We start from the raw sequence: 144,179 nt of genomic DNA, 5'->3' as shown, positions 1-144,179 counted from the left end.
CACACATGAGACACTGAGGGCGATGATCTCTGACGCGTGAATGTCCACGTAGTGTGTGCGAGTCCGGGGACCTGCCTGTCAGCAGCATTCTTCGCTGCTCTTTAGCCATAGAATAGACAACGAGAAAACAACAGAAAGAATACACATACGTTACATAACGGTGGATAATAAAACAGTAGACACTTAAATACAAACACGGAGTCGTTCACACTCGACGATAATCCACACTACAAATTGTTGACACGACGTACAAACACTGAAGATGTCGATGGCACAGGTGAACGATGGAGTGTGACAGTGAACACTGAACACTAAACACGACGGCACACACGAGACACTGAGGGCGATGATCTCCGGCGCGTGAATGTCCACGTAGTGTGTGCGAGTCCGGGGACCTGCCTGTCAGCAGCATTCTACGCTGCTCTTTAGCCATAGAATAGACAACGAGAAAATAACAAAAAGAATACACATACGTTACATAACGGTGCATAATAAAACAGTAGACACTTAAATACAAACACGGAGTCCTTCACACTCGACGATAATCCACACTACAAACTGTTTACACGACGCACAAACAATGAAGATGTCGATGGCACAGGTGAACGATGGAGTGTGACGGTGAACACTGAACACTAAACACGACGGCACACACGAGACACTGAGGGCGATGATCTCCGGCGCGTGAATGTCCACGTAGTGTGTGCGAGTCCGGGAACCTGTCTGTCAGCAGCATTCTACGCTGCCCTTTAGCCATAGAATAGACAACGAGAAAACAACAGAAAGAATACACATACGTTGCATAACGGTGGACAATAAAACAGTAGACACATAAATACAAACACGGAGTCCTTCACACTCAACGATAATCCACACTACAAACTGTTGACACGACGCACAAACACTGAAGATGTCGATGGCACTGGTGAACGATGGAGTAGCACGGGAATACTGAACACTAAACACGACGGCACGCACGAGACACTAATGGCGATGATCTCCGGCGCGCGAATGTCCACATCGTGTGTGCGAGTCCGGGGACCTGCCTGTCAGCAGCATTCTACGCTGCTCTTTAGCCATAGAATAGACAACGAGAAAACAACAGAAAGAATACACATACGTTACATAACAGTGGATAATAAAACAGTACACACATAAATACAAACACAGAGTCCTTCACACTCGACGATAATCCACACTACAAACTGTTGACACGACGCACAAACAATGAAGATGTCGATGGCACAGGTGAACGATGGAGTGTGACGGTGAACACTGAACACTAAACATGACGGCACACATGAGACACTGAGGGCGATGATCTCCGGCGCGTGAATGTCCACGTATTGTGTGCGAGTCCGGGGACCTGCCTGTCAGCAGCATTCTTCGCTGCTCTTTAGCCATAGAATAGACAACGAGAAAACAACAGAAAGAATACACATACGTTACATAACGGTGGATAATAAAACAGTAGACACTTAAATACAAACACGGAGTCGTTCACACTCGACGATAATCCACACTACAAACTGTTGACACGACGTACAAACACTGAAGATGTCGATGGCACAGGTGAACGATGGAGTGTGACGGTGAACACTGAACACTAAACACGACGGCACACACGAGACACTGAGGGCGATGATCTCCGGCGCGTGAATGTCCACGTAGTGTGTGCGAGTCCGGGGACCTGCCTGTCAGCAGCATTCTACGCTGCTCTTTAGCCATAGAATAGACAACGAGAAAACAACAGAAAGAATACACATACGTTACATAACGGTGGATAATAAAACAGTAGACACATAAATACAAACACGGAGTCCTTCACACTCGACGATAATCCACACTACAAACTGTTGACACGACGCACAAACAATGAAGATGTCGATGGCACAGGTGAACGATGGAGTGTGACGGTGAACACTGAACACTAAACACGACGGCACACATGAGACACTGAGGGCGATGATCTCCGGCGCGTGAATGTCCACGTAGTGTGTGCGAGTCCGGGGACCTGCCTGTCAGCAGCATTCTTCGCTGCTCTTTAGCCATAGAATAGACAACGAGAAAACAACAGAAAGAATACACATACGTTACATAACGGTTAATAATAAAACAGTAGACACATAAATACAAACACGGAGACCTTCACACTCAACGATAATCCACACTACAAACTGTTGACACGACGCACAAACACTGAAGATGTCGATGGCACTGGTGAACGATGGAGTGTGACGGGAACACTGAACACTAAACACGACGGCACACACGAGACACTAATGGCGATGATCTCCGGCGCGCGAATGTCCACATAGTGTGTGCGAGTCCGAGGACCTGCCTGTCAGCAGCATTCTACGCTGCTCTTTAGCCATAGAATAGACAACGAGAAAACAACAGAAAGAATACACATACGTTACATAACGGTGGATAATAAAACAGTAGACACTTAAATACAAACACGGAGTCGTTCACACTCGACGATAATCCACACTACAAACTGTTGACACGACGTACAAACACTGAAGATGTCGATGGCACAGGTGAACGATGGAGTGTGACGGTGAACACTGAACACTAAACACGACGGCACACACGAGACAGTGAGGGCGATGATCTCCGGCGCGTGAATGTCCACATAGTGTGTGCGAGTCCGGGAACCTGTCTGTCAGCAGCATTCTACGCTGCCCTTTAGCCATAGAATAGACAACGAGAAAACAACAGAAAGAATACACATACGTTACATAACGGTGGATAATAAAACAGTAGACACTTAAATACAAACACGGAGTCGTTCACACTCGACGATAATCCACACTACAAATTGTTGACACGACGTACAAACACTGAAGATGTCGATGGCACAGGTGAACGATGGAGTGTGACAGTGAACACTGAACACTAAACACGACGGCACACACGAGACACTGAGGGCGATGATCTCCGGCGCGTGAATGTCCACGTAGTGTGTGCGAGTCCGGGGACCTGCCTGTCAGCAGCATTCTACGCTGCTCTTTAGCCATAGAATAGACAACGAGAAAATAACAAAAAGAATACACATACGTTACATAACGGTGCATAATAGAACAGTAGACACATAAATACAAACACGGAGTCCTTCACACTCGACGATAATCCACACTACAAACTGTTTACACGACGCACAAACAATGAAGATGTCGATGGCACAGGTGAACGATGGAGTGTGACGGTGAACACTGAACACTAAACACGACGGCACACACGAGACACTGAGGGCGATGATCTCCGGCGCGTGAATGTCCACGTAGTGTGTGCGAGTCCGGGAACCTGTCTGTCAGCAGCATTCTACGCTGCCCTTTAGCCATAGTATAGACAACGAGAAAACAACAGAAAGAATACACATACGTTACATAACGGTGGATAATAAAACAGTAGACACATAAATACAAACATGGAGTCCTTCACACTCGACGATAATCCACACTACAAACTGTTGACACGACGCACAAACAATGAAGATGTCGATGGCACAGGTGAACGATGGAGTGTGGCGGTGAACACTGAACACTAAACACGACGGCACACATGAGACACTGAGGGCGATGATCTCCGGCGCGTGAATGTCCACGAAGTGTGTGCGAGTCCGGGGACCTGCCTGTCAGCAGCATTCTTCGCTGCTCTTTAGCCATAGAATAGACAACGAGAAAACAACAGAAAGAATACACATACGTTGCATAACGGTGGATAATAAAACAGTAGACACATAAATACAAACACGGAGTCCTTCACACTCAACGATAATCCACACTACAAACTGTTGACACGACGCACAAACACTGAAGATGTCGATGGCACTGGTGAACGATGGAGTAGGACGGGAACACTGAACACTAAACACGACGGCACGCACGAGACACTAATGGCGATGATCTCCGGCGCGCGAATGTCCACATAGTGTGTGCGAGTCCGGGGACCTGCCTGTCAGCAGCATTCTACGCTGCTCTTTAGCCATAGAATAGACAACGAGAAAACAACAGAAAGAATTCACATACGTTACATAACAGTGGATAATAAAACAGTACACACATAAATACAAACACAGAGTCCTTCACACTCGACGATAATCCACACTACAAACTGTTGACACGACGCACAAACAATGAAGATGTCGATGGCACAGGTGAACGATGGAGTGTGACGGTGAACACTGAACACTAAACATGACGGCACACATGAGACACTGAGGGCGATGATCTCCGGCGCGTGAATGTCCACGTATTGTGTGCGAGTCCGGGGACCTGCCTGTCAGCAGCATTCTTCGCTGCTCTTTAGCCATAGAATAGACAACGAGAAAACAACAGAAAGAATACACATACGTTACATAACGGTGGATAATAAAACAGTAGACACTTAAATACAAACACGGAGTCGTTCACACTCGACGATAATCCACACTACAAACTGTTGACACGACGTACAAACACTGAAGATGTCGATGGCACAGGTGAACGATGGAGTGTGACGGTGAACACTGAACACTAAACACGACGGCACACACGAGACACTGAGGGCGATGATCTCCGGCGCGTGAATGTCCACATAGTGTGTGCGAGTCCGGGAACCTGTCTGTCAGCAGCATTCTACGCTGCCCTTTAGCCATAGAATAGACAACGAGAAAACAACAGAAAGAATACACATACGTTACATAACGGTGGATAATAAAACAGTAGACACTTAAATACAAACACGGAGTCGTTCACACTCGACGATAATCCACACTACAAATTGTTGACACGACGTACAAACACTGAAGATGTCGATGGCACAGGTGAACGATGGAGTGTGACAGTGAACACTGAACACTAAACACGACGGCACACACGAGACACTGAGGGCGATGATCTCCGGCGCGTGAATGTCCACGTAGTGTGTGCGAGTCCGGGGACCTGCCTGTCAGCAGCATTCTACGCTGCTCTTTAGCCATAGAATAGAAAACGAGAAAATAACAAAAAGAATACACATACGTTACATAACGGTGCATAATAGAACAGTAGACACATAAATACAAACACGGAGTCCTTCACACTCGACGATAATCCACACTACAAACTGTTTACACGACGCACAAACAATGAAGATGTCGATGGCACAGGTGAACGATGGAGTGTGACGGTGAACACTGAACACTAAACACGACGGCACACACGAGACACTGAGGGCGATGATCTCCGGCGCGTGAATGTCCACGTAGTGTGTGCGAGTCCGGGAACCTGTCTGTCAGCAGCATTCTACGCTGCCCTTTAGCCATAGAATAGACAACGAGAAAACAACAGAAAGAATACACATACGTTACATAACGGTGGATAATAAAACAGTAGACACATAAATACAAACATGGAGTCCTTCACACTCGACGATAATCCACACTACAAACTGTTGACACGACGCACAAACAATGAAGATGTCGATGGCACAGGTGAACGATGGAGTGTGGCGGTGAACACTGAACACTAAACACGACGGCACACATGAGACACTGAGGGCGATGATCTCCGGCGCGTGAATGTCCACGAAGTGTGTGCGAGTCCGGGGACCTGCCTGTCAGCAGCATTCTTCGCTGCTCTTTAGCCATAGAATAGACAACGAGAAAACAACAGAAAGAATACACATACGTTGCATAACGGTGGATAATAAAACAGTAGACACATAAATACAAACACGGAGTCCTTCACACTCAACGATAATCCACACTACAAACTGTTGACACGACGCACAAACACTGAAGATGTCGATGGCACAGGTGAACGATGGAGTAGGACGGGAACACTGAACACTAAACACGACGGCACGCACGAGACACTAATGGCGATGATCTCCGGCGCGCGAATGTCCACATAGTGTGTGCGAGTCCGGGGACCTGCCTGTCAGCAGCATTCTACGCTGCTCTTTAGCCATAGAATAGACAACGAGAAAACAACAGAAAGAATTCACATACGTTACATAACAGTGGATAATAAAACAGTACACACATAAATACAAACACAGAGTCCTTCACACTCGACGATAATCCACACTACAAACTGTTGACACGACGCACAAACAATGAAGATGTCGATGGCACAGGTGAACGATGGAGTGTGACGGTGAACACTGAACACTAAACATGACGGCACACATGAGACACTGAGGGCGATGATCTCCGGCGCGTGAATGTCCACGTATTGTGTGCGAGTCCGGGGACCTGCCTGTCAGCAGCATTCTTCGCTGCTCTTTAGCCATAGAATAGACAACGAGAAAACAACAGAAAGAATACACATACGTTACATAACGGTGGATAATAAAACAGTAGACACTTAAATACAAACACGGAGTCGTTCACACTCGACGATAATCCACACTACAAACTGTTGACACGACGTACAAACACTGAAGATGTCGATGGCACAGGTGAACGATGGAGTGTGACGGTGAACACTGAACACTAAACACGACGGCACACACGAGACACTGAGGGCGATGATCTCCGGCGCGTGAATGTCCACGTAGTGTGTGCGAGTCCGGGGACCTGCCTGTCAGCAGCATTCTACGCTGCTCTTTAGCCATAGAATAGACAACGAGAAAACAACAGAAAGAATACACATACGTTACATAACGGTGGATAATAAAACAGTAGACACATAAATACAAACACGGAGTCCTTCACACTCGACGATAATCCACACTACAAACTGTTGACACGACGCACAAACAATGAAGATGTCGATGGCACAGGTGAACGATGGAGTGTGACGGTGAACACTGAACACTAAACACGACGGCACACATGAGACACTGAGGGCGATGATCTCCGGCGCGTGAATGTCCACGTAGTGTGTGCGAGTCCGGGGACCTGCCTGTCAGCAGCATTCTTCGCTGCTCTTTAGCCATAGAATAGACAACGAGAAAACAACAGAAAGAATACACATACGTTACATAACGGTGGATAATAAAACAGTAGACACATAAATACAAACACGGAGACCTTCACACTCAACGATAATCCACACTACAAACTGTTGACACGACGCACAAACACTGAAGATGTCGATGGCACTGGTGAACGATGGAGTGTGACGGGAACACTGAACACTAAACACGACGGCACACACGAGACACTAATGGCGATGATCTCCGGCGCGCGAATGTCCACATAGTGTGTGCGAGTCCGAGGACCTGCCTGTCGCCGGCCGCGGTGGTCTAGCGGTTCTGGCGCTGCAGTCCGGAACCGCGGGACTGCTACGGTCGCAGGTTCGAATCCTGCCTCGGGCATGGGTGTGTGATGTCCTTAGGTTAGTTAGGTTTAAGTAGTTCTAAGTTCTAGGGGACTTATGACCTAAGATGTTGAGTCCCATAGTGCTCAGAGCCATTTGAACCATTTTTTTGAACCTGCCTGTCAGCAGCATTCTACGCTGCTCTTTAGCCATAGAATAGACAACGAGAAAACAACAGAAAGAATACACATACGTTACATAACGGTGGATAATAAAACAGTAGACACTTAAATACAAACACGGAGTCGTTCACACTCGACGATAATCCACACTACAAACTGTTGACACGACGTACAAACACTGAAGATGTCGATGGCACAGGTCAACGATGGAGTGTGACGGTGAACACTGAACACTAAACACGACGGCACACACGAGACACTGAGGGCGATGATCTCCGCCGCGTGAATGTCCACGTAGTGTGTGCGAGTCCGGGAACCTGTCTGTCAGCAGCATTCTACGCTGCCCTTTAGCCATAGAATAGACAACGAGAAAACAACAGAAAGAATACACATACGTTACATAACGGTGGATAATAAAACAGTAGACACATAAATACAAACACGGAGTCCTTCACACTCGACGATAATCCACACTACAAACTGTTGACACGACGCACAAACAATGAAGATGTCGATGGCACAGGTGAACGATGGAGTGTGACGGTGAACACTGAACACTAAACACGACGGCACACATGAGACACTGAGGGCGATGATCTCCGGCGCGTGAATGTCCACGTAGTGTGTGCGAGTCCGGGGACCTGCCTGTCAGCAGCATTCTTCGCTGCTCTTTAGCCATAGAATAGACAACGAGAAAACAACAGAAAGAATACACATACGTTACATAATGGTGGATAATAAAACAGTAGACACTTAAATACAAACACGGAGTCGTTCACACTCGACGATAATCCACACTACAAACTGTTGACACGACGTACAAACACTGAAGATGTTGATGGCACAGGTGAACGATGGAGTGTGACGGTGAACACTGAACACTAAACACGACGGCACACACGAGACACTGAGGGCGATGATCTCCGGCGCGTGAATGTCCACATAGTGTGTGCGAGTCCGGGAACCTGTCTGTCAGCAGCATTCTACGCTGCCCTTTAGCCATAGAATAGACAACGAGAAAACAACAGAAAGAATACACATACGTTACATAACGGTGGATAATAAAACAGTAGACACTTAAATACAAACACGGAGTCGTTCACACTCAACGATAATCCACACTACAAACTGTTGACACGACGCACAAACAATGAAGATGTCGATGGCACAGGTGAACGATGGAGTGTGACGGTGAACACTGAACACTAAACACGACGGCACACATGAGACACTGAGGGCGATGATCTCCGGCGCGTGAATGTCCACGTAGTGTGTGCGAGTCCGGGGACCTGCCTGTCAGCAGCATTCTTCGCTGCTCTTTAGCCATAGAATAGACAACGAGAAAACAACAGAAAGAATACTCATACGTTACATAATGGTGGATAATAAAACAGTAGACACTTAAATACAAACACGGAGTCGTTCACACTCGACGATAATCCACACTACAAACTGTTGACACGACGTACAAACACTGAAGATGTCGATGGCACAGGTGAACGATGGAGTGTGACGGTGAACACTGAACACTAAACACGACGGCACACACGAGACACTGAGGGCGATGATATCCGGCGCGTGAATGTCCACATAGTGTGTGCGAGTCCGGGAACCTGTCTGTCAGCAGCATTCTACGCTGCCCTTTAGCCATAGAATAGACAACGAGAAAACAACAGAAAGAATACACATACGTTACATAACGGTGGATAATAAAACAGTAGACACTTAAATACAAACACGGAGTCGTTCACACTCAACGATAATCCACACTACAAACTGTTGACACGACGCACAAACAATGAAGATGTCGATGGCACAGGTGAACGATGGAGTGTGACGGTGAACACTGAACACTAAACACGACGGCACACATGAGACACTGAGGGCGATGATCTCCGGCGCGTGAATGTCCACGTAGTGTGTGCGAGTCCGGGGACCTGCCTGTCAGCAGCATTCTTCGCTGCTCTTTAGCCATAGAATAGACAACGAGAAAACAACAGAAAGAATACACATACGTTACATAACGGTGGATAATAAAACAGTAGACACTTAAATACAAACACGGAGTCGTTCACACTCGACGATAATCCACACTACTAACTGTTGACACGACGTACAAACACTGAAGATGTCGATGGCACAGGTGAACGATGGAGTGTGACAGTGAACACTGAACACTAAACACGACGGCACACACGAGACACTGAGGGCGATGATCTCCGGCGCGTGAATGTCCACGTAGTGTGTGCGAGTCCGGGAACCTGTCTGTCAGCAGCATTCTACGCTGCCCTTTAGCCATAGAATAGACAACGAGAAAACAACAGAAAGAATACACATACGTTACATAACGGTGGATAATAAAACAGTAGACACATAAATACAAGCACGGAGTCCTTCACACTCGACGATAATCCACACTACAAACTGTTGACACGACGCACAAACAATGAAGATGTCGATGGCACAGGTGAACGATGGAGTGTGACGGTGAACACTGAACACTAAACACGACGGCACACATGAGACACTGAGGGCGATGATCTCCGGCGCGTGAATGTCCACGTAGTGTGTGCGAGTCCGGGGACCTGCCTGTCAGCAGCATTCTTCGCTGCTCTTTAGCCATAGAATAGACAACGAGAAAACAACAGAAAGAATACACATACGTTACATAATGGTGGATAATAAAACTGTAGACACTTAAATACAAACACGGAGTCGTTCACACTCGACGATAATCCACACTACAAACTGTTGACACGACGTACAAACACTGAAGATGTCGATGGCACAGGTGAACGATGGAGTGTGACGGTGAACACTGAACACTAAACACGACGGCACACACGAGACACTGAGGGCGATGATCTCCGGCGCGTGAATGTCCACATAGTGTGTGCGAGTCCGGGAACCTGTCTGTCAGCAGCATTCTACGCTGCCCTTTAGCCATAGAATAGACAACGAGAAAACAACAGAAAGAATACACATACGTTACATAACGGTGGATAATAAAACAGTAGACACATAAATACAAACACGGAGTCCTTCACACTCGACGATAATCCACACTACAAACTGTTGACACGACGCACAAACAATGAAGATGTCGATGGCACAGGTGAACGATGGAGTGTGACGGTGAACACTGAACACTAAACACGACGGCACACATGAGACACTGAGGGCGATGATCTCCGGCGCGTGAATATCCACGTAGTGTGTGCGAGTCCGGGGACCTGCCTGTCAGCAGCATTCTTCGCTGCTCTTTAGCCATAGAATAGACAACGAGAAAACAACAGAAAGAATACACATACGTTACATAACGGTGGATAATAAAACAGTAGACACATAAATACAAACACGGAGTCCTTCACACTCAACGATAATCCACACTACAAGCTGTTGACACGACGCACAAACACTGAAGATGTCGATGGCACAGGTGAACGATGGAGTGTGACGGGAACACTGAACACTAAACACGACGGCACACACGAGACACTAATGGCGATGATCTCCGGCGCGCGAATGTCCACATAGTGTGTGCGAGTCCGGGGACCTGCCTGTCAGCAGCATTCTACGCTGCTCTTTAGCCATAGAATAGACAACGAGAAAACAACAGAAAGAATACACATACGTTACATAACGGTGGATAATAAAACAGTAGACACATAAATACAAACACGGAGTCCTTCACACTCGACGATAATCCACACTACAAACTGTTGACACGACGCACAAACAATGAAGATGTCGATGGCACAGGTGAACGATGGAGTGTGACGGTGAACACTGAACACTAAACACGACGGCACACATGAGACACTGAGGGCGATGATCTCCGGCGCGTGAATGTCCACGTAGTGTGTGCGAGTCCGGGGACCTGCCTGTCAGCAGCATTCTTCGCTGCTCTTTAGCCATAGAATAGACAACGAGAAAACAACAGAAAGAATACACATACGTTACATAACGGTGGATAATAAAACAGTAGACACTTAAATACAAACACGGAGTCGTTCACACTCGACGATAATCCACACTACAAATTGTTGACACGACGTACAAACACTGAAGATGTCGATGGCACAGGTGAACGATGGAGTGTGACGGTGAACACTGAACACTAAACACGACGGCACACACGAGACACTGAGGGCGATGATCTCCGGCGCGTGAATGTCCACGTAGTGTGTGCGAGTCCGGGGACCTGCCTGTCAGCAGCATTCTACGCTGCTCTTTAGCCATAGAATAGACAACGAGAAAATAACAAAAAGAATACACATACGTTACATAACGGTGCATAATAAAACAGTAGACACATAAATACAAACACGGAGTCCTTCACACTCGACGATAATCCACACTACAAACTGTTTACACGACGCACAAACAATGAAGATGTCGATGGCACAGGTGAACGATGGAGTGTGACGGTGAACACTGAACACTAAACACGACGGCACACATGAGACACTGAGGGCAATGATCTCCGGCGCGTGAATGTCCACGTAGTGTGTGCGAGTCCGGGGACCTGCCTGTCAGCAGCATTCTTCGCTGCTCTTTAGCCATAGAATAGACAACGAGAAAACAACAGAAAGAATACACATACGTTACATAACGGTGGATAATAAAACAGTAGACACATAAATACAAACACGGAGTCCTTCACACTCGACGATAATCCACACTACAAACTGTTGACACGACGCACAACCAATGAAGATGTCGATGGCACAGGTGAACGATGGAGTGTGACGGTGAACACTGAACACTAAACACGACGGCACACATGAGACACTGAGGGCGATGATCTCCGGCGCGTGAATGTCCACGTAGTGTGTGCGAGTCCGGGGACCTGCCTGTCAGCAGCATTCTTCGCTGCTCTTTAGCCATAGAATAGACAACGAGAAAACAACAGAAAGAATACACATACGTTACATAATGGTGGATAATAAAACAGTAGACACTTAAATACAAACACGGAGTCGTTCACACTCGACGATAATCCACACTACAAACTGTTGACACGACGTACAAACACTGAAGATGTCGATGGCACAGGTGAACGATGGAGTGTGACGGTGAACACTGAACACTAAACACGACGGCACACACGAGACACTGAGGGCGATGATCTCCGGCGCGTGAATGTCCACATAGTGTGTGCGAGTCCGGGAACCTGTCTGTCAGCAGCATTCTACGCTGCCCTTTAGCCATAGAATAGACAACGAGAAAACAACAGAAAGAATACACATACGTTACATAACGGTGGATAATAAAACAGTAGACACATAAATACAAACACGGAGTCCTTCACACTCGACGATAATCCACACTACAAACTGTTGACACGACGCACAAACAATGAAGATGTCGATGGCACAGGTGAACGATGGAGTGTGACGGTGGACACTGAACACTAAACACGACGGCACACATGAGACACTGAGGGCGATGATCTCCGGCGCATGAATGTCCACGTAGTGTGTGCGAGTCCGGGGACCTGCCTGTCAGCAGCATTCTTCGCTGCTCTTTAGCCATAGAATAGACAACGAGAAAACAACAGAAAGAATACACATACGTTACATAACGGTGGATAATAAAACAGTAGACACATAAATACAAACACGGAGTCCTTCACACTCAACGATAATCCACACTACAAACTGTTGACACGACGCACAAACACTGAAGATGTCGATGGCACTGGTGAACGATGGAGTGTGACGGGAACACTGAACACTAAACACGACGGCACACACGAGACACTGAGGGCGATGATCTCCGGCGCGTGAATGTCCACATAGTGTGTGCGAGTCCGGGGACCTGCCTGTCAGCAGCATTCTACGCTGCTCTTTAGCCATAGAATAGACAACGAGAAAACAACAGAAAGAATACACATACGTTACATAACGGTGGATAATAAAACAGTAGACACATAAATACAAACACGGAGTCCTTCACACTCAACGATAATCCACACTACAAACTGTTGACACGACGCACAAACACTGAAGATGTCGATGGCACAGGTGAACGATGGAGTGTGACGGGAACACTGAACACTAAACACGACGGCACACACGAGACACTAATGGCGATGATCTCCGGCGCGCGAAAGTCCACATAGTGTGTGCGAGTCCGGGGACCTGCCTGTCAGCAGCATTCTACGCTGCTCTTTAGCCATAGAATAGACAACGAGAAAACAACAGAAAGAATACACATACGTTACATAACGGTGGATAATAAAACAGTAGACACATAAATACAAACACGGAGTCCTTCACACTCGACGATAATCCACACTACAAACTGTTGACACGACGCACAAACAATGAAGATGTCGATGGCACAGGTGAACGATGGAGTGTGACGGTGAACACTGAACACTAAACACGACGGCACACATGAGACACTGAGGGCGATGATCTCCGGCGCGTGAATGTCCACGTAGTGTGTGCGAGTCCGGGGACCTGCCTGTCAGCAGCATTCTTCGCTGCTCTTTAGCCATAGAATAGACAACGAGAAAACAACAGAAAGAATACACATACGTTACATAACGGTGGATAATAAAACAGTAGACACATAAATACAAACACGGAGTCCTTCACACTCAACGATAATCCACACTACAAACTGTTGACACGACGCACAAACACTGAAGATGTCGATGGCACAGGTGAACGATGGAGTGTGACGGGAACACTGAACACTAAACACGACGGCACACACGAGACACTAATGGCGATGATCTCCGGCGCGCGAATGTCCACATAGTGTGTGCGAGTCCGGGGACCTGCCTGTCAGCAGCATTCTACGCTGCTCTTTAGCCATAGAATAGACAACGAGAAAACAACAGAAAGAATACACATACGTTACATAACGGTGGATAATAAAACAGTAGACACATAAATACAAACACGGAGTCCTTCACACTCGACGATAATCCACACTACAAACTGTTGACACGACGCACAAACAATGAAGATGTCGATGGCACAGGTGAACGATGGAGTGTGACGGTGAACACTGAACACTAAACACGACGGCACACATGAGACACTGAGGGCGATGATCTCCGGCGCGTGAATGTCCACGTAGTGTGTGCGAGTCCGGGGACCTGCCTGTCAGCAGCATTCTTCGCTGCTCTTTAGCCATAGAATAGACAACCAGAAAACAACAGAAAGAATACACATACGTTACATAACGGTGGATAATAAAACAGTAGACACTTAAATACAAACACGGAGTCGTTCACACTCGACGATAATCCACACTACAAATTGTTGACACGACGTACAAACACTGAAGATGTCGATGGCACAGGTGAACGATGGAGTGTGACGGTGAACACTGAACACTAAACACGACGGCACACACGAGACACTGAGGGCGATGATCTCCGGCGCGTGAATGTCCACGTAGTGTGTGCGAGTCCGGGGACCTGCCTGACAGCGGCATTCTACGCTGCTCTTTAGCCATAGAATAGACAACGAGAAAATAACAAAAAGAATACACATACGTTACATAACGGTGCATAATAAAACAGTAGACACATAAATACAAACACGGAGTCCTTCACACTCAACGATAATCCACACTACAAACTGTTGACACGACGCACAAACACTGAAGATGTCGATGGCACTGGTGAACGATGGAGTGTGACGGGAACACTGAACACTAAACACGACGGCACACACGAGACACTAATGGCGATGATCTCCGGCGCGCGAATGTCCACATAGTGTGTGCGAGTCCGGGGACCTGCCTGTCAGCAGCATTCTACGCTGCTCTTTAGCCATAGAATAGACAACGAGAAAACAACAGAAAGAATACACATACGTTACATAACGGTGGATAATAAAACAGTAGACACTTAAATACAAACACGGAGTCCTTCACACTCGACGATAATCCACACTACAAACTGTTGACACGGCGCACAAACAATGAAGTTGTCGATGGCACAGGTGAACGATGGAGTGTGACGGTGAACACTGAACACTAAACACGACGGCACACATGAGACACTGAGGGCGATGATCTCCGGCGCGTGAATGTCCACGTAGTGTGTGCGAGTCCGGGGACCTGCCTGTCAGCAGCATTCTTCGCTGCTCTTTAGCCATAGAATAGACAACGAGAAAACAACAGAAAGAATACACATACGTTACATAACGGTGGATAATAAAACAGTAGACACATAAATACAAACACGGAGTCCTTCACACTCAACGATAATCCACACTACAAACTGTTGACACGACGCACAAACACTGAAGATGTCGATGGCACTGGTGAACGATGGAGTGTGAAGGGAACACTGAACACTAAACACGACGGCACACACGAGACACTAATGGCGATGATCTCCGGCGCGCGAATGTCCACATAGTGTGTGCGAGTCCGGGGACCTGCCTGTCAGCAGCATTCTACGCTGCTCTTTAGCCATAGAATAGACAACGAGAAAACAACAGAAAGAATACACATACGTTACATAACGGTGGATAATAAAACAGTAGACACATAAATACAAACACGGAGTCCTTCACACTTGACGATAATCCACACTACAAACTGTTGACACGACGCACAAACAATGAAGATGTCGATGGCACAGGTGAACGATGGAGTGTGACGGTGAACACTGAACACTAAACAGGACGGCACACATGAGACACTGAGGGCGATGATCTCCGGCGCGTGAATGTCCACGTAGTGTGTGCGAGTCCGGGGACCTGCCTGTCAGCAGCATTCTTCGCTGCTCTTTAGCCATAGAATAGACAACGAGAAAACAACAGAAAGGATACACATACGTTACATAACGGTGGATAATAAAACAGTAGACACTTAAATACAAACACGGAGTCGTTCACATTCGACGATAATCCACACTACAAACTGTTGACACGACGTACAAACACTGAAGATGTCGATGGCACAGGTGAACGATGGAGTGTGACGGTGAACACTGAACACTAAGCACGACGGCACACACGAGACACTGAGGGCGATGATCTCCGGCGCGCGAATGTCCACGTAGTGTGTGCGAGTCCGGGGACCTGCCTGTCAGCAGAATTCTACGCTGCTCTTTAGCCATAGAATGGACAACGAGAAAACAACAGAAAGAATACACATACGTTACATAACGGTGGATAATAAAACAGTAGACACATAAATACAAACACGGAGTCGTTCACACTCGACTATAATCCACACTACAAACTGTTGACACGACGCACAATCACTGAAGATGTCAATGGCACAGGTGAACGATGGAGTGTGACGGTGAACACTGAACACTAAACACGACGGCACACACGAGACACTAATGGCGATGATCTCCGGCGCGCGAATGTCCACGTAGTGTCTGCGAGTCCGGGGACCTGCCAAGAGGGGGGGAAGGGTGAGGGGGGGGGGGAGAGGGGAGAACAAAGATGCCAATGGCTGAGGAGATGGGAGGAGGAGTAGAGAGACAGGGGAGGGGAAGCCTGGGGGAGGAGTGGGGAGAAATGGAGAAGGTTGGGAAGGGGGAGATAAGGGAGGGAGGTTGCCCAAAGGAGCAAACACAGGAAGAGGGAGGGAGAATCAAATTTGGTAGGAGGGGTAGATGGAGGGGAGGAGGGCATCATCAGGGAGAGGGAGCTGGCAGAAGCCACCTTGGGAGAGGGTAAGGAGGGTGGAGAGAAGGAGAGCAAATGGGACGTGGGAATACAGGTGCGGCAGCGGGCGGCGGTGGGAGAGGATGGGCGAGACAAGTGGGTGAGGAGGATCGAGTTTGCGGGAGGTGTACAGGATCCGCATCCTTTCATGGAAAAGGAGGAGGTGGGGGGAATAACTGCTAGTCGTCGTCCGAATTTTCAGGCCAGGTCCAGACATTACGGATGCGCGGGAAGACGCTCGCAGCTGGAGGAGAGCGACGCTCCTGGTGCCCCCTGCTGTGAGCCGCAGAAAGACGTTTCGCGCGTGCGGCTGTGGGCAAGGACTGTGCTGCCGCACGCTCCTGTGTTTAAGAGCTGAATTAAATCCCAGCAGTGCGTTGCGTCGAGTCATGAATCGGAATTTCTTGTTTTTCCTGTTTTGATTTATGGGCAGACGTTAGTGGATTCCAGGCGGTGCTTCGTTGAAAACCCGCATCTCTGTTAAAACTGTCCGCCGAACGGATATGTATCGCTGCCTTAACAACAGAGTCCCAGAAAGACGACACTGGGGATAAAATTTCAGTCTTTTCGTAAAACATAGAATGCCACGCAATGCTCCGCTACTGCTGGTTTATCAGGTTGTCCCAGTTGTGTAGGACGATGGTGTTCGACGCAACGTTCTTGTGCGGTTCGGCAGGTCTCCCTAATCTAAGATTTTCCACATTGGCATGGGATCTTATGTACGCGAGGTTTCCTAAGGCCAAGATCGTCTTTGACCGAGCACAATAAACTCCTCGGGATTGCTGCTGGCCGAAAAGCACATTTGATTTCGTACCTTTAGAGGATTCTTTCTGTTCTTGAAGAACAGGGCAAGAACATCGTTATAGTGGGTGTGTTGATCATTTATTTACACCCCTACTTCGAATTTGCTTAGAAGGGAATGCATGGCGTATCTGTCCATCGGAACAGCCATTCCGTTGGAATACCACCCTTCGGTATTGCAGCTCACCAGCTAGATTTTGGGCATCTGAGACCACGTGTACTCTATGCACCAAAGAACTCAAGGCACTATCAAGTAGCACAGAGTGATGACAACTTATGGTCGGCAAATGAATCTCCGTGTGAGTTGATTTACGATGGGCGCTATGTCCCAGTATACCATCGGCTTTTCTTCTGACCATGACAGCGAGGAATGGTAAAGTACCATCCTTTTCCGCTTCCATTGTGAACTGTATATTGGGATGGAGCTAGTTCAGCTGCCAGAGAAACTCAGGTAATCCCTCTATTCCGTGGGGCCACACCACAAATGTTTTCGTCTACATACCGCCAGAAGCAAGAACGTTTGGTTTGCGAATTGCAGTGCTTTTTCCTCAAAGTCTTCAAAAACTTGTTCAAATGGCTCTGAGCCCTATGGGACTTGTGGTCATCAGTCCCCTAGAACTTAGAACTACTTAAACCTAACTAACCTAAAGACATCACAGACATCCATGCCCGAGGCAGGACTCGAACCCGCGACCGCAGCGGTGGCGCGGTTCGAGACTGTAGCGCCTAGAACCGCCCGGCCACCACGGCTGGCCTCAAAGTCTTCCACGAAATCACGCGACTCGACGCACTGCTAAGATTTAATTCAGATTTTAGCCACAGGAGCGTCCGGCAGCACAGTCATTGCCCACACTGCACTCGCGGAAGGCCTTTCTGCGGCTCCCAGCGGAGGGCACCAGGAGCGCCGCTTTCCTCCGACGGCGAGTGTCTTTCCCAAGCACGCTTAGTGTCTGTTCCAGGAGTGATAAATTTCGACGCCGCTGTGCGATTATCATCAGTCGCGCCTTCCTGCAGCGACAGTAGTAACTACCACTACTTGAAGATGTCGAGTAGTTCCATCGATGAAATACTGTGCGACTTACACAATACGATCCGGCGGCAAATCCGAGAACTGTAGTTGCAACGTTTCCTCATTCACCACCAAACACACGGATGCCACCGTATTCCCTTGCCTATATGTCAGTTCTTATATTCAGAGAGGAAAAGTCACTCTCTCACTTATTTTCATATTCAAGGCTACTCTTTAACGTTGGTTTTACACTTTAGAAATCATTTTCTTGTGAGATGACAGGAATTTATCAACATGAGGAGATACTGATGGAAGCATTTACATTGTTAATGCATATCTGACCTTTATGGTAGCTCTCCTTCGAATAGTACCTTCTCGAGTTGAAAACAAGCAGGCGGTTTGGTTTATTTACTAGTAAATCTTTCAGTGGACATTTGGTGTTTGGAAGCTACGTGCAGCTGCCAGGGACAGGAACATCTCAAAGCACTTACTGGGCACAGAGAGCTAACCCCCCCCCCCCCAGAACTTATTCCACTGGTGTGCAGACAATACTTTCAGCCAAAGAGGCGAAATACTGCCTACCTGGCTCTACCTGCTACAGGTTTCTAGCAACGGCAAGGACAGGGACGGAGGATAGAAAGTGGATCCCCTACCAAGGTGTTGCGACAGTGTCGTAAAAATCCGTTGTGTAATCAGCTGTGTGCATAAAAATCTCTGAGTTTCCACATTCACCTCGGAACAGACGCTGTGGATGGAGTCATCAGGTGGTGCTTCTTTTTAGGAAGCCTCAGGCCTTGATAATAATTTTACGATGAAATACAACATTTATGGTGGCTCTGAAATGGTCTATATTGGGAACCCTCGTCAGACATGCTCTAACGTTCGGCCCGCTAAGATAATGAACCCTGTGATAAATGTGTTGTTCACTTTCGGCCTAAACGGAGACTCTCAAAACATGCTACCTAAAGTGGCTGTGGGAAGCACAATTCAGGAGGTAACGTCTTCTCCTTTCTCTGCAGAAATTTACAAGTCAGGGTCTGGCTGACTCTCCAGCAGGGAAAGGAATAGTATTAACTTTGGTTAGGATTGGCTAGGAGGTAGAATAGGTGAGCTACAGGGGACATATGGCACTCATGGAGTCTTGTGATTAGCATGAAATCCGCATGGGGGAGTTGCGTTTGTGCGCTTTTGGAGTTCACCTAGTATGGTTGGGTTGGGGACTCTGGTCGGGACAGGCGATTCTGGTCTTGCCTCTTGTTAAGAGTCAGTTGCACTTGGATGCTTGTCCTGAGCATGACTTTGCACTGGTACTGGTCTTGACTGGGGAGCCTGTGGTGAAGTCTTAGCTTTACCGACAGTTTAGACCTCAGTCATCTCGTAGAACTTGCTGTGATAAGGAGAACCTTATTCTTATCAGGTCTACCAACTTGACATTTGATCTCGTTGTGTACACTGCCGTCTAAGTGAGTCAAATTTGTCCATGGTGTGACCAGCGAACGGAGTGTCACACACTGTTTATTAGAGCATAATTGCGATCCATCGAACAGTTCGCCTGCCCACGATATTGCATACTTCATGGCCACAATAACGAATTACAGGTGCCACACATGACTACTCTGAAGGCACCTGTGTCATTGCCATCAAATGAGGCAACACTGTACATCGAGAAACGGATATAATTTTGCTGCTCCAGATTGTTAGGGCAAATAAAATCAGCCTCGCCACTTGTTCTCAGCTGCACCAACATTGTGTAACTCCTGTGTATAATAAATCCATCAAAGTCTATTGACCGTCAGGTAATTTCAGACTACAGGATAAATAACTTAAAGAGATAAACATTTGTCTTTGTCAACCAGATGCCACCAACTGGCGTTGGTTCCTTTCATTTGTGCTGCCAACAGTTCATGATTTATTGTCATCTCAGTTTACAATATATCACTGTAAACATACAGTCGCCTGTAGTCTTTCAAATCAAACCGCAAGACCAGTGCAGTCTTGCAACATATCAGCATTGGATTCGCGCTATATTGCATATTCACTACAGCAATGGCTTCAGGTGGAAACGTTTTGACCCCCCATTACACACCTAACATGGATGGCAAAACTTATGAATGACACATAATATCTTATAAAGTAGCAACGTCAGTAGCAATAGGTGGAAAAAATATATTTGTTCATAAAAAGTAGAACAAAACAAAGGCAAATTAACATACGTCTCAGTTTATACTACGATTGCCTGGTGGAAGAGTAGGAGAGGGAGGAAAACAGGAACACAAAGAAAATGAAGCAACGATGACAAGAAAGAAAAAAGTGGTGTCATAGAGTGAGAAATGGAAAAAGAAAGAAGTGTACCTGCGAGATGAGGGGAGCATTTGCAGTTTTTAGGAAGAATTTATTACGGTAACGGGACGGAGTGCCTCAGCCCTTTCTTGAGTGCTATACAGTACTGAATCGCGTGGAGACTAAAAGATAGTCTCGGCGGAGGTTCGAGTCCTCCCTCGGGCATGGGTGTGTGTGTTTGTCCTTAGGATAATTTAAGTTAAGTAGTGTGTAAGCTTAGGGACTGATGACCTTAGCAGGTAAGTCCCATAAGATTTCACACGCATTTTGGAACTTGCGAATGGACAGACTGGAATTGTTTGTCATCATGAAGATCTGCAGTTTGGTTGCTTTGTCACCAACGGATATTTAACCAAAATAGGTAGAAATTTATGAGAAGTCTGTTTCTTCGTCCTCAAGAGTTAGGAAAGAAGGTTCTGTTGAAGATGATAAATGTCTGGAGACTGTAGCCCCAGGAAGAAACGGCGGAAAGACTGGCATCTAAAAATTAATGTAACTGCATGTGGTTTTCAGAAGAAAAAGTAAGTACATTTTCCCAAATTATTAGCTACTACGATTTGTGTAAAAGGTGAACCACCGAAATTGCTTAAATCTGACCAAAAATAAATGCGATAAATTGTTGCTCAGCAAATCTTCCATCATTTTACTGAAAGTCAAACTAATTTTGGGCAATTGTTTGATACTTGGTTAACATTTGGTTCCAACAATTTTTGAGCCCATCCTCCTGCAATTGCTGATTCCTAATTGAAACAGATTTCGTTACAGTTATTGTACACCAGTAAGGTACATGAGTAAGGGATGTCTAAGAGAAGGAACAGCTCAGCACTAAACCTCACCGGCATTGGCTAAACGAAAGTGTGTCTGTTTACCTCACGAATATTAAAGTCAACGATTCCTTAAGTTTGAGTGGATGGTTTTCCTTGAAAGTATGAAAGTTAATACGATTTACCTCGTTTTGAGTTCGTAAATAGCACTAATGACTGCTAGACACTTTCCACTTTCACACTTAAGCCTACGTCGCTGTATTGCTTTTTCGGATTAGACTGTCACGTTGAAGAAGTTCACGCTCTAATTAACGTATTTCAAGTAATAATGTGGCTTGGCTGAGAATGGCGATACTGATTTGCACACTGATTTCGTTTGTAGTAATCCGGTTAATCAGTAACTGCTGCCTTACCAGTCGACGTAAAACTTCCAGACCTAATTTTACCAACACCTGCAAGCATTTCTTACTTCTCTCTGTTTCGTGCGATTCGACTGCATACAACCGATCCACGCGAAACCGAAAGCTCCTGAGAACCCTTACGACTGAATACGTCAGCGACTATCGATAGTGGTACCCGTTACAGCTTCACACCACAAGGAAAGCAATCGCCTTGCACCAGAATAATCACTTTTTATCCGTCGCAAAGGACATGACATGTCCAATATATTGTACAACACTATAAGGCCTATTCTTACGTAGATGGTGCAGAACCAGTATCAGCTGTTCACGAGACTCTCCAAATTTCACGTATGCCATGGAAATGAAATGTCTGTAATAAGCCCATTAAATTGTGTTAACGTGACAAAATGGCAGAAGAGAGATGTATTTGGACATGCACGTGATGACAAACTGAATGAGATTGGCTGATTTGTTAGTGTAGACCTGAGTTGCCTTCCCTTTCTCGACGTGTTGGTTAGGAGGAAGGATGATGGATCATTCGGACATGCAGTCTACAGGAAACGTACTCACACCGACTTGTACTTACAAGCTAATAGTTGTCACCATTTGGCTCAGCGTGAAGGGGTACTTCGTACCTTGGTACATAGGGCACATGTCGTTTCTGACGCTGAGACTTTGCCAGCTGAGCTGTCCCATCTTGAAGTTACATTTCGTCAAAATGGTTACAGTGATAGACAGATTGAACGTGCGTTGCGCTAACGACCAACTGTACATCAGGTGATTGGTGATAATTCTGAGTCAACACCTAAGTCTACTGCCTTCTTGCCTTAAGTAGGAAACACGTCCAATAAGATCGGTCGTATTTTACGGAAATACGATGTGAAATGTGTTTTCCGACCTCCATCTAAAATTAGAGCACTTTTGAGTTCCGTTAAGGATGATCTTGGACTGCGTAAGGCGGGTGTATATCGTGTCCCTTGTAGCTGCGGCATGGCATATATTGGTCAAACTATCAGGACCGTGGAGGACAGATGTACTGAGCATAAACGGCACACACGATTACAGCAGCCAAATAGATCTGCTATTGCCGAACATTGCTTGGATACTGGTCACCCCATGTTATATAATAACACCGAGATATTGGCATGCACGTCCAGCTATTGGGACAGTGTCATTAGGGAGGCAGTTGAGATTAAATTAGCGAGCAACCTCGTTAACAGGGATGGAGGTTTCTGTTTAAACTCTGTTTGGAATCCGGCTCTCTCCCTTGTCAAAAACAGAGGAACAGAGTCAATGCTGCCTCACCTGCGAATTCATAGTCTCACTATCGATAGCTCTGACTTTGGTCATCTTTGGTGGCACTAGTGTTCAGTGTGTGTGTGTGTGTTATCTTTCCTACTTCGGTCCGAGAACCGAGGTATTAAATTTGCATGTACGCCGCCTGTCCGTTGCAGTTTGCCTTGAAAATGGCGGGATGTTCTCCCGCCGAAATATCGGCGATCGCTGAAAGTGTTACCTGGCTGAATTCCCGGAAGTTATTTGATTGTTAGTGTAGAGTTTGGGACAGTGTAACGTGTACAGCTGGTTAATCACCCGACCTTAACCCAACTGAAACTGTCTGTTTTTTGAAAATTGTAACATCAAGGAGGAAAGATGTGAGTACAATTAAATGTATTCCACGGATGACCGATATGACAATTCACATAATGTTTAGAATTAAAAAAACTGTACATATATTTTGATCATGAAAATCCAGTATAGCGTTAAGACTCCACGGGGTGCAATAACAGCGCCAGAGGGACATGGTGTGGAATCAATGCTGTCTTAGATTTGCTGCTGGAAAACGTGTTGCAACGCTGTTTGAGGATACGTCCACGAAGTATCGACAGCGGTTACGAGAGGACTAGCATGAGCAATTGCAGGTACGTTCACGAAGTATCGACAGCGGTTACGAGAGGACTAGCATGAGGAAGCTGTCTACCGACCATATCCCAGACGTGTCCCATGAGTAACATGTCAAGCGAACATGCAGGATATGGAAAGAGCGATACCTGTCGTTTTTCGAGATATGTTTACACATTCCGCACTACAGTTGGGCTGACCGCGTCCTGCTGAAATATGGTGTGTCACGCTACCTGCATATTGAGTAGTACTTCGGACTCTAAAGAATCTCTGGTGTTCACACTGCCCTCAACACGTAACGGCCAGCAGTGGAGCACCGCTGGTACCGTCAAAAACGGCTGATTGTTCTTGTGTGAACAAACTGGCCACTGATTCTCATGTAAATGAACTGCACACTTGTTACGTTTATGAAAGCGTAATTTATGACTCTGATGGAAACAAAGTGCTCACTTGTGCGCTAGTTATATCTATACGAGTCTGTTTTATGACCAAATACTTTTATCCTAATCTTAATTGCCACACTTAATCATTCATAAAGCTGCCTTATCCCACCTCTCTCCCACTTATGCTCTTATGTTTATACGAGTCTAACTATCTGACAAAATGTTATCATCCTAATCTTAACTACCATAATTTTTGATCAACATTATGGCCATCCCCACTCTGTTAGTTTGGGGGCGTCATCCTATTTATGGTATTTGACCTGCACCATCAGTGTTCCCTACCACCCAACGTGTATGGTAGGCAACTTCATGAGACTCATCGCTCATGCTCTTTACATCAGTCGCTCACGTCGTAAAATCTGTTGTCTGATCGACTCTGGCAGTAGCATCTCGTCAATTAATCATACATAGTACTGCGGGCATAAACAAACTGCTGGGCTCTCGGAGCTACAATCAGTTTAGGAAAGCTATCGCTCAGTTTCAATCAATTATTAGAACTTGTAGATCAAGTACGCTGCAAACTCAGGATTGGCAGTTTTACATGATCAGTAAAGATTTTGGTTGTCATAGGATACACTGTGGAGTTTTATCAGGATGTGATTTTTTTGATGAGCATGCGCTGTGTGCTAGGTTTTGAAAAAAGATCATTGCATTATGAGTTGCTTCCTGGGGAATAGATTAAGTTTTGTAAACATTGAGTTATGTTTCGTATGTGCAATGTTCAGAGAAGGGTTCGATATACGGCATCTGGATGAACTCGAGGTCGACGAGCTTATGGAATTAGTTTCCTGAAGTTCTGACGGATAGTTTGGGGCTACTAAAAAAAATCCAGTATGAGAACAGGTTAACGGATCAGGTACCGGTGAGGCAGAGGGAGCTCAGAAAGACAGTGGAGCGGTTGCTCAAAGATGGGGGCATAAGGCCATCCGTTTCTCCTTACGCAGGACCCATGTATCTTCCGAACCCCAACAGTGGGGGATTTAGATTAGTTGTCGATTACCGGACGTTAAATCAAAATGTGGTCATGGAATCGGTTCCTGCGCCAGATCTTCCCCATTTTTTTGTGCCTGGTTCACTGGTCTAAGCATCTTCACTGTGTTCGATCTGAAACAGGCCTCCTAGCAAATACCGCTTGCAGAAAGTTCCAAACTTTTAATTGCCTTTTTTACGGACTACATCAGTTCGAATTTAGTAGATGTGCCCTTTGAGCTGTCCACCGGAGAGGCCATCTTATTCAAGCTGTTGGGTTCTGTGTTGGGCTACATGCAATTCAATTGCGTCTATTTAGGTGACAAGAGTCGTCTACAGCATGAGCTTTGACGAACATCTTCAGCACCTCAGGTAGGTTTTAGGACGTCTGAGAGAAGCTGGCTTGATCATCAAACCGACTACGGTTACACTGGCCCCCATAGAAATATTATTTATGGGTATATTACGTCTGATAAAATCGCGAACCCATCCTGTCTATAAGTTCCCGGTGTCACGAAGTAAAAGGGTATGACTTGTTTCATTGGGATGATGAATTTTTTCAGAAAACTCGTGGCTAACTTTGTCCAGCTTGCTCCGCTGCTAAATCAACTATGGCCGAAAGGGGAAGTGTTGCCTTAAAGAGTACACTCAGTAATGCACTTATTCTGGGGATCCAGATTTTAATAGCCCGTTCGTGATCCAGATCGACGCCTACAACTCTAGAATGGCACGGGTCTTACGCCAGTAATAGGAAGGAGAACGTCGTCCTCTGGCATACGTTTCGAGGGTGTCGTCCGGCCACAAGTTTAATTATTCTGTGTATGAGCTCGAGGCAATGGCCATGCTTTCACGCTAGAAGGGCGAGATTCTACCTTGAACACAGACGCTTTAAGCTAGAAACCTATAAAGATTTCCTGACATGGGTGCTGGCTAGGCCATGCAAAACCTGCTTAAATACCACGCTGGGCAGTGAGAATTTTCGCCTTCCAGTTCGATGTAGTACATACAGGAGGAGCGTAGAACCAAGCAGCAGACCCACTCAGCTGTTTGGTCAGCCAGGAAGGGAAAGACGTGGCAGGACGGAAGCAGGGAGCGTCGAATTCTGCTAGGGTGGCAGAGGTGCCGGTTTTCCATGTGGCCACCACCATCTTAACAGAGATTCCTGTATTGTTCAGCGATCCCGAAGAGACGCAGTAAAAGGATAACGAGAGTGGGATTATCCGAAAGCATTTGGAGCAGGGTCGTCTGGTAAGTGGTTGTCAGTTGGAAAAGGTGTATTATATACCACACTCGCTAGGACTGAAAGTTGAAAGTCAGTCTCCCTAAAATTTCTAAAAGCTTAGTACAAGCGGTGTTCAGTTATTCCCATAAGTTCTTAGGACTACAGAGAAGTAAGACGAAAATCCGTGAACATCTAACCTGAGAAGGTATGGCTGCTGAGAAACAGGGATGTCGAGAGTGTAAACTGAGGAAGGGCTTTCTGCAATCCGTAAGGGAGTTACGACCCGTAGACAAGCTCTTCGTACTCTACATAGAAATTACCCCGAACCAGCTCCAGGAATGGCTTTGTCTCGGTCGTTGTTGACGAAACAAGGCCCAATAATTCAGGAAACAAAAGTTTCGTTTATAATCTCAACTTCAAAACTATTGGTTATGTAGAAAACCTTATTGTGTTATAAAAAATATTTCACGATCTGAAGGAACGTTGAGCCGGAGGGTTTCTGGCGCCGGGTGGTATCGATTCTTACTTCCATCTTTGATCGTTGTCCGTGTGCTTTGTTCTCTTTGCGTCTTTGAGGCAGGCTATTTGTGGTGGCGCGCGTGTGCAAGTCGAGGTGTGTGGGTCCGTGCATGAGCCGAGTCAGTGTGTGACGTGACGAGCTTTCGATGTTGTCGTTGTGCGGAGTTGGCGGCATCATGTCACGTGGCACGACCGTATGCCGTGAGGACCAGTTGAGTTGGAGCAACGAAGAAGCATGGGCCGCTGCCGTAAAGTATTAAAGTTGTGTTAACACGGCTGGCAAGTGGCGACCAGGATATGCTAATACCTCGAGAGCTATGTGGTTGGATGGCGTGTGAATTTCACATGAAGAAGAAAAAATTAATCGCCAAGCTTTCGTGGTAGGTGCCTCCATCTATATATAGTGAACTTTATTGTGTACTTAAGGACTGTTGACTGTTGCAGTTGCTCGTGCTAGTGGCCAGCAAAACATTCACTGCAGTGGTGGCGAGGCGAGTCATGTTCTGGAATGGCCATGAAAATATGTTACTAAAGTGGCTAGAAATAGCGCATCGCATTTGTAAGTTTGTATTTGGTGTTTAGTGACACGCTGAAGGTAGCTGGTTCACTTGAACGTCATTTCTTAATTTAGTTATAGATTTACAATTTTCTGGTTATACGAATTAGTGGTAGTTATTGTTTCTTAATAATTTCTTGTGTGTGTGGAAGGCAAGTGGCCATGATAAATATAAGTCACATTGTGTTTTATGGTCGGTTAGAGGCTGTGTGTATTTTGGTCTGTGGCTGTAGGGGCCGTGCTTATTGCATTGGCGAGCAATTGAAGTGACATTAGTTTTCTATTGCAATTTCAAATACCTATCTGAAAGTTGATTGTCACGGTATGTACTGCAAGTTTGATTTATGTGGTGTCAGCCATTCAGCAAAAGACAGATTGTCTTGTAAGGTGGACCTTCAGTCATTGGGTGTGGACTGACACATCTTTTCACGTAGTATCTAGATTTTTTTTTTATCATTGCTTAATTTGTAATATATATATATATTACAAGTTAACCAATGATAAAAAAAAATCCAGATACTACACTCCTGGAAATGGAAAAAAGAACACATTGACACCGGTGTGTCAGCCCCCCATACTTGCTCCGGACACTGCGAGAGGGCTGTACAAGCAATGATCACACGCACGGCACAGCGGACACACCAGGAACCGCGGTGTTGGTCGTCGAATGGCCCTAGCTGCGCAGCATTTGTGCACCGCCGCCGTCAGTGTCAGCCAGTTTGCCGTGGCATACGGAGCTCCATCGCAGTCTTTATCACTGGTAGCATGCCGCGACAGCGTGGACGTGAACCGTATGTGCAGTTGACGGACTTTGAGCGAGGGCGTATAGTGGGCATGCAGGAGGCCGGGTGGACGTACCGCCGAATTGCTCAACACGTGGGGCGTGAGGTCCCGCACACCGTTAGGCCGTCTTCCGCTCACGCCCCAGCATCGTGCAGCCCGCCTCCAGTAGTGTCGCGACAGGCTTGAATGGAGGGACGAATGGAGACGTGTCGTCTTCAGCGATGAGAGTCGCTTCTGCCTCGGTGCCAATGATGGTCGTATGCGTGTTTGGCGCCGTGCAGGTGAGCGCCACAGTCAGGACTGCATACGACCGAGGCACACAGGGCCAACACCCGGCATCATGGTGCGGGGAGCGATCTCCTACACTGGCCGTACACCACTGGTGATCGTCGAGGGGACACTGAATAGTGCACGGTACATCCAAACCGTCATCGAACCCATCGTTCTACCATTCCTAGACCGGCAAGGGAACTTGCTGTTCCAACAGGACAATGCACGTCCGCATGTATCCCGTGCCACCCAACGTGCTCTAGAAGGTGTAAGTCAACTACCCTGGCCAGCAAGATCTCCGGATCTGTCCGCCATTGAGCATGTTTGGGACTGGATGAAGCGTCGTCTCACGCGGTCTGCACGTCCAGCACGAACGCTGGTCCAACTGAGGCGCCAGGTGGAAATGGCATGGCAAGCCGTTCCACAGGACTACATCCAGCATCTCTACGATCGTCTCCATGAGAGAATAGCAGCCTGCATTGCTGCGAAAGGTGGATATACACTGTACTAGTGCCGACATTGTGCATGCTCTGTTGCCTGTGTCTATGTGCCTGTGGTTCTGTCAGTGTGATCATGTGATGTATCTGACCCCAGGAATGTGTCAATAAAGTTTCCCCTTCCTGGGACAATGAATTCACGGTGTTCTTATTTCAATTTCCAGGAGTGTATATATATATATATATATATATATATATATATATATATATATATATATATATATTACAAGTTAACCAATGATTAAAAAAAAATCTAGATACTACGTGAAAAGATGTGTCAGTCCAATGGTACCCCATACCATCACGCAAGGTGATACGCCAGAAATGTGTATAGTGGTCGACGCGAACAAACCTCGCCCGGGAGCTTGAAGTGTGACAGAAATCTCAGGATTTGAACTCAGGGCCGTCAGGACCAGATTAACGCGCGATTTCTCTATTCCATTCAACGAGAGGCTTGTTTTAGGCACAAGATTTCCTACTGCCTTAAGTTGAGTATAAGTTCACCCTTTGGATCGTCTGTTTGTGAAATCGTAATAGATTAACGTTTGCTCGCGTCCATCACATGTTCATCAAATTGACGTTTTGCCTCTTAAGCTTGCACAAAGTCTAGAATCTTCCGAGCGTTGAGTGTAGTAAAATGCTAAGCATAAACAGAACAATTAAGAGTATCCTTCAGGTCAGATAGCAAAAATTAATTTTACCTTTTCAGTAGGTGTAAAACTGGGTGAGAAAGGCGATAGCCGACATTGTAAACATTTGGTTATCTATTTCATCTATTAGTTTGGCTTCTGTTACCGGCACGTAAAGGGGCCGTTGTCACAAGTGTGACAGTTAATATTGTAAATACTAATTGCGGATAGGGCTTCGATATGCAAATGTTGTTAATTGATTAGTACTGCTGATGAATTCATGTGTATGTGTAATCAATAAAGAAGTGTTGCAACTACAAACTCGTTGTGTTACTAGTATACAGAGTTAGAGTGTGCAGTCACCACACCAAACATATACAAGGTGACTTTTCAAGGTGACTTTTTTCCACCGGGTACAAACTCTAGAGATTGATGAATGAGAGGATACCGAACAAAAAATGTCTAATGCGTTTATGTAAGGAAGTGCATGATTTTCATGAGAGAGACTATTTTTTCAATCACACTTTGTTACAGAGACTGATGTCTAACACACTCTGTACCATGCAGCTACAGTTACAGTATGCATCGTTTCCTCGTAGAAGGTGGTACTGTTCCCCATATTCCATACCCTAACGCCCTCTCCTGCCATAGTAATTGGTAATATTGTGTCCGATTCACTTCTCTTGATGACTCACCATTTAGTGGATGTGACACAACATTGTACACAATGGTTCCGTACTTGAATAGAGAGCTTGCCGAAACTGTTTACTCACGGAAAGGCAAATGCCAACGGGCGGCGGGCAGCAAGGTTGTATCAGAAGAACTATCCTCGCCGACAACAGCCTCAGCATTCAATGTGTGCAACAGTGTTTCGTCGTTTCAGGAAGCAGGAAATCATTAAGGAAATACCTGAAATGTTCGGGTACCACACTTGGATAAAAATGTGATTAACACTGTGTAAGGCGACCACATGTCAGTACCATGCAGTTGGACCACCGGTACAGGTATGCCATACGACGGTACGGAACATTCTCCTTACCATTTACAATATCACTTATATATATAGTTACACCAAGAAGAAATGCAGATGATAAACGAGTATTCATTGGACAAATATACTATACTAGAACTGGCATGTGATTACATTTTCATGCAATTTGTGTGCATAGATCCTGAGAAACCAGTACCCAGAACAACGACCTCTCGCCCTAGTAATGGCCTTGATACGCTTGGGCATTGAGTCAAACAGAGCTTGGATGGCGTGTACAGGTACAGCTGCCCATGCAGCTTCAACACGATACCACAATTCATCAAGAGTAGTGACTGGCGTATTGTGTCGAACCACTTGCTCGGCCACTATTGACCGGACATTTTCAATTGGTGAGAGATCTGGAGAATGTGTTGGCCAAGGCAGCAGTCGAACATTTTCTGTATCCAGAAAGGCCCGTACAGCACCTGCAACACACGGTCGTGCATTATCCTGCTGAAATGTAGGATTTCGCAGGGATCGAATAAAGGGTAGAGCCACGGGTTGAAACACATCTGAAATGTAACGTGCACTGTCCAAAGTGCCGTCAGTTGGAACAAGAGGTGACCTTCACGTGTAACCAATGGTACCCCATACCATCACGCCAGGTGATACGCCAGTATGGCGATGACGAATACACGCTTCCAATGTGCGTTCATCGCGATGTCGCCAAACACGGATGCGACCATCATGATGCTGTAAACAGAACCCAGATTCATCCGAAAAAACGACGTTTTGCCATTCGTGCACCCAGGTTCGTCGTTGAGTACACCATCTCAGGCGCACCTGTCTGTGATGCAGCATCAAAGGTAACCGCAGCCATGGTCTCCGAGCTGATAGTCCATGCCGCTGCAAACGTCGACGAGCTGTTCGTGCAGATGGTTGTTGTCTTGCAAACGTCCCCATCTGTTGACTCAGGGATCGAGACGTGGCTGCACGATCCGTTACAGCCATGCGGATAAGATGCCTGTCATCTCGACTCGAGGCCGTTGGGATCCAGACAGCGTTCCATATTACCCTCCTGAACCCACCGATTCCATATTCTGCTAACAGTCATTGGATCTCGACCAACGCGAGCAGCAATGTCGCGATACGATAAACCGCAATCGCGATAGGCTACAATTCGACCTTTATCAAAGTCGGAAACGTGATGGTACGCATTTCTCCTCCTTACACGAGGTATCACGACAACGTTTCACCAAGCAACACCGGTCAACTGCTGTTTGTGTATGAGAAATCGGTTGGAAACTTTCCTCATGTGAGCACGTTGTAGGTGTCGCCACCAGCGCTAACCTTGTGTGAATACTCTGAAAAGCTAATCATTTGCATATCACAGCATCTTCTTCCTGCCCGTTAAATTTCGCGCCTGTAGCACGTCATCTTCGTGGTGTAGCAATTTTAATGGCCAGTAGTGTATATATACGAGGGTGAGTCAAATTAAAACCTTATATTTGTTATAACGAATCTAAATTTCGCGCCGTTATCCTGTAAGTTGGTATGCGTGCTACAAACAGCGTGCATAATGGCCTGTAGGTGGCAGCATAGTGCAGATGCACACATACCGTAGCATTATCAGTATACAGATGGCCGCCCCACTTGCGACTTGCACCAGGGAAGAACAGCGTTCTGTTATTCGGTTTTTGCGTAGTGAAGTTGTGAAACATATTGAAATTCATAGGCGAATGAAGGTTCAGTACAGTGATGCATGTTTGTCACGGCAGCAAGTCTATGAATGGAGAAGGAAGTTCGCAAGTGGTGTGACTTCAGTGGAAAATGCTCCTTGTCCAGGTCAGGCACAATGAGTTGTGACTCCACAGAACATTGCAGCAGTTGAAGCCATAGTGAAGGAAAACCGCCGGGTGACACTGAATGACATTGCAGCATGTTTACAGATTAGTTGGTTCAAATGACTCTGAGCACTATGCGACTTAACTTCTGAGGTCATCAGTCGCCTAGAACTTAGAACTAATTAAACCTAACTAACCTAAAGGCATCACACACATCCATGCCCGAGGCAGGATTCGAACCTGTGACCGTAGCGGTGGCTCGGTTGCAGACTGTAGCGCCTTGAACCGCACGGCCACTCGGGCCGGCTACAGTTTAGTCATGGGTCAGCACACCACATTGTGCATGATGTGCTCCAGTTTCACAAAGTGTCTGCAAGATGGGTGCCACGGCAGCTGCCTCCTGAAATGAGAGAACGATGTGTTGATGCTTGTGAAGAACTTCTTCGGCGCTTTGAACGAGAAGGTGATGGCTTCCTTGGAAGAATCGTTACTGGGGACCAAACCTGTGATCACTTCCAGCAACCGGAAACGAAGAGAGCGAGCAAGAAATGGCGCCATACCTCATCACCAAAACCAAAGAAGTTTCGAACAGAGCCATCATTAGGGAAGATTTTGCTAACTCTCTTTTGGGACGAAAAGGACATTATTTTGGAGCATTACATGCTTAGAGGGACCACTGTCACCTGTGCATCTTATACAGATCTCCTAAAAAATCATCTGCGGCCTGCAATCAAATGAAAGCGACTTGGATTGCTGTCAGCAGGTGTCCTTTTGCAACATGACAATGCAAGGCCCCACACTGCCTGTACAACAGTTGCAAAAATCACAGACTTGAATTTAGAGTGTCTTCCTCATCCACCATACTCACCAGACCTTGCCCCAAGTGATTTCCATATGTTTGGACCACTCAAAGACGCAATGGGAGGAAAGAAGTTCCGTTCTGATGAAGAAGTACGCCATGCGGTGCATCAGCGGTTGCGCGGACTACGAAAAGAATTTTTTGTAAAGGAATTTATGCACTTTGTAAGCACTGGAGGACTTCCATTGAGCGTGGGGGAGATTATGTTGAAAAGTGATACAGCTTTGTTTCACTTCTGCCCAATAAATAACATTAAAAAAAATATTTAATGTTTTCATTTGACTCACCCTCGTACATAAAGGGTGGTCCATTGATCGTGACCGGGCCAAATATCTCACGAAATAAGCGTCGAACGAAAAACTATAAAGAACGAAACGTGTCTAACTTGAAACGGGAAACCAGAAGGCGCTATAGTTGGCCCACTAGATGGCGCTGCCATAGGTCAAACGGATATCAACTGCGTTTTTTAAAAATAGGAACCCCCATTTTTATTACTTATTCGAGTAGTACGTACAGAAATATAAATGTTTTGGTTGGACCACTTTTTTCGCCTTGTGATAGATGGCGCTGTAAAAGTCACAAAGATATGGCTCACAATTTTATACGAACAGTTGGTATCAGGTAGGTTTCTTAAATTAAAATACTGAACGTAGGTACGTTTGAACATTTTATTTCGGTTGTTCCAATGTGATACGCGTACCTTTGTGAACTTATCATTTCTGAGAACGCATGCTGTTACAGCGTGTCCCGTTCCCGGGTTTGATTCCCGGTGGGTCAGGGATTTTCTCTGCCTCGTGATGACTGGGTGTTGTGTGCTGTCCTTAGGTCAGTTAGGTTTAAGTAGTTCTAAGTTCTAGGGGACTGATGGCCATAGATGTAAAGTCCCATAGTGCTCAGAACCATTGTTACAGCCTGATTACCTGTAAATACCACATTAATGCAATAAATGTTGAAAAAGATATCCGTCAACCTCAATGCATTTGGCAAGACGTGTAATGACATTCCTCTCAACAGCGACTAGTTCGCCTTCCGTAATGTTCGGACATGCATTGACAATGCGCTAACGCATGTTGTCAGGCGTTGTCGTTGGATCACGGTAGCAAATATCCTTCACCTTTCCCCACAGAAAGAAATCCGGGGACGTCAGATCCGGTGAACGTGTGGGCCATGGTATGGTGATTCGATGACCAATCGACCTGTCATGAAATCTCCTATTCAATACTGTTTCAATCGCACTCGAGGTATGTGCCAGACATCCATCATGTTGGAAGTACGTCGCCATTCTGTCATGCAGTGAAACATCTTGTAGTAACATCGGTAGAGCATTACGTAGGAAATCAGCATACATTGCACCATTTAGATTGCCATCGATAAAATGGGTACCAATTATCCTTCCTCCCATAATGCCGCACCATACATTAACCCACAAAGGTCGCTGATGTTCGACTTGTCACAGCAGTCGTGGATTTACCGTTGCCCAATAGTGCATATTATGCCGGTTTACGTTGCCGCTGTCGGTGAATAACGCTTCGTCGCTAAATAGAACGCGTGCAAAAAATCTGTCATCGCCCCATAATTTCTCTTGTGCCCAATGGCAGAACTGTACAAGACGTTCAAAGTCGTCGCCATGCAGTTCCTGGTGCACAGAAATATGATACGGGTGCAATCGATGTTGATGTAGCATTCTCAACACCGACGTTTTTGATTCCCGATTCTCGCGCAATTTGTCTGCAACTAATGTGCGGATTAGCCGCGACAGCAGCTAAAACACCTACTTGAGCATAATCATTTATTGCAGGTTGTGGTTGACGTTTTACATGTGGCTGAACACTTCCTGTTTCCTTAAATAACTTAACTATCCGGTGAACGGTCCGGACACTTGGATGATGTCGTCCAGGATACCGAGCAGCATACACAGCATACGCCCGTTGGGCATTTTGATCAAATAGCCATACATCAATACGATATCGACCTCTTCTGCAGTTGGTAAACGGTCCATTTTAACACGGGTAATGTATCACGAAGCAAATACCGTCCGCACTGGCAGAACGTTACGTGATTCCACGCACTTATACGTCTGTGACTATTACAGCGCCATCTATCACAAAGCGAAAAAAGTGGTCCAACTAAGACATTCATATTTCTTTACGTACATGTAATTAAAAATGGGGCCTCCTATTTAAAAAAAAACGCAATTGATATCCGTTTGACCTATGGTAGCGCCGTTTTAGCGGGCCAACCATAGCGCCATCTGGTTTCCCCCTTCAAGCTAGACGAGTTTCGTTCTTTGTAGTTTTTTCGTTTGATGCTTATTTCGTGAGATATTTGGCCCGGTCACTATCAACAGATCACCCTGTATATGCACGACGGCTATCTGAAAAGTGAGGAACGATCGGTCGTGAAATGGAAACCACTGTGAAAATCTGACGAGCCTTTTCACAGACGTTTTGGGCAGTGTCTCTAGTATGCCTGTCGATTGCATCAAGACGCTCTTTTCAGTTGTGAGCACACTGTGAGCGAGTAAAGGTGCCTAAAACAACGATGTCTCCCGTCAAGTAGGAGGGCTCACTGAGAGGCTTCGCCTTAATGAATGCAGCCCACCTAACACAACGGCCACGCACTTCCTTCTTCATGGCAATTCTCAGCCGCACTCTGCAGGGGCAGTGAAGACGCGCCTGCAGCCTTTTCGATGGGAAGTGTTCGATCACCCACAACACAGCCCTAAATGGCTCGTCCTGAGTATCATCTCTGTTCACATGAAACGCTGGATACGGAGACAACACTTGGGCACAAGCTACGCGCTACAGACCAGCGTAGAGAATAATAATGATAATGAGCGTATGGCACTGGTGGCCGGGAGACCCCTCGCGGGCAGTACGGCCGCCGCTCCACAAGTTCTTTAACGCCACTTTGGCGATTTGGGAGTGAATGAGGATGAAATGATGATGAAAGACACACAACACCCAGTCATCTCGAGGCAGAGAAAATCCCTGACCCCGCCGGGAATCGAACCCGGGACCCCGTGCGAGGGAAGCGAGAACGCTACCACAAGACAACGAGCCGTGGACAGCATAGAGAGTTATCGGAAAGTACAGGCAGCTGCCTTCTGTGACGATTGTATTGGAAATTTGGTGTAACACTCCAACAAAAAAAATGTCTAAGTCGGAGCGACGACTATGTAGAGAAGTACCTGGAAGGTGTAGCTAAATGTGCAAAGAAAACAGTTTTGATTTTCACTGTGGTTTCCATTTCGCGACCGATCATTCCTTACTTTCCGTAAACCCTCGTATAAATAAACAGTTCTGTCAGGAGCCTCTGTTCCGAGGATGCTGACAGAACTGTTTCACAGCGCGAATACTAAAGTACTGACAGCGTCAGTACTAACACTGTAAAACAATTGTCAACAGTAGTTTACGCACCCTCTGCTGCGATTAGTCGGAAGTATGGTGGGAAGCTGCTGCACTGGCTGGATGGATTACAGCCCCACCAACTCATAGAGGAGCTGGCACAACCAGTTTCCCCACCAGCTGACGATTAATAAGATTCACTGCACAGCAACAGTAGACTTCAGTCTTATTCTCAGAGCACTGAAAGTAGTAATTATAGAGCGTCATTTTTCCAGATCCCTGATGAAGACGCAACAAAATCTAACTTGGTCGGATGGTGATGAGTCACAGATATTTCACTGTGAGTGTGTGTTTCGCTGCAACCACGCCCAGGTCTCGGACTGTGTGCTCCCAGAACGTAGCCTCTCCACCCACTCCCCAGGATTTGCATCAGGTTAGCGCCTAGGACATAAGTACAACGCCTATCCGAGATGGAGGCCGTCTGCTACTGCCCCTCACGGTGAGTATAGATATTGCGACCGTGGTTGCCATCATCAACCATGCAACCATTTGAAACGCCTACTGCCGGCCACAGAGTGGGAGGAGCACACATTTAGAAGCAAACACCTGGGCCTACAGAACGACTGTGGCTGCTATCACGATGGCTGGAATTCGTTTGCTGCAACAGGCATTGAGGTTGTTGGTACCCCTTGGTGACCAGCAACCGACAAGTCAGTATCATCCGGAAGGATGAAGCTCAGGATGGGCAGTCTTGCACATGGCAAGAAGACACTGTTTGGACATCACCAACAGGACTCGCGGCCATTCGCAATAACTGGAAAATCCAGGTTTGATTCTGGTCCACCACAAGATTTTTCATATGTCACTTTAGGTACTACATCTATACTTATTGCATTTAAGGTAAATTTCAAGAGTTTGAAGCGTAGTCATGAAAAGTAGGTATATACAAAAGCAAAGGTGGGCCTGTTACGTAATTGACAACATAGTCCATGAGTTCTCGTTGTTTTGATTCCGTAACCTGCATGTGAATCATGAACTGTACGAGTGTGGATAAATGAAGTAATAATCTATGAGGAGGAATAGGTATGTGTGTGACACATGGAAATTCGGGTTGGTCCAGAGAGTATACTCAGATAGCATAAATGCTAAGGTGACTACTCATGTTAAGCAGGAAATCCGGGTTTGATTCCCAGTCCAGCACGTATTTTCATATGTCACTGTAGGTCACCCAGTGCAGAAAATTGGAATTTCATTAATTAATTTCAATATATGAATCTATAGATCATCATAAAATATACGAGGGCAGTTCAATAAGTAATGCAACACATTTTTTTCTGAAACTAGGGTTGTTTTATTCAGCGTTGAAATACACCAGGTTATTCCCCAATCTTTTAGCTACACAACACTATTTTTCAATGTAATCTCCATTCAATGCTACGGCCTTACGCCACCTTGAAATGAGGGCCTTTATGCCTGCACGGTACCAGTCCACTGGTCGATATCGGAGCCAACGTCGTACTGCATCAATAACTTCTCCATTATCCGCGTAGTGCCTCCCACGGATTGCGTCCTTCATTGGGCCAAACATATAGAAATCCGACGGTGCGAGATCGGGGCTGTAGGGTGCATGAGGAAGAACAGTCCACTGAAGTTTTGTGAGCTCCTCTCGGGTGCGAAGACTTGTGTGAGGTCTTGCGTTGTCATGAAGAAGGAGAAGTTCGTTCAGATTTTTGTGCCTACGAACACGCTGAAGACGTTTCTTCAATTTCTGAAGAGTAGCACAATACACTTCAGAGTTGTTCGTTTGACCATGGGGAAGGACATCGAACAGAATAACCCCTTCAGCGTCCCAGAAGACTGTAACCATTACTTTACCGGCTGAGGGTATGGCTTTAAACTATTTCTTGGTAGGGGAGTGGGTGTGGCACCACTCCATTGATTGCCGTTTTGTTTCAGGTTCGAAGTGATGCACCCATGTTTCATCGCCTGTAACAATCTTTGACAAGAAATTGTCACCCTCAGCCACATGACGAGCAAGCAATTCCGCACAGATGGTTCTCCTTTGCTCTTTATGGTGTTCGGTTAGACAACGAGGGACCCAGCGGGAACAAACCTTTGAATATCCCAACTGGTGAACAATTGTGACAGCACTACCAACAGAGATGTCAAGTTGAGCACTGAGTTGTTTGATGGTGATCCGTCGATCATCTAGAACGAGTGTGTTCGCACGCTCCGCCATTGCAGGAGTCACAGCTGTGCACGGCCGGCCCGCACGCGGGAGATCAGACAGTCTTGCTTGACCTTGCGGCGATGATGACAAACGCTTTGCCCAACGACTCACCGTGCTTTTGTCCACTGCCAGATCACCGTAGACATTCTGCAAGCGCCTATGAATATCTGAGATGCCCTGGTTTTCCGCCAAAAGAAACTCGATCACTGCCCGTTGTTTGCAACGCACATCCGTTACAGACGCCATTTTAACAGCTCCGTACAGCGCTGCCACCTGTCGGAAGTCAATGAAACTATACGAGACGAAGCGGGAATGTTTGAAAATATTCCACAAGAAATTTCCGGTTTTTTCAACCAAAATTGGCCGAGAAAAAAATGTGTTGCATTACTTATTGAACTGCCCTCGTAGATGGCTGCATCTATGTGCTGTATCGCTGTGGTCCTGCTACAAAAGCATGTCGGAGAGCACTGAACTGTGTTTTCTAAACACTAAGTGCCACTCGTTTTTAAATACTATCATAAGACACAAGTAGAGAAACACCTGGGTGTGCTCGAAACTAGGGTGAAAATAAGGGAGAATTCTACATGGAAGGAGATGGATAAAGAAATACGGAGTGTGGTTGCAGGGTGTAAGGCTTTTCATGTGTTACTGGGGTCTTAAATGACTGCAGAATCGATTGGAAAGCAGTACATTGATTATGTGCGCCCGTTACGGTCACTAGAGGGCATCAGTTACATGCTCTTATGTGTAAATTCTTTTTCGTGGTTCTGTTGATTGATTACAAAGCGGAGTATGACGTCCTCAGATTACCATCATGTCCTTTAAGACGATCTTCGACAGATTTTGGCCATTACTCGTTGCTGATAATATCCCGAATTACACCTTGGCGATCTGTCGGATTTTTGTTTCGAAGAAGGAATTTGCCATACGTCAATCAACCAGTGTTATCAGAATCCGTCGTTCACAGAGAAGCTTAATCGTAATCTGCGAGCCGCCCTCACCACGTATTACCATGCAGACCATACTCAGTAGTCTATGCTCTTAACACAGCACTGAAAGAATCAGCGAAGCAGATTCCAGTAGCCCTCATGTTTGCTTTCAAACCCAACAGTCCCCTGTCACATTTGTGGGCACTTAACGACTTACTGGACTTACTGCTGGAGAGAAGTGGTGCTGCACAAATTAGAGACAGTAGAAAGGTGGAAGCAAAGATATGAAGGTCGTTCATAGGAGAATGTAACAGAATAACAATGCTAGGATGTGTCCGATCTACTGCAGCTAGGGGACAGAGTGGGGATTGGGAACTTTAATGGAGAGAGCAGGGTGTCAGAAAGAGTGATGGGGAAATTCCTATGTAGGTTTTTGGGTCCAACACTGATTATGCATTTTGTGATGATGGTAACCTTGGTCGCACACGTTCCAAACACGTCTTGAGAGTACACCTGTCCCAAGTAAAAGCAATCCAGGAGGGATCCGTCGCCAATGAGACCTAGATTTTAGATTCTGCACCCAAATGGGCTGGGACAGGCGGGGGGGGGGGGGGGGGGGGGGGGGTGGAGGGAGCCTATTCTTTAAGAATGTCTTCAAGGTGGAAGTGAAACCTTCCTTTTCTTTCATATTAGCTTAAGTTTTGTTGTCTAAGGAAATTGAAGTCACTGACAAGTATCTTAATACAGCGTCCTTGTTATTACACCTAACCTATGGCTCGTCACGTGCTTCAACACTGGCCTGAGGTTTTCGTCTTCGACGTTCTCCCAGAATCAGTGTCGGGGGTGAGGGTGGGGGGAGAGAGACAGGAGGTGGTGGCCCGGTGCAGGCAATGTATTCACGCTCTCGATCATTTTAAACTCACAATGCTCGTCACAGTGTAGGAAGAGCAGCCCATTAGAAACAAATACGTGGGCCACCAGAAAGCCAGGGAGTGTTTCCACACTAGCTGGGGTCCATCAGTAGGACATTATTTCAAATAGTTGAGTTACGACTGAGACTGTATCCCAAAAAAATTGGTTGTCGACAAAGAAAAGATGGCGGCCATGACGTCAGGTGATGACGCAAGTACAGTTATCCAAGATGGCGTCAAACAGTGTGTTCACCACAAGGTCTGGGCCTAGTACTCAGTACCACCACCAGAGAGCGCTGTCGTCCGTTCCGTAACGTATTCCAAGATGGTGGGGGTAAATGGCGGGAAAACGACTCTGCCTGTACTGAAAATGAGTTCTTATTTTGCAGGCAGTGTGTCCACCACGAAATCTGGACTGCCAACCGAAAAATGTAAAGGAAGGGCAATTTTTATCTTAAACTACCTGAGTACCTGGCTTTGCCCAGGTGTGTACTTACTCCAGCCCTCTATTAATTTAGGTCCTCTTTTCCCAATCTCTATCCATGTCCTCCTCATCACCATGTGGCCATCTCGTCCTCCCTACTCCTTCTGACCAGCTCTTCAACCCTCCCCCCCCCCCCCTCCCTGGTCGCATTCTCTGTTCATCTCCTGCCCATCTCTCTGTACATCTCCTCTTACACCTCTCTGTCCTCCTGCTCCTTCACCCTCTGTCCATATGTTCCCTCTCCCATCTGTCCATCTCCTCCTCACACTCTGTATCCCCCTCCCATCTATTCCCTCCTCACTACCACTATCTCCTTGACCACCCTCTCCCCTCTCTCTGTCTGTTTCGTCCTCGTCCCTTTCTATCCACTTTCACCTCTCCTCTCTCTGACGATCTCCTCCTTCCCCACTCTGTCTCCATCTGCCCCATTTGCTCTCCACATCGTCATCCCCACACCAATAGGAGGGTGCTAGTTTTTACGCCTATAACGTTTCTTCCTACATGGTAAGTAATATATGTACCAGATTTGTTTGAAATTCATGCAGGGCTTTAAGAAGAGCATTTTACCAGTATCCACATTTCACATATATTTCACACATATTCAGCATAACTCACACATATATATATCCACCATATTTCACCTTAATCTCTAGTGAATTTCTACCTGCATTTTCGTTTCCAAGCAGCACAATGTTTGTGACGTCATATCTCCTGAACTTTGTACGTCGTACAATGGTATAATCTTGTAAGTACATTCAGTGGCGTATGTTAATACTGTCCGCGAAGTTGAATTAGTAGTATGGAAATATGCACGTCTGTGTAGCGTAGCGCTAGCGTTACCGCCTACCACGCATGGGGCCCGGGTTCGATTCCCTGCAGGGGGCTGGGTGTTGTGTGTCCTTCATCATCATTTTCAGCACCATTGACTCGCAAGTCGCCGATGTGTCGTCACCTAAAAAGGACTTGCAATACGGCGGCCGAACTCCCCCAAATGGAGCCAACAATGCCATACGATCATTTCCATTTCCAATAAATTAAAACGTCATGCCTGATGCGACAGTTGTTCTGCATGTACAGCGTAAATACAGTATTTCCTTCCATCATTTTGTAGAGGGTTCTAGTGAGTTAAGCTCTCGTAAGGGTTTCAAATTATGTGTACAATTGGTTGCAAGTCACAAAGTGCGCTCATATACTGAAAGCATATAGTTTGACTATTTGTGCATCTTGAGCTTCGCTTCGTTTTCATCTGCACCCCCATTCGTTTGAGAGATAGGTGGTTATCCTACAGTTTCGTTGGTTTAGGATGAGATATAGAACATACATAGATAGATATACAGATATATGTAAATATTTTTATTATCTATATGGATGTCGAAATACTGCAACGGAGTGAGTTAGATGAATAAGGTTTTGTATTGAATAAGATCCTGAAACATATTGCGAATGCTAGTTATCTCTTACCTATTATCAGACTCGAAAGTATAACATTTCCCTTCAAGTTTTGGTCATTACCTGGTAATAATGCGGAAGAATTAATTACTGTTTCTTCTTTCTCTTCCAAACAAAGAGCTACCAAAGCAAGGTAATTACAGGCAGATAACTGTAATTAATCTTTAAAATATTCTAATATCAACTTGACCTCTTCTTATTGTAGTTAGTTTAATATTCACTGAAATCAGATGTGTTCATATGGAAAGAGAGAGAGTTACAACAAGACTTTTGTATTTGATTTCGGAAGTACCAATTCAAAATAATCAGATAATCATACAAAATACTGTAGCTTACAAAAATGAGTGAATGTTGCAATGGTACTGATACATAGATTCCTAAGTACAGTAATATCTTTTAAAATGGTTCTATATGTACCTTTTTATTTTGCAGGTATAATTTTTGTTTGTTTGCAGTTTATTTTGCATTCGAAACTTTCAATACCTAAATTATAAATTCGTTTATCCAATACAATCCACTTCTATATAAAGGGTATAAAAAAGGATATTGACGAACATTGAAAGATTGTGCAGAATTCCTTAATGAACAAACTGAGGATCAGAAGCCCATGTCAGGGGAAGAGATCCACAGCACTACAGGGCTTTGTCACACGAGAGCCAGTGCCGGCTGCCAGGTCAACCACGCTACACTGAAGGGCCGCCATGGCGTTTCGCCGTGTTCACAGCGTTATTAGTCAGCAGTGGATGCATTCGAAGCCATCTGACGTTACGACGTATCTGTGAGGACATGGGGCTAAATGTCCGAGGCTCAGGTTCAGATAATTAGAACTGTCTGCAATGCATTTTCAGTGCATCACTGTTTCTTCTGCTTCCGTTTCTGTCTGCTGCCTTTGAAGAAGGAGACTGCCCGCCGCGTGACGAAGTAGACGGCGCAGAGTGTGAGAGCGGAGGCCGCCACAACGAAAGCGACCACGTCGAGCAGCAGCAGCTGCCACCAGTGCAGGTGGAGGGCGGCGCTGCGCAGGTGTGGGGCCCCCCTGTGGCGGATCACGTACTCCACCCACCACACGGCGCGCTCCAGCGAGTCCGCCCTGTGCTCGCGGAACACGGTCGACAGTCTCTTCATGTTGTCTGCGTATCTGCAGATAGATAAGATCACTGTAATTTTAACAAATGCACATATGTTGAGATGCCAAGCGTCAAGGGAATTATCAGGCTGTGAACGTACACTACTAGCCTTTAAAATTGCTACACCACGACGATGACGTGCTACAGACGCGAAATTTAACCAACAAGAAGAAGATGCTGTGATTTGCAAGTGATTAGCTTTCCAGAGCATTCACACAAGGTTGGCGCCGGTGGCGAAACCTACATCGTGCTGACATGAGTAAAGTTTCCAACCGATTTCTCATACACAAACAGCAGTTGCCCAGCGTTGTTTGGTGAAACGTCGTTGTGATGCCTCGTGTAAGGAGGAGAAATGCGTACCATCACGTTTCCGACTTTGATGATGATCGGATTGTAGATTATCTCGATTGCGGTTTATCGTATCGCGACATTGCTGTTCGCGTTGGTCAGGATACAATGACCGTTAGCAGACTATGGAATCGGTGGGTTCATGAGGGTAATACGGAACGCCGTGCTGGATCCCAATGGCCTCGCATCACTAGCAGTCGAGACGACAGGCATCTTATCCGCCTGGCTGTAACGGATCGTGCAGCCACGTCTCGATCCCTGAGTCAACAGATGGGGACGTTTGCAAGACAACAACCATCTGCACGAACAGTTCGACGACGTTTGCAGCAGCATGGACTATCAGCTCGGAGGCCACGGCTGCGGTTACCCTTGACACTGCATCACCGACAGGAGCGCCTGCGATGGAGCACTCAACGACGAACCTGGGTGCACAAATGGGAAAACGTCATTTTTTCGAATGAATCCAGGTTCTGTTTACAGTATCATGATGTTCGCATCCGTGTTTGGCGAAATCGCGGTGAACGCACATTAGAAGCGTGTATTCGTCATCACCATACTGGCGTATCATCCAGCGTGATTGTATGGGGTGCCATTGGTTACACGTCTCGGTCACCTCTTCTTCACATTGACGGCACTTTGAATAGTGGACGTTATATGTCAGATGTGTTACGACCCGTGGCTGTACCATTTATTCGATCCCTGCGAAAGTCTACATTTCAGCAGGATAATGCACGACCGTATGTTGCAGGTCCTGTACGGGCCTTTCTGGATATAGAAAATGTTCGACTGCAGCCTTGGCCAGCACATTCTCGAGATCTCTCACCTACTGAAAACGTCTGGTCAATGGTGGCAGTGCAAGTGGCTCGTCACAATACGCCAGTCACTACTCGTTATGAACTGTGGTATCGTGTTGAAGCTGCATGGGCAGCTGTACATGTACACGCTATCCAAGCTCTGTTTGACTCAATGCCCAGGCGTATCAAGGCTGTTATTACGGAGAGAGGTGGTTGTTCTGGCTACTCATTTCTCAAGATCTGTGCACCCAAATTGCGTGAAAATGTAATCACATATCAGTTCTAGTATAATATATTTGTTCAATGAATACCCGTTTATCATCTGCATTTATTCTTGGTGTAGCAAATTTTAATGGCCAGTAGTGTATTTTGGACTACAGGCCCGTGCTCTAGGGTTAGCGTCTTTGATTCATAATCAAAACGTCATCGGTCCCGGGTTCGATCCACGCCACTGCCTAAATTTTGATAAATAATCAGCATTGGCGGCAGAAGAGTTCCGGCATAAGAAGTCAGCCTCATTCTGCCAACGGCCTTGTCAAAGAGGGCGGAGGAGCGGATAGAGGTTCAGGGCACTCTCTTGTCCTAGGAGTGGGAAATTGCCCCTAAGGGCGGAAGAATCGGCAATGATCAACGACATGAGGATGCAGAAGGCAATGGAAACCACTGCATTAAAGACACGTAACGTGTATCCACAGGACATGTGGCCTGTATTTGAAGAAGTGTCATGATGATCTCTCCATTAGCAAAAGATTCCGGAATACTCCACCATTCGGATCTCCGGGAGGGGACTGCCAAGGGGGAGGTTACCATGAGAAAAAGATTGAATAATCTACGAAAGGATGACGTTCTACGAGTCGGTGCGTGGAATGTCAGAAGCTTGAACGTGGTAGGGAAACCAGAAAATCTGAAAAGGGAAATGCAAAGGCTCAATCTAGATATAGTAGGGGTCAGTGAAGTGAAGTGGAAGGAAGACAAGGATTTCTGGTCAGATGAGTATCGGGTAATATCAACAGCAGCAGAAAGTGGTATAACAGGTGTAGGACTCGTTATGAACAGGAAGGTAGGGCAGAGAGTGTGTTACTGTAAACAGTTCAGTGACCGGGTTGTTCTAATCAGAATCGACAGCAGACCAACACCGACAACGATAGTTTAGGTATACATGCCGACGTCGCAAGCTGAAGATGAACAGATAGAGAAAGTGTATGAGGATACTGAAAGGGTAATGCAGTATGTAAAGGGGGACGAAAATCTAATTGTCATGGGCGACTGGAATGCAGTTGTAGGGGAAGGAGTAGAAGAAAAGGTTACAGGAGAATATGGGCTTGGGACAAGGAATGAAAGAGGAGAAAGACTAATTGAGTTCTGTAACAAGTTTCAGCTAGTAATAGCGAATACCCTGTTCAAGAATCACAAGAGGAGGAGGTATACTTGGAAAAGGCCGGGAGATACGGGAAGATTTCAATTAGATTACATCATGGTCAGACAGAGATTCCGAAATCAGATACTGGACTGTAAGGCGTACCCAGGAACAGATATAGACTCAGATCACAATATAGTAGTGATGAAGAGTAGGCTGAAGTTCAAGACATTAGTCAGGAAGAATCAATACGCAAAGAAGTGGGATACGGAAGTACTAAGGAATGACGAGATACGTTTGAAGTTCTCTAACGCTATGGATACAGCAATAAGGAATAGCGCAGTAGGCAGTACAGATGAAGAGGAATGGACATCTCTAAAAAGGGCCATCACAGAAGTTGAGAAGAAAAACATAGGTACAAAGAAGGTAGCTGCGAAGAAACCATGGGTAACAGAAGAAATACACTCCTGGAAATGGAAAAAAGAAGACATTGACACCGGTGTGTCAGACCCACCATACTTGCTCCGGACACTGCGAGAGGGCTGTACAAGCAATGATCACACGCACGGCACAGCGGACACACCAGGAACCGCGGTGTTGGCCGTCGAATGGCGCTAGCTGCGCAGCATTTGTGCACCGCCGCCGTCAGTGTCAGCCAGTTTGCCGTGGCATACGGAGCTCCATCGCAGTCTTTAACACTGGTAGCATGCCGCGACAGCGTGGACGTGAACCGTATGTGCAGTTGACGGACTTTGAGCGAGGGCGTATAGTGGGCATGCGGGAGGCCGGGTGGACGTACCGCCGAATTGCTCAACACGTGGGGCGTGAGGTCTCCACAGTACATCGATGTTGTCGCCAGTGGTCGGCGGAAGGTGCACGTGCCCGTCGACCTGGGACCGGACCGCAGCGACGCACGGATGCACGCCAAGACCGTAGGATCCTACGCAGTGCCGTAGGGGACCGCACCGCACTTCCCAGCAAATTAGGGACACTGTTGCTCCTGGGGTATCGGCGAGGACCATTCGCAACCGTCTCCATGAAGCTGGGCTACGGTCCCGCACACCGTTAGGCCGTCTTCCGCTCACGCCCCAACATCGTGCAGCCCGCCTGCAGTGGTGTCGCGACAGGTGTGAATGGAGGGACGAATGGAGACGTGTCGTCTTCAGCGATGAGAGTCGCTTCTGCCTTGGTGCCAATGATGGTCGTATGCGTGTTTGGCGCCGTGCAGGTGAGCGCCACAATCAGGACTGCATACGACCGAGGCACACAGGGCCAACACCCGGCATCATGGTGTGGGGACCGATCTCCTACACTGGCCGTACACCACTGGTGATCGTCGAGGGGACACTGAATAGTGCACGGTACATCCAAACCGTCATCGAACCCATCATTCTATCATTCCTAGACCGGCAAGGGAACTTGCTGTTCCAACAGGACAATGCACGTCCGCATGTTTCCCGTGCTACCCAACGTGCTCTAGAAGGTGTAAGTCAACTAGCCTGGCCAGCAAGATCTCCGGATCTGTCCCCCATTGAGCATGTTTGGGACTGGATGAAGCGTCGTCTCACGCGGTCTGCACGTCCAGCACGAACGCTGGTCCAACTGAGGCGCCAGGTGGAAATGGCATGGCAAGCCGTTCCACAGGACTACATCCAGCATCTCTACGATCGTCTCCATGGGAGAATAGCAGCCTGCATTGCTGCGAAAGGTGGATATACACTGTACTAGTGCCGACATTGTGCATGCTCTGTTGCCTGTGTCTATGTGCCTGTGGTTCTGTCAGTGTGATCATGTGATGTATCTGACCCCAGGAATGTGTCAATAAAGTTTCCCCTTCCTGGGACAATGAATTCACGGCGTTCTTATTTCAATTTCCAGGAGTGTATTTCAGTTGATTTATCAAAGGACGAAGTACAAACATGTTCCGGGAAAATCAGGAATACAGAAATACAAGTCGCTGAGGAATGAAATAAATAGGAAGTGCAGGGAAGCTAAGACGAAATGGCTGCAGGAAAAATGTGGAGACATCGAAAAAGATATGATTTTCGGAAGGAGAGACTCAGCATACAGGAAAGTCAAAAGAACCTTTGGTGACATTAAAAGCAACGGTGGTAACATTAAGACTGCAACGGGAATTCCACTGTTAAATGCAGAGGAGAGAGCAGATCGGTGGAAAGAATACATTGAAAGCCTCTATGAGGGTGAAGATTTATCTGATGCGATAGAATAAGAAACAGGAGTCGATTTAGAAGAGGTAGGGGATCCAGTATTAGAATCGGAATTTAAAAGAGCTTTGGAGGACTTACGGTCAAATACGGCAGAAGGGATAGATAACATTCCATCAGAATTTCTAAAATCAATGGGGGAAGTGGCAACAAAACGACTATACACGTTGGTGTGTAGAATATATGAGTCTGGCGATATACCATCTGACTTTCGGAAAAGCATCATCCACACAATTCCGAAGACGGCAAGAGCTGACAAGTGCGAGAATTATCGCACAATCAGCTTAACAGCTCATGCATCGAAGCTACTTACAAGAATAATATACAGAAGAATGGAAAAGAAAATTGAGAATGCGCTAGGTGACGATCAGTTTGGCTTTAGGAAAAGTAAAGGGACGAGAGAGGCAATTCTGACGTTACGGCTAATAATGGAAGCAAGGCTAAAGAAAAATCGAGACACTTTCATAGGATTTGTCGACCTGGAAAAAGCGTTCGACAATATAAAATGGTGCAAGCTGTTCAAGATTCTGAAAAAAGTAGGGGTAAGCTATAGGGAGAGACGGGTCATATACAATATGTACAACAACCAAGAGGGAATAATAAGAGTGGACGATCAAGAACGAAGTGCTCGTATTAAGAAGGGTGTAAGACAAGGCTGTAGCCTTTCGCCCCTACTCTTCAATCTGTACATCGAGGAAGAAATGATGGAAATAAAAGAAAGTTTCAGGAGTGAAATTAAAATACAAGGTGAAAGGATATCAATGATACGATTCGCTGATGACATTGCTATCTTGAGTGAAAGTGAAGAAGAATTAAATGATTTGCTGAACGGAATGAAGAGTCTTATGAGTACACAGTATGGTTTGAGAGTAAATCGGAGAAAGACGAAGGTAATGAGAAGTAGTAGAAATGAGAACAGCGAGAAAGTTAACATCAAGATTGATGGTCACGAAGTCAATAAAGTTAAGGAATTCTGCTACCTGGGCAGTAAAATAACCAATGACGGACGGAGCAAGGAGGACATCAAAAGCAGACTCGCTATGGCAAAAAAGGCATTTCTGGCCAAGAGAAGTCTACTAATATCAAATATCGGCCTTAATTTGAGGAAGAAATTTCTGAGGATGTACGTCTGGAGTACAGCATTGTATGGTAGTGAAACATGGACTGTGGGAAAATCGGAACAGGAGAGAATCGAAGCATTTGAGATGTGGTGCTATAGACGAATGTTGAAAATTAGGTGGACTGATAAGGTAAGGAATGAGGAGGTTCTACGCAGAATCGGAGAGGAAAGGAATATGTGGAAAACACTGATAAGGAGAAGGGACAGGATGATAGGACATCTGCTAAGACATGAGGGAATGACTTCCATGGTACTAGAGGGAGCTGTAGAGGGCAAAAACTGTAGAGGAAGACAGAGATTGGAATGCGTCAAGCAAATAATTGAGGACGTAGGTTGCAAGTGCTACTCTGAGATGAAGAGGTTAGCACAGGAAAGGAATTTTTGGCGGGCCGCATCAAACCAGTCAGTAGACTGATGACAAAAAAAAAAGTGTATTTTGAGGTGACAGAAGTTATGGGAATTATCAGACTCTGGACGCAAAATGGTACTTGGAGCTAGACCCATGGGATATTCCATTTCCGAAATGGAGTGAAATTAGTGAAATAACCACAGAAATCAGTGTGGGACGAACGAAGGACGTATCTGTTAGGACAGTGCAGAGAAATTTGGCGTTAATGCGCTATGGCGGTAGACGACCGACCCGAGTTCCATTGCTAACGACACGACATAGCCTGCAGGCTCCCTCTTGTCATTAAGGTCGATAAGTGAGGGGGAGGTTACACTCTCCTGCGGCCCTATTCTGTATCGTTCATACCGATCGGTGTAGTAGGTTAGTCTCAGTAGTGACGTCATTTTCGGTTCTTTATCGAAATATCCTATTCAGTAAGCTTCTGAGACCTGATACCGAACAGTCCTCCCACCGATTTTACGACTATTGTACCGAGAGGTTTTGGATTTCGTTCTGGCCCTGTGGATCGGTGAGCTGTGGATTTTGTACACCAATAATTTGTTATTTTAAACATATGTAGCGGTTTTAGCTTTGGATTTAGTGATTGTGTTACTAAAGAATCACCAGAGGACGCATCGAGTTGGAAAGTGAGTTCATAATAGATTATTTTCCTTTGTTACAAATATGGTTTGGTTTGGTTGTTACTGTGAATGATTACATTAAAAAAACGTTTTAGGTCAATATTCTCTCAAAATACGTATTATTTTTATGCAAAAATCATTAAATATCAAGACATCGGCTCTGCTTACATACATTACATGAGTGTGAACTGATGTTACTAATGATTTTGTGTATGTTTTCCCACTAATGGTTTAGTTATTAATTATCGAAACGTGTTTACAACTTTCAAGTAACAATGGAAAGCAATTATGTGAAGCCTGGTATTGGAAACCTTCCAAACTATCACGCATTTATGACTTACGCAGCACAGTTTGGCAACGAACTCAGACTACGTTCCTATACGTAATAATACAATAACTGAGCCCTACGTCATCGTTGTTTGGCGTGGCCAAGTTGTTAGCGCGCAGGAATGCGGTACGAAAGGGTTTTGGTTCGCGTTTGGGTGGATATAGTTTTTTTCCCTCTTCATATATGCAACATTGTTATTTGTGTAAGTTAAGATTTTTGTGCAATATTAGTTTTTACCTACATGTAAGAGCACACTTCCTCAGTAATGATTTCGTCATTTATGTGTGTTTAAAATACGAAATATCAAATTGTTGGACATGAAATTGCTGTGAGTGAAACAACCGACAGTGACATTTATATTTTTTTCTTGTCAGAAATAATCCACCATTTTTTTCTGATTATGTAGCGATTTTCGACTTTGGGGTTAGACAGGAAATCTAAGAGCACAACTTAAATTACTGGGAATGTAACTAGCAGCAGTCATCTTCATAATCTTACTTGCTACAAGTAGTTATCTGCGATCGAACCCTTAACCACAGTAGACAGAGATGAAAGATCTCTACTGTAATGTTTTTAGACTGTAGCACCATATACGAAACATTTTCATTCATGAGATGCATGTTGTAAACTTCGACGAACTGCAGGAGCTCTCGAAAATGCGTTTTTTTTTCAGTTTTGTTTTTAAGACCCAAATCGTTGACATATCATATAGGGAAGTGAGATACTTAATCATTAGGATCTCTAGGAGTGAGTTATAACCACATTCTGTTTATCTTATTATTCTTTGAAACTCTCAGAATCAATTTTTCGGTTGTTTTTATAGATGTATCAGTACAATGTGGTACTAAACACTACTCCCAACTCCTTTTCAGAGACGTAAAATCCAAAAGACAATGTCATTGTGAATGAGATTAAGATGACATAATGTGGCTTTTACGACAATCTGCAGAATACAGTCAAATACGCTATCGTTATTATGCTTGCATGGAAACATTGCATGGGGGCTTAATTAAATAAAAATGCTAATAATTTTTTCTGTCTGTCCGGTTACGCTGTCTCGTAAACGGTTGGCCCTGACTAGTATTTGTACGCAATCTGACTGCATGGAATAACAGCAAAGAATGAAAGAAAATTTCTGTTAACACAATTAATTAATTAAGTCCCCAGCAACTATAAAACCTACGAAACAACAAACACAAGTGTAGCTGTTCTGTGTGTGAAGTGTGACTCAACGAACACATCTGGCACGGTTCTTCTTCAATAAGATAAGAAATTTTAAGTACAATTTATATTGAAGTAATTAAAAAAATAGAAATACTATAATTACGCAAGAAAACCAGAATTACACTCTAATACAAGAACACAAGCCAGATGCTTTGTTGGCTGAACCTGTAATGACGCATTATTTAAGACATTGAAATAATAAAAGAAAAGGGAATATTTTCTTTTACCTCATATATATTGACGAAAAGAACTCTGATCGATACAATGTCTCCTCTCGAACAACATCTGCTGTCTAGCCCATCAAAACTGCATAAAACATGGAACAAGCACTCTCCACTACGACATCTCAACAACTCTCCACTCCGACTTCACAACAAGCACTCTCCACTACATCTCCACAAGAACCGCCTACCACCGCTTCCCGACAAGAACTGCCAGTGGAGGAGACTGAATAATACTCTTTGGCGCAATCTCTGGCGCTGTGGCTCAGTGTAGCCACCTTTCAACATGCGGTCAGAGTACCTGTAAAAATTTTTATGCATTTTGTGGTGTCACCGCCAGACACCACACTTGCTAGGTGGTAGCTTAAATCGGCCGCGGTCCATTAGTACATGTCGGACCCGCGTGTCGCCGCCATCAGTACTTGCAGACCTAGCGCCACCTCATGGCAGGTCTAGAAAGACGGACTAGCACTCGCCCCAGTTGTACGGACGACATTGCTAGCGACTAGACGTACGAGGCCTTCCTCTCATTTGCCGAGAGACAGTTAGAATAGCCTTCAGCTAAGCACATGACTACGACCTAGCAAGGCGCCATTAGCCTTACCTACTTTGAGAGTTATAGTATAAATGTCTCAAGAAGAACGCTGTATTCATCAGAGAATAAAAGTTAAGTATAAAGCAACTACGTACTTTTCTTGCTACCATTCAATAGTTATCCTGTTCCAGAATTCACGCCCGTCTGCATTACATCGCGTGCCTTTCGGCTACCTCAGAGTGGCGTGGCTCTTGCTACGCCACAACACATTTCATCTGAGAATCATGGAAATGCATATACTGCACCTGATACTGTTAAGGAGGAGGCAAGGGCGATGATGGCGGGCACGTCAGCTCGATGGAATGAGGCGTCATGCGTTGTGGCAACGTAAACGCAATTTTCGGTACTTGGAAGAATAGCGCGCCTGTCTCGTCTGCTAGCCGCCTTGTGTTCGTGGCGCTGTGCAAGCGCGCTGCAGTGCGCATGCGCGGATGTGCGGCCACTTGCTTTTCGTTGGCTTGCGCGACACAAACCGACAACACAGCTTCGGTTCTCCAGACCCGAACGGTATCGCTACCGAAATGCGTACTGACTAATGCAAGCGCTCTAATTCGAGTACTAGACCGTTCGGTGCTCTTGAGTACCGAAATGATCGGAACAATGGCGGAAATATACAGAATAGGCTCTCTGGGCTCGGAGCCATATCGGTTGGATCCCAGACAGCTGGAAAATCGTAGCGATGTAAGTTGAGAAGAGGTGACGGTAGCTTTTGTGTGTAGCGCAGAACCATGGAGGCAAGTTGTCAACAAGGCCCTGTGCAAGCTGATGGCGTCTCCATAAAGGTGTGGGCTGTGCTTCACTTGGAATGGATTGGACCCCCCTTGCCCACCTGTACCGATCGTTGTCAGGAAATGGTTGAGTACGGCTACTCGGAGAACATTTGCAGTTCCCAAACAACGATAGTATTTTTGTGGATGTCACTGTCCTGTGTCACCGAACCACAATTGTTTCTCAATTGGTTTGACGATTATTCTGGACAGTTTGAACGAATCATTTGGCTACCCACATCGCTCGACATGAATGCCATCGACATAATAGGGAGGTCATTTCGTGCAGAAAATACTGCAGCAGCAACATTTTCGCAATTATGGACGGCTATAGAAGCAGCATGGCTTAATATTTCTGCAGGGGAGTTCCTGCGACTTTTTGAGTCCATTCCACGTCGAGTTACTGCACTACAACGGCCAAAAGGAAGTCAGACTCGATATTAGGAGACATTCCATGACCTTTGTCACCTCAGACTACTAGCTGAAACGAACTTCGGTATTGTCACCCTGTATATTGGCTGCTGAAGCCATATACGCCTTTATGAGAATGCACTTTGTCATGAAAGCGTCTTACTACTGGAACGAAGCAAACACAAAAAAGAAAAAAACAACCCTGTATAAAATGCCTTCCTATCAAATGTAGATGAGAAGTTAGTATGAAGTGTAAGGCTATAAACTGATCGGGTGTGATAAAAGTGAAACAACAAGAGCTGCAAATATATTTTTTCCACCGTGCAACAACTCCAGGCATTGCAATGTTCGCAGGAGAGCTTCTGTGAAGTTTGGAAGGTAGGAGACGAGGTAATGTCGGAATTAAAGCTGTGAGGAGAGGGCGTGTGTCGTGCTTGGATGGCTCATTTGGTAGATCACTTGCCAGCGAAATGCAAAGGTCCCGAGTTCGAGTCTCGGTCCGCCACACAGGAAGTTTCATATCAACGCACACTCCGCTGTAGAGTGAAAATTTCATTCTAGAAACATCCCACAGGCTGTGGCTAAGCCATGTCTCCGCAATATCCTTTCTTCCAGGAGTGCTAGTTCTGCAAGGTTCGCAGGAGAGCTTCTGCGAAGTTTGGAAGGTAGGAGACGAGGTACTGACGGATTTAAAGCTGTGAGGACGTGGCGCGAGTCGTGCTTGGGTAGCTCAGTTAGTAGAGCACTTGCCCGCGAGAGGCAAGGGTCCCGAATTCGAGTCTCGGTCCCGCACATAGTTTCAATCTACCATTAAGTTTCAACTCTAACTCATTGACCAATGAGGCGATACGGAACAGAAATGATCTAATTAACTTATGTCCGAAATGCATAGTTTCCATGCTAGAGGCCATTTATTCAGTCACACTGTGCGCTCTGATATGCGCGATACCATGCAGCCACAGTTACAATATGCATGGTTCCCTCCTAGAGGTTGGTATTGTTGCTCACTTGTCATGCCTTAGCGCCCTCTCCTGCCAGAGTAATTCGTAATGTTGTTTCCGATGTACTTCTGTCACTGACTCGCCTTGTAGTGGATGTGATATAGCGTTGTACACAATGGTTTCGTATTCGAATCGAGAACTTGGCGATGTGGTATTTACTTACAGAGAGGAAAAATGGCAGCGGGCAGCGCGCAGCAAGGCTGCATCATGAGAGCTGTCCCCGACCACATCAACCACAGCATTCAATGTTTGCCACAGCGTTCCGTCATTTGTCTGATACAGGGTCGTTTCAGGAAGCGGGAAATCATCATGGACGTACCGAAGTGTTCGGACACCGGGCTTGGAGGGAAACGTGATTTACACTGTGGAAGGCGACAGGCGCATCAGAACCAGGCAAATGACCCGTCAGTGCAGGGTACGCCAGACGATCGTGTTTAACATTCTGCATGACATTGTTACTACCTTTATCACTTAAAGCGTGTGCAGGGCTTGCTCGAGAGAGACTTCCTACATCAGCAGCACTTTTCTCTCGGGGGCTTCTTCACCAGGCAACCACGATTCCAGGATTTGTGTCTTTCATCCTACTCACAGATGTGGCCACTTTTACGCGGAGTGGTATCATATACTTTCGTAACAGCGATTTGTGGGATAGTATGCAGAACCCCCATGGTATGGAGACACCGAACCATCAGCGTCGGTGCAACCGGAATGCTTGGGCCGGCATAACTGGTGACCGTATTTTGGGGCCAGTCTTACTTCTACGTCTACATCTACATCCCCGTGGATACTCTGCAAATCACATTTAAGTGCCTGGCAGAGCGTTCATCGAACACCTTAACAATTCTCTATTATCCCAATCTCGTATAGCGCGCGGAAAGAATGAACACCTATATCTTTCCGTACGAGCTCTGATTTCACTTATTTTGTCTCGGTGATCATTCCTCCCTATGTAAGTCGGTGTCAAAAAATGTTTTCACATTCGGAGGAGAATGTTGGTGATTGGAATTTCGTAAGAAGATTCCGTCGCAACGAAAAACGGCTTTCTTTCGATGATGTCCATACCAAATCCTGTATCATATCTGTGGCACTCTCTCACATATTTCGCGATAATACAAAACGTGCTGCCTTTCTTTGAACTTTTTCGATGTATTCCGTCAGTCCTACCTGGTAAGGATCCCACACCGCGCAGCAGTATTCTAAAAGAGAACGGACAAGCGTAGTGTAGGCAGTCTCGTTAGTAGGTCTGTTACATTTTCTAAGTGTCCTGCCAATAAAACGCAGTCTTTGGTTAGCCTTCCTCACAACATTTTCTATGTGTTCCTTCCAATTTAAGTTATTCGTGAGTGTAGTACCTAGGTATTTAGTTGAATTTACGGCTTTTGGATTAGACTGATTTATCGTGTAACCGAAGTTTAACGAGTTCCTTTTTGGCACTGATGTGGATGACCTCACACTTTTCGTTATTTAGGGTCAACTGCCACTTTTCGCACCATTCAGATATTTATTCTAAATCGTTTTGCAGTTTTTTTTTATCTTTGATGACTTTATTAGTCGATAAACGACAGCGTCATCTGGAAACAACCGGAGACGTCTGCTCAGATTGTCACCCAAATCGTTTACATAGATAAGGAAAAGCAAAGGGCCTATAACACTACCTTGGAGAACGCCAGAAATCGCTTCTGTTTTACTCGATGACTTTCCGTCAATTACTACGAACTGTGACCTCTCTGTTAGTCAATCACAAGTCCAGTCACATAATTGATACGATATTCCATAAGCACGCATTTTCACTACGAGCCACTTGTGTGGTACAGTGTCAAAAGCCTTCCGGAAATCCAGGAATACGGAATCGATCTGAAATCCCTTGTCAATAGCACTCAGCACTTCATGTGAATAAAGAGCTAATTCTGATTCACAAGAACGATGATTTCTTAACCACTGTTGACTGTGTGTAAATCGACCGTTTTCTTAGAGGATATTCATTCCGTTCGAACACAATATATGTTTCAAAATCCTGCTGCATGTCGACGTTAACGATATGGGCCTGTAATTTAGTGGATTAGTCCTACTACCTTTCTTGAATATTGGTGTGACCTGTGCAACTTTCCAGTCTTTGGGTACGGATCTTTCGTCGAGAGCCTAACAAGCCGTAACTATCAGCGTTTCTTGCGCGTGACTTTGCCTCCCGCACTGGAAGAAGTGTCATTGATGATTCGAAGGATTATGTGGCTGTTACATGATGGCACTCGAGCCCACTTTGCCTTAACTTCAGGACGCATCTCGATCGTGTCTTCCGCGGTAGATGGATAGGACGAGGGCGTCCAGTTGCATGCTCGTTCACCGGATCTCAGCCTGTGCGATTTCTGTATATGGAACCACCTCAGAATTATCGTGTATGCAGAGCCCATTTCAGATGTGGAGACAATGGAGCAGCGTATTTATGCTGCTTTTGACACTCTTCGGCTACAGCCTGGCCAACGTCAACGTGTGAGACAGAAAATACTACGGAGCGTATACATCTACATATCCATTCATAATCTGCAAGCCACACCTGACGGTGTGTGGCGGAGGTTACCTTGAGTACCTCTATCGCTTTTCCCTTCTATTCCAGTCTCTCTCGTGGATAGAAAGACTGTCGGTTTGCCTCTCTGTGGGCGCTAATCTCTCTGATTTTATCCTCATGGTCTCTTCGCGAGAGGGAGCAATATACTGCTTGACTCCTCGGTGAAGGTATGTTCTCGAAACTTTAACAAAAGCCCGTACCGATCTACTGAGCGTCTCTCCTGCAGAGTCTTCCACTGGAGTTTATCTATCATCTCCGTAACGCTTTCGCGATTACTAAATGATCCTGTAACGAAGCGCACTGCTCTCCGTTGGATCTTCTCTATCTCTTCTATCAACCCTATCTGGTACGGATCCCACACTGCTGAGCAGTATTCAAGCAGTGGGCGAACAAGCGTACTGTGCCCTAGTTCCTTTGTTTTCGGATTGCATTTCCTTAGGATTCTTCCAATGAATCTCAGTCTGGCAACCGCTTTACCGACGATCAACTTTATATGCTCATTCCATTTTAAATCACTCCTAGTGCCTACTCCCAGATAATTTATGGAATTAACTGCTTCCAGTTGCCGACCTGCTGTATTGTAGCTAAATAATAAAGGATCTTTCTTTCTGTGTATTCGCAGCACATTACACTTGTCTACATTGAGATTCAGTTGCCATCCCCTGCACCATGCGTTAATTCGTTGGAGATCCTCTTGCATTTCAGTGCAATTTTCCATTGTTGCAACCTCTCGATATACTACAGCACCACCCGCAAAAAGCCTCAGTGAACTTCCGATGTCATCCACAAGGTCATTATTATATATTGTGAACAACAACGGTCCTACACCTGGAATCACTCTTACTTCGGAAGACGTCTCTCCATTGAGAATGACATGCTGCGTTCTGTCATCTAGGAACTCTTCAATCCAATCAATCAATTGGTCTGATAGTTCATATGCTCTTACTTTGTTCATTAAACTACTGTGGGGAACTGTATCGAACGCCTTGCGGAAGTCAAAAAACACGACATCTACCTGGGAACCCGTGTCTATGGCCCTCTGAGTCTCGTGGACGAATAGCGCGAGCTTGGTTTCACACAATCGTCTTTTTCGAAACCCATGCTGATTCCTATAGAGTAGATTTCTAGTCTCCAGAAAAGTCATTATACTCGAACATAATACGTGTTCCAAAATTCTACAACTGATCGACGTGAGATATATAGGTCTATAGTTGCGCACCTGGGTTCGACGTCCCTTCTTGAAAACGGGGATGACCTGTGCCCTATTCCAATCCTTTGGAACGATATGCTCTTCCAGAAACGTACGGTACACCGCTGCAAGAAGGGAGGCAAGTTCCTTCGCGTACTCTGTGTAAAAGCGAACTGGTATCCCATCAGGTCCAGCGGCCTTTCATCTTTTGAGCGATTTTAATTGTTTCTCTATCCCTCTGTCGTCTATTTCGATATCTACCATTTACTCATCTGTGCGACAATCTAGAGAAGGAACTATAGTGCAGTCTTCCTCTGTGAAACAGCTTTGGGAAAAAGACATTTAGTATTTCAGCCTTTAGTCTGTCATCGTCTGTTTCAGTACCATTTTGGTCACAGAGTGTCTGGGCATTTTGTTCTGATCCACCTACCGCTTTGCTATAAGACCAAAATTTCTTAGGATTTTCTGCCAAGTCAGTACATAGAACTTTACTTTCAAATTAATTGAATGCCTCTCGCATATCCCTCCTCACACTACATTTCGCTTCGCGTAATTTTTATTTGTCTGCAAGGCTTTGGCTATGTTTATGTTTGCTGTGAAGTTCCCTTTGCTTCCGTAGCAGTTTTCTAACTTGGTTGTTGTACCATAGTGGCTCTTTTCCATTTCTTACGATCTTGCTTGGCACATGATCATCTAAAGCATATTGTACGATGGTTCTGAACTTTGTCCACTGATCGTCAACACTATCTGTATTTGAGATAAATGTTTGTGTTGAGCCGTCAAGTACTCTGAAATCTGATTTTTGTCACTTTTGCTAAAGAGAAAATTCTTACTACCTTTTTTAATATATCTATTTACCGCTGAAATCATCGATGCAGTAACCGCTTTGTGATTGTTGAATCCCTGTTCTGCGTTAACTGTTTCAAATAGTTCCGGTCTGTTTGTCACCAGAATGTCGAATATGTTATCATCACGAGTCGGTTCCCTGTTTAACTGCTCAAGATTGTTTCAGATAACGCACTTAAAAAAAATTTCACCGGATTCTTTGTCCCTGCCACGCGTTATAAACGTTTGGTAAATTAAAATCTCCCCCAAAAACTATAACATGGTCGGGAAATCTACTCGAAATATTTTCCAAATTGTCGTTCAGGTGCTCTGCCACAACAGCCTATAGAGCCAGGGGGCCTATAGAGACATCCAGTTACCATGTTTGGGCCTGCTTTAACCGTGACCTTCACCCAAATTATTTCAGAATCCAGTATGTGGATTTGGCGATAGCAGCTTAGTTCTGTCGAATGTAGTAATCCATTGTACAAACACGTGATGAAGGCAATAAAAAGAGGCTTCTTTATATTGAATTAATTGATTTCTCTCCAGCCGACAGTGTCAGTTATTTATAATTTTTGTACTTTCTTCTCTCCCCGATCAACTGAAGTATCTCTTCTGTTACCCATATTTTTATCGCAGTTACCTTCTTTGTACCTACGTATTTTTTTCAAGCCTTTGCGATGGTCATTATAGGATCGTTCACTCCTCTTCAACTAAACTGCCTACTGATCTGTTCACTATCGCAGTATCTATAGCCTCAGAGAACTTGATCCTTACCTCTTCATTTATTAGTACTTCCGTATCCAACTTCTTTGTACACTGATTCTTCCTGACTAGTGTCTTGATCTTCTGCCTACTTCAGCCTACTCCTATAATAATATCAGTTTTATTACTAGCGATATGGACATGTCTATCATAATAGAACGGTTGTCTTAACTACACTCCTGGAAATGGAAAAAAGAACACATTGACACCGGTGTGTCAGACCCACCATACTTGCTCCGGACACTGCGAGAGGGCTGTACAAGCAATGATCACACGCACGGCACAGCGGACACACCAGGAACCGCGGTGTTGGCCGTCGAATGGCGCTAGCTGCGCAGCATTTGTGCACCGCCGCCGTCAGTGTCAGCCAGTTTGCCGTGGCATACGGAGCTCCATCGCAGTCTTTAACACTGGTAGCATGCCGCGACAGCGTGGACGTGAACCGTATGTGCAGTTGACGGACTTTGAGCGAGGGCGTATAGTGGGCATGCGGGAGGCCGGGTCGACGTACCGCCGAATTGCTCAACACGTGGGGCGTGAGGTCTCCACAGTACATCGATGTTGTCGCCAGTGGTCGGCGGAAGGTGCACGTGCCCGTCGACCTGGGACCGGACCACAGCGACGCACGGATGCACGCCAAGACCGTAGGATCCTACGCAGTGCCGTAGGGGACCGCACCGCACTTCCCAGCAAATTAGGGACACTGTTGCTCCTGGGGTATCGGCGAGGACCATTCGCAACCGTCTCCATGAAGCTCGGCTACGGTCCCGCACACCGTTAGGCCTTCTTCCGCTCACGCCCCAACATCGTGCAGCCCGCCTCCAGTGCTGTCGCGACAGGCGTGAATGGAGGGACGAATGGAGACGTGTCGTCTTCAGCGATGAGAGTCGCTTCTGCCTTGGTGCCAATGATGGTCGTATGCGTGTTTGGCGCCGTGCAGGTGAGCGCCACAATCAGGACTGCATACGACCGAGGCACACAGGGCCAACACCCGGCATCATGGTGTGGGGTGCGATCTCCTACACTGGCCGTACACCACTGGTGATCGTCGAGGGGACACTGAATAGTGCACGGTACATCCAAACCGTCATCGAACCCATCGTTCTACCATTCCTAGATCGGCAAGGGAACTTGCTGTTCCAACAAGACAATGCACGTCCGCATGTATCCCGTGCCACCCAACGTGCTCTAGAAGGTGTAAGTCAACTAGCCTGGCCAGCAAGATCTCCGGATCTGTCCCCCATTGAGCATGTTTGGGACTGGATGAAGCGTCGTCTCACGCGGTCTGCACGTCCAGCACGAACGCTGGTCCAACTGAGGCGCCAGGTGGAAATGGCATGGCAAGCCGTTCCACAGGACTACATCCAGCATCTCTACGATCGTCTCCAAGGGAGAATAGCAGCCTGCATTGCTGCGAAAGGTGGATATACACTGTACTAGTGCCGACATTGTGCATGCTCTGTTGCCTGTGTCTATGTGCCTGTGGTTCTGTCAGTGTGATCATGTGATGTATCTGACCCCAGGAATGTGTCAATAAAGTATCCCCTTCCTGGGACAATGAATTCACGGTGTTCTTATTTCAATTTCCAGGAGTGTACAATACGCGATACAATATACTAACTGAATGGCGTGGCGGAGGTAGGAAGAACACAAAAATAGGATTTAATTTGTCATTGGTTATAGGAATTACAGTATTGAAATTTAATGGAATAGTTACTGAGAAAGACGTAACAAGGTGAAAAAAAAATGAGACAGATGAAGAGACGGATGGAGAAAGTGGAGAGAGACGTCAGAAATCAAATGCATGCCTTTCTTTGCTGTTGAACGAGAAGAAAGCAAGTCTACGCTTCGGGTTTTACAGCTGTTCTCATCAATAAAGCTACAGACTAAAATTTGAGTCACTGTATAAGTAGTGGATCCAGATCAGTCTGGATTGTTCCAGAAAGTTCTGTAGGAGAGAAAAGCGGATGCAAAGCTTGTGCCGCAACATCTTGACTCCCGAACGGAAAAAGACGTATGGACGCCTTGACTGAAATGGAAAATATTGACATTTATTTTCTGCGAAAGATCATTGTTTGGGACGACGCTTGGTATTATTAGTACGAAACTAAAATAAAACGACAAATTCCAATATGAGTCCCTCATGGTTCGGCAAGCACGAAAAAGTGGCCAATGTGACACGCAATTTGAACAACCTTCCAAAGAAGGACTTACGTAAGTTTCACGTGGCCCTTACCTGCAGAGTCTTGGAACTGTGCTGAAAAAGTGTCACGTAGTTGCTCCATTTCTGTAGAGTAGCATTGAAAAAAAGTTACTTAGCCTGCAATGAGCGCAGAAGACAAGAGATGGCTGTATGTAGAAAACAATTTTAAACTGGCAGTAACGATTATAAAACGTTACTTTGACTTACTTCGTGTCTTCGAGGACCGTACGTATGGAACGTTGAAATGTGTCTTTTGTGATGTCTCGAAGCTCCAGCCAGACGCCGATCTGTGCTTGCACAGCCTTTGCAGCGTTATGCTGTTGGTCAGCGAAGAACGGGATGACCATTAACGGAACCGCGTGGTACACAGCCTCGTTCATACTCTGGAGGCCGCCCTGAGTTATGAAAAGGCGGACGTTGGGGTGAGCTGCAGGGAAAAGACAGTGCGTTAATTCAGCCATTGATACATACACAAATATTACTGCATATGTTCAGCGACATACAAATATTGACTCCCCACTGCGATCGCATCCTAACAGGTATGACTGTGGACTCTAAGATAAGAGAACGTCGCGCCACGAAGGAATTACCCGAATGTCACAGAAATCGGTAGACGTGATGTTGTTGTGTACATAGTTCCGCGTAGTCAGCGCGTACACAACTTTCCCAATAGAGCGCGCCCCGCTAAGCACAACAGCGCAGGCGCAGCGCTCGTCCGTCTCCGCACTACGAGATGGCGCTGCCATAGAGACGGACCAAATTCTGCTTCCGCCGATCCGCGTATTAATATGTAACGCAGCAAATGAGTTTGCTGCTAACGTAGAACCTTTTCTCCTCGCGCAGTGATACCTGAACTCTCGAGGTATTATAATGAGTGTACAGACCTCCGATTAGTCAGTCTGCATTAGTCTGTCCCAGTCTGCATTACTCTATAGTCAAGTTTCAGTCTGAGCCTAATAAGATTATCATATTCCTGTACATAGCCATGAAGGGAAATGTATGGACACTTTGTCAAGTATCAGAGATATGTGAGAATAAGATTAACCTACCAAGACCCAAAGGAACTTCAGATTGTCAGTTGTAAATAGCATCCAGAACCAAGTTAAGTTATTTTTATGCTTGTTATTATTTTAATAAATGTGTGTGAAAATTAAACAAGTTCTGTTTAAAGTTGGTCACCATCAACCTGCTACTCTAAGCGTGCAAGTGGCATTTCTATCGTCTGACCTAACGGCTGAAGATGAACACGCCATGATAAGGCCACGAGACATATTGCTGACACTCGCCTACTTCGCTAGAGCGACAAGTCAAATAATCTGATGGTGTGTACCAAAGGTCTTACAGTATGCACACCACAGATGTACATGTGCAGACAAATAAATGGATACAGCTGCCAAAAGATGGATGATTGATTGAGGAGAAGGAGCTTCACAAACTGAGCAGGTCAATATCGCGTTAGTCCACCTATGACACTTATGCAAACAATTATTCGGCTTCGTGTTTATTGACAGAGTTGTTGGAGATCCTCCTGAGGGATATTGCGCAATATCCTGTTCACCTGGTGCATTATATCGGCAAAAGCTCGAGCTTGAAACGTTCTCAACTGATGAGAGGTCCGGCGATATTTCTGACCACGGTGGGTTTGACAAACAGTGGAAACTCTCCCCCTGAGTGGAAGGACATTATTTTGCTGAAAAGTGAGCACAGGATGGCTTGCCATGAAGGACAACAAAACGGGGCACAAATATCGGCGACCGACCACTGCCCTACAACAATGCCGCGGATGAGAACTAAGGGGGTACTGGTATGAAATGCAGTAGCACATCCGACAATCTGGCTGTATGGCTGGCGACAGTAAGGTTGATCTCCCAACGCTGTCCGATACGTCTCCAGACACTTCTCTGCTGGTCATCGAGGTTCAGTTCGAAGCGGGACTCATCACTGAAGAGAATTCTACTGTATGAAATGAGATTCTAGAGCCCAATGACCAGCGATAACGGCAGACAGCCGTGGGATACCTAAGTGATTGTCACCTGCCATGCTACCTGACAGCCAGAAGTGGTGGTCTGGAAAGCCATTTCATTTGATAGCAGGACCACTTTGGTTATCACTGCAGCAATGTTAGACCACAGCGATACGCCTTGAATATTGTGTCCAATTGACCTTAATGGCAAGCTTTCCATGGCTTTCATTTCTACATGAGAATGTCTGCCCACACACAGGAATAGTTTCTACTGTTTGTCTTTGTGCCTGCCGAACTCTGCCTTGGCGAGCAAGGTCGACTGGTCTCTTCTCAGTTGAGAACGTTTGGAGCATTATGAGCAGGTCCCTCCAGCCAGCTCGGGATTTCACTATTTAACCTATTTAACCAACAACTCTATCAGTCAATACTTGCATAGAGGCCAGAGGTGGACAACGTGTTACTGAGTTGCTCAATTTCGGAAGCTCTTTCTCTTCAATAAATCATACAATTTTTGAGAAATCGTAATCGTCTGTAGATCTACGTCACATCTACCGATTTCCCTGCGATTCGGATAACTCCTTCGTGTTTTTTTTTTTTTTTTTTTTTTTTTACTTTTACCTCCACTATTAACATATATCTGTTCAGGATTTAGTAATTATCTCATTACACTTATCTGGTGTTCGTTTAATAGTATGTGCAATGAACTATATTTCAAAAGCAATTAATACATTATTATATTCATTACTAGTAGCTATTGAAGACCTTCTTATCATCCATTTTACCACTTGAGCTGACTGCTACTGTGTTATAATATTAACTGACCAAAGCTGAAATGCATACTTATTTGGTCAAGCAGCTGGTGGTGTCCACATTCTATATGAATCTCTGTTTAGCTTCTTCGTTAACCAAGAGCTTACACTCAATTTTTTTCTGTCGTCTATTACTAATTATCACACTGAACGCCAAGAAAGGGATGAAATAAACTTTTTGGAATATTCTAAACAGTCTGTGCGGCATAATGAACTAGATTAATATGAAACAATGCAAAGTCCAGGTTGCGACATCAACAGTCTTGTGAAAGGGTACACTGTTACCCACAGTAAAAATTACACGATGTTATGCAGACAGGAGCAACGAAAAGACTGTTACACATTTGCGTTTTTGGCTAAAGCCTTCTTTAGAAATCAAAATACACCCACATTTACACAAACAGACATATCTCATGCCCACTTGACCACTGTCTCCATCCACTCTGGTCAGTTTGCAACTGTGCCATGTTGAATGGGAGCAGCATTCTGGATTGGCGCAGGGAAGGGTGAGGGAAAGCAAGGGACAGGAGTGGGGGAACGAAATCAGTACTGCCCTGGCACAGCATACAGGGACCAGATAATGACATGACCAGCCGCTAGTGGCATGTGTCTGAAGGCTGAGGTGTGGAAGGAGAGGGTAATGGGGAATGAAAAAGTAGAAGGGCGGAGTAGGAGGAAGTAACAGATGGTGTGCTGGAAAAGAGCATTGCACAATGAGGGTGAGGGGATGTGTGAATTTGGAGGAAGCAATAGGACAGATGGGCAGAAACGTTTGGGTGGAGACTATGGGGAGAGTTCGTTACTGTAGGTTGAGCCTTGGGCAATATCTGGGTTGGAAAATGTGTGGCCAGGATAACTAGTTCAGAAAAGCTGGTGATAGAGGGGAGAATGCTGATGGCTTAGGTTGTGAAGGAAGCACTGAAAATAAAACATGTTATGTTCAGTTGCATGCCATAGGGCATAAAAATTATATCTGGCGATGATACAATAAGCTATGCAGTGATTGCAGCAAAACTGCTATATGACATAGCTGCTTTCACTGATGGTCCAGCCACTGATGAGGTAGGATAAGCCTATGAAATGATTGGAATGTTAAGCGCTGAGTAGGTGGATTGCGTAGGTCTTGCACTTGGATCTTCCACAAGTGTGTAATGTCTTTGGCAAAAGGCTGCGATTGTAAATAGAAAAGGGAGGTTGGCAGGTCGACAGAATGGCACGTTAGGAGGTGTGGAAAGGATTTTGGGTCCATAATTTCAGGGCGTGGTAATAAACAATCGGGGCCCTGATGCAGAATGTGGTTTAGCTGTTTCAGTCTGAGGTGATATTGAGTGATGAAGAGGGTGAACCTTTGCAGGTGGTTCTTAGGGTTGGTATGAGTATTGAGGTATGTAGGCTATGGAACAGGAAATCTGTTTGTGGATAGGTCTGGGGATCTGTCTGTGAAGGTCTTTGTGAGGCCTTCAGCATAGTGGGCAAAAAAGTTCTCGTCACTGCAGATATGCTGTCCCAAGTTTGACACTCTGTACAAGACAGATTTTTTCGTGTAGTAGTTTTGGCAGCTGTCGAAATGCACGAACTGTTTGTGGTTGGTTGGTTTAATGTGTACAGATGTGTGTGGATTCACCAGAAAGGAGGAGGTCAACGTCCAGGAATGTGACAAGCTGGTTTGAGGAGAACGAGGTAAAGCAGATACGAGAGAAGATATTGAGGTTATGAAGAAATTAGGATAGGCAAATATAATCAATTTAATCAGTCAGTGAGAGAGAACAGGTGTTTGTAGGTTTGAGAGACTAACGGGGTTTTCTCTAGATGGTCCACAAACATTTTTGCATAGAAAGACGTTATGCATGTGCCCACGACAGTGCCATGAATTTGTTTGTATACCTATGCTTCAAAAGAGAAGTAGTTGTATTTTAATATATAGTTAGCAAGGTATATAAGGAATAAGGTAGTGTGTTTGGAGTCTGAAAGATGCTGGAGAGGGAGTGTTCAATATCAGCAAGAGAGACATGGGTGTATAGCGAAGTGGCATCAATTGTCATGGTTAGGATTCAGGATGTAAAGGAGTTGTAATGATGGAGACTTGGTGAAGGAAGTGGTTGGTATCTTTGATGTGGGTGTCTAGATTTCAGGCAGTTGGTTGGAGGTGTTGGTCTATGAGGGCCAGAATTCTTTCCGTGGGGGCACAAGAACTAGATACAATAGGTCCTTCATAGTTTTTAGGCTTTTGGACTTTTGGAGCATGTAGAAGCTTGGTGTGCAAGGTGTCACAGCAGAAGAGTAGAGGAAAAGATTCAGGGAAGAGGTTCTGGAAAGGGTCTAAACTTTTAAGCACAGATTGGAGGTTATGCTGGACTTCTGGGATGGGATCACTCTGGCAGTGTTCATAGACGATTGGCAGAGACCTTCTGCGAGGTAGAGGCTTTTTCTGCTGGTAGGATGATTAGGTCGAGATCTGATTTGAGGCTGTGTGTGTCTGTAGTCTCTTCCGCTGAGTGGTTTTTTAGGAAAGGACCTGGAAAAGGATAGCGACACAATGTTGTAGTTAAAGTGCTTCTGGAAGGTAACCAGGGGCTCGTTAGGTGGGAGAGGAGAAGAAACACAATTAGATGATGATATGAACTGGGAGACAGGGTTCAGTGTTGACATTAAGTGGGCTTTGGATGGAGAGGTTGGCAGCAAAGAAGTGTTTATAATGCAGGGATCAGGAGAAGACCAGAGGTCTTTGAAAGTCCAACATGGTTAAATTTGGATGTTGGGCTGTAGGTGGTGGCTCTGGATGCGACTGAAACTTTTATGGGGCTATTAATTTTGGTTGAAAGATTAACAACAATGTTGTCAGATAGTTTTGTCTCTGAATTTTGGGAAATGTTGGTAGGGAGTTTTAGATGATGTGGCAAGACAAACATCAAATGTGCACTGACGGGGTGCTATGAGGCTTTGGCGAGGAGAAACACTGTAGGTAAAATAGGGGTTGAATAGTGGAGCTTGAAGGTGGCAGTAGGATTTAAGCAGGCTGGATAACTTTTGGAATGTTCTCTGAGGTGCTGGAATGCCAGGGAGTCAATTGCACACTGTTGTAGAACATTGCATGCTTTATTTCAATTTCTGCTTCACTACCCAATTGATCATGATCCTTCGCTACACCATGAATTTCTCTGAACTGCGTAGATTGGAAGATCCCTGGGAAATGTTTTCTACTTCCGAAATCATCCTAGCCTGAGCCTACAGTAATCTACTGCGCCCATAGCCTACACTGAACCCTTTCCACCCTCTCTCTCCTACTACCTCCTAGTAGCTCATGTTCCCTCAACCTCTTTGTACGCTGATCGCTGACAATATACATACAATTCTTTTTCCTTATCTCTCCTCTTTAAGTCCACTCCCCATTTGCCTCCCTCCTACCCACACAACCTCCCAGTACTGTGCTTGGCAGCCTTTTCCTGACAGCATCTAGTACTTGCACGCTCCATCAGGCAGAGCCAACTTACTCCCCTCCCCCCCCCCCCCCAGCCTCGATCCCCACCTGACTGTGTATGCCTCCCCTTCCCCACCCACCTCTTCCTGCTGTTTCTGTTCGACATGACAGAGTTTCATATTTGGTGCAGCGACTATAGACAGTTGTCGTGTGTGCTTGCGGTGTGCATACTTGTGTGAATGCGTCTTCTCACTGTCCATTCTTTAACTTCTCCCTGAGTTTTTTTCGTCGCCTTCCAAACAGCACATGCTCTGGAATCCAAGCCATACTATGAATGGTCTCAACGATGCGAGGCTACGTGACCACACGAACAGTCGGGGCAGCATTTCATGTCCGTTGCATATTTTCGTGTGCTATTTTCCACACCTCACTGTGCCACACGAAAATATGGTCCTTGTTCTTAATCCCACCTTTCTCTTCTCCTATACTTAACCTGTTCCGTCGTTTTTCCCACGTATCTCAGTATTCTACGTTTTTTGGTGGTGCTTGTAGGTATTGTAACCTGTATTTTAGCATATTTGTGTGTATTTCTGCGCGTTTTTATGTATTTGTGAGTATTTTTGCACATTATTACGTATATGTGCGAATTTTTGAGCATTTGTTGGCATTTCTATGCCACTTATTGTGTTTTCTTTCCAACCACCTAACGCTTTAATTTTCCATCTCTCACATTTCCCGTTTCCATAAGGCCGTTCCTTCCACAATGTGCCACTGACCCATATTTCTGCACCAGTTCAGAAAAGTATCCCTTTCCCCTGCTAAAACATAGTCCCACTTCCTGTTCCTCAAATGCTGCCTAAACTGCGAAGTAATATCCAACCCCTTCCTAATGTCCTAGCATTAAAATTTGCTGTCTGTGGACCCCAAGCCGCCTTTCACACTGACCATCAGATTTTCAGATTGCGCCAGTCCCTGTCACTCACAAACCTGGTGTAAACACTTTTTGCCGCCAACCCCTCCAAAAATCATCTCTCTGGATTCATACACCATCCTAAACTAATCCTTTTTTGTCCCATCTTATCATACCCCGGTAACCTTGTAAGGGGTCCGTAGGCCCTTACCATAAGTTTGCACTCGACACAGGTCGATAGGGCGAACAATCTATTGTGTCGTGTTGCGAGAGCGAGTGTGGAGTTGAGCCAGTGCCATGTTGCGGGTAGAGGTGTGTGGAGGCCAGTTGTTGTAATGCGAGGCTTTTTCGACAAAGGGAGTTGCCATCGCCGCGGTTTAACCCCTTTGTGCTAGAATAATGCCGGGAAAGTGAAGAAGTATTGATACGCAAGTGATTAGCGATATTCTAGTGCCGATATTTTGGTTTCGCGTCTACCGCGCCGGCACCACTTTGGATTGCAGTGTTGGATTGTAGTGTTGGATTGCAGTCATGGATTAGCGTGTGACGATAATGAAAAAGGAAGAAGCCTGTGCTGAGATTAGCCGTAATTAGAAATGTATGACGAAGGCAGTGGCTGTCTCCTCCTTTTTGTGTTTTGAGACGAATATAGGTTCTTGATTAGTGAAACTGCGTTGGTGTTCTTCTTGTTACCAGACATTTCATTATTACAGCGTTTGAGAAGGACGAACTGGAAAGTAACAACTTCCGTAGCAGTCAATTCCGATTGCCAGCCCCATTAGGTACACGGTCACAGTAATAATAATTATTGGGCTGCTATACGATCAGATCAGGTCGGGTCGAAATAAATCGGAGGTGTTACAACCTTCAGGAAATTATTTATTAACAGCTTGGCCTCACAATCCTTTCCCTGGTCCTTTCCTACATTCACAAACCCTTCAGCAGAAGAAAGGACAGGCATAAATAGCCTCCAATCACATTCTGCCTGCCTGCATACAAAGATTCCACTGCCGTTCTTATGAATCGTGGTGACTGCGTGACAGTGCCCCTCTGCCAATGCTCTGGCTCTGCCACCGAGAAACTGCAAGAATGATCCCACCCCAGAAGTTCAACTTAACCTCCAGTCCATGTTAAAGGGTGACACCCTCCTATGCAATAATGGTTGTCGTCCATCTAGAGCGAACTTCCCTACCCTCCAAACCCTGGTCTACGCAGGTTCATCGATGATATCTTCACAATCTGGTCTCAGGGCTAAGGCATCCTATCCTCATTCCATCACAAGCTCAACACCTCCTCTTCCACCTGATTGCTCCTCCTCAATCCAGCTCGACACCTTCGAGAATGATGACCACTTCCTCTCTGAAGGCTCCATCCATGTTTTTGTTCACATTAAAATCTTCAACCACCAACAGTTCCTGCATTTTGGGAGTGGCCATCAGTTTTTCACCAAGGAATTTCTCTCAAGCAGCCAGGCTCCCCTTGGACAGCATATCTCCAGCGACAGTGACTCCTTTGCCTAGCATGCTGAAGGTCTCACAAAGGCCTTATTGGGCAGACGCTGTTCATCTGATATAGCGCGCAAACAGATTTTCCATGCCATGATCCGACGAAGCTCTATCCTCCCACCACACCCAAGAATTAGCTCGAAAGGAGCGTACCCTACATCACTCAGTACCGCCCCAGACTGGAAGGAGCCCTTCCTAAGGCTTTATCTACTGTCATGCCCCGAAATGTGGGACATCCTACCTCTTCTGATGTGTTCTCATGATGATAGAGATAAATATTTGAATGACGAAATAAATATATATCCCTGATGATGTTCCTCTATTGGCATGAAAGTAGTTTAATCATAAATAAATATTTATGATACAGCTGAAGTGGTCTTTTTCATCGTGATTCGTTACTAAAGCTATGGATGCCGACATTACAAAATTTTTTGGCTACTAAAGTGGAGTTCTGTCGCCCCGCCAATCTCCAAAACATCTTAGTCTTTCTTTAACCCACTCACAATCCCAACCCGTTGCAACGTGGATCTTTCTTCCAGGTGAAAGACATGCTCAGTCCACCCCTCCATCATTTCCTGCCATATTCTTGTCACAGGTTTATCGTACTGCAGCAGGGACCAGACCACCTGTCACGGTAGCTGTGTCATAGACCAGCTCTGTCGCAATCATTGCACAGCTTGTTATGTTAGTATGACTACCAAGCATAAGTCCACCAAGATGAATGGCCATGGCCAAACTGTGTCCCAGGGCAAAGTGCACTACCCGTTGGAACAGCGTGCAGAAGAACAAAAAAATTATTGATGATAACTATTAATAATACGAGGTGCATTCAAGTTCTAAGGCCTCCGATTTTTTTTTCTCCGGACCGGAAAGAGATAGAAACATGCGCATTGTTTTAAAATGAGGCCGCATTCATTGTCAATACGTCCCAGAGATGGCAGCACCGTAAGCAGCTGGAATTTTACCGCCAGCGGCGAGAATGAGAACTGTTTTCAATACTTAAAATGGCGACGTTTTCCTTACTTGAACAGCGTGCAATCATTCGTTTTCTGGATTTGTGTGGTGTGAAACCAATTGAAATTCATCGACAGTTGAAGGAGACATGTGGTGATGGAGTTATGGATGTGTCGAAAGTGCGTTCGTGGGTGCAACAGTTTAATGAAGGCAGAACATCGTGTGACAACAAACCGAAACAACCTCAGGCTCGCACAAGCCGATCTGACGACATGATCGAGAAAGTGGAGAGAATTGTTTTGGGGGATCGCCGAATAACTGTTGAACAGATCGCCTCCAGAGTTGGCATTTCTGTGGGTTCTGTGCACACAATCCTGCATGACGACCTGAAAATGCGAAAAGTGTCATCCAGGTGGGTGCCACGAATGCTGACGGACGACCACACGGCTGCCCGTGTGGCATGTTGCCAAGCAATGTTGACGCGCAACGACAGCATGAATGGGACTTTCTTTTCGTCGGTTGTGACAATGGATGAGACGTGGATGCCATTTTTCAATCCAGAAACAAAGCGCCAGTCAGCTCAATGGAAGCACACAGATTCACCACCACCAAAAAAATTTCGGGTAACCGCCAGTGCTGAAAAAATGATGGTGTCCATGTTCTGGGACAGCGAGGGCGTAATCCTTACCAATTGCGTTCCAAAGGGCACTACGGTAACAGGTGCATCCTACGAAAATATTTTGAGGAACAAATTCCTTCCTGCACTGCAACAAAAACGTCCGGGAAGGGCTGCGCGTGTGCTGTTTCACCAAGCCAACGAACCCGCACATCGAGCTAACGTTACGCAACAGTTTCTTCGTGATAACAACTTTGAAGTGATTCTTCATGCTCCCTACTCACCTGACCTGGCTCCTAGTGACTTTTGGCTTTTTCCAACAATGAAAGACACTCTCCGTGGCCGCACATTCACCAGTCGTGCTGCTATTGCCTCAGTGATTTTCCAGTGGTAAAAACAGACTCCTAAAGAAGCCTTCGCCGCTGCCATGAAATCATGGCGTCAGCGTTGTGAAAAATGTGTACGTCTGCAGGGCGATTACGTCGAGAAGTAACGCCAGTTTAATCGATTTCGGGTGAGTAGTTAATTAGAAAAAAAATCGGAGGCCTTAGAACTTGAATGCACCTCGTACTATATTCGTGTTGATAGAATGCAGTGCAGAGTAAATGAGTAAAATTAAGTATGCTTTTGGGAGTTCAGGATATATATATGGTACAGGAGGACTGGAATTACTGACAGCTTACCCAGTACAGATGGCTGCTGCAGCCACTTTCGGGTCATGACGTTGTCTGGCTGAGAAGTCAGCGAGTCGCTCTCCCACTTCCAAAGGACGCGCTGTGGCAGCTGTCTGAATACCTGCAGGATGTCCTGGATCATCTCAGGTGGGAGATCTTTGCTTCGCACGTTCGAACCGAGGCTGAAGTAGATCACGCCATGCTCTGCTCCATCGAGGAACTTCTGGACATCCTACGATACACAAGACCTTTGCTGAAGCTGGTATATTTCTTTAATTTTCTAAAGGTTTCTGATAGGAAAAATTATCTGGTAAGCTTATTTGTATTCTGAAATTTGGTCTTCATTACATGAGTGCCTGGTATCTGTTCATTCAGGCAAGTCTGAAAGAAGGGGCATCATGTGGAACCCGCAGGTGTGTCATATGTAGTGTAAATTTGAGATAGAGAGAGGTGAAAAGAAGGGAAATAATTACTGAAGTCAGCTGCAGCAGGACTCTATGTGTGAATCAATGCACGTCTGAAAGAGCAGACACGATACGTCCATCTAACTGGTTCGCCTTGATGGGCCATGAATCCACCACCTTAAGTACGAAAGCACAATTACGTTCGACCTCCTGCGGCAGCCGCAAAGTAGTGAGCATGAAGGACACGGCCGGCGACTGAGAATAGGTTGCTCTCGTTGTGAGCCAGGGTCATCTGGGAGGCGTACAGAGGTAGTAAACGCTATTCTGATTAACACTATGCCTGGATGCCTCAGCGATTAACGAAACTGCCTAATCAGCAGGAAATCCTTGATTGGAGTCCTGATCCAGCACATATTTTCACTCGTCGCCACGGATCCTGCATTTAAGGCCTGATGCGGCTGACACCTGTAGGTACTTCCCTTTCCTTCCCTTTCTTCCTCTCCACCTTCCATTTACATAATTTGATCTGTCACTAGCCTTGCAAACACAAGTAAATAAAGACAGGAGGAATCTGAACCTTTTTTTTATTAATATCAAAGCAACAAATATCTGCTGTTACTCTCTCACTTCCAGCAATCCTTTTTTTGTTTGAGTCATCACTCTTCTTAATGGTTTCATGTGGCAAAATAAATGGTTCTGAGCACTATGGGACTTAACATCTGTGGTCATCAGTCCCCTAGAACTTAGAACTACTTAAACCTAACTAACCTAAGGACATTACACACATCCATGCCCGAGGCAGGATTCGAACCTGCGACCGTAGCAGTCGCGCGGTTCCGGACTGCGCGCCTAGAACCGCCAGACCACCGCGGCCGGCTCATGTGGCAGCATTTGCATTTATGTCCTCAATTATTTGCAGGCTTTATTGCAAATCTCTGTCTTCCTCTACAAGTTCTACATTCAAGAAATACCTCTACTACCAAGGCTGTTATTTCTGGCGCTTTAACACTGGTCCCGTCATGCATTGCTTTCTTGATGTTAGTGTTTGCCATCTGTGAAGAACCTCCTCATTCCTTACATTATCAGTCCACATAATTTTCACTATCATTGTGTAGCACATCTCGGTTGCTTCTATCTCTTCTGTTGCCTTTCTCCCATTGTCCATGATTCACTACTGTACAATGCTGTACTCCAAATCTACATCTTCAGAAACTTTTTCCTCGATTAAAAGCCAATATCCGATAACAGTAAACCTCTATTAGCCTGGAATGCCCTCGTTGCCTGAGCGAATCTACTTTTTATGTCCTTATTTCGTCCGTGATGGGATATAAGAATCCCTTAAGCTCGTCTGCTTCTTGACCAACAAGTTTCTCACTATTCTAATTTCTGCAACTTCTCATTACTTTCTCCTCTTTCACTTTACTCCCCAGTCCATGTCGTACACTCATTAGACTATTCATTCCATACAAAAGATTCTGTGATGTAAATTTCACTAAGGGTAACAATGTCATTGGCGAATCTTATCACTGATATCTTTTCAACTTGAAATTTAATCCCACTCTTGAACCTTTCTTATATTTTCTCCAGTGCTTCTTCTATGTAGAGATTGGACAGCATGAGCAAAAGATTACCTCCCTGCCGTACACAGTTTTTAATACGAGCACTACTTTCCTGGTCTTTCAGTCTTATTGTCCCCTCTTGGTTGTAGTACATCCTGTATTTCACCCGTCATTCTCTGTAGCTCTCGTCTGTTTTTCTCAGAATTTCACCATTCAAAAACCTGCACCACTCCATATCGTTGAAACTGTTTTCTAGACTGACAGATCCTATGAACGTACTTTGATTTTTTTTCAGTCTTGCTTCGATTATGAAGTGCGAAGTCAGAACTGCCTTCCTGATGCCTTAACCTTTCCTAAAGCCAAACATCGTCATCTAACGGATCCTCAGTTTTCTTTTACATTCATTCAATGATCACCACTAGAGAGATAACAGAAAAGGGAAATTTATCTGTTCGCAAGGACAAGGGAAGATTCTGCTGTAGCCATATTTAAAATTACGAAGGAAAGTCATTTAAAATAAAGGAACCTGCACATTGAAACAGAAATCAGTAGTTCAGACAACTGAAGTAAGTTTATATTGAACGTCGTTAAACAAGAGATGGGACAAAAGTTGACAAAATGTGACAAAGTCACTATTAATTTAGGTGGTATGACTGTAAATGATCAGTCACAGTTAGCAAGTGCGTTTAATAAATATTCTTATATCTACTAGTAGATACTGTAGTTAGCAGTTCGAGAGAAAAACTAAGCAGTATGTTGACAAGGTAATCGATATGAATTTCAGTCACATGTAATTAAGAAAAGTATAAATTTATAGGCCTACATTTCCTTAAAATAATAGTGCATCTGGATATGATGGTGTTACCCTGAAAGCACTGAAAATTCGTTCCCTTACAATGCTAATCGTCCATTCCGCAGTAACTCAGGGTATTTTTCCAGAGATATTGAAATACGCAATTGGTTAGATGCTGTTGCAAGAAAGGAGACAGGAGCAATGTCAATAACTACCGACCCCTGTCACTATTGACACCATTTTCCTAAATCTCTGAGATGACGTAATCCAAAGTAATACCGCACCTGCACAATAATACATTACTGGCCATTAAAATTTCTACACCAAGAAGAAATCCACATGATAAACGGGTATTCATTGGACAAATGTATTATACTAGAACTGACATGTGATTACATTTTCACGCAGTTTGGGTTTATAGATCCTCAGAAATCAGTACCCGGAACAACCACCTCTGGCCGTAATAACGGACTTGATACGCCTGGGCATTGAGTCAAACAGAGCTTGGGTGGCGTGTACAGGTACAGCTGCCCATGCAGCTTCAACACGATACCACAGTTCATTAGAAGTAGTGACTGGCATATTGTGACGAGCCAGTTTCTCAGCAACTATTGACAGACGTTTTCAATTGGTGAGAGATCTGAAGAATGTGCTGGCCGGGGCAACAGTCGAACATTTTCTGTATCCAGAAAGGCCCGTACAGGACCTGCAACATGCGGTCGTGCATTATCCTGCTGAAATGTAGGATTTCACAGGAATCGAATGAAGGGTAGAGCCACGGGTCGTAACACATCTAACATGTAAACAGAACCTGGATTCATCCGAAAAAGTGACGTTTTGCAATTCGTGCACCCAGGTTCGTCATTGAGTACACCATCGCAGGCGCTCCTGCCTGTGATGCAACGTCAAGGGTAACTGCAGCCATGGTCTCCGAGCTGATAGTCCGTGCTGCTGCAAACGTCGTCGAACTGTTCGTGCAGATGGTTGCTGTCTTGCAAACCTCCCCATCAGTTGACTCAGGGATCGAGACGTGGCTGCATGATCCGTTACAGGCATGCGAATAAGATGCCTGTCATCTCGATTGCTAGTGATACGAGGCCGTTGGGATCCAGCACGGCCTTCCGTATTACCCTCCTGAACCCACGGATTCCATATTCTACTAACAGTCATTGGATCTCAACCAACGCGAGCAGCAATGTCGCGATACGATGAACCGCAATCGTGATAGGCTACAATCCGACCTTTGTCAAAGTCGGAAACGTGATGGTACGCATTTCTCCTCCTTACACGAGGCATCTCAACAACGTTTCACCATGCAACGCCGGTGAACTGTTGTTTGTGTATGAGAAATCGGTTGGAAACTTTCCTCATGTCAGCACGTTGTAGGTGGTGTCGCCACGGGCGCCAACCTTTTGTGAGTGCTCTGAAAAGCTAATCATTTGCATATCACAGCATCTTCTTCCTGTCGGTTAAATTTCACGTCTGTAGCACGTCATCATCGTTGTGTAGCAATTTTAATGGCCAATAGTGTATTACTTACTACCTTCGCTTATCCTTTCAGTGGAATTCTCGGGAAACTGATTGGTTACTGAAAGACTAGACACATTTTACAACTAACACAGTATCAGTGTACGAAACGTCCTGGTGTATTGAAAGTGTGTGTCGGACCGGGACATGAGCCATGACTCACGGCTTCTTCTGCAGTGCTATAGAAAAGTGGGGCAGAGGCTGTGGCTGTGGCAGAGGTGATCAGGATTAGGAAATTGCCTGTGGAAGGGAAGACTCCATCTTCTAATCTCCGTTCAGAATACAGTTATTAGATTCAAAACAACCACCCAACTTCAACGTGAAATATTCGTGACTCTGTGTGTTTTATTCGTTGATCTTACAAATAATCAATGTAACTCACCTCAGGTAACTGCTCGACTTTCGACGGTACGTGGATGCCATTGATTTCAATGATGTTTGGCGTCAGTGGCCGTGGGTACTCCAAGGAAAAGTCGTTATTGGTGATGAGGAGGCTGAAATTGTACTCCGTCTCGTAAACTGATGGTGGTTCTGTTCCGAAGAATTCTCGCATCACAGCCTCCTGTTTTGGCATTACGTCACAGAACCACTTGTAGTAGACACGTAGATAGAAGTACGTGTTGTACAGACGTTGCCAGAAGGTCATGTGATCGGAAAAGCCCACCCAGACTTCGGGCAGATAGGCAGGGTTCATGGGACTGCCCGAAGCATGGTATACGGGCGCGAGTTCGGACAGCGTCACAAATCCGACGAGAGGAGGCGATCCGACCAAGTGGGCCAGCCCGTAGTAGGCGTGGTACTGCAGGCGCTCGATGATCACCAGGTCGAAAGTGTGGTTTCTCCTGCACAAAGATATTACACGAAACAATTCATTTTGATGTACCTAACAGTCAAACCCAATTACATTTTCACACCTCAAATTTCAGATTAAAACGAACTATATATTTGTTGAAATAATTTTCAAATCCCACTGCTTACATAATCAGAACTATCACATTATTTCAGAAGTAAGTGACAGTATGAGAATAGATGGATCGGAGAAACGCACTATTCAGTTGATCCAATGAGCTATGCTGTAGCCACATCTTGATTATGTACACCTCTGCTATCTGTCTGTATAAAACTTCTGTCTCACGTATCCTGACAGATGGCGTCACAAGGGATTCGGAATACTCTGTGGGCCATGGTCTTTTCATTAAAGAAGTTTTAAAAAAAATGGTTCAAATGGCTCTGAGCACTATGGGACTCAACTGCTGAGGTCATTAGTCCCCTAGAACTTAGAACTAGTTAAACCTAACTAACCTAAGACATCACAAACATCCATGCCCGAGGCAAGATTCGAACCTGCGACCGTAGCGGTCTTGCGGTTCCAGACTGCAGCGCCTTTAACCGCACGGCCACTTCGGCCGGCAAAGTAGTTTCGACAGATAGTAAATCATACCCTCTGTCAGTACGATGCCTAACGCTTTTTATATTTCGTTTAGACGAATATGCTCGCATTACTGACTTCTTTAACCATGTACCAAATTTTAGTTTTAGATTTATTGGCTTCTCACTTAATGTACCGCACATGTCACCAACAGACATCAAAACTGCAGTTGCGTGTCTTGACTAAAGGTATCTAAACACCACTCTGAAGAAGTACGTAGTATTGGATTTTGCTTCGCAAGCCACTACCAGTACGTTACCCTGCCAGAATATCTAATCTGATTTTCTTTTTCGCTTTTTTTCTTTGAGTCATCAGTTTTCTAATTGGTTTGATGTCGCCCGCCATGAATTCCTCTGCTGTGCCAACCTCTTCATCTCACAGCAGCACTTGCATCCTACGTTCTCTCTTATTTTGTGGACTTATTTCAGTCCCTGACTTCCTCTACAAGTTGTCGCCCCCAACAGCTCCCCGTAGTACCATTCTCCCTCTAGTACCATGAAAGTTATTCCATGTTGACTTATAAGATGTCCTACCATCCTCTCCTTTCTTCTTGTCAGTGTTTTCCACATATTCCTTTCCTCTCCGATTCTGCTCAGTATCTCCTCATTCCTTACCTCTCCAGTCCACGTAATTTTCAAAATTTGTCTGTAGCACCACACCGCAAATGCTTCGATTCACTTCTGTTCCGGTTTTCCCACAGTCCATGTTTCGCTATCATACAATGCTCTGCTGCAAACGTACATTCTCAGAAATTTCTTCATCAAATTAAGGTCTACCTTTAATACCAGTATACTTCTCTTGGCCAGGAATTTCGTTTTTGCCTTTGCTAGTCTGTTTCTGATGTCCGTCACTGGTTATTTCGCTGCCTAGGTAGAAGAATTCCGTAACTACTTCGTGACCATCAATCCCGATGGTAAGTTTCTCGCTGTTTTCATTTCTGTTACTTTTCATTACTGGCGTCTCTCTCGGATTAACTCTCAGTCCATATTCTGTTCTCATCAGGCTATTCATCCATTCTTAAGATCCTGCAATTCTTCTTCACTTTCACTGAGGGTACCAATGTCATTTGCGAATCTTGTCATTGACATCTTTTCACCCTGAATTTCAATTCCACTCTCGAACTTTTTTATTTCCATCATTGCTTCTTCGGTCTATAGATCGAGCACTTGAGGTGAAGGACTATATTCCACTCTTACACCCTTTTGCATCTGAGCACTTTGTTCTTGGATTTCCACTATTATTATTCAATCTTGGTTCTTGTGCATACCGTATATTTCCCGTCTCTCCCTATAGCTTACCCATATTTTCCCCGGCATTTCAGACAATTTGCACCATTTTACGTTGTCGAACGCTGTTTCCCAGACGACAAATTCTATGAACGTGTTGATTTTTCTCTATTATTGCTTACATTACAAACCCCAGCGTCAGATCTACCTCTCTGGTGCCTTTAGCTTTCCTAAACCCAAACTGATCGTCATCTTGCGCATCCTCAGTTTACTTTTCTATTCTACCGTATATTAATCTTGTCAGCATCTTCGATGCATGAGACGTTAAGCTGATTATAAGATAATTCTCGCTCTTGCCAGCTCTTTCAATGTTCGGAATTGTGTGGATGATATTTTTCCGAAAATCGGATGGTATATCTCGAGGCTCATGCATTCTACACACCAACGTGAACAGTCGTTTTTTTGCCACTTACTTCAATGATTTTAGAAATTTCGATACAGTGTTGTCTATTCCTTCTGTATTATTTGTTCTTAAGTTTTTCAAAGCTCTTTTGAATTCTGATTGTAATACTGGATCCCCTATCTCTTCTAAATCGACTCCTGTTTCTCCTTCTATCACATCAGACAAATATCATCCTATCCGCACTCTCCTCTGCGTTTAACAGTCGAGTTCCCGTTGCACTGTTAACGTTACCACACCCTCTTTTAATTTCACCGAAGGTTGTTTTTACTTTCCTATATGCTGAGTCAATATATCCAACAGACATTTCTTTTTCGATTTCTTCACATTTTTCATACAGACATTTCGTCTTAGCTTCCCTGCACGTCTTATTGATTTCATTTCTAAGTGGCTTGTATTTTTGTAGTTCTGAATTCCCCTGAACTTTTTTGTACTTTCCTCTTTCATCGATCAACTGAAGTACTTCTTCCGTTACCCATAGTTTCTTCCCAGTTACTGTCAGTCCTTCCCCTACAGCTCCATTCTAGCCCCCCAAGACTATTAGATTTTCCTCTCCCTTTACGTAGTGCGTCACCCTATCAATATCCTCATACATATGTTCTGTATCTCATCTTCTTCAACTCGCGACGTCGGCACGTATACCAGGACTATCGTTGTCCGTGTGGGTTTGCTGTTGATTCTGATAAGAATAACCCTATCGTTGAACTGTGCACAGTAACCCACTCCCTGTCCTACCTTCCTATTCATAACGAAATCCTACTCCCTTTATACCATTTCCTGCTCCTGTTGATATTATATTACATTATAGTCAAGTCTTTGCATTTCCCTTTTAAGATTTTCTATCTTTCCTAGCACGTTCAAGCTTCTTACATTCTATGCTCTGACAGAACGTTATCCTTTCGTTGGTTAGATTATTTTTTTTCTAATGGTCATCTGTCCCTTGGCAGGTCCCTCCCCGGGATCCTAATGGGGGACTTTTCCGGAATCTTTTGCCAATGGAGAGATAATCATGACATTTTTTCAGTTACAGGTGACATGCCTTGTGGATACAGATTGTTGTTGTTGTGGTCTTCAGTCCTGAGACTAGTTTGATGCAGCTCTCCATGCTACCATATCCTGTGCAAGCTTCTTCATCTCCCAGTACTTACTGCAACCCACATCCTTCTGAATCTGCTTAGTGTATTCATCTCTTGGTCTCCCTCTACGATTTTCACCCTCCACACTGCCCTCCAATGCTAAATTTGTGATCCCTTGATGCCCCAGAACATGTCCTACCAACCGATCCCTTCTTCTAGTCAGGTTGTGCCACATACTCCTCTTCTCGCCAATCCTATTCAATACTTCCTCGTTAGTTAAGTGATCTACCCATCTAATCTTCAGCATTCTTCTGTAGCACCACATTTCGAAAGCTTCTATTCTCTTCTTGTCCAAACTATTTATCGTGTATATTTCACTTCCATACATGGCTACACTCCATACAAATACTTTCAGAAACGACTTCCTGACACTTAAATCTATACTCGATGTTAACAAATTTCTCTTCTTCAGAAACGCTTTCCTTGCCATTGCCAGTCTACATTTTATATCCTCTCTACTTCGACCATCATCAGTTATTTTGCTCCCCAAATAGCAAAACTCCTTTACTACTTTAAGTGTCTCATTTATAATCTAATTCCCTCAGCGTCACCCAACTTAATTCGACCACATTCCATTATCCTCGTTTTGCTTTTGTTGATGTTCATGTTATATCCTCCTTTCAAGACACTGTCCATTCCGCTGAACTGCTCTTCCAAGTCCCTTGCTGTCTCTGACAGAATTACAATGTCATCGGCGAACCTCATAGTTTTAATTTCTTCTCCATGGATTTTAATACCTACTCCGAATTTTTCTTTTGTTTCCTTTACTGCTTGCTCAATATACAGATTGAATAACATCAGGGAGAGGCTACAACCATGTCTCACTCCCTTCCCAACCACTGCTTCCCTTCCATGCCCCTCAACTCTTATAACTGCCATCTGGTTTCTGTACAAATTATAAATAGCCTTTCGCTTCCTGTATTTGACCCCTGCCACCTTTAGAATTTGAAAGAGAGTATTCCAGTCAATATTGTCAAAAGCTTTCTCTAAGTCTACAAATGCTAGAAACGTAGGTTTGCCTTTTCTTAATCTTTCTTCTAAGATAAGTCGTAAGGTCAGTATTGCCTCACGTGTTCCAACATTTCTACGGAATTCAAACTGATCTTCCCCGAGGTCGGCTTCTTCCAGGGATACAGATTATGTGTAGTTAATTTAGTGGTTACCATTACTTCTGCAATTTTATGCCGTCAATCATTGCTGATTCTTCCGCCTTTAGGTACAGTTTCACACCGCAAACGCATAAGAGTGTCCTGAACCTCTGTCTTCTCCCCCACCCTGATAGACAGTTGGCAGAAAGAGGGTGATTTCTTAAGCCGGTCGTCTTCAGCCGTCAATTCAGATCATTAATCAAATTTTATGCGGTGGCAGGGTTCGAATCCGGGCCCGAGGATGCTTCGATTAGCCTTAGACCAACCAGAATGTCGTTACGACAGTGTCCAATCATTGATTGAAGATTGAAGACCACTTGGTGTCTGGGTATGCAGTTCTACAGCTTCCATATGATATGTCATCCTGTTAGAGCAATTAAGAATGAGTTGGACAAAATAATATCATCTAGCGAAAGAAAATCTTTAGTGCTAGGCTTTTCGTCTCCATTTTGGTAAAATTACAGTTTGTATCCAACCTTAATGGACAAATGTAAGTCATGCACAGCCAACTCCTCTTGCAGGAGAGTCACTTGTTTAGAAATTATCATTGGAGGAAGAAATTGAGGGTGTACCATGCCCTACGAAATACCTTAAAAAGTGCACTTATATTCGGATCAGTGACCTGAGAGAGTCACACGAGATGTTGGACTTGATCATCGTGTTCGTTAAAGCAGTCTCTGACAGTTCCAGAATTATGGCCAGGAACTTTACCGTTTTCTTACACAAGGCGTTTACCAATGAACAAAACTTGCAGCACTGAGTGAATATCCAGTCCTCTCATACAGCACCATAAGGATGCGAGCAACGGCATCACAGAATCTCTGCCGAGGCTCACAACAGAGTAGAGACAATCACCACGACAGGTTTGTGCCGACATTTATCCAAACGTTCTACTGATCGCCAATAACGTGAACGATGATACATGTTACCCAGCCGGCCGAATATCCGAGCTCTTTAAAGCACAACTTCCGAAACAGGAGAACGCGGACCGGCTCCCTCATCGAATCTGTCTCGTGAATTAACGACGACAGCCGTTGAACCGGCAGCCTGGATGTTGAATGGCCATATAAAACAAGTTATACGAAAAGCAGATTTTTAGCTTTATTGACCGAGTGAGGTGGCGCAGTGGTCCGCACACTGGACTCGCATTCGGGAGGACGATGATTCAACCCCGCGTCCGGCCATCCTGATTTACGTTTTCCGTGATTTCCCTAAATCGCTTCGGGTAAATGCTGGGATGGTTCCTTTAAAGCGAACGGCCAACTTCCTTCCCCATCCTTACCTAATCCGATGAGACCGATGACATGGCAGTTTGGTCTCCTCCCCCAAATCAACCCCCCCTTAGCTTTATTGCAATTGGCTTAAGAATATATAAGTTATCCACGCAAACAGTTGCTTTAAGAAAATTCGATAATTCCTCGTCATCGCTCGTCGGCCCGGAGCCGCACTAGGATGGGTTAATAGAAGCTAGAGAGCTGCGGGCTCGGCTAGTAAGCCGAAGAGCATTACGATGATGCCACGAGAGCGGAACATTGGATGGTTTACCATTCGAAAAGTCCTGCCACCAACTGTGAAGTGCTATCCGTACAGATTACGCAAATGCAGATGGTAGTCACATTGAGAAACATTTTGAACCTAGAACGTAAACATACAGGGTGTTTCAAAAATGACCGGTGTATTTGAAACGGCAATAAAAACTAAACGAGCAGCGATAGAAATACACCGTTTGTTGCAATATGCTTGGGACAACAGTACATTTTCAGGCGGACAAACATTCGAAATTACAGTAGTTACAATTTTCAACAACAGATGGCGCTGCAAGTGATGTGAAAGATATAGAAGACAACGCAGTCTGTGGGTGCGCCATTCTGTACGTCGTCTTTCTGCTGTAAGCGTGTGCTGTTCACAACGTACAAGTGTGCTGTAGACAACATGGTTTATTCCTTAGAACAGAGGATTTTTCTGCTGTTGGAATTCCACCGCCTAGAACACAGTGTTGTTGCAACAAGACGAAGTTTTCAACGGAGGTTTAATGTAACCAAAGGACCGAAAAGCGATACAATAAAGGATCTGTTTGAAAAATTTCAACGGACTGGGAACGTGACGGATGAACGTGCTGGAAAGGTAGGGCGACCGCATACGACAACCACAGAGGGCAACGCGCAGCTAGTGCAGCAGGTCATCCGACAGCGGCCTCGGGTTTCCGTTCGCCGTGTTGCAGCTGCGGTCCAAATGACGCCAACGTCCACGTATCGTCTCATGCGCCAGAGTTTACACCTCTATCCGTACAAAATTCAAACGCGGCAACCCCTCAGCGCCGCTACCATTGCTGCACGAGAGACATTCGCTAACGATATAGTGCAAAGGATTGATGACGGCGATATGCATGTGGGCAGCATTTGGTTTACTGACGAAGCTAATTTTTACCTGGACGGCTTCGTCAATAAACAGTACTGGCGCATATGAGGAACCGAAAAGCCCCATGTTGCAGTCCCATCGTCCCTGCATCCTCAAAAAGTACTGGTCTGGGCCGCCATTTCTTCCAAAGGAATCATTGGCCCATTTTTCAGATCCGAAACGATTACTGCATCACGCTATGTGGACATTCTTCGTGAATTTGTGGCGGTACAAACTGCCTTAGACGACACTGCGAACACCTCGTGGTTTATGCAAGATGGTGCCCGGCCACATCGCACGGCCGACGTCTTTAATTTCCTGAATGAATATTTCGATGATCGTGTGACTGCTTTGGGCTATCCGAAACATACAGGAGGCGGCGTGGATTGGCCTCCCTATTCGCCAGACATGAACCCCTGTGACTTCTTTCTGTGGGGACACTTGAAAGACCATGTGTACCGCCAGAATCCAGAAACAATTGAACAGCTGAAGCAGTACATCTCATCTGCATGTGAAGCCATTCCGCCAGACACGTTGTCAAAGGTTTCGGGTAATTTCATTCAGAGACTACGCCATATTATTGCTACGCATGGTGGATATGTGGAAAATATCGTACTATAGAGTTTCCCAGACCGCAGCGCCATCTGTTGTTGACAATTGTAACTACTGTAATGTCGAAAGTTTGTCTGCCTGAAAATGTACTGTTGTCCCAAGCATATTGCAACAAACGGTGTATTTCTATCGCTGCTCGTTTAGTTTTTATTGCCGTTTCAAATATACCGGTCATTTTTGAAACACCCTGTAGTAAGCAAGTAACTAGTGTAATGCTCTCATGTGGAAATTAAAATATGTTTCCACAAAACTTCATAATCCTACTATAACTAATTTTACGAGGACTCTCTCACATAGTGGATGTTTGCCGGCCTCAGTGGCCGAGCGGTTCCAGGAGCTTCAGTCCGGAACCGCTTGACTGCTACGATCGCAGGTTCGAATCCCGCCTCAGGCATGGATGCGTGTGATGTCCTTAGGTTAGTTAGGTTTAAGTAGTTCTAGGGGACTGATGACCTCAGATATTAAGTCCCATAGTGCTCATAGCCATTTGGACCATAGTGGAAGTTTAACTATAACTACACCGTATATACAACTCAAGCCCGTTCGCCTTTTATTAAGCTTTCTCGCAATGAGGTAGAGAAAGTGAAAATGTGCCCCGATCTGAACCAATAATGTAAGCGTAAGGAATAAGGATAAAACTGAAATGACTAAATTTATGGAATATCTTTTCCCAAATGAACAGATACAGGGTTATTACAAATGATTGAAGCGATTTCACAGCTCTACAATAACTTTATTATTTGACATATTTTCACAATACTTTGCACACACATACAAACACTCAAAAAGTTTTTTTAGGCATTCACAAGTGTTCGATATGTGCCCCTTTAGTGATTCGGCAGACATCAAGACGATAATCAAGTTCCTCCCACACTCGGAGCAGCATGTCCCCATCAATGAGTTCGAAAGCATCGTTGATGCGAGCTCGCAGTTCTGGCACGTTTCTTGGTAGAGGAGGTTCAAACACTGAATCTTTCACATAACCCCACAGAAAGAAATCGCATGGGGTTATGTCGGGAGAGCGTGGACGCCATGACATGAATTGCTGATCATGATCTCCACCACGACCGATCCATCGGTTTTCCAATATCCTGTTTAAGAAATGCCGAACATCATGATGGAAGTGCGGTGGAGCACCATCCTGTTGAAAGATGAAGTCGGCGCTGTCGGTCTCCAGTTGTGGCATGAGCCAGTTTTCCAGCATGTCCAGATACACGTGTGCTGTAACGTTTTTTTTCGCAGAAGAAAAAGGGGCCGTAAACTTTAAACCGTGAGATTACACAAAACACGTTAACTTTTGGTGAATTGCGAATTTGCTGCACGAATGCGTGAGGATTCTGTACCGCCCAGATTCGCACATTGTGTCTGTTCACCTCACCATTAAGAAAAAATGTTGCTTCATCACCGAAAACAAGTTTCGCACTGAACGCATCCTCTTCCATGAGCTGTTGCAACCGCGCCGAAAATTCAAAGCGTTTGACTTTGTCATCGGGTGTCAGGGCTTGTAGCAATTGTAAACGGTAAGGCTTCTGCTTTAGCCTCTTCCGTAAGATTTTCCAAACCGTCGGCTGTGGTACGTTTAGCTCCCTGCTTGCTTTGTTCGTCGACTTCCGCGGGCTACGCATGCAACTTCCCGCACGCGTTCAACCGTTTCTCCGCTCACTGCAGGCCGACCCGTTGATTTCCCCTTACAGAGGCATCCAGAAGCTTTAAACTGCGCATACCATCGCCGAACGGAGTTAGCAGTTGGTGGATCTTTGTTGAACTTCGTCCTGAAGTGTCGTTGCACTGTTATGACTGACTGGTGTGAGTGCATTTCAAGCACGACAAACGCTTTCTCGGCTCTTGTCGCCTTTTTGTCTCACTGCGCTCTTGGGCGCTGTGGCGGCAGAAACCTGAAGTGCGGCTTCAGCCGAACAAAACTTTATGAGTTTTTCTACGTATCTGTAGTGTGTCGTGACCATATGTCAATGAATGGAGCTACAGTGAATTTATGAAATCGCTTCAATCATTTGTAATAGCCCTGTACTTGTTGCTATCATAACTGACAAATTATAAGGCTGTTTATTGAATTCGATTTTAGTTTAAGCACGTTTGAGTTTGATCTAGGACAAAACCAATTTAAATAATTATTAAAGAAAATTTGAAAATATCCAGCTGACTCTGTTTCTACTTAAAATAGTGAGTCCGCTATTAGAGTAAAACATCCGGCCAAATGTATCCCTGATCTAGAGACAGCGTCTTTTACTATTAGTCAAAATTTTGTCGGTCCGGGTCACCAGCAATGGTGGTCGAAGATTTTCGGCATAAGAACTCACCTTCATTCCGCCAACGGCCTTGTCAGAGAGGATGGAGGGGCGTTCTGAGGTTCAGGGCACTGTCTTTATCTTGGAGTGCGAAACTGGCCCTACAAGACAGAAGAATTAGCGATGATCAACAGCACGAGGGTGCAGAAGGCAATGAAAACAGTGCATTAAAGGCACATAATGTGCATCCGCAGGACATGTTGTCTGTAAATGAAGCAATGTCATGATGATCTCTCCATTGGCAAAAGATTCCGGAATAGCCCCCCATTCGGATCTCCGGTGGGGAGGGGTGACTGTCAAGGAGGAAGTGACCATGAGAAAAATATTGAATAACCAGCGAAAGGATAACGTTCTACGAGTCGTGGCGTGGAACGTCAGAAATTGGAACGTGGTGGGGAAGCTAGAAAATCTGGAAAAGGAAATGCAAAGGCTGAATTTAAATGTAGTGGGGATCATTGGAGGCAAATGGAGGGAAAACAAACATTCCTGGTTAGGGTAATATCTACAGAAACAGAAACTCGTACGAATAAAGCAGGATTCTGTATGAGTTGGAAGGAAGGGAAAAGAGTGAGTTACTAGGAACAGTTCAGTAGTAGGATTATTCACACCAAAATCAACAGCAAGTCAAAACCGACAACAGCAGTTCAGGTGTACAAGGCGACCTAGGAAGGAGAATATGAAGACACAGAGAACGCATATGAGGATACTGAACAGTTAATTCAGTACGTAAAGGGAGATGCAAATCTAATAGTCAAGAGCGATTGGAACGTGATTGCAGGGGAAGTAACAGAGGAAAGGGTTACATGAGAATATGAGCTTGGTGGTAAGACTAATTGAATTCTGCAATAAATTTCAGCTTGTTATAGCGAATAATCGCTGCAGGAATTACAAGCGGAGGTGGTATACTTGCGAAAGGCCAGGAGACATGGGAAAATTTTAGTTAGATTAAATCATGGTCAATATGAGATTCCGAAATTAGATACTGGATTATAAGACGTATCTAGGGTCAGATACCGACTCAGGTCACATTTTAATAATAATGAACAGCAGGTTGAAGTTTAAGAGAAGAGTGAGGAAGAATCAATGCAGAAAGTAAAGGGAGACTGACATACTAAGGAATGATGAGATGCGCTTGAATTTTTCTGAGGTTATCGATACTGTGATAAAGATAAGCTCAGTAGGCAGCTAACTTCAAGAGAAATAGTCATCCCTAAAAATGGCAGTGCAGAAGTTGCAAACAAAAACGTTGATACTAGGGCGGTAACTGCAAAGAAAGCATAGGTATCGAAAGTAATGTTTCAGTTGATCAACGAACGAAGGAAACACAAAAAGGTTCAGGGAATTTCGGGAATAGCGACGCAGAGGTCACATAGGAATGAAATAAATAGGAAGTTCAGGGAAGCTAAGGGGAAGTGTTTGAAGGAAGAATGTGAAGAAATCGAAAACGAAACGACTGTCCGAAGAACTGACTCAGTAGAGAGGAAAGTAATTAATACCAAGTGTGGTACCATTAAGAATGCAGTTTCAATTCCACTGTTAAATGCAGACGACATTGGTGATAGGTGGAAAGATTACATTGAAGGACTCTACGAGTGGGAGATCTGATGACGTGATAGGAGAAGAAAGAGGAGTCGATAGGGAAGAGATAGGGGATCTAGTAGTAGAATCAGAGTTCAGAAGAGTTTGAATGACTTACGATCGAATAAGGCTGACGAGATAGACAACATTCCATCTTAATTTTTAAAATCTTTGGGGCAAGTGGCAGGAAAACGACTATTCATATTGGTTCAAATGGTTCAGATGGTTCTGAGCACTATGGGACTTAACATCCGAGGTGATCAGTCCCCTAGAACTTAGAACTACTTAAGCCTAACTAACCTAAGGACATCACACACATCCACGCCCGAGGCAGGATTCGAACCTGCGATCGTTGCAGTCGTGCGGTTCCGGACTGCAGCGCCTAGAACCGCGTGGCCACCGCGGTCGGCTTCATATTGGTGTGTGGAACTTATGAGACTGGCGATTTGCCATCAAAATTGCGGAGTGGCACATTTCCGATGTTACTTAAAATCCGTCTTGATTGCAAAAAATTTTTTTATTATTCATATGACCGGTTTCGGTTCATTCAGAAACATCTTCAGATCTGATATTTCAGTTACAGGAGTAACCCGTCCAAATCCAGCATTTTTCACATGCTACGTCACATCAACGTAGCATGTGAAAGTTCTCTTCACATGATGTGCGTCCTTAATCTGTTTTTGGTTTTACTTGTTTATTTAACGGATTCCGTGGGACCACGTCATGGAAAGCTTCTTGGTCATGGAAGGAGTCTGTGCATAGTTTATAGTATGCTACTTAGAAAATTTTCAAGTAAAGGAATAAAATAATTAATTAAACACGAAAAATTGAAAGAGAATATGCTGGAAACTCCTAAGTAGAACATATCGTTTTGTAGCACGCTTAAGAAAGGGTAATCCTAGAGCATATCGTTTTTCCGTCCAATTTTTCGAAGTTTCTTTCTGACTGAGTCAACAACAATCGAATTATGGAATATGCGTAAAGGGTAAACAGAGTTGAAATTGGGAGACTCCTAAACAAAAACATGGACGAAGCTTGACAACTGCCACCACAAATCAACTCGACTGCCCTTTCCTGGGCTAGAAATATTCATGGTGCGCTCCATGAGTTGCTACAAAATATAACATCATTCGATATAATAGAGTGAAAGTAAGCACACAGGTGTTCACGTTTCAGTGTCACAGACAGCGGGGATCGTTCTTACAGAGATGATAGTAGTATTCTGCTTCTGCACGAGATCTTGAGGGTGATGCTACCAAGAAACAAGTGTTCTAGCTCAATATCTACATCTACATCTACATGACTACTCTGCAATTCACATTTAAGTGCTTGGCAGAGGGTTCATCGAACCACAATCATACTATCTCTCTACCATTCCACTCCCGAACAGCGCGCTGGAAAAACGAACACCTAAACCTTTCTGTTAGAGCTCTGATTTCTCTTATTTTATTTTGATGATCATTCCTACCTATGTAGGTTGGGCTCAACAAAATATTTTCGCATTCGGAAGAGAAAGTTGGTGACTGAAATTTCGTAAATAGATCTCGCCGCGACGCAAAACGTCTTTGCTTTAATGACTTCCATCCCAACTCGCGTATCATATCTGCCACACTCTCTCCCCTATTACGTCATAATACAAAACGAGCTGCCCTTTTTTGCACCCTTTCGATGTCCACCGTCAATCCCACCTGGTAAGGATCCCCCACCGCGCTGCAATATTCTAACAGAGGACGAACGAGTGTAGTGTAAGCGGTCTCTTTAGTGGACTTGTTGCATCTTCTAAGTGTCCTGCCAATGAAACGCAACCTTTTTCTCGCCTTCCCCATAATATTATCTGTGTGGTCTTTCCAACTGAAGTTGTTCGTAATTTTAACACCCAGGTACTTAGTTTAATTGACAACCTTGAGAATTGTACTATTTATCGAGTAATCGAATTCCAACGGATTTCTTTTGGAACTCATGTGGATCACCTCACACTTTTCGTTATTTAGCGTCAACTGCCACCTGCCACACCATACAGCAATCTTTTCTAAATCGCTTTGCAACTGATACTGGTCTTCGGATGACCTTACAAGACGGTAAATTACAGCATCATCTGCGAACACCCTAAGAGAACCACTCAGATTGTCACCCAGGTCATTTATATAGATCAGGACCAGCAGAGGTCCCAGGACGCTTCCCTGGGGAACACCTGATATCACTTCAGTTTTACTCGATGATTTGCCGTCTATTACTACGAACTGCGACCTTCCTGACAGGAAATCACGAATCCAGTCGCACAACTGAGACGATACCCCATAGGCCCGCAGCTTGATTAGAAGTCGCTTGTGAGGAACGGTGTCAAAAGCTTTCCGGAAATCTAGAAATACGGAATCAACTTCAGATCCCCTGTCGATAGCGGCCATTACTTCGTGCGAATAAAGAGCTAGCTGCGTTGGACAAGAACGATGTTTTCTGAAACCATGCTGATTACGTATCAATAGATCGTTCCCTTCCAGGTGATTCATAATGTTTGAATACAGTATATGCTGCAAAACCCTACTGCAAACCGACGTCAATGATATAGGTCTGTAGTTCGATGGATTACTCCTAATACCCTTCTTAAACACTGGTGCGACCTGCGAAATTTTCCAATCTGTAGGTACAGATCTATCGGTGAGCGAGCGGTTGTATATGATTGCTAAGTAGGGAGCTATTGTATCAGGGTAATCTGAAAGGAACCTAATCGGTGTACAATCTGGACTTGAAGACTTGCCCGTATCAAGCGATTTGAGTTGCTTCGCAACCCCTAAGGTATCTACTTCTAAGAAACTCATGCTAGCAGCTGTTTGTGTTTAAAATTCTGGAATATTCCATTCGTCTTCCCTGGTGAAGGAATTTCGGAAAACTGCGTTCAATAACTCCGCTTTAGCGGCACAGTCGTCTGTAACAATACCATCGGCACAGCACAGCGAAGTATTGACTGCGTCTTGCCGCTTGTGTACTTTACATACGACCAGAATTTCTTCGGAATGTGTGGGAAAGACTTACCTGATAAAATCCTGCACCACTGGCTCACTCAGTTGCATTCGAACCGCGTCACCTCCTAAGTCCATAATCAGGTTCAGAGTTTCCACGGGTGACATGGAAGCCCAGGGCACAAAATTAATCTCCTTGGGAACTTTGTAAGTGGCAGATAGGTCAATTTCCGTGAGATTCTCGTGAGATACCTGCAAAGAACGTACATATGCCTCACAGAACATTTAAATTAACACAAACTTCTAATCATCACAACCGTATGATATAACTGTCAACTTTTCAGCAATAGCGAATTTTTATTTTACACTTGGAGCTGAACCCCGATTTTTTGGTTTCGTTATCCCCTCCGATACCTCCCTCCACCTTCTCCCTTGTCTGACCAACCTCACAGTTCTTTCAGAAGCGTACACCTCAGTAGAGCCGAAACATAAACCTACGGTTTGTTTCCATTTTTGTACAATTTTTACTCTACAATGCAGAACATTAGTTTTTTATCGAACTACTCTGGTAGGATCACATAATAGTTGACAGATGTGAAAATTGCGGAACTATCAGTTTAATATGTCACGGCTGCAAAATACTAACGCGAATTCTTTACAGACGAATGGAAAAACTGATAGAAGCCGACCTCGGGGAAGATCAGTTTGGATTCCGTAGAAATACTGGAACACGTGAGGCAATACTGACCTTACGACTTATCTTAGAAGAAAGATTAAGGAAAGGCAAACCTACGTTTCTAGAATTTGTAGACTTACAGAAAGCTTTTGATAATGTTGATTGAAATACTCTCTTTCAAATTCTGAAGGTGACAGGGGTAAAATACCGGGAGCGAAAGGCTATTTACAATTTGTACAGAAACCAGATGGCAGTTATAAGAGTCGAGGGGCATGAAAGGGAAGCAGCGGTTGGGAAGGGAGTGAGACAGGGTTGTAGCCTCGCCCCGATGTTATTCAATCTGTATATTGAGCAAGCAATGAAGGAAACAAAAGAAAAGTTCGGAGTAGGTATTAAAATCCAAGGAGAAGGAATAAAAACTTTGCGGTTCGCCGATGACATTGTAATTCTGCCAGAGACAGCAAAGGACTTGGAAGAGTATTTGAACGGAATGGACAGTGTCTTGAAAGGAGGGCATAAGATGAACATCAATTAAAGCAAAACAAGGATAATGGAATGTAGTCGAATTAAGTCGGGTGATGCTGAGGGAATTGGATTAGGAAATGAGACACTTACAGTAGTAAAGGAGTTTTGCTATTTAAGGAGCAAAATAAATGATGATAGTCGAAGTAGAGAGGATATAAAATGTAGACTGGCAATGGCGAGGAAAGCGTTTCTGAAGAAGAGAAATTTGTTAACATCGAGTATAGATTTAAATGATAGGAAGTCGTTTCTGAAAGTATTTGTATGGAATGTAACCATGTATGGAAGTGAAACGTGGACGATAAATAGTTTAGACAAGAAGAGAATAGAAGCTTTCGAAATGTGGTGCTGGAGAAGAATGCTGCAGATTAGATGGGTAGATCACATAACTAATGAGGAGGTACTGAATATAATTGTGGAGAAGATGAGTTTGTGGCACAACGTGACTAGAAGAAGGGATCGGTTGGTAGTACATGGTCTGAGGCATCAAGGGATCACCAAATTAGCTTTGGAGGGCAGCGTGGAGGGTAAAAATCGTAGAGGGAGACAAAGAGATGAATACACTAAGCAGATTCAGAAGGATGTAGGCTGCAGTAGGTACTGGGAAATGAAGAAGTTTGCACAGGATAGAGTAGCATGGAGAGCTGCATCAAACCAGTCTCAGTACTGAAGACCACAACAACAACAACACGCCTACCCCTTAGCCAGTGGCAATTACCGACAATTTCATTTAGGTTGTGTAATTTAGTATATTACGATGTTAATACACGTTGTATCTTAATGCTCTACAATTTTAAAATGTCCAAAACAGCAGATGAGTGCTCAGCGTGGCTGACCGACGTGTAGAGGACCCTGGTTGGATTCCCTGTTCTGCCAGGGATTTTTTTCTTTCCTTGATGGGACGACTGGCACTCGTGAGTTCAACTGACACGCCACTTGAATGCGAAGTAGGAGCTCCACGTCACGAAAACTGACACCAGGCGGGAGAGACGTGTCCTGACCCCATGCCTTCCATGCAGCATCCAGAGACTCCGTTGGTAGAGGATGTCATGGCGGTCAGTCGGTACCGATGGGCTCGCTACAGCTTGCGCATGGATTTCATCTTTAAAGTCTTAAAACATACAGTTTTTATTTTCGTTAGGATTGATACTTGTGTCTTTGTCTTTAACTAATTAAGTACCGGAGGTAGAAAGCGTATGTGTTTATTCTAATCTTCTATTAGTCCACCTCTTCCTTCCCTTCGTCTTTGCCCATCTCCATCACCCCGTCTCTCTGTTCACCTCCTCCCTCACCACTTCTCCTATCTCTTCCTCCCCTCTCTCGGTATCTTCTTCTCTTTAATATCTCTGTCCATCTCCTGCTCTCCTCTCTCTCTGTCGCCGGCCGGGGTGGCCGAGCGGTTCTAGGCGCTACAGCCTGGAACCGCGGGACCGCTACGGTCGCAGGTTCGAATCCTGCCTCGGGAATGGATGTGTGTGATGTCCTTAGGTTAGTTAGGTTTAAGTAGTTCTAAGTTCTAGGGGACTGATGATCTCCAGATGTTAAGTCCCATAGTGCTCAGAGCCATTTGAACCTCTGTCTCTGTCGATTTCCCCCTGTCCCCTCTGTCAATAGGAAACTAGTGGTTCTTACCTCTAAAGTTTTTGTTTCCAAATTCTAATTAATACATACACCATACAAATACGAGTGAAATCGTTCCAGGGTTTTTATACGAGCTTCTTACCCGTGACTTTGAGCCCATAGTCGATTTCAAATATATTTCACACATTTTTAACGAAACTACACGCGCATTTGCTCTCCTGTGTCTTTCAAATTTCATCCAGCAGTTTCACTTTCTGGCAGCTCAATGTTTATGACGTCGTATCTCTTGAGCAAGGAACTGTAAAATGATAGAATTTGTAGATACACGCAGTTGCATATGCGTGTGCTGTTTGCGAAGTATGTCGTAGTAACTGCCGTGTGCTTCACATCTCCTGTGCAGCAAGCTACGCAAATTTAAGTATTAACTGTATTTTTCTTATTTATCACTTCTTTTTCAGTGTGTTTTTGCTTTTATGAAGCTTTAATTTTCGAGTACTAGTAACCATGTTCCACAGATTTAGTGTTTGTTTTCAATACAGTCCAGAGACAGGTAGTGCTTATTTGCATTGTTCCCAAAAATAAGTGTCTAGTAATTACAGTTTAGTCGGCTATCAGCCGCCTTTAGTGAATTAGCGGTCTAGTTAAAAGTTGATTAACTCTCTGCAGTAAATTGTTGATTCCTTAGGATGGATAGGATGTGTGACTGCTGTGTACGGACGCAGGAGGAGCTGGTCACTGTTCGCGAACAGCTGAGCGTGTTGATGGCCGCGGTCAGCCGTCTTCAGGCTGCTGCCTCGGAGTGTAGCGGCAGTGGGGAGTCTTGTGCGTCGCAAGGTACACCCCAGGTGTTACGTGCTTCACCCACTGTCCCTGCTGTCGAGACATCTTCGCGGGTACCGGACGCGGTTGGGCCACCCTCTCCCCAAGGGGAGTGGCGGGTTCAACGGCGTTCGCGTCGCTGGAGGCGGAGGGTGAATGTGCAGGCTGGCCGTGTGGCATCGCCCGCTCTGCCTGTGAGTGGACATGTGGCCGCTCCTTCAGCAAGGTCCGAGCAGGCACACGGGGGGAAGGGTTTATTAGTGATTGTTAGGTCCGACGTTAGGCGGGTAATGGAGCCCCCTTAGGGAAATAGCGGAAAGTTCGGGGAAGAAGGCCAGTGTTCACTCTGTCTGCCTGCCGGGGGGTCTCATCAGAGATGTGGAGGAGGCCCTGCCAGCGGCGACAAAGAGCACTGGGTGCACCCGACTGCAAATTGTTGCTCATGTCGGCACTAATGACCGGGTTCAGAGGTCATCCTCAGTTCATACAGGCGGTTGGCGGAGTTGGTGAAGGCGGAAAGCCTCGCTCGCGGGGTGGAATCCAGTGAAATTTTTTTAAGTGCATTATCTGAAAACTACCTTGAGCAGTGAAGTAGAGAAGCGAATCGTGGCGATAACATACAGAATCCTAAGGAAATGGAGTCCGAAAACAATGGAAGTAGGTTACAGTACATTTGTTCGCTCACTGCTTGAATACTGCTCACTGGTGTGGGATCCGATCCAGATAGGGTTGACAGAAGAGATAGAGAAGATCCAACGGAGAGCAGCGCGCTTCGTTACAGGATCATTTAGTAATCGCGAAAGCGTTACGGGGATGATAGATAAACTCCAGTGGAAGTCTCTGCAGGAGAGACGCTCAGTAGCTCGGTACGGGCTTTTGTTGAAGTTTCGAGAACATGCTTTCACCGAAGAGTCAAGCAGTATATTGCTCCCTCCTATGTATATCTCGCGAAGAGACCATAAGGATAAAATCAGAGAGATTAGAGACCACACAGAGGCATACCGACAATCTTTCTTTCCAAGAACAATACGAGACTGGAATAGAAGGGAGAACCGATATAGGTACTCAGGGTACCCTCCGCCACACACCGTCAAGTGGCTTGCGGAGTATGGATGTAGATGTAGATGTAGAGTAAGTAGTAAAGAAGGAGTAAATTAAGTGGTCATGCATGACACGGCGCCGGCCGGTGTGACCGAGCGGTTCTAGGCGCTTCAGTCTGGGAGCGCGCGAACGCTATGGTCGCAGGTTCGAATCCTGCCTCGCGCATGGATGTGTGTGATGTCCTTAGGTTAGTTAGGTTTAAGTAGTTCTAAGTTCTAGGAGACTGATGACCTAAGATGTTATGTCCCCTAGTGCTCAGAGCCATTTTATTTCATGATGCGGCAGCTTTTCACGCACCTCAGTATTTGACGACATATTTCCTCAACTATGTGTCGTTCAATGATGCACTTTTATAGGTACATTTAGCGGCTGATGTGAGTACTGTCTGGGAGACGTATTGCGAGCAGAGCCAGTGGCTACGCATCATGGGGTGGTTTTGCATGCGTCTCGATTTCCGGTACTGCCAGGAGGATTGGAACAGGCTACACTTTGAAACTTGCTGCCAGATTAAAACTGTGTGCCGGACCGAGACTCGAACTCGGGACCCTTGCTTTTCGCGGGCAAGTGCTCTACGAAGTGAGCTACCCAAGCACGACGCAAGTCCCGTCCTCACAGCTTTAATTCCGCGAGTACCTCGTCTCCTACCTTCCAAACTTTACAGAAGCTCTATGGCGAACTTTGCCCGCGAAAGGCAAAGGTCCTGAGTTCGAGTCTCGGGCCGGCATAAAGTTTTAATCTTCCAGGAAGTTTCATATCAACGCACACTCCGCTGTAGAGTGAAAATTTCAATCTGGGCTACACTTTGCTCCGCAGTACCAAATGAGGTGCAGTTTGATTGCGAAGTAGCGGCTTCAGGTCACGGAAACTGACAACGAGCGGGACTTCTGAGATTGCATGAATGCGTGGTGCGTGCTCCTTCGAAAGAACAGACGCCACACACATCCTGCAGCTGTGCAACACTATACGTAAATGGAAGGGAGATCCCTGCTGTCAGCTACAGCGGGACTTAAAGCGGAATCAGCGAGAACGAGCGAAAATGTGTGCCAGATCTGCAGATAGGTGGCGTTCGGTGAGAGTGTGGGTCACCGGATAGTCGGTGCAGCTGCGATGACGCTGTGCCCCGGATGGCACAGTGGTTAACTCACCTGTCTAGTAAGCAGGATATGTCGGTTCGAATACCGGTTTGGCACACGATTTCGTTCGTCGCCGTTGGTTCCACTTGATTCCCCGCTGCAGGTGACAGCAGGCATCCATCCTTCCATTTACACTTCTGACATGGTTTGCAATTAATTTACGATCGCACTGGCAGTAGGAGAATGTAACGTGATGCGGCCTGAAAGGAAGTGAGGAAGTACAGTGGTTCAAATCCAGTCCAGTCATTCAGATTGAGATCATTGCTATATATCGATTAGGGCGTAGCTACTGAACCAAGTGACGTACTAGATTTCATTTTTCTGGTAACTTCGATGGTATATGTGAATACCGTCTGAAAAATGTGTCACGAATACGTTTAGTAGTAAAGAAGTAAACGTAGCGATTTATGCGGCAGTCTTACAGCATGAAGAGCGGAAAAGTACGAAGCGATAAACTCTTCTCCTTTATACACTACTGGCCATTAAAACTGCTACACCACGAAGATGACGTGCTACAGACGCGAAATTTAAACTACAGGAAGAAGAAGCTCTCATATGCAAGTACTTAGCTTTTCAGACCATTCACACTAGGTTGGCGCCGGTGGCGACACCTACAACGTGCTGACATGAGGAAAGTTGCCAACCGATTTCTCATACACAAACACCAGTTGACCGGCGTTGCCTGGTGAAACGTTGTTGTCATGCCTCGTGTAAGGAGGAGAAATGCGTATCACCATGTTTCCGACTATGACAAACGTCGGATTGTAGCCTATTGCGATTGCGGTTTATCGTATCGCGACATTGCTGCTCGCGGTGGTGGAGATCCAATGACTGTTAGCGCAATATGGAATCGGTGGGTTCAGGAGGGTAACGCGGAACGACGTGTTGGATCCCAACCACCTCGTTTCACTAGTAGTCGAGATGATAGACATCTTATCCGCATGGCTGTAACGGATCGTGCAGCCACGTCTCGATCCCTCAGTCAACAGATGGGGACGTTTCCCAGACAACAACCATTTGCACGACCAGTTCGACGACGTTTGCAGTAGCACGGACTATCAGCTCGGAGACCATGGCTGCGGTTACCCTCTTGACGCTGCATCACAGACAGGAGCACCTGCGATGGTGTACTCAACAACAAACCTGGTTGCACGAATGGCAAAACGTTATTTTTTTCGGGTGAATCCAGGTTATGTTTACAGCATCATGATGGTCGCATCCGGGTTTGGCGACATCGTGGTTAACGCACGTTGGAAGCGTGTATTCGTCATCGCCATACTGGCGTATCACCCGGCGTGATGGTATGTGGGTGCCATTGCCATTGGTTACACGTCTCGGTCACCTCTTGTTCGCATTGACGGCACTTTGAACAGTGGACGTTACATTTCAGATGTGTTACGACCCGTGGCTCTACCCTTCTTTCGATCCATGCGAAACCCTACATTTCAGCAGGATAATGCACGATCGCATGTGCCAGGTGCTGTACGGTCCTTTCTGGATACAGAAAATGTTCGACTGCTGCCCTGACCAGCATATTCTCCAGATCTATCACCAATTCAAAACGTCTGGTCAATGGTGACAGAGCAACTGGCTCGTCACAATACGCCAGTCACTACTCTTGATGAACTGAGGTACCGTGTTGAAGCTGCATGGACAGCTGTACCTGTACACACCATCCAAGCTCTGTTTGACTCAATGCCCAGGCGTATCAAGGCCGTTATTACGACCAGAGGTGGTTGTTCTGGGTACTGATTTATCAGGAGATATGTACGCAAATTGCGTGAAAATGTAATCACATGTCAGTTCTAGTATAATATATTTGTCCAATGAATACCCGTTTGTCATCTGCATTTCTTCTTGGTGTAGCAATTTTAATGGCCAGTAGTGTATATGTGAAGATGGTATCCGTTGTTTCGAATATGTCCGAAAGTACAGACACCATCGGTGACCTCGCTGCTAGCAGGTCTCTCAGTGATCTCATTGTCAAAAGCTGGATGACTAAAGGAAAGGCATTCACTACTTTTTCGTCGCCAACCAACCCCTTTGATAGGTGTGTGGTTCTTACCAACGTAGTGATTTTTTCCAGATCGACAATCTATGTAGAATATTTGGATGTCTATGGACGACTTAATACTGCTACAGAAAAATCTTCGGTTTATTTTGCATCGAATTTAATGCTTCACGTGTAATTCGAGGAACTTCCAGGTCTGGTACCATTCTTATCAGGGACGTCTGGTGAGATAATATCAACAACTGTGGTGACGCTTCATAACAGTTCTTGGAACGCAACGGAGACAAGAGAAATGAATACATTGCCTTCGATGAAAATCCACTGAAGGATAATATACACAAAGAGATTTGACTTGTGAGATTGTTTGCTATTAATTTACGACCAGACGAGTAATACGACAATATAACACATATTTGAGCGTGATGCTGCCTAAATGCAAGCATGGAGGTAGTGTGGTTGAAATCCCGTCCGTCCATTCACTTTGATATCTTTGCTATATCGATAAAGGCAGATTGAGGGATGACTCCTTTGAAAACAAAGCCAGTCGAGTTCGAGACTCATCGTACTGCATTCCGAACCTATGCTCCATCTGTAACGACGTTGTCATCAGCGGAACGTTCAGACCTAACCTTGCATCCATCCTCTGCTAAGATGTTTTTTATCTGACTGCCCAGAAATGAAACTTCCTGAATGTTACTCACACTTCCATTACCTTGCTTACGTTGCACTGTGGGACTCAACATCTGAGGTCATCAGTCCCCTAGAACTTAGAACTACTTAAACCTAACTAACCTAAGGACATCACACACATCCATGCCTGAGGCGGGATTCGAACCTGCTACCATAGCGGTCGCGCGCTTTCAGACCGAAGCGCCTAGAACCGCTCGACCACACCGGCCGACGCCGGTTTATCATACCTAACATGTTACGGGACGAGATTCTCTACAGGATATCACTACGGTAGACTATACTGCAGCTTTCTTAAAACGAATTTTTATGCAAACTAACCTTTAGAGGATTCGGAGTGAAAAACGTGATCTCGTGACCTCGTTGAAGTAAAGCCTCAGTTAGTATATGAAACGGTTTCTGGTGACTTATGGACGGCGACGGAGCGATCACCAGTATCTTGGAGGCAAAGGAGCTGTGCACCAGTACCAGCAGCAGCACATACGAGAGAACCCAGCAGTCTGAAAGAAATCGGAACTACATCAAAAACTTGCACAGCAGTATACCTAGGTCGAAAACTTAATAGCTACATTTATAGTGCAGCTGAAATTTGCTTGGCATACAAAATATGAAACTGCATAATGCTACTCAAGTAAACAGCTTTATCTCACAATAGCTTGGTGGCAAGCGACTAAACGAAAAGGACAAAAATGACATTTATTTTGCCATCGAAACAGGTAAGATACCACAAATCGTCTACAACAATATGAGTATGGGATGCTCTATTCCTATTTCCATAACTGTGCTGCAATACCTGAAAGACTTTGGCGTGCATCACCTACTATCTTCACTTTCTTACGTAGAGCAGGTCACTATTTAATATGTTGTATCTATTTTCTTTCAGTCTACTTTGATGAATGTCGTACATAACATCGTACTATGTATGTATGTGTGTGTGTGTGTGTGTGTGTGTGTGTGTGTGTGTGTGTAACAGAAAAATTGGTTGATAGCTGTAAATTTGTGAATTTACTTTAAATATACTGATATTTGTAAGTACACTAAAGTCTTCATGAGGGAAAGAAGTTGCAAACCTACCCTTTTACAACATATACCGTCATTATTTGCTGTGCATAATGTTTCTGAGATTCCTAGTCATGTGTCATCACTCCGCACACCTTGGGAGATAGCGACTCATATTTGTCACAACAATAAGATACTCCAGAACAAGAGTTGCCGAAATTTCTGCTCGCCAAGGGGCTCGGCCTGGCTTCACATTTCCCACATCACCACGCCTCGCTGTCTGAGCGCTAGGAGGGGGAGAGGGGAAAACAGTTAAAGCGCCATATTTAAGTGGCAGTACAGTTGCAGGGCGTACGACGTGGTTTCATGTGTCACATTTCTCATCAACACAGATCACAAACAAAACAAGTTTCCAGCGTTAATTAATTATTTTTGGCACGCTGAAGACAGAATAAAATTTTATTTGGCACAAACAGTCGGCATACCGTTGCCACGTAATCTTGACTCTTTAGTTTCATGCTCGAAAAAATGTCTTTCACACAAATATATCGATCGAAATATTGTGCCATTTTTTCAGCCTCTTTATGGAGAGTTGAAAAATCGACCTGAGGAAAGCAATGTTGAGCTCCTGGACAGTTTTAACATAAAAAGATTTCTCATTAAAACTGGACTTACCACGGAAGTCAGTCATGCACTGGTGCTCTTTCAACTGATATGGGAAACGGTTTCTAAAACAGTTCGAAAACAGATGTAAGACTGATAGTGTCCTCAAAACCTTTAAAAAACTATCATTGTAATTCTTGCAAGGTCACAATTAATTCTTCAGATCGCAGGCTTTCTTTGACGTTAGTGAGCTTAGGAAGCTACACTGTTTTGATCAGAGTGTGTCCCTTCCTCAACGCGATTTTTTTAAATCATCCCCCATCAAATCATAAAGAAGCTACTTTGCAATGTCTCACTGTGGGCAGCGTACAGCCAAGTCCATTTAAAGTGCGAAATAAGCAGTCCATTCCGCATGTTCCAGTTTTCGATCTGCACTCCTTTTTCCTTCATAAATTTAATAATAGCCAGTTTTAAATCAAAAACTCGTTGAGGCATGCGAATTGTTTTAACCAATGCACTTTTCAGTAATGTATGAGGTCTCCATACTCTTAGTTCATTACCACTACAAACTGCCGCTGTTGTCAATGCAATAATGTGTGTGACTTAAAAGATTTCACTATTTGCACTAACAATTTCTTCTGCAAATTTAGCACAAAGTACTTCTTGATGAACAAAGAAACCAGTGTGTCAATAGTTGTAATTTTTTGCTGTTCCGTAGTCATTTAACGCCAAACCTGCTATGACCATCGATCACTAGACTACCTCTTTTTGTGCCAACAGCCACTGGACCTGTACACGTACTTAAGCTATGAACAGGTAGCGAAACGTAAAGAGTACTCACACTACGACTCTACCGTATTCAGAGAGTTGTGCTGAATGGAAAATGCCGCACCGCAGTGCTAAGGGAAGCGTCGCGATGTTTTAGGTGCTTCCCAAAAGCACCGAGCAAAGCCAAGTGACAGGCCGAGCTTTGTCTCGCACGTGGCCCACGTACGCTGCATGCGTAAAGTTTGGTATGTCGTGCGTTGTAGACCCTGCTTTACAATATTTGTCCAACCACTGGGACATGGTAGGGAGCGTGGGAGTGGGGAGTTAATGGTGCTAGTGGTTTTACTAGCCAAATACGAATTCGTCAGTTATTAATAAAACACCAAATCTAGACATTACACATAATTATAAACGTAACTTGACTCTGGTTGATCGCAACAGTTTGATCTCAAAGTACACTTCACAACAATTGGCCATAAGACAAGAAATGTTAACAATAACTTGTCGATATTAAATATCCAGAATGAGATTTTCACTCTGCAGCGGAGTGTGCTCTGACTTGAAACTTACTGGCAGATTAAAACTTTGTGCCGGCCCTAGGCTCGATCTCGGGACTTTCACCATTAGCAGACGAGTGGTGTACCAGCTGAGCTACCCAACCACGACTCCTAACCCCTTTCACAGCTTTAATTCCGCCAGTACCTCGTCTCCTACCTTCCATACTACACAGAAGCTCTCCTGCAAACCTTGAAGAACTAGCACCCCTGGAAGAAAGGACATTCCGTGTGGCTCTTATATAAACTTCCTGGTAGATTGAAATGAATATGAAATATACTTAATGGCATTTACCCAGAACAAAATGAATATTTGACCTTAGAAGTTGTAGCAAAGTATGCGCATCTGCAAAGTCTCATGCACATTATACATAATATACAACAAAACTCAGGTGCCCATACTATTTAGGCACATTAATTAAGCAGTGGTCCCAATACTGAACGCAAATGATTAATATGAAACCAAAGACTGTCATGACAGATATTCAGATCTACAGTTAGTGCAACTACGCTACCAGTAATACTTTCTGCTTATGAATCATGAATGGCATTTACAACAAATCACCAAATTATTTAATGTAAATGTTCACAATAAAGCTTTACAGCATAAAAATATAGGTAACTCACGTACATCAATCAGATTAACCTTACTGCAACTGGTGCACTAAACCTTACAGAATCAAGTGGTATCACAAGCACAAACAGGTAAAATATTCTATAGAATAAATATCGAACACGAAATCCTGAAGATTGCCTAAAATTTACAGACGCGCGAAATTTGACACGGACTTCAATGCGAGATGCCTTTAATAGGTTCCACAATGAAACATTGTCTCGAAATTTGGTAGAAAATCCGAAGAAATTCTGGTCGTATGTAAAGTACACAAGCGGCAAGACGCAGTCAATACCTTCGCTGCGCAGTGCCGATGGCACTGTTACCGACGACTGTGCCGCTAAAGCGGAGTTATTGAACGCAGTTTTCCGAAATTCCTTCACCAGGGAAGACGAATGGAATATTCCAGAATTTGAAACACGAACAGCTGCTAGCATGAGTTTCTTAGAAGTAGACACCTTAGGGGTACGAAGCAACTCAAATCGCTTGATACGGGCAAGTCTTCAGATCCAGATTGTACACCGATTAGGTTCCTTTCAGATTACGCTGATACAATAGCACCCTACTTAGCAATCATATGCAACCGCTAGCTCACCGATAGATCTGTACCTACAGATTGGAAAATTTCGCAGGTCGCACCAGTGTTTAAGAAGGGTAGTAGGAATAATCCATCGAACTACAGACCTATATAATTGACGCCGGTTTGCAGTAGGGTTTTGGAGCATATACTGTATTCAAACATTATGAATCACCTGGAAGGGAACGATCTATTGATAAGTAATCAGCATGGTTTCAGAAAACATCGTTCTTGTGCAACGCAGCTAGCTCTTTATTCGCACGAAGTAATGGCCGCTATCGACAGGGGATCTCAAGTTGATTCCGTATTTCTAGATTTCCGGAAAGCTTTTGACACCGTTCCTCACAAGCGACTTCTAATCAAGCTGCGGGCCTATGGGGTATCGTCTCAGTTGTGCGACTGGATTCGCGATTTCCTGTCAGGAAGGTCGCAGTTCGTTGTAATAGACGGCAAATCATCGAGTAAAACTAATTGATATCAGGTGTTCCCCAGGGAAGCGTCCTGGGACCTCTGCTGTTCCCGATTTATATAAATGACCTGGGTGACAATCTGAGCAGTTCTCTTAGGTTGTTCGCAGATGATGCTGTAATTTACCGTCTAGTAAGGTCATCCGAAGACCAGTAGCAGTTGCAAAGCGATTTAGAAAAGATTGCTGTATGGTGTGGCAGGTGGCAGTTGACGCTAAATAACGAAAAGTGTGAAGTGATCCACCTGAGTTCCAAAAGAAATCCGTTGGAATTCGATTACTCGATAAATAGTACAATTCTCAAGGCTGTCAATTCAACTAAGTACCTGGGTGTTAAAATTACGAACAACTTCAGTTGGAAAGACCACATAGATAATATCGTGGGGAAGGCGAGCCAAAGGTTGCGTTTCATTGGCAGGACACTTAGAAGATGCAACAAGTCCACTAAAGAGACAGCTTACACTACACTCGTTCGTCCTCTGTTAGAATATTGCTGCGCGGTGTGGGATCCTTACCAAGTGGGATTGACGGAGGACATCGAAAGGGTGCAAAAAAGGACAGCTCGTTTTGTATTATCACGTAATAGGGGAGAGAGTGTGGCAGATATGATACGCGAGTTGGGATGGAAATCATTAAAGCAAAGACGTTTTTCGTCGCGGCGAGATCTATTTACGAAATTTCAGTCACCAACTTTCTCTTCCGAACGCGAAAATATTTTGTTTAGCCCAATCTACATAGGTAGGAATGATCATGAAAATAAAATAAGAGAAATCAGAGCTCGAACAGAAAGGTTTAGGTGTTCGTTTTTCCCGCGCGCTGTTCGGGAGTGGAATGGGTAGAGAGATAGTATGATTGTGGTTCGATGAACCCTCTGCCAAGCACTTAAATGTGAATTGCAGAGTAATCATGTAAATGTAGATGTAGATGAGAGAGGACAAGTTACTCTGTCACCTAATATTCGTATACAGAAAATTATTGAAGATTTTATTAGAACCTGACGCACCATGAGCGAGACTCTAGACGGTTAACGGCCTGAGCAGATGTTGATGGAGCCTGGTAGGGCGCTAAAGGCATGAGGTATTTTTATGGTTCTTAGCTCGTAGAAATGGCATGTTGGGAGTTGGAAGCAACTGGAGGGAAATCTTGCCGGACAGGCCCGCAGCCGTGCAGGGCAGACAGAGCAGCCTCTTGTGAAGACAGGTCAGCAGAACTACGCTACTATATCGGCACTGGCGCCAGCCGAAGGCTGGGCTGGGGCGACAGACTGAAACGACACGTCTAAACAGTGGAGAGGTAAACCAGGCATTGTGTGCAGCGCCATGCATAATAGAAAATTCACAAGTTTTCGTGTTCGCCAATACTGCAAATATGCCTGTGACCCAATTCCAACGGCCGCCTAGGTTGTATAAGAAACTCCGGCGTCTGAGAAACGCTTAGATATAGAATCTTTATTACACCTCATAACTATGACTAATAAGCACCAAGGCACAGGCGATTTAGATAAAGATCTTTAAGATGGTATCTGTCCGCTGGTTGACTCGGGAAGCGACTCGACTTCGGAGAAAAACATCTTCCCCCTCTGTGAAAACTTGAAAATGCCAGTAATTGGCGGTTTATTCTTTCTCCAGAGACGCAGGTTTCTTATCTCCTGCCCTGGTTCGACATACGTTTGTGCTGTCGTGTGGGAGGGGAGATTTAGCGCCTCTAGAGCCCTATGATTGGCTCAAGACGTCGAGAAGGCGGTGTCGTTCGTGCACTTTGTGGGAAAAGGGATTTTTTTTTTCCGGAGAGGTTGTAACGCCGGAAATGCATATCCTCCTATTTCCATCTTCTTCTTCTTCTGCTTTTACGGCCTCATTGGACCACTTCAGTCAATCATTTCTGGTCCTCTTCTTTGGTATTTTCCCCTTCCGAGTGGCCCAGTATCTCTTCATTCGTTCCGATGCTTTTCGTCGTTCCTCATCTGTAAATACCCTTTTCATTGTATGTCGTTTGTCAATTTTTGGTTTAAATCTTATTTCTGTGTCCCTCAACTTCTTTAAATTTGGCGTTTTGTTCTGCAAATCATCCAGAGTTATTTCCAGTTCTTCCATATCCTCTCTTATTTCCTTAAGCCATCCTCCTTGTTGTTTCAAATTCCAGAGTTTCTCAATAATTTTCCTTGATAATCTGGTTTCTGGTGTCCTCAGAATGTGACCACAAAAACAGATCCTTTTCTTTCGTATAGTATCGGTGATGGGCTCCAGTTCTCTGTATACCACTTCATTTGGAACTATCCGCCATTGCCCAGCTTTTTGATATTTCTTATTTATGCATGTTCTAGCAATTCTTCTCTCTACTTTTAAAATTTTGTCAATTCTGTTTTTCTGGGTGACTTTAAAAAGAGTTTCACTTCCGTATGTAATCTCTGGTTGAACCACCGTCTTGTAATGTTTTAATTGATAGACATTTTTTATTGTACGTAGACCATGTTAGTTTTTGAGCTTTTATCATTTTATTAGTTCTTGCTCGCCATGCAGGTTTCTCGTCCAATTTATGTGTTATAATTTCACCCAGGTATTAAAATTGTTTCACTATTTTAATTTCCCTATTGTTCACTGTGATGTGATCTATTACAAGTGGATCCGTTACCATTATTTCAGTCTTTTCAAATGATATCTGGAGTCCTAATTTTTGTGCTATATTTTGTAAGCTTGTTATTTGTTTCGTGGCTTCCTGAATATTATTAGCTAGTAATGCTAGGTCATCAGCAAATCCCAAGCAATTTAGGTTTATTTTATCTTTCTTAGTTTCAATTTTAATATTCATAGGATTTTTCTTGTACCATTCTCTCATTACATATTCAAGAGCACAATTGAATAGCAATGGTGATAAACAATCACCCTGTCTCAACCCTGTTTTAATCGTAAATGGTTCAGATATTTCTTCTCTAAATTTTACTTTGGATTCGGTGTTTGTTAAGGTTAACTGTATCATTTTTATTAATTTAGGATGAAGTCCAAATTTCCTTAATATTTTCATCATTGAAGATCTATGGATGCAGTCATACACCTTTTTGAAATCTACGAAGGTTATGATTAGTTGTTTTTGCCTTCTTTTGTAGATATCCATAACTAACTTCAAGGTGATTATCTGTTCTGGGCAGCTTCTCCAGGATCTAAATTCTCCTTGATATTCTCCCAGTTCCAGTTCTAGTTGATCTTTACAGCGGTTGTATAGTATTCTTGCCATGATCTTATATGTGCAGTCCAAAAGGGAAATTCCTCTATAGTTGTCTGGATTTGATTTTTCTCTTTTCTTATGTAATGGATGTATTATAGCAGTAGTCCAATTTTCTGGTAATTTCTCTTCATTCCAGATTTTTACTATGCATTGGTGTAATGCTATCTTTACTGGTTCTGCTGCATATTTCCAAAGTTCACCAAACGTTTGATCTTCTCCACTTGCTTTGTAGTTTTTGAGTTCTGTCAAAGCTCTGTAGACCTCATTAATTGTAGGTGGATTTATATTTTCTGCTGGTGTTTTAATTGGGGTTTCTGTGTTTATCTGAAAAAGTTCTGGGGGATCTTCACAATTTAGTAACTTGTTAAATGTTTCTGCTAGAATTTCTGTAATTTTTACTATGGCTATGGGCTAGGTTATTATCTTTATCTTTTAACATTAATGTTGGAGGATCATATCTTTGTAATTGTCTGCCAAATATTTTGTAATAGTCTCTTGAGTTTGTTTTTTCACTATTTGTTTCTATCATTAGAAGTATATCTTTTTGGTACTGACGTTTAACTCTCCTTACTATTTTTTGTGTTGTCTTCCTTTGTTTTGTTTCCATCTATTGTACTATAAATTTGTTTTCCTTATTTTTGTTACCTGAATATATGACATTTCTGTGTCTTTCCATATTGTTATTGTTTTACTATTTGTATATATATATATATATATATATATATATATATATATATATATATATTTATGCACTTATGTTTGTTTGTTTTGTGAATATTATTTGTATTTATACGCTGGGTCTGGCCTAGGGAAAACTATGCTATCGAACGGATACATCGATAGGTCGTGTGGAGAACCAAAGTGTGTAGGATCTTTGGTGGTGTTAACTCTGTCGCGTGGAGCGCGGCCAGAGAGAGTCTGGCTGGAGTAGCGAGTGGAGCAGGTGTGTTGTGTGAAGCTCCCGCGAGTTGCCGCGCATTCGGGGTTTCGCAACATGTAATTGCGCTCGACTTGCGATGATAGTTTCTGACATGGTGTCGTGGACAGGAAGCATTAGCTGGCGCACATCAAGAGCCCGTTTCGTCTGGTGACCTTGTCGAGAAGAAGGCGCGCCAACATCCAGCTTCTGCAACAGCGACGGCCGACAATGAGTGACTGTCGCCACCTCCTCGATCGACGGCTTCAAACCTTCAATCAACCAACAAGGAAGACTGGAAGCACGTAAAGTTTTAGAACTGTATGGCAGACCTCAGCTTTTCCAACTTTTAAAACTGTTGCATCACAAAATTACAGCTACTTAGCATGAACCTTTGTTGCTCATTGTCCCAATTGCATTACCAAGCAGGGTCCCTTCCTTTTCCAGAATGAACCCGAGTGTCGCTGAAATTCAAACGCCAGCATTGAAGTAATATTATAGCATTTCACTGCTTTAATTTCAAAGTTCAGGTAAAGTATTCATAGCTGGCTACAATAGTTAGATTACACTAGCACAAATTAAGTGTGCGAGTTTTGTTACCGTATCTTAGCTTACCGGTGACTGCAGCTCAGCTTGGTACGTACTAAATTTTACTATTGTTAATTGTTCAGAACCATTTAATTCAAGTTCAAAGTTAAATCTCTTATTTCTAAATTGCGTAGATTCAAGTAGCTTTTGAAATGAATGTTGAGGCAGTCCAAGACTAACCGTATTTTTCTGAATTTCGATGTGCTTCAGAAAGAAAGCTCACTATTAACTTCAGTCAGTAAATTAACTTTCGATTTTTCGGTTTTATTAATTCTTTTGCCAAATTAAGTCAGAGTGTAGAGAAATTTACTACTTCTGACAAACTTTCAGTTTTCACACTACACGTGTCAACGTTCAGTTGCCACGCTTCTAGTGCTAATTATATGTGTAATAACCTTTCTTTTTCAGTTACTATAGTAATTGTCCTTAGGACTGGTGACCGTAATTTTCTCCAAATCTCAAATATCTAATTACCGCTAGTTAATTGTTAACGTAACGGCCGCACATTTACTTTCTTTATTAACTTTGCCCCTTTTCAAAATTAATTTCCACCAGTTTCATTTGCACTTTTCCTTTCATTTAGATGTAACCCTTTCCTCCCTCTTTACCGACAGATTAACTTCGGTGACGATTGCTTTTCCCAAATTTCCATTAGGTACACGCGGTTTAATTTTTCACTGTCATTAAGGTCGATAAGTGAGGGGGAGGTTACAAGGTGTGAGGCTCTCAGGTGCTGGACTTTGGTAAGATGACTTCTGGTCGATGCTCTTACATGTGTGGTTGGTGCTTGGAACCTGTTCGGAGATTCACTTCAATTGGGAGTATCTTAGAATGGGGAGCCTGTGGTGAATTTCTTACTGTACCGACCGTGTGACTTCAAACGTCTCGGACTACTTATTTGCCAAGTGCACACTTATTCGTTTTTGGTTTAGCAGTCTTGACGTTTGGTTTCCTTGTGCGCTCTGTCGCGTTTGTGAGCCAAATTGGCCCTTGGCACAACCAGCGAACGGGTGTGTCACACACTTAAATCTACCGTGATTTCAGGGCTCTGGTAGAGAGTAAATTGCGATCTGTCTGCCTGATCGCTAGACCGTGAGATTTTTGCATTTTTTTCCGTGGCCGCGATCGATTCACGTCTCACACCCACTGCACACATCTCGCCAGCTACAAGTTACATCACTGCATGAAGCAAACAGGGTAACGTACTGCCACACCAGCCTTGTCAAAGTATACAGATCTCAATCGCCACTTGCTCTCAGCACCTATATTGAAAAGCTTTGTAGATTATCAATCAAAGTCCGCTGAGAGACAGATCGGTTCAGATTGTGTTATCTCCTTTTTTAGGGCCAGAGTACTTGACTCATGCCGGCCACCCAGGATCCTTGTCCACTGCGGTTTTAAACCAACTGTTAGTTGTTTACAGGTTACAATAAAACTTGTTTAGCATAACTTATGTCTGTCTTTGTTTTGGGAAAATAAATGTTGTTACTAAACTAAATTTTGCATACATTCTCTATCCTTTTTATATAGTCAGCCCCACGGGTTACCTTTCAATGACACTCTGCAAAAAGGAACATACATGAGATGTATATCAATCAGCTTGACACACATCCAAGTCAGTCTTGGCGCAACTGGTGCAATAAACCTTGCAGAATGGAACGCTAACAACCTGAGATCAATAGCCTTACACATGTAGAACCATACGACAGACAACCTCAGCAGTACCAGCGCAGTAAATATTCAACGTTAATGAAACAGCGAGAAGTTTGACAATTTAACCTCTCAATGAAACATAACAGTCCTTTGCAGCATGTAAACACGTAATTCATACGCCGATACACAAACGAAAACCAAAGATAAACACTAATTGCAACCAGCAAGGGGAAACAAGAAAAGGAGTTTTCATATTCGAAAACAGGTTGCGTGAAAGCCTCACACATTGAGTTACACAGTTTAACAACGTTATCTCAGGCAACGCTAACACAACTCAATGAGCAAGACAAACATGACATCAAACGCACTATAAAAAATATCCTATACTGAAAAAAATATACGAACCACAATGGGCAACAAAACAATATTGCTCACACATATGCTCGACCTCTTACAGTCGCAGCTGAGCAAAATGCCAGTCTGATTCCGTCACTTTAGCATCCACACCAGCATGGATGTATCAGGCCTTAGTATGTACATGGCCGCCGTATCCCTCACACAGGAGCGAGAAAGCGGTAAGCCGACAGCTCACACGGTTGCCAGTGAGTCAGCAGCATTAATTTGGGTATTACGTTTGGTATTGCATTTGGTATACGGCACTGAAGCATTAACAGGCAGACATCCTACACTCAAAGCCGGGTACGCTGCAATATCCATAGGTGCGTCTACTGCATGCGTGACACCGAGAAGTGGCAGACAAACAAACAGCTTACACTCGGCGGACATGATTCAGATCTCCCCACTTCGCTTACGGTCGTGACTACGACTCCCGAACACACTCTGAGTGCCACCTGAAGAACCCTAGCAGACCACGTCGTCCCTTCCTCATCTGTAGGTCGACTCCATACTGTGTGCCCGTACCACCAAACTAGTCCCACACTGCATTCGCAGCAAGTCTCTGCGGTCTCGTTACCCAGAGACGTGTTGACGTGGCTGTCTCGCAGCATTTATCTTGAATATGGGTGCCCAAAGATCTGTAACCTAACAGACCTACAAACAGACCAATCTTGTCAACAAAAACCACACGTACAAAACGGCGGGAGAAACCAACGAAGACCATACTGCACAAGAACTTCGCAACAAATGAGGGAACACTACAGTAATTTGTCCCATACAGCACCACACTACACGAAGATGGCCATTAACTTGACCAAACTCAAGCTAGGCTTTTATAATCACAATAAAAACGATCTAATGTTTTAATTGTGTTCAACCCCTATTTACAACCACTTTTCACTACTAATGAAGTAATAGGGAGGTGGTGGGGCGAGTAGTAAGGTGATGGGCCAATAAAAGTTTACCAATAACACATTAACATTGAGGGTCACCAAATAAACAGATGGTAAATGCTTAATGTGGAAGCCCTTATGGTTCTCGAGCAATAGCCTTGGAAGGTAACATAAATACATTAAAAATCGATTACAAACAGCCTTGACCGTGGTAGAACATATATTTCCGACGGTAACCGGTTTCAGAATGTGACCATCTGTAGACCATGCTGGTAGGCGACGGTGGTGAATGGAGCAACTGTCGCGGCTTCGCGATCGTTAGTATTTTGCAGAACATTAGGAAGTGTATTCCTATTTAATGTCATTTATGTAGCCATTTAGATAGATAAGTTATTTCTCTGTTTCGTCTGAGCTGCTACGTGCCAATACAGTTATTGCAACTTTTCTTGTGTAGGACTTATGGTGTATAAATTAATGTGAATTTTGAAAGTTATTGAGCAATTTGTACGAAAAATGATAGTTCGAATGAAAGTTATGTCATGAAATGTCTATCGAAACATTATGTCTGCACTGCATGGACCACATTAGTTAAGTTCCGTTTCGTTAAAATAATTCGATATGAAGTGACACAATGAACAAATCATTGTAAAAGAATTTAAATTAGATTGTTAATTATTACTCTTACACTTTGCTGTCATGGAACGGTGATTTACAAGGCGCATTCAGAAAATAGGGTCTGAAATGGAGACCACTGTAGAAACCAGATGGAACTTTGCACAGATGTGCTGGGCAGTGTCTTTAGTTTGTCTGTCGATCGCTTCACGTAGTTCTCTTTCAGTTCAGAGCGCAAAGTGATCACGTAGAAATATTTAAAAATAGTGCCTTCTGCCAAATATGTGTATCTGGTGAGAGATTTCGCCTGAAGCTATGCAACCCACATAACATAAATGTCATGCGTTTCTTTCTTCAAGGCAATTTTTTGCCGCATTCTGCAGGGGCAATGAAGACGTTCCAGCAGCGTTTTCGATGGGAAGTGTTTTATCACCCACAATACAGCTTCAATTGACTGCCTCTGTTGTTCATCTCCGCTCACATGAACCGCTGGCTACGAAGACAACGTTTTGGCACAAACAACGAAAGGCCGACCAGCGTAGAGAATTGGCGGAAAGCACAGGTGGTTGCTTTCAATGATGAGGGTAATAGAAAGTTTGTACAACGCCATGGCAGATCTCTAAGTCGGACCGGCGACTATTTAGAGAGGTAGCTGGAAGGTGTGGCTAACTGTTTCACTGTGGTTTTCATTTCGCGACCGATCAGACCTTGCTTTCCGAACAGCCCTCGTAGATAGTGGGACAGTGAAAAAAGTCTGAGTCTACAGTTAGATAAATATGGATGTATTGTTATTGTTCTGAAATAATTGATTGCGTTCCAAAACTCGTCATTGTCATTTATCTTTACATGAAGTCTGTCACATAATAATTAGTTCTGATGTAAGTAGTCACTGATGTGTAGAAATTAGTGGCTACCAACAGATAAATATAACTGCATCATCATCTGAAACGTAAATTTTGCAACAGATGACTGTCATAATATCTGTTGTACGTCAAATGTCACTTCCCAGACACGAATAACAGATTCAGCGCTTTCTAGTCAAAATAAAGTGTTCGTATGTTTCGTACACAGTCTCAGTGCAGAGTATACTCGTGTTTTATGATGACAACTGGTCCCTTTCTGTACTTTCGATGACCTGATTTCTCGTCCTGACAGTATATCTTCTTTGTTGATCTTCTGCTGAATTTTCAATTCTTGGTTCTTGTCTTCTTACTTTTCTGTCTTCTCTTCTCCGTTGACAGTGTCGAAAAATCTCCTCTCACATTTTGATATTGCACTGCCACAGTGCTGCTATGATAATTAGCTGGCTACTTCTTCGTTTTGCCTCTCGTCTCTCAGCTTTCAGACTGTCTCTACTATCTCTGTATTGTAATTCTCTTCTCCACCTTACACCTTCCGACTATTACTACAAAGAAAACTCTCTCTTTTCGAAAATTTACCGGTTATTTCAAAATAAAACGACACATCTCCTCTGCCCCCTTTTACACCACCAGGTCTCTGTCTGAACTGTTCTTTTCCATTTGTCACTTCTTTCTTAGGAGAAGTTTGTACAGATTATATTTCTCCTAACGGACCAAAGCATTCTCTATTATTTATTTATTTATTTATTTATGCATTTATTTTACCTGGCAAGATTAGGGCCTTCAGGCCCTCTCTTACACCTAACCAGGCATACTCAGTTTCAACAAATTTCAGTTTCTACAGAACATTAAGGACATATAACATGTTATACAGTATTAATGTTACTGAAAAAAATAGAGATTATAAAAGTAGTACAATGATAATTATAACAATCAAAAAATAATTATAACAATCAAGAATAATAATAATAGTAATGACTATGTATATGAAAGTAAACATATTTTTTTCTTTTATGAATGTCAGTCCTATTGCTAGTTGGGAATTTTCTCGTTATATTCTTGCAGCTTGTGAGTTATTCTCATCAAGCAGAGACATAAGACGATAGAATGGGGTGAAAGAGATATAGAAGAGGTAGATAGGTTAGAGGAAGAGAAATAGAATGGTAAAATTCGAAGCTATGATGGAGCGGAGAAAGAAAAAGATGAGAGGGGCACGACAATGGTGGCTATACCGTCCCTAATATGTAAGTCTTGAGTTCCCTCTTGAATGTTGAGTGGTTCTGGATAAGACGCACATCATAGGGGAGCGCGTTCCATAGTCGTATGGCTGAGCACGTAGAAATATTTAAAAATAGTGCCTGTGTGTTATGTAAAGGTACAGCCAAGATGCTAGACGTATCCGATCTGGTACTGCGGTTGTGGAATGATGATAGGTGTTTAATGTGAGAAGATAAGTATTGAGGGCACCAGTGGCTAAGAAATCGATGAAGTAAGCACATCGTGTGGAGATCGCGTGCCTTATGTGGGCGTATCCAACCTAGCTGGGAGTATGAAAGACTGATATGATCATACAACCGTATATTGCATACGTATCTAACGCAAGCATTCATCACTAGCTCGAGGCATCTCGAATTTTCACTATTTGTGCCGTGTTGAACTACATCACAGTATTAATGATTAGGCAAGACTAGTGTTTGAACTAATTTTTGTTTAACATGGGTTGGAAATATTTTTCTACATTTTTGAATTGCATGTAGGGAGGAGAGCGATTTCCGGCAAGCTGTGACTGTTTGTTCTTCCCAGTTTAGGTGTTCATCCAAGATTATTCCAAGGTCTTTTACTGTTTTTTGGTATGGTAGTTGGGTACCATTGAGGAGTATTTGAGGGTCTGTTTCGCTAAAGTACCGACTGATTAACTTTGGATGAGATATAAGTATGACCTGGGATTTCATGGGGTTTAATTTCAGACCTAGGTTCTGTGCCCATCGAGAAACAGAGCAAAGATCTGATATGCGAACATTTTTATCGAAACTGCCACTCGTCATTGTCAAACTTGATCCAAAGTCAGTGCCTATTTCCACAAATCAAACCAAGTAATACACACAAATTGTAAACTTTGTTTTTGATACAATGGAATTTATGTTTGGAAAGCACCCTGTCCTGTAGCAAGAACAGTTGACGACACTTTAAACAAATATTTCATAGCTTTACGCACATTTGGTCACTGTCTTGGGATAGTGACTTTGAATAGCAATCAGAACATCCTGGATCTCCGTTCGAGTACAACCGTTGCTTAAATTCTGAATAAAATAATCAACAATGGCAGCCGATGAGTTACAGTGTAGGGAGCCGCGCTCGCTCCGCCAACGGCCTAGTTAAAGATATCAGAGGAGTGGGCAGAGATCTGAGGCACCATCTTGCATTGTGTCTGGGGAATAGCCCCCAACAGGCGGAAGAACCAGCAGCAGGCAGAAGGTAATAGAAACCACTGCCTTAAAGACACACTATGTGTACATGTTATTGTGCAAGTTTGCTGATTGGTAAATACCAGAATTTACCGGTAAAACCTAACATTTATCATCATGGTGTGGTAGTAGTCCAAAATTTCTTTTTAATGCGTAGATTTCGAACTTTTACCGACAGACATTGGTAGATCTTAGGATTTGCCCATACGAGCTGGTAAAACCGTATTCACTAAAACAATCACTTCTATAATTATTGAAATAGTTTGTATTGGGTTTAAAATTACCTTACTTCAATATTCTTGCGTTCCAATGAGAGTATAATGAACAAAATTCCATGGGAAACCAATGAACACCGTTATATAAAAATGTTCTTAAAAACTACTGCATGGTTTTCTGTTGTAACATTTAGAATCATATGACATTGAAGACGCTTTTTAGCTAAACACTTTTTTAAAAAATCGCACGTTTGAACCCTCGTCCTCCAACGAAAGATAGTTTGACAACCAGTTACCTTGTAATAAATTCTTCTCTTCCTACTTCTACGACGCTGTTAAAATTATCCGTGCACTGTGCAGATTATTTCCTAGTGTACAATGACATCAATTTGCCACCTTTGAATCGGAGCTGATGAAATTTTTCACCCTGAATATGTGTCACCATTATTGACTTTGTATCAATACGGTACTTTCATTTTCACAGTCTGTCCAACTGAAGCTTTTCTAGTTTTGTTACATGGGGCTGATTTCATTTTCTTTGCTTGCAACTGGAGGTCTTCTTTGGAAACCTCTCGGACCCACCTCACTTTATTAACACTCTTGAAAGTTGTCAACGTCGCGTTACAACTTGCTGGAACTGCACTTTCTACCACAGTTACTTCTTTTCCAGTATTTGATTCCCTGGAATCAATTCCCTTGGCCATCATCTTCCCTACCTTGTGCTTCAGTCGTTGTAGTGCTTAACATTGTTTCCAGATCTTCATCAGCTTTAACATTTTGTATTAAATCACGTGGAATAACGAAAATGGCAATGCCCATTTTCATTGGAACAGCAAACATGGCCTCATCTGATTCCTTCACGATGAAACCTGTTGTTCATTGCCTGCAGAAAGCTATACCCTTAAGACTATTTGGAAGGTTTATTTGTTTTCGTCCGCTTTGATAATATATTTTCAGTGTCTTGATTTGTACTTTCGACTTATCCCTGAGACTGACTGTGGGATACTTCGGGCACCGAAGGTTGTGAAAATATTCGAAAGATGAAGCGATACCTCATAGCGCTTTTCGAATTTAGTGCTTCGAGGATAACAAATTTTGTCAAATGATGCTTGTATACAAATGTGAACTTTGACTTATTTCCTGAGTTTGCCTGGATATAGATTAAGTCAGTTTCGTATCGTGAATTCATTTCTCTGTGATAGGTTTCACTACGGTACCCCTTTCAATTCTTTTCACATAGTTCAAACAACCTCAGATACGTAACTACTGATTCAATAGTCACGTACTTATGACTTAGTTCCACATTCATCGAAGCTCGGGTGCTCGCGGCCCATAGCAACGTGGGTCTCCTGCATTGCGTTAAAGAATTCATCAACACAAAAGTAATGACGATTTTCTTCTTTTTCAGCAGACACTGGTGCTATGAGTTTTTTCTTTAACTCCGATGATTAACACGTCATATCGCTTCAAACGTCTGTTCTTTTTGAAAATGGTTTTTGCATTTTTCACTTCACTTAAGGGGCTCCGGAACGCCCTATACTTGCAATGTTAAAATAACGCTTATAAATTACATCTTTCCCCACAAAGAATTTGAGGTAGGAAGTTGAACTTTTTACAGATTATTTATTGGAATATGGGCTACAACTTAACAAAGGGATTTTACAAAATTTTAATTCAGTTATTAAAGATGATTTTTTTCAATTGTAATGAAAATTCACAACTTTTTTGCAATTTTTTATTTATATATTCAAAAATATACAGTTTTTTGGAAAAAGGCTGTGTTAAATTATGCAGAAGGTAGTGTGTAACATTTACTGAAAGTCTGAAACAAATATGTTTGGAAGATCCTTAGAAAACATGTAATTAGTATGAGAAAATAAAAGTTTTGGGAATCGAGGGACAAAGATTGGATTAACTTTTTAGTGCATTCCAGGTCCATTGGATGGATTATCTTCATCCTCTGCAAACTCCTCCTCCAGCTTCCTCTTGTTCCTCCTCCTGTTTACTCTTGCTTGTATTTCTAGACTCTTTACAGCCCCGTCTGCAGCCCGAAGGCGTTCCTTGTCTAAAGCAAGCATCGCTCGTACCATGTTAGAACCTATCTTCATTCCCATATTTCTAAATACCTTGCACCTTACAATGTTGCCATCATTGAAAGTCGCAACAGCAACTTTACTTTTACTCATTATTATACTTCAACAAAACAGAGACTCAAGAAACAGAATTAATTACGAATATTTTCGAGATAACGACAGAGTAAATAAACATGAAACAATCGACAATCACACCAGCGATATATATTGAACCATCACAGGTTAGCCACAACACATACTTTATCTCACATCACTAAAATGTACCTGATGAACACGGACGTTGATAATAACACCATTTGACAGCAGTTTAACAGCGCCACAGTGGGTCACGCCCATGTAGAACACATTTCAAAAAAAATTTAAAAATAGTTGTAGTCTTCGGAATTGAATAAATTATATATCTATTAAAAGGTAACAGTCTGCAGATTCAGAAAACGCAAAAAAGTAAAAATTGAACTTTTCATGATTTTGAGCCTTTCCGGAGCCCCTTAACAGAATATAATAGTTTTCAAAACTTACAATGAAAATTCTAGTCCTTCTTATTCGCTAATTCACTTAAAAGTTCATAAGATCTGTTACGCATAACATCAGTCATTCTGCTACAAAGTTCTGCAAAGTTGCACAAGAAACACCACCACTAAAACGAGTCGCCAAGAAGTACATGCTCACAACTTACACGACACAGACTGAAATTACCCAGCGGTCTTAGAACAAAGAATTGCCAAGTAAGAAATATGTCTGAACCTGCACGACGGAGGTCGGTGTCTTCGATCCAGCTTTTAGCATTTTACATCGGTAAATCCCATGATTACCAACGTCTCTTGGTAATCGTCCGAAATCTGTGCATTTAATAAGAAATTTCGGACTTTCACCTAACCTCTAGGATAAATGTTAGGTTTTATTGCTAAATTCTATTACTTACCAATCAGCTTATCCACATCCACTGTGACGGTCTTCCAAGTGCAACCATTAATGCTTCGTACGATCCTTCAATGTATGGTGAAATTAGGAGGTTTTAATGATAGCAGTTGTGATACTGTGATTCGTAATCTTTTGTCTATAGAATTTCGATACATTATACTGAAGAATGAGAAAGAGAACTGTGGATGCGTTAGATGACGATATGTTTGGCTTTCGGAAAAATAAGGGAATTGAACATGACGTGACGATGGAAGCAAGACTTAAGAAAATTCAAGACACATTCAAACGACTTCATGACCTGGAAAATGAGTTCGACAATTTAAAATGGTGCAAAATGTTCGAAATTCGGAGAAGAATGAGTGTAAGCTACAATATGTACACCAAGAGGGAACAGTACGAAAAGAAGACCAAGAACGAGGTGTCTGGGTTGAAAGGGGTGCATATTTTCGCCCCTTTTGTTCAATCTGCACATCGAAGGAGGAATGATGGTAATAAAAGAATGGTTCAAGAACGTTATTCAAAATCTGGGTGAAAAGATGTCAGTGATAATATTCACTGATGACATTGCTCTACTCAGTGTAAGTGAAGAAGATTACATGACGTCTAGAAGGGAATCAACATTTTAATCTGCACAGAATATGGATTGCGAATAAGCCAAATAAAGACGAGACTATTGGAGACTATGCTGGGAAATTTAACATCGAAATGGGGAACATGAAATTGAAGGAATTCTGTTACATTAGAAGCAAAATAACACAATATGGATGAAGCAAGGAAGACGTGAAGAACAGACTAGCACAGCCTAAAAGGCTCTACTGGAATATACTGGTGCCAAGTAGTATTAAACATCGCCCTTAGTTTGAGGGAAGAATTTTCAAGGATGTACGTTTGGAGGAAAAAAGTGTGTGGTATTAAATCATGGACTGTCCGCACTAGCAAAGGAGAGAATCAAAGTGTTTGAGAGGTGTTGCTAAAGGACGTTGAAAATTACGTGTACTGATACGATAAGCAATCAGGATACTTATTGAAGAACCTGTTAGAGGAGACTTATGGAAAACATTCACACTCAGATGGGACATTTTTAGAAGTGTCAGGGAATACCTTCCATTGTACTAGGTGGACCTATAAGAAAAGACTTCGATTAGAATATTTCGAATAGACAATAGAGAATAGAAAAAAGGTACTACATAACGCACTTTACTCTTAAATGGCACTGAAAATGCCAAAATCTAGAACTAATTTCCTACATGCCAGGGCAAATTACGTACTCACTGAACTTTAATGTTTCATGTCATCAAGATGGCAGGTAGAGCGAAATTTAAAATTCCAGGGTGGCGCAGGAAGGAAATTTAATAACGTAAGATGTTGAGAAATTAAAAAAACGAATAAAAAAGATTCAAGACTGCAGAACTCTACCAATTGCGCTTTTAATCCCTCCTCCTCACCTCCTCACGAATTTTCTCATTACTTTAGAGGCCACTAAAACGAGACAGCCAATCACATGACATGATTTGAAAGGAAAGATGAAGTTAATAACCTAGGATAGGAGCTACGTAGATCAATATAGTGTTTGGCTGACTCAGATATCAGTTTCAGAGACGGATTTTTCAGACGTGGTAGCAAAATTGTTTACTTTGGTAATTGTCAGCGGCTAGAGCAGAGTATCCGGAAAGTTACATCAGTAGTAGCGCTCATGTGTGGTCTGCAATGTTATAGGACACATTTTGGTCTATTTCGAACTATACTAACATATAGTTTATTTGTGAAGTGCTAATAAGAGATATTCTCATACTTTGACTAGTGATACAGACAATATAAGTGAAGAAAGATTTAAAGTCCATTATGCTTGCAAAGTGTGGCATAACAATCTCACTTAGTTCGTTGACAAACGCAATTTAGCCTGTAAATTATATCAGTTGACTTAATATTGCAATCCATGACGTTTTTTAATGAAGCTTTATACAACAGTTAAGGAATGAAGGCTGTGCCAAATGTACTTTGTACTAGAAAACTTTATGTATTTTGATAAATAATAGACAATTTTAGACGATCGGATTTTCGTATGTGATCGGACTGTTTTAGTTATACTTCAGTGTTACGATAAGTGATCTGCAAGTGTTTTGTGTTAAAAAAATTTTAATTGTCTTTGTAAATAATTTTATTTTGGCGCCGAGCTCGTGTTTTCGAAGAATCGAAATTACCTTTTTCTCTCCAACCTTGTTCCATCATCGTCTCTAACTGCGTTCCCATTAATTTTCGTATTTGGTGAATTACAAAGTTATACTTGCTTATTGTGAAAATACGTACTTGAAGTGATGCACAGTATTAAAGATCTCGTCAAAACGAACCACTGTTATTTAGGCTAGTCGTGGTAAGGTGTTGAAAAATATAACGTCGGTGAACCCACATGCAACCGCAGGTACATTCACGATAAAAAGTAATCAAAATTAAAGCTATATTAGCCAATCAATGACAATGTATTTTTTTCCCTGCATTATTCTCCCCCTCCTCCCCTCTCCCCCAACAAGATAAATATAACCACATTTAGGTGCCAAGTATCAACAATTACTGCAGCACGGTTTTTGTTTCTTTTTTAGCAGAACACCTTTATTTTACATAGTTATAGAACAACTTAGATGAGAAAAATAGCGTTGTGGCATATAATCTGATTCTCTACAGTTATGCTTTAGGAACCATACACACTGAGTGAGTCATTATTTTGCCTGAGTCTCCAATTCTGGCACTACCTCCTGTGGTTGACCACTGGTTAGTGTGGTGCGACACTAGAAGAGGGAGTGCTTATCTGCTAGCACACAAGGATGAGAGACTGGTCTGTGAGTGGAACAACGAGTGCTGACGGTTCTGGTTGGCGACTGATTGTTTGGCCGTGAGTCAAAGGCAGGTGTGTGCGTGTGTGTGTGTTTCGCACACAGGGCAGTAATTGTGTAATTGTGAACCTGCTGAGAGGAGCACTTGAGATACTGATATCTGTGGCTTATACATATTGGCTGTATCGCATTGGGGTTCCTTGCATTCTACGCAAACGAAGAATACTGAGTTCAAAGTGTGTATATATCTAGCTGCACCAAGAAGTATTATTTACTTAGAAGGTTTTGTTATCTGATGTTTGCTTAAATCAACGTTATCAAAAAACTAGCCACAGACAGTGCATCGCTATACTATGTTAATAACTGATGGTGTAATTTGGTTGCTCACAATGTATTATGTCTGTCGTGTACAATATAGATTTTTTACCAATCGTATCTTATCAGTGTGACAATAGATTTGCTAGGTTTTTTTTTATGTTATGATCTTCAATGCTATACTGTTGCACCGTGAGTAGCTTATGTCACTGATAGAGTAGTACACGTTTGTTTTATGTTTTTAATAGTGAAATGTTTCAGATTAATTTCTGTGGTAGTCAGATACTCACAAGGGAACCTCCCCATCACACCCCCCTCAGATTTAGTTATAAGTTGGAACAGTGGATAGTGCTTGAAAAACTGTGTTCAGTTTTTCAAGCCCTATCCACTCTGCCAACTTATAACTAAATCTGAAGGGGGTGCGATGGGGAGGTTCCCTTGTCAGGAAAATACAATCTGTGCAATTTTTGGACTCACAGAGCGATGCCTTGTACGTGTAAATGTGGACTGAGGTGTCTGTTTATGGCAGTTTTCCAGCAGAAAACACAGATGGTGCTTCAAAAAGAAAGCCAATGTTCTTAACAGTTGTTATATTTATGGTAATTATTTTTACTCAATATGTTGTTAATTTCCCTTGTACCTCCTCGAGGTTTTATGCTGTTCACGTTTTAATTACTATGCGTATACATGTAAAATATGTTCAATGTAACACTCAGTCTGTCGATTCCACCCTTTAACGAGGAGGGTCACAATGCAAGTATCAAACAGCAGCGGAGTGAGCTCAGCTGATTGAGTTAGGGTGGATATTTTCTGTATTAAGGTATTTTCAGTTGTGTTTACACTAGTTTCATAGTGTATTAATTCCTGGTCAAAGATCAGGTTTCACTGAGAGGAGGTGAGCTAACGAACGAACTACAGAAAAGCAACCTAGAGCCTCAAGATACTGCTCAGGAGCTGGTTGAACAAGTATGCCAAAATAGTCATGTGAAGTTTGTCAACAGATTACCTAACCCAGTGAAGTAAGGCTGGCCACTGCCGCAATTTCTGCAATTTTTGAAGAAGTGTTAGAGGTTATGGCATGTGAGGGTGGTTTTACTTCTAATCAGGTATGAAGATTGCAGGCCGATTTTAACCCCTAAATTGATAGAGTGATGTAGTGTGTGTTGACAAGAATGTTGATAAACGTGTAGTAACACTACTAATGAAAGGTTCCAGACCAGTAGTAGAAAAGTGACTCATTTTGGTAGAGAAGTAAATGACAGAGCCTAAAGAGCCAGAGCGGATTATCCTAAATACTCTGTTTACAAAGTTGCAGAACATGTCAGAGAATTTTTTGAATGGATGTTCTCATTTATCTCAGAACTCAGTTGACTGTATAATCTGAAGTTTTGTATTTTATGGGGTAGTTTCAGAATGGACTATGGGCCATATACGAGGTGCATTCAAGTTCTAAGGACTCCGATAGAGACATGCACATTGTTTTAAAATGAGGCCACGTTCACTGTCAATACGTCCCACAGATGGCACCACCGTACAGCAGATGGAATTTTACTGCCAGCAGCGAGAATGAGAACTGTTTTAAATACTTAAAATGGCGTCGTTTTCCGTACTTGAACAGCGTGCAATCATTCGTTTTCTGAATTTGCGTGGTGTGAAACCAATTGAAATTCATCGACAGTTGAAGGAGACATGTGGTGATGGAGTTATGGATGTGTCGCAAGTGCGTTCGTGGGTGCGACAGTTTAATAAAGGCAGAACATCGTGTGACAACAAACCAAAACAACCTCGGGCACGCACAAGCCGGTCTGACGACATGATCGAGAAAGTGGAGAGAATTGTTTTGGTGGATCGCCGAATGACTGTTGAACAGATCACCTCCAGAGTTGGCATTTCTGTGGGTACTGTGCACACAATCCTGCATTACGACCTGAAAATGCGAGAAGTGTCATCCAGGTGGGTGCCACGAATGCTGACGGACGACCACATGGCTGCCGGTGTGGCATGTTGCCAAGCAATGTTGACGAGCAACGACAGCATGAATGGGACTTTCTTTTCGTCGGTTGTGACAATGGATGAGACGTGGATGCCATTTTTCAGTCCAGAAACAAAGCGCCAGTCAGCTCAATGGAAGCACACAGATTCACCGCCACCAAAAAAATTTCGGGTAACCGCCAGTGCTGAGAAAATGATGGTGTCCATCTTCTGGGACAGCGAGGGCGTAATCCTTACCCATTGCGTTCCAAAGGGCACTACGGTAACAGGTGCCTCCTACGAAAATGTTTTGAAGAACAAATTCCTTCCTGCACTGCAACAAAAACGTCCGGGAAGGGCTGCGCGTATGCTGTTTCACCAAGACAACGCACCCGCACATCTAGCTAACGTTACGCAACAGTTTCATCGTGATAACAACTTTGAAGTGATTCCTCATGCTCCCTACTCACCTGACCTGGCTCCTAGCGCCTTTTGGCTTTTTCCAACAATGAAAGACACTCTCCGTGGCCGCACATTCACCAGCCGTGCTGATATTGCCTCAGCGATTTTCCAGTGGTCAAAACAGACTCTTAAAGAAGCCTTCGCCACTGCCATGGAATCATGGCGTCAGCGTTGTGAAAAATGTGTACGTCTGCAGGGCGATTACGTCGAGAAGTAACGCCAGTTTCATCGATTTCGGGTGAGTAGTTAATTAGAAAAAAAATCGGAGGCCTTAGGACTTGAATGCACCTCTTAAATGAGTGATTTGATGCAATTAGATTAATTGTTGTAAAAGTGAAGGATTATTTATGTGGAAAGGTATCGCATACCATATGGGAAATTAGGACTCTGAAACAATTTGGGGCTACAGTTTTCCAAATAATTCCTCCCAGAGCTCTGCAGGTGTTAATCTTTCATCAATATGGGGAAGAACAAAGGAGCCACAAATCATTACTGTAGTAAGTAGAGCGAGTTAAAATGAGTATGGTAGCCTTGGAACTGGCGTATACTGAAGAGCAGGTAGTAAATCATATTTTTGGTGGGTTAACACCTGAGAATAGAGACGGAACGGTATTTTATCAGATCAATAAAACGTCCACGCAATTGGAAATAGCCTGGGAATTCCAGACTGTGGAATTTGTGGATTCACAAAGGGATAGCTGGGAGAGTAAAGGTTTCGATGGGGGAAAGCGGGGGTAAGATCATAATAGAAAGGACACCGTGGAAACATTAATTCACGACTGTATACGTCAAAGGCTTCATCTAAAACATTGTTAGAAATTTAGTGAGGTTTTACACGTAAGATGGGAATGTGTGTCAGGGCCGTTTAATTAGTGTAACTAAGGGTAAAGGTACTCCACATTTTTTTTGTACATCTGACACTGAACAATGGGCCAGTGTGCACATTTCTTGATTTAGGCAGTGTGATGTGGCAGTAGATTATAAATAGTTCTGGGAACATTAAACGATCAGTAAGTGGAGAAAGTTGTTAGTAGATGTGTTGCTATATGTGAGTGAAGATAGGTAGAGTTTCATTGTTAAACAGAGTTTATAAATCGAACTCACATTTGGGGATTTTTTGGAAGGTTGACATTAAGGTTATGGAAAATTTAGCCACTAAGTATATTTCGGGGACGAATTCTGTTGCTAATTCTGCGGGACTGATATTCAGTTGGGCTGGGTAACTGTTTTATTTTAAATTGAAGTCAAAAGTAGAATTCCAGTTTTGCTGTCATGGGCCAGTAATGTGTTGGGGTGTACAATAAACCCACGAAGAAAGCAGGTACAATGGGGGAGTTAGACATTAGGTGAACAGTTAGTTCCTCTAGATGAATTTCTGTAATCAAATGTCGAAGCCATGAATGCTGAATTCCTGGATGTCTTAACTGATGAACTGGGAGTTACTAGATTGCTGAAATACCGTATTGAACTAACTGTTCAGGGTCTGGTTAAGAAGCCACGCTGCAGATTTTCACCATCGAAGATAAAGATAGTAAAGGAGTGCGTGTAAGAGCAGTTAGTGATTTGGCACCTAAGTCTTGTTACGCTTCTCCAGTGTTATTGGTTCCTAACTCTAACGGCATATACAGCAAGGTAGCGGACTACTGTGAATTACAGGTAAAGGTACCATTGAGATCAGCGTTGCTGCTGGATTTGTATTAGTGTTCATAACTGAATGCAATGTATTTGAGTTTAACTATGTCCTCTTTGGATTGGATACTGGCGTCACTATCCTTTGAAACAAATGTATGCCATATTTCTTGATATAAATTTAGGTATATTTACCATTGTGTTAATGTCCGCCCCCGGTAGCTGAGTGGTCAGCGCGACAGGCTGTCAATCTTAAGGGTCCAGGTTCGATTCTCGGCTGGGTCGGAGATTTTCTCCGCTCAGGGACTGGGGGTTGTGGTGTCCCAATCATCATCATTTCATCCCCATCGACGCGAAAGTCGCCGAAGTGGCGTCAAATCGAAAGACTTGCACCAGGCGAGCGGTCTACCCGACGGGAGGCCCTCGTCACACGCCATTATTTATTTATTGTGTTAATGATTTGGTGTATAGAAGCTCGATTCAGGAAAATATACGGCATCTGCATTGGATTCTGGAGCGATTAAAAAAAAAAGCAAGCCTCAAGGCTAATCCACAGAAAGTTCTTTCAACACATTCCTCTATCAAGTTTCTAGGCCATATAGTTAAGGTGAAAGGATTCAGACTGATATCAAAAGAATGGACGCCACCATTCACTTCCCAACCCTACAGAATGCCAAATACGTTTTCAGGTATATTGGCATGGTCAACATGACTGAGACGCTCATTAGCAATTTTATGAGGAAGGCAGTTCAGCTTAATGAGTAATGTGGAAAAGGATCTAAATTTCTTTGGAGAGCTCTGCTGGATGTTTCATTTTTTACACTGAAGTCAGTTCTAATGTTACCCCTACTGTCCATTTCATTGCAGATTCATTTCTAGATGGATGTGTTGGCTCTAGAAATAGGAGTTCTTTTGTTACAAGAGCAAGAAGGGATTTAGAAGGTGGCTGTTTATGACTCAAGGGGATTAAATGAAGTAGAGAAAGGTATCTGATGCATTAGTTGGAAATGTGAGCAGTTTTGCTGGGTATGGAGAAGTTCATCCTAGAGAACAAAAACCAAGATCTCAGTTGTGCGTCAGCCAGGACACGGAAAACTGGTCATATTTCCAGATGAGCAATCGGAATCCTCATCTTTAAATTCCGGGTTACATGATACAAGTCTTTGCAGATGGGTTGAGTCGTATGTTTTATTGCTGTGAAAAAACTAAGGAGATGATTAGCATGGTGGTGGTGAATCCCAGTCTCATTCAGGTTCCTTGTATATTTCACAACATTAGAGAATTCCAAAATCAGGATGGATGCGTTCGTCAAATTAAGCAGAGGCTTCAGAAAGCTGAAACTATAAAACCCCATGTTTTGTGGGGAAGTAAATACACTCCTGGAAATGGAAAAAAGAACACATTGACACCGGTGTGTCAGACCCACCATACTTGCTCCGGACACTGCGAGAGGGCTGTACAAGCAATGATCACACGCACGGCACAGCGGACACACCAGGAACCGCGGTGTTGGCCGTCGAATGGCGCTAGCTGCGCAGCTTTTGTGCACCGCTGCCGTCAGTGTCAGCCAGTTTGCCGTGGCATACGGAGCTCCATCGCAGTCTTTAACACTGGTAGCATGCCGCGACAGCGTGGACGTGAACCGTATGTGCAGTTGACGGACTTTGAACGAGGGGCATGCGGGAGGCCGGGTGGACGTACCGCCGAATTGCTCAACACGTGGGGCGTGAGGTCTCCACAGTACATCGATGTTGTCGCCAGTGGTCGGCGGAAGGTGCACGTGCCCGTCGACCTGGGACCGGACCGCAGCGACGCACGGATGCACGCCAAGACCGTAGGATACTACGCAGTGCCGTAGGGGACCGCACCGCCACTTCCCAGCAAATTAGGGACACTGTTGCTCCTGGGGTATCGGCGAGGACCATTCGCAACCGTCTCCATGAAGCTGGGCTACGGTCCCGCACACCGTTAGGCCGTCTTCCGCTCACGCCCCAACATCGTGCAGCCCGCCTCCAGTGGTGTCGCGACAGGCGTGAATGGAGGGACGAATGGAGACGTGTCGTCTTCAGCGATGAGAGTCGCTTCTGCCTTGGTGCCAATGATGGTCGTATGCGTGTTTGGCGCCGTGCAGGTGAGCGCCACAATCAGGACTGCATACGACCGAGGCACACAGGGCCAACACCCGGCATCATGGTGTGGGGAGCGATTTCCTACACTGGCCGTACACCACTGATGATCGTCGAGGGGACACTGAATAGTGCACGGTACATCCAAACCATCATCGAACCCATCGTTCTACCATTCCAAGACCGGCAAGGGAACTTGCTGTTCCAACAGGACAATGCACGTCCGCATGTATCCTGTGCCACCCAACGTGCTCTAGAAGGTGTAAGTCAACTACCCTGGCCAGCAAGATCTCCGGATCTGTCCCCCATTGAGCATGTTTTGGACTGGATGAAGCGTCGTCTCACGCGGTCTGCACGTCCAGCACGAACGCTGGTCCAACTGAGGCGCCAGATGGAAATGGCATGGCAAGCCGTTCCACAGGACTACATCCAGCATCTCTACGATCGTCTCCATGGGAGAATAGCAGCCTGCATTGCTGTTAAAGGTGGATATACACTGTACTAGTGCCGACATTGTGCAAGCTCTGTTGCCTGTGTCTATGTGCCTGTGGTTCTGTCAGTGTGATCATGTGATGTATCTGACCCCAGGAATGTGTCAATAAAGTTTCCCCTTCCTGGGACAATGAATTCACGGTGTTCTTATTTCAATTTCCAGGAGTGTATGTTGTAAGTCATGTGCAGGTAATGAGTTTAACATAGTGTCTCCTCAGGAAATGGTTACACTCTTGTTCCTGATTATGATGAATTACCTGTATTGATGATGTCTAGGGGTGTTAAGACACATGAGAATATCTGGCAGCAGTTTGCTTGGTCATGTATGGAGAAGGAAAATCGTAAAGGAATGTAAATTTGTAATGTGTGTACTATTAGTAAACTTGGGTGGGGGTTACAAAGCGTAATAGGACTAGTTCCGCTATCTTAGGTTTCTTAAATGTTTTCGATTGTTTTAGATTCCTGCCACCTTGCTTTTTTAAGTCCACATCCCCCCCCAAATCCATGCAGGATTTTTTAACATTCCCCCATCCCTCATCTTGATGTCATGTGTGCAAAGTCAGTTACGATATAATAGCCCCTGGTATGTAGGCAACCACACCAACACTTGCTCTTTTCAAGATCATTTATGTGCAAAGCGGATCTGTTAGTACTTCGATATACTACTGAAGATGTCCCTACCACCTTTCTTTTTTAAATTTCCCCCTGACGCTATGTGGAGCTTTTAAATATCGCTCCATCTGCCATCTTGGTGTCATGTGTTCGAAGGTAGCGATGAGGTAATTGTCCCTGGCATGTAGGCAACCACACACATGCTTGCTCTTTTCAAGGTCGTTTATGTGCAAAGTGGATCTGCTAGTACTTCCATATACTGCTAGTGGTGTTGAGAGCAGGTGCTGGTATGAGATGAAGAGTGGCTCAGGAGAGCGACATTCGTGGGAGTTTGCATCAAACCAGTCAGAAAACTGATAGTAACAAACATTTCTGTCCATATTGTTTCACTAATTACTCTGTTTAACACTCTGAGTACTTCCTCTAGGGCTGGTAAGAAGCTTTAATGATGTGGGAACTCATTGCCCATTTTGTCTTTCAGTTTTTAATTCAGCACTATCTTCAGTAAGTTAGTTTAGGATGAACCAGTACCACGTACATCATAAGCTCTTGACACATATTTCATTTGCTGTACGATTCCCAGAAAAAGTAGTTATTCCAGCTCATTGCTATAATCCATAATACAGTTGCTACTTGCAACTGTATCACTGTGCAGTATCTGCTTACTTTACATTCTATTTTGGACCACTTAATTTAGTCCTCATTTTCTTCATCTCACAGTAGCATCTACCTCAAACATTCTAAATTAATTGAGAAGGTATATGTTTTATACCAACAAACATCACTTTCTGAAGTCGAAGCTCATGTTTGATCTTCCAGATTTATTTTTAGGGAGGAACGCCCTCTTTATTTGTGCTAGTCTCTTCTTGTTTCCTCCTTGCTTCGTCTGTCATGTATCTTTCTTCCAAAGTAACTTCAAGCCACTTCTTCTACTACACTGTAATTAATTGTGATATGCTCCAGTACCCCCTAAAGTTCAGCACTGTTCCAAATTTCATTCCTAAATCGAACTTTGTATCCATATAAACCGTGTACACAACACAAAACAAGCGACAGTTGGGGAACATATGCACTCAGAAACAAATAACAGCCGACTAAGTCATAGCACTAGATTAACTTTACACGCATCATTCTCTGACATATGTTCTTTCGGAACGGAATACCTTCGAAACAAATTTTAGATCCTTGGGTTCATTGCCTTAGGACTGTCTACACGCATTATTCAGTATGCGTGGAATATATTATTCAAATTTACATAGCAAACTGGCAAGCCGTTGAATGTGTCAGCCTTTAAGGAATATTATTCCACTACAGATACCCAAGGTCTGATAATACTTCGTTAGCGTGTTTTCCGTTATATATGCAACATTGCAAACAAGTCATCGACTCCTCACATGTTTAACCTGTGGAAGTCCACCGTTCTAGAGAACGAGAGTTCTTCCTGCAAGGGTGGTAAGAAACTTTTGATTATCCTTACATTCAGAATATGAAATACGTTCCTGAACAGCTAACGGAAGACTGAAAATTATGTTTTCTATAAAGATATTTATTTTAAAACAGTTTCATTTTATTGCATCATAGCAATTATATTCAATAATATCTGAAACGTCAACCGAATAAAACTACAGGAAGATACTGCTAATTCATGTAGTTATTTAATCGGAATTGTCTTTTTAAATGATTTTATAATTCGAGTTCAATTTATTTTTGAACCAATTGTTTCGAGTAGTACATAATTATATAAGAACTGTGAGTACTACGTATATAAATAAGTTCTTAGTACCGCTAATCCGTCGTTTTTTAGGAACACTTCAAGTCAACATAACCTAAATGGAAATGTCTTCTGCGGTTTTACTCACTCCAATTTTTTCTCCTTTATATCTCACAGAAGGACAAGAAGCTATTCGTTGTTGAAGTTTCATTCTAATGCTTGGTACTTACTGTTCATTGTGTCTGGTAATGGCCGGTGAAGTGCTGCCATGCTAGAACGGAAGACGATCACACTTCAGCACGGAATATTCTGTCGCAACCCGTAAGCCTTTGACGACGGCAGGACGACACACTGTGCGTGCCGGATACAGATAAGTGTTATCTGTACTCTTCCAGCAGGCGCCATATTTCACAACCTTGTGAAGTCAACATCATTCCCTGATAAGGCAGTGACAGAACGACTGACGCTAAGGATGCGTGTGATACTGTGATGAAAATGAAGGACACGAACTTTGTTGCTACATAAGTCAAAAGTCATAGCCATAGTGTTTGGTAAACTTTTTCTTTAATTTTTTTTTATTTTTTTTTTTCATCAGTCTTCTGACTGGTTTAACGCAGCCACCCACTAATTTCTCTCCTGTACCAAACTTTTCAGTTCAGAGTATCAGTTACCACCACTATTATTCGCTGGATATATTTCAATCTCTATCTTCCTCCATTGCTGTTACTCTCTATAGTTCCCTGCAGAACCGTGGAAGTTGTTCCCTGATATCTTAACAGATGTCCTTTCACATTGTCCCTTCTTCTTGTCAGTGTTTTTCCATATATTCCTTTCCTCTACGATTCTGCGGAGAACCTCCTTGTTCTCTACGTTATCAGTCCACTTAACTTTCAACATTCTTCTCTACTTTCGATTGTCTGCTCTTCTGGCTTTTCACCAGCTCATGCTTCACTACCTTGCAATACTGTGCTTCAGATGAAAAATTCTGTGAAATTTCTTCCCCAAAATGAGACCTATGTTCGACACTAGTTGACTTCTCTGGGCCAGGAATGCTGTTTTTGCCACAGCTATTCTGTTTTTTATGTCCTGTTTTCTCTGTCATCTTGGATTATTCTGGTGCCTAGGTAGCAAAATTCCTTAACTTCGTCTACTTCGTGATCCCCAATTCTGTTGCTATGTTTCTCTCTGTTCTTGCTTCTGGTACTTCGCATCATTTTTGTCTTTCTTCGACTTAATGTCAGTCCATACTCTGTATTCAGTGACTATTCATTCAGTTCGACAGATCCTGTAATTATTCTTCACGTTCAGAAAGGATAGCAATGTCATCTGCGAATCTTGTAATTGATATCCTTTCATCTTGAATTTTAGTCCCACTCTTAAACCTTTCTTTTATTTCCGTCATTGTGAAAGGTTCCTTCTGTTTAGTTATGCATCGTTACCTTTTCGTATCTCTCTTCCTCTGTTTCCTTCTATCAATGCTAAAGCGTGCCGAACGTGTGTGTGGCCAAGTCGCCTCATTGGCACGTGCTTGCCTGCTTGATACATTGCTCGGAAGGAGTGAATTTAAGGGGCCGGCCCGACGTTTAGTTAAATGATCTGATGATTATTATGTTAATACTGCGCCACGGATAACGCGGGGGAGGGCTCAAACAACCAAGTGGGCAAGTCAGTAAAGGCCACGCTCTATCATGATTTATAAGGACACCACTTTGTTGGTAACATTGCTCTCTACACAGGACTGGGGTTTGTAATGATAATTAACTTCATGATATTGCTCTCGACACAGGACTGGAGTTTGTAATGACCACTAAATGCATGACATCCAGTTTATAGGTCATTTATTGTCTACATCCCAGAAATTTTACAAACTTAATATGACATTTATTATCTACATTCCCCCAAAACTTAACAAATTTAATAATTGCAGCAAACAAAGTCAAGTCAAATATCTTCTAGTTTTGTCCCGCACTGAAGGTGCTTAAACTAACACTCATCTAGTTTCTACTTAAGCACTGGGAAAGAGGATGGAACTACGTTGCTGCCCTTGTGGTCCGTCTGTTGGAACAGTGATCGAAATTCGCACCCAAGATTACTACTAGGACTGAATAACAAAAATTCTCTTTGGCGGAAAACCGGGGGAACAAAGCAGACACAAACATCACCCATATTCACAAAAGAAAGCAAATTCTTAAAAATAAAACACCCTGTGAAATACGGCACACGCAAATGATCAATTAACAGCACACCTAAGCATCCGCACCTTAACTAATTTCCAAGAACGAACTGGTAGCCCGCTGGTAGTGCAATTCGGCGCCACGTGGGTGACCGATACCAACAGCAAATTTCTTTGTACTCACCCCTCTCTTCGTTCTTGCTTTCCATACTATACACGCTCAACCTATTCTTTATCAAAGTAGTTAGGACGTGCTGCTTGCAAATGGGGATTAAAAAGGAACCGTGAACAAAATTTATGAGATGGCCTAGAAAAATTTTACGTCACACGCTGAGAACCATAAGTACGTCACACTCGCATCTCCTACCAGGTTTCACACGGAATCTTCATCCAAATAATTCATCAGCCGTTACGACCACGTGTTAACTAGGCGGGGTGAGGCCCCAGGTTACTTTAACATTGCAAAAAATGCTGCTTCTAAAAGTGAAACTACACAATTTTTAGGGCTATTGCTGATCTCGTGTGCTGAAGGCACCAAGTGATTGCAGCACTATAAAGGGATAACGCAAGCCCCCATGCTCGCCTCTGAAAAAGAAACCCTAACTAACATCTTTAATTGTAAAGGAAAAATTTATATATATATATATATATATATATATATATATATATATATATATATATATATATATATATAAGTGAATGAATGGCCGTAACGACACGCTAACTATTTCAGTCCTGAAAAAGAGAGTAATAGTGTAAAACATAATACCTCATCCCACGATGCAATTGGCGGCAATGACGGAGATCGCCTAAGATTCCGTCCGCTCAGTTCAGCCGCTGCCCCAAGAGTGACTCCATCATGGCGGCTCTCAACGGCCGTTCCCCTTACATGGAGGGGAGGGAGACCTGTTACCAACCCCGGACTACCCCTTGCAAACAGGTGCATCATCTCTGTCTTTACTCCAGGCTTAGGTTGTCACTAACCGACCTTCAGGGTGACCACATCTCTGCCTTGGCACTACCAGCAGACGAACTCTTAACACAAAACCCAAACTTAATCACCCCAAGGCAACGTAGTGGGATTAGAGAAAGGACGTGCTTTTATGTAATTATGAATTGAATTAAATAAACAGGTAGTCCACCTCTTGACTCGAGATATCACACAATTTAAACTAAAAAAAATGTTGAAAGTATATTCAATATAACGCAACAAAAAAACTAAAGGTAATGAGATGGAACAAACTGTTCCTCCACAATTGCTTCTTCGAGATTACACCAACTACCAAGTCCATTCGGTGATGGTATCCGTGCGTTGAAGCTTCAGGATTCTTCTGCAAGGGGAATCAGCGAATGGGCCTGCAATGAGTGAAGAAACGTTTCACCAGACATGGGTGACTTTCGCACGTAAGGCACAGAAGTCGGCGAATATAGCAACATAGAGCTGAAGATAACACAGTCGACCGTTTTAAAGATCTTGAGGAAACGACTTCATCATCATTTTCGTAAATTGTTAAACAGGGAATTGAGAAACCGATGGGTCGGTAGTGGAGGAGTTGATGATAAGCTATTCGTGTCATGGCCTCCACACTCTTCCGATCCAACACTATGCGATTTTTCACGCCTCCTCTAACAACAAACTCTCCAGAGCTGGGAGATTACACGAACAGTCCTTTTGAACAGATTTTAATTTAAAAAACCTACTTGTTACCAACTGTTCGTCTAAAATAGTGAGCCATATGTTTGGGACTATTACAGCGCCATCTATCACAAAGCGAAAAGGGGGTCAACTAAAACATTCATATTTCTTTACGTACTACACGAATATGTAATAAAAAATGGGGGCTACTATTTAAAAAGAACGCAGTTGATATCCGTTTGACCTATGGCAGAGTCATCTAGCGGGCCAACCATAAGGGCATCTGGTTTCCCCCTTCAAGCTAGACAAGTTTCGTTCTTTGTAGTTTTTTTCGTTTGACGCTTATTTCGTGAAATATTTGGCCCCGTCACGATCAGTGGACCACCCTGTATATATTGGACAACGCCGGAAGCTCCAAGAGGCATTTTACAGACGATACTGCGGGAACACTGTAGTGAAATGCAGCAAGACAAGCGTAGCATCGACGACTGGAGCAAGGAAAGGCAGTTGCCCCTGATTGTACATTAGTGAATGTATAATATTGTGAGTAAACAGACGAAAGTATCCGTTACCATTAGATTAAACTATTGGTGGGAAATCGCTGAAAACAGTAACTACCGTAAATTACCTAAACGTAACAATCTGGCGCCACCTAATGTGGAGTGACCACATAATTAACTGCACGAAAAGGCGACTCCATCCTGAGGTTTAATGGAGGATATGTAACTCATCCGCGAATGAAGTGACCTACGAAACATTTATTCGACCGATTCTTGAGTACAATCATCAGTCCGCGACCCTACCAAAACCGGTTTCCAGAAATAACAGAAAACGTCCAGCGAAAAGTGGCGGGTCGCGGGATCGTTTAGCAGACACGAGTGCCTCATAGAGATGCTCAAACCACTCCAGCAGCAGCGCCGGCAATCGTTATAGGAGAGGGACCTACTGTTCAACGTCTGAGAACTTACGTCTGAAGAAGGGTAGGACAGCGTATTACTTCCTTCACATGTGTCTCCTCCCTTACCCGTGCTTCACATTTTTCTCAAACACTTTTTCCCTGGAAAACATTTCAAGAAAGCTTTGCAATACATAATGCTAACACTATTCATAAGAACATCTCAATTACAGTGTTAAGATGCTGATTCCTTTTCTCATGAACAGATGGTGGTTGGGGCTTATGGGCGCTCAACATCGAGGTCATCAGCGCCCTGACACACATTAAAAGGAACGAATGTGGACAGGCCTAATAAAACTAAAGCACACACTCAAAGAAAGCAGGAAAAGAAGGAAAATGCTACATAATAAAGTAAAACCTAAGGAAAGGGGAAACATAGCAACAAGAATGTCACAGGAAATTGTTATTGGCTGGCCACTTACATAAAATATGGGCGAGCTTGTCACACAGTGAGCAAATTAAAATCCCCTCCCTAAAATCTTTGTAAAAAGATTTGACAGGCCACAGAACTTTAAAACTTTAACCACATTCGTCCGAGTGTTGCCTAAAAGAGATGGCAGGTCCGCTGGCAAGTCAGCCGCGACCCGCTGATCAGAAAATAAAACGCAATCCAATAAAACGTGGCGCACAGTGACCTGGACGCCGCAAGCACCACACATTGGAGGGTCCTCTCGCCGGAGCAGGAAGCCATGCGTCATAGGGCTGTGGCCTATTCGAAATAGAGTGAGGAGAACCTCGTCCCGTCGATGGGGCTGAAAGGAAGTACACCACACACGCGTTGTGGGCTCAACTATACGGAGCTTATTGTCAGTCACTTCCAGCCACTCATCCTCCCACCGACGCATGACCCGTGAGCTCAACAGCGAGGTGAGTGCGTGCAAGGGGATAGCACAGAGATGGGAAATTGCGGTGCACAATCTGGAGACCAAGCGTCGTTGTCTGGATCCTGATGTCAGCTGATAAAGCACGCTGTGTTTGGTGTTAAGCAATAAATGAAAAATGTTCCACCAGCTTCTTATACTACGGAACAAATCATTTGGGCGAAACAGTATTTAAACACTCTGTCCTTGCATTCTGCAGTATGGAGGCTGAACTCAACATTCAGCCATCCTGATATAGGTTTGCCATGGTTTTCTTAAAATGTTACAGGGAAATGCTGGAATCGTTCCTAATATAAAGCCACGGCCGGCTGCCTGTTGCGCCCTTGTGCAACTTAACTTGCGTGTTCATATGACTTGCATGTAGTCTTTGCAAAAACAGACATAATGTCTTATGGGATAACAGCAATCAGTGATTTTATAATGTTACTTAAAATCCGTCTTGATTGCAAATTTTTTATTCATATGACCGGTTTCGGTTCATTCAGAACCATCTTCAGATCTGATATTTCAGTTACAGGAGTAACCCGCCCAAATCCAGCAACTTTCATATGCTACGTCACATAGCATGTGAAAGTTGCTGGATTTGGACGGGTTACTCCTGTAACTGAAATATCAGATCTGAAGATGGTTCTGAATGAACCGAAACCGGTCATATGAATAAAAAATTTGCAATCAAGACGGATTTTAGGTAACATTGCATGTAGTCGTTAAAAGTTTTCGGCAGATGAATAAGGTTACTACAGGAACTAAAGTGTCTCTTGTGCACTCTCATTTGCAGCAAAATGGACGGTATTCCCATTTTTCCTGCCGTAATGTAAGACAACCCCCCAGCCCACCCCCCAAAAATAAATAAATAAATAGATAATAAAATTAAATAAATAACAAAATCCCTTGAATTTATCTAGTTGAAGATCTAAACGCTGTACTTCTCCACCATAACAATAATCTCAGATGTCACAGTCACTAAAACGTGGCGGCCGGAGTGGCCGAGCGGTTCTAGGCGCTACAGTCTGGAACCGCGCGACCGCTACGGTCGCTCGTTCGAATCCTGCCTCGGGTATGGATATTTGTGGTGTCCTTAGGTTAGCTAGGTTTCAGTAGTTCTAGGTTCTAGGGGACTGATTACCTCCGAAATTAAGTCCCATAGTGCTCAGAGCCACTAAAACGGAAAGTTTAATTGTTCTGATTATTTTCATTCTATTATATGTTGTTATTACATACTGGTGCAGTTCTTCAGCAATGTGATTCGGGCGATACGTTTCAGCTCGGGAATATCGTGAAGATCGTTTTTAAAATACCTTCGTTATCCTACCGTATCATCCTTATACATATACTTCCTTTACAGTTTTCCCCTTGCCAAAGTCAGTTATCAGTCATTTTTCCAAATTCTCTTTTCAACGGAGGCGATCGAATGACTTATCAGTGTTACTGGTCCATCTTATCTACGTTGCGCAACGTGCCAAGTGCGACCACGTGCTCTGTAATGCTGTTTCCCACGGTTTAGCGTCGGCTATGTGGACTACTTGATTACTGCATGACCACCATAGTAAACGAAAATGTGGGTTTTGTGTAAAATAACATTTTCCAAAAGCTCTTTTTTCTCTGAATGCTTTTTCCCACGGTTAAGCGTCGGTTATGTGGACTAGATGATTACCGTATGACCACCACAGTAAGCGAAAATAGGGGTTACGTGTAAAATATCGTTTCCCATATCTTTTTCCTCTGATGGAATGTAATGCACGTGTTACTGGAGACCATACGAGTACACATTTCTTGACACCAGAAACAACTAGTGAGCCAACGACCTTGCCGCACACCGGTTCCAGTAAGATCACCAATTAAACGCTGCCGCGCGGGATTAGCCGAGCGGTCTCGGGCGCTGCAGTCATGGACTGTGCGGCTGGTCCCGGCGGAGGTTCGAGTCCGCCCTCGGACATGGGTGTGTGTGTTTGACCTTAGGATAATTTAGGTTAAGTAGTGTGTAAGCTTAGGGACTGATGACATTAGCAGTTAAGTCCCATAAGATTTCACACACATTTGAACATATTTTCGATTAACCGCTATCGGGCGGGGCTACCACTTGGATGGGTGACCATCCGGTCTACCGAGCGCTGTTGGTAAGCGGGCTGCACTCAGCCCTTGTGAGGCAAACTGAGGAGCTACTTGACTGAGAAGTAGCGGCTCCGGTCTCGGAAACTGACATACGGCCGGGCGAGCGATGTGCTGACCACATGCCCCTCCATATCCGAATCCAGTGACGCCCGTCGGCTGTGGATGGCATGGCGGCCGGTCGGTACTGTTGGCCCTTCGTGGCTTGTTGACGTGGAGTTTAGTTTTTTTCAGAAAGTATTTGTGACAGGGTTTTCTGGCCCGTCCACTCACTCTGGAAAGCCCATCAGGTCAATTCTGATTCGTTGGTTTCTCTCTTTATTTTCGTAATTCAGTATGCAGATAGGACATAATTTACATGTTGTCGTTTATTTCTGTTATGGAATACAAGACATTAATCGGTGATTGAGCTCACAGTACCCACATGTCTGGGGATTGTCGTCGCTGAGGGAATAGATTATTTTTTCTTTTTTTTTTTTTTTTTTCTTGCTCTGATTGTTGCCAGCATGATATTTAAAGTACCAGGGAAGCAGGTTGCTAGCCTTACTTGCCCCGAGTCCCATTGGGTTTTACCCCTAACGGCTGAGGGACTAACCGGTGGATTTGGTAGTCTTTGCCGTATGAGCACAAAGGTGACCACGACTCAGAATATGTCCGAGATGCCCAGCCTTATTCCAAAGTAACTGGTATCCCGACTGTCGGGACCACGTACTTGGCCACTCATACGTTGCCCGTGGTTCTTGAACTAGGACATGACTACAGGAACCCACACCATGAAGAAAATTAGGATTGTGTCAGTATATTCGCATTGTGAAGGGACAGATCAAGATAAGATGGATAGTTTTTATGAGGCACTCAGTGATGTAGTTGTTAGAGTAAAGGACAAGGACAGTGTTCTGCTCATGGGTGATTTTAACGCCAGGATTGGAAATCGAACAAAAGGGTATGAAAAGGTTATGGGTAAATTTGGAGAGGATATGGAGGCCAACAGGAATGGGAAACAACTCTTGGATTTCTGTGCCAGTATGGGCTTAGTAATCACAAACTCCTTCTTTAAACATAAGAACATTCACCGGTATACTTGGGAAGGCAGGGGAACCAGATCTGTCATTGACTATATAATAACAGATCAGGAATTCAGGAAGGCTGTGAGGGACACACGTGTATTCAGGGGATTCTTTGATGACACTGATCATTATTTAATCTGCAGTGAAATTGGGATTGTGAGGCCGAAAGTGCAGGAGGTCAGGTCCATATGTAGGAGGATAAGAGTGGAGAAACTTCAGGATAAGGAAATCAGGCACAAGTACATAACAGCGATCTCAGAAAGGTACCAGTTAGTTGAATGCAGTCAATTACAGTCATTGGAAAAGGAATGGACAAGGTACAGGGACACAGTACTAGAAGTGGCTAAAGAATGTCTTGGAACAGTAGTGTGTAAAAGTAGGATGAAGCAAACAGCTTGGTGGAATGATACAGTCAAGGCAGCCTGTAAAAGGAAAAAGAAGGCGTATCAAAAATGGCTACATACCAGAACCCAGGTAGACAGAGAAAGTTATGTTGAAGAAAGAAACAAAGCCAAACAGATAATTGCAGCATCCAAGAAGAAATCGTGGGAAGACTTTGGAAACAGGTTGGAGACTATGGGTCAAGCTGCTGGAAAACCGTTCTGGAGTGTAATTAGCAGTCTTCGAAAGGGAGGTAAAAAGGAAATGACAAGTGTTTTGGACAGGTCAGGAAAACTGCTGGTGAATCCTGTGGATGCCTTGGGCAGATGGAGGGAATATTTTGAAGAGTTGCTCAATGTAGGTGAAAATGCAATCAGTAATGTTTCAGATTTCGAGGTAGAATGGGATAGGAATGATGATGGAAATAGGATCACATTTGAGGAAGTGGAAAAAATGGTCAATAGATTGCAGTGCAATAAAGCGGCTGGGGTGGATGAAATTAAGTCGGAACACATCAAATACAGTGGAATGTTAGGTCTTAAATGGCTACACAGGATAACTGAAATGGCCTGGGAGTCAGGACAGGTTCCATCAGACTGGACGAAAGCAGTAATCACACCAATCTTTAAACATGGAAACAGAAAAGATTGTAACAACTACAGAAGTATCTCTTTAATCAGCGTTGTGGGTAAAATCTTCTCAGGTATTGTTGAAAGGAAAGTGCGAGTATTAGTTGAGGACCAATTGGATGAAAATCAGTGTGGGTTTAGGCCTCTTAGAGGTTGTCAGGACAAGATCTTTAGCTTACGGCAAATAATGGAGAAGTGTTATGAGTGGAACAGGGAATTGTATCTATGCTTTATAGATCTAGAAAAGGCATATGACCGGGTTCCTAGGAGGAAGTTATTGTCTGTTCTACAAGATTATGGAATAGGAGGCAAACTTTTGCAAGCAATTAAAGGTCTTTACATGGATAGTCAGGCAGCAGTTAGAGTTGACGGTAAATTGAGTTCATGGTTCAGAGTAGTTTCAGGGGTAAGACAAGGCTGCAACCTGTCTCCACTGTTGTTCATATTATTTATGGATCATATGTTGAAAACAATAGACTGGCGGGGTGAGATTAAGATATGTGAACACAAAATAAGCAGTCTTGCATATGCGGATGACTTAGTTGTGATGGCAGATTCGATTGAAAGTTCGCAAAATAATA

The 144,179-nt window shown here is 44.0% G+C and overlaps 1 protein-coding gene across 1 annotated transcript; it reads right to left on the bottom strand.

Annotated features, from left to right (window-relative positions):
• Window positions 1–44,053: 44,053 nt before the first annotated feature.
• On the bottom strand, window positions 44,054–134,111 carry LOC126161275 (UDP-glucosyltransferase 2-like). The gene is made up of 7 exons (XM_049917015.1): window positions 133,998–134,111; window positions 102,529–102,707; window positions 93,751–93,929; window positions 78,811–79,270; window positions 74,155–74,377; window positions 63,504–63,723; window positions 44,054–44,339 (listed from the first exon to the last, which is right to left on the bottom strand). Exons 1-7 carry the CDS (start codon window positions 134,035–134,037, stop codon window positions 44,054–44,056), a joined length of 1,587 nt encoding a protein of 528 aa, XP_049772972.1. The 5' UTR covers window positions 134,038–134,111.
• Between the last annotated feature and the right edge of the window lie 10,068 nt (window positions 134,112–144,179).

This window comes from Schistocerca cancellata, chromosome 2, assembly GCF_023864275.1.
Source record: "Schistocerca cancellata isolate TAMUIC-IGC-003103 chromosome 2, iqSchCanc2.1, whole genome shotgun sequence".
Taxonomy (NCBI): Eukaryota; Metazoa; Arthropoda; class Insecta; order Orthoptera; family Acrididae; genus Schistocerca; species Schistocerca cancellata.
This window is presented reverse-complemented; position numbering and strand designations above follow the sequence as displayed.

Bases quoted from the DNA above. Each gene is read 5' to 3' on its own strand.
- LOC126161275 (XM_049917015.1), bottom strand. From the start codon at position 134,037: ATGGCAGCACTTCACCGGCCATTACCAGACACAATGAACA. The intron at 79,271-93,750 runs GTAAGTCTTTCC...ATCTTTGTGCAG, and splicing joins GTGGTGCAGGATTTTATCAG to GAGAAACCACACTTTCGACC. The intron at 74,378-78,810 runs GTGAGTTACATT...TGTGTATCGTAG, and splicing joins AAGTCGAGCAGTTACCTGAG to GATGTCCAGAAGTTCCTCGA.